The 144,179-nt window shown below is 37.1% G+C and overlaps 1 protein-coding gene and 1 pseudogene across 4 annotated transcripts; both read right to left on the reverse strand.

The window, feature by feature from the left end:
• Window positions 1-34,244: 34,244 nt before the first annotated feature.
• On the reverse strand, window positions 34,245-117,744 carry LOC145057734 (uncharacterized). 4 transcript variants are annotated; one of them, XM_079005614.1, is made up of 16 exons: window positions 116,737-117,744; window positions 116,552-116,578; window positions 116,413-116,439; window positions 116,281-116,307; window positions 116,143-116,169; window positions 116,024-116,050; window positions 115,892-115,918; window positions 115,771-115,797; window positions 114,984-115,103; window positions 94,327-94,389; window positions 93,798-93,904; window positions 91,957-92,320; window positions 91,316-91,537; window positions 73,195-73,301; window positions 34,684-35,094; window positions 34,245-34,571 (listed from the first exon to the last, which is right to left on the reverse strand). In XM_079005614.1, exons 1-16 carry the CDS (start codon window positions 117,646-117,648, stop codon window positions 34,367-34,369), a joined length of 2,700 nt encoding a protein of 899 aa, XP_078861740.1. In that variant the 5' UTR covers window positions 117,649-117,744; the 3' UTR covers window positions 34,245-34,366. The 4 variants fall into 4 exon arrangements, with proteins under 4 accessions (XP_078861740.1, XP_078861739.1, XP_078861742.1 ...); XM_079005613.1 differs by having other exon boundaries at window positions 116,552-116,611; XM_079005615.1 differs by lacking the exons at window positions 34,245-34,571; window positions 34,684-35,094 and adding an exon at window positions 61,745-62,602 and having other exon boundaries at window positions 116,552-116,611.
• Window positions 117,745-134,025: 16,281 nt separating this feature from the next.
• On the reverse strand, window positions 134,026-134,844 carry LOC145060534 (L-type lectin-domain containing receptor kinase VIII.1 pseudogene; annotated as a pseudogene).
• Window positions 134,845-144,179: the final 9,335 nt, after the last annotated feature.

The raw sequence follows: 144,179 nt of genomic DNA on the forward strand, positions 1-144,179 counted from the left end.
TTGTCTAGAAGCTCTTGCAGCTGCATAGACAACTCCTGCATCTCTGGGGGGGGGGGGGGGCAACCAATACGGTGCCTTGCCTATCGGAGCCGCACCTGGGATCGGGTCAATCTTGAACTCGACCTGCCTCTCGGGAGGTATTCCAGGCAAATCCTTTGGAAATACATCCGGGTAGTCTCGCACAACCGGAACATCATCAACCGATAACTTGCCCTTCTCCCGGGCATCTACAACATAAGCAATATAACCGGCGCAACCCTGCTGGAAGTAGCGCCTCGCACCCGAGTCAAATAACACCAAAGCAGGTACAGAACTCACAAGAAAAGTACCTACACATACCATAATATAAGCATAGTATCTCAAACTCATAAATAAATAAATGAAAGAATACATACCAACCACGACGTCGGGCGCTGCGGGGACCTCCTCCGCTGTCAACTGGAAGGCTCTCCTGCGAGCCTTCGGTCCCTTGGCCTTTACTGGCCGTCCGTCAATAGCTCGTACGACAACAGGGACTGATCCCTGCGATGCTCCCTATGCCGATCCCTGCAGCTGCAGACAGTCGGCCTTCCGGTGTCCAATCTGGTTGTAGTGGAAGCAGATTGCAAATCCCTTGGGGCAATCCTTGACCATATGCCCCTCCTTGACACACTTGTAGCAAGACCCTGATCGACAAATCCCCTCATGACTCTTTTGGCACTTACCACAAGTGTGACCCTTTTGGTTCCCTGACCTCGAATCGGTGGGCTTTGCCCGCTTGGCTGCCGACTGAGACTGTGCTGGTCGCCGATCCCTCCCCTGAGACTCCGCCTCCTCCCTGGCCTGAGTCTCAAGCTCAATCTACCTCTTCCGAGCATTTGCTTGGAACTCGACAAATTTCCGGTACGACGAGTTCACCACGAACTCGCGTATGTCCCTCCTCAGAATGCCCAGATATCGACTCATACGTGCCTGCTCAGTAGACACATGCTCAAGGCAGAACATTGCCCTCTCATGAAACATCCTGGTGATCACAGTAACAAACTCGGTACCCTACTTGAGGGTCAAGAACTCTTGGGCCAACCGTTCCCTCTCCACAGGGGGAATGTACTCATCACGAAACATAGCGGTGAACCTCTCCCATGTCACCGCGGTAAGCTCCTCAGAAGTGAAGTGCACTGTCACAAACTTCCACCAGTCCTTCGCTCCCAAGCGAAGCTGGTTCAGCACGAACCGTACCCTCAGATGCTCTGGACATGAACACGTATAGAAACATCCCTCAATGTCAGAAATCCATCTCATCGCATCAATCGGGTCCTACGTCCCATCAAACTCCGGTGGCTTCGTGTTGCTGAACTCCCGGAACAGCAACGAATCACCACCCTGAGGTCTAGTAGCAGCAACAGTTGCAGCCTCAGTAACTGTTGCGTATCTCTCGTCAAACGTCTCAATCAGGGTGGTCTTGATAGACCTAAACATCTCCGGTATCTCGGTGCGGATAGCTACAGCCACCTCATCGTGGATCATCTGACGAAGCTCCTCATCACTCACTCCGCTGGTCTCTGGTCTGTGGCATGTCCCAACAATGATGTCTCTAAACTACAACATAATAATATCAGAGACTCGCTCGAGTGTACTCGCACTCGATAACTCGACCCTACTTGCTCCCTAGTACCCTAAGGATTCTTACTTGGACTGCGCACTGATCCAGTGTCTCCAGTAGTACGGGCCCTATACTACCGTCCACACCTCATCAGTATTCACCTCAAGTCCTCCTCCTAGCATCCCGAATCACAAGTACTCTAATCTCGCTATGCATAGGCTACTCTCCAGCAGACCTCTCGTAAGCTCCTCGCTGCTGCCTACTCACTCTCAAGCATCTTATAGTAGCAGTAATATCCTAGGCTAATGCATCACAAATCAGGCCACTCTAGTCCTAATATGAGTACCTAGCCTACTTTAGCTTGCATAATATATCATATCATATCTCATAACACATAATGTAAGGGTATTTTGGGAAATCACCGTTTGGGTGCCGGCTGATCGTACACATTACTCTGCTCTGCTCGTTTCAAAACCTTTTACTCTTTTTAGAAAAATTGTTTTATTTATGAAAAATTCCTCAAATCCTCAGTTTGAGTTCAGATACGCCTAAGGGTGCATCCGAATCCCTCAAACCAAGGCTTTGATACCAACTTGTAACGACGTAAATTTTCGAAACAATTTTTCATTTTAAAACAACATAATTTTATTCATAAGAAATTCTCAAATCAATGTTTCAAATGTTATCCAACTAAAACAAATCCCAAGATCCCAATACATAACGACTCCAGAAGTGTGTACTGATCATGTCAACGCCTTCCCGCGATCCTCACTGATACCTGAAACACATAACAAATAACACGGTAAGCATAAATGCTTAGTGAGTTCTCCAAAATACCATATACAACACATATTAGCCACTCAAGGCTATAACTCTATGGAACCTCTGGTCCTACTCTTAGGACCCTCTGGTCCTAACTTTGTGACCTTCTGGTCCGAACTCTATGGACCTTCCGGTCCTAACTCTGTAAACTCTAGAACACTCACTAAATAAATCACATAGAAATAATGCAGTGCATCACATCACATAAATAACATACAAGATACTCTATCACATTACTCTAATTACCACTCTAGGTAAAGTATAGTGAGAAGACTCACCTCCGGTAACTTGGTAAATCTCGAACTCAGAAATACTGGTCTAGCCTCCGCCTAACCACATAGAATAATTACTCTACTCAATACGACTCTCAAAGGCTAGGCTAATCTTCCTCTAGGTTCTCTCAGAAGGGTAAAATACCATTTTACCCCTCCCATGGCTCAAAGATCCAAACATTGGCTAAACCCTAAAAGTCAACAAAATTCAACCCTCTGGCTTACGCAGCGCGTACCAAATCTGTACGCTAAGCATACCTGGCAGCCACACATAATCAAGGAACGACCCCCTATACTGCGTGTACTGGGATTACGCCCCGCGTTAGTCCCAGTCTCATATTCCTTTTGATGTTGGGTCTTAAATGGTTAAGACACACGTTCAACTTCCAGATCTGACTATTCTAATGTCACTTAATCCATAAAGTCGGTGACTTTAAGACTTTGCATGGCTGTAGAAGTCACCAACACCCAAATCATTCCATTTCCAACCTTTAAGAGCCCATAACTCAAGCATTGTCAGCTCTTAATGACCAAGACTGGATTTTTATGACATAGCAACCCAAAGTAAACTAACATGGGATAGATCTCAGGTCCCAGGAGCTTATCATCACATAAAGTTATTAACTTGGGGGACAAAACCCTAAAAGATCCCCATACAAAACAAATACAGAAGAGAAGGAAAGCTTGAAGCTTTTTACCTCCAAATGAAGCTTCTCCCACTGCTAGTCTCAGATCCAAAAGCTTGAGCTCTAACTCCTTCTCTTCCAAAGCTTTCTCTTCACCTCAAATGTCCAAGAATACACCAACAAGCTCTCCAAGGCACACTCTTGCTACAAGAACGAGATTTAGGGTTTAGGAGGGTAAGTCTCTGGGTATGGTGGCCAGAAAACAGGCCATAATGGTATTTAAATAGGTGGCTTACAAAGGATTAGGGTTTCATGTCTTGGTTGGGTACGCGTTGCGTACACATTGGTACGCCCCGCATATCGGGCAACCTCCGCGATCAAACACGCGCACGAGTACGCTGAGCATACACCCTAGTACGCACCGCATACCTGCTTCCATTCTTTTCCTTGACATGGACCAAAATAGACAACCACCCAAAGATTAGGGTTCATAAGGCATACCTGATTTTTGGGATGTTACATGAACAATATGTGTGATGATATATTTTCTTTGGTTCATTGTGATATTTAGGGACAACATCAACAATCAACTCATACATGACACATATTTTTTGCTACCATTGTTGATGACAAAAGCAGATATACTTGGATTTATTTGTTGAAGTATAATTCTAATATTCAAGACATTATTCAAAAGTTTTGTTCATATATTCATACTCTGTTTAATAAGTCTATTAAGGATTTTACAACTAATAATGCAAAGAAATTTGAATTAAAAGTTTTTTTTTTGCCAATAAGGGTATATTTCATCAAAAGTGTGTTACCAAACCACAACAAAATTCTATAGTTGAAAGGAAGCATGAACATCTTCTTAAGATGGCAATATCCTTATTATTTCAATCTAAGGTTCCAATTCATTTTTTAGGAGATTGTTTTTTGACAGCTGCTTGTTTGATAAATAGAACTCATTCCAAAGGTCTATCTTATCAAACACCTTATTAGAAATTGTATGGTAATGTTCCTATATATAAACACTTAAGATCTTTTGGGTGCTTAACATATGCTTCTACTCTAGCAATATCAAGATCAAAATTTCATCCTAGAACAAGAGATTGTTTATTTCTAGGATATCCTCCCAATATGAAAGCATACAAGTTGGTTGATATTGAGACAAAACAAATTTTCACTTCTAGAGATGTTATCTTTCATGAAAACATCTTTCCATTTCAAAACAATGATGCCTTAATTGTTGATATCTCTTTCAAAAAAAACAATGATGCCTTAATTGATAATGATCATTTTGATCACATTGTGTTGCTAGTTTCATTATCTGATAATGAAATTTCCACAAATACCCCTACAACAAATTTCTCCCTGAATCAAGAAACTTCTTCTGTTCTTGATGATTCTGATTCCTCTTCACAGCCAATCCATTCCAGACCTACAATAAATCGTATCCTCCATCTTATTTGAGAGATTATCATTGTAAATTTTCCAAACCCACAAATTCCAAAACTCCATATTCATTAGACAATTATTTGTCATATGATTATCTTTCTCCTTCTCATAGAGTTTTTGCTATGAACATTTCAAGAACTTTTGAACCCAAAACCTATAAGGAAGACTCATAATACAAGGAGTGGTGTAATGAAATGAACTCCAAATTAGAAGACATGCAAGCAAACAATACCTAGACCATAATGTTGTTACCACATAATAAGAATATTGTTGGTTGCCGATGGGCATGCAAAATCAAATATGGAATCAATGGCATATAGAAAGCCACAAGGCTAGACTCGTGGCTAAAGGTTTTAACCAGAAAGAATGAGTTGTTTTTTTTGAAACATATTCTCCAGTGGCTAAAGTTCTAACTATGAAAATGCTTTTAGCCATTTAAGGTATTCAACAGTGTGACATGGTTTGACTTGATGTGAACAATGCATTGCTCAATGGAGAATTGCAAGAAGAAGTTTTTATGGATATACCACCTTGTTTTCAAATTCAAGGGGAACAAAGTAGTTCAACGATTGTATGTAAGTTGAACAACTCCATTTATGGACTTAAGCAAGCTTCAAGACAATGGTTCAACAAGTTTTCTGAATTCATGCTAGTTTTGGGTTATCTTCAATCCAATATGAATACTCTTTGTTCTACAAAGGTACTAGAGATGACTATGTGGCATTAATTGTTTATGTTGATGATATAATCATCACTGGTCCAAATAAACAAGGAATACAATTTTTGAAACTACAATTGAGTAATCAATTCAAATTGAAAGACTTGGGTCATTTGGGATATTTCTTGGGATTAGAAATTTCAAAATCGTATAAGGGTATTTTTGTCTCTCAACGAAATTACACATTACAACTTAATCAAGATGCAGTTTGTTTAGCTGATAAACCTAAAAACACTCCAATGGATCCTAAAATTCATCCTAAAAAGAATGTTGGTCCACCTTATTATGATCCTTCACAATATAGATAGCTCACTGGAATATTGTTATACTTAAATATCACATGTTCAGATATATCCTTTGCAATCCAATGTTTATCCTAATTCATGTCCAATCCATGTGTTCCTCACTTTGAAGCAACTTTTCATCTAATTAAGTATCTAAAACGGTCACCTAAACAAGGTTTATTGTTGGGTCTAAAATATGGTTTAAACTTTGCTTTTCTAGGAACTTGTGGTTTTCGGTCTTGAGCCAAAAACAGTCTTGGGTTTTAGTTGTAGCTTGGACCGAAATCACATGTGATTTCGGTCTAGCCTTTATGTTTTGGGCTTGGCCTTAGGTACATATATATATATATATATATATATATATATATATATATATATATATATATATATATATATATATATATATATATATACATATATATATATATATATATATATATATATATATATATATATAGGCTTATGTTATTCTATTCAAAGTAATTATTCTGTTATTGTATGCATAAATGTGGGCCAATCAAATTTACTTATTTTAAAAGAGTGATTAATATATATTATTGAATTAAATATAATTGAAAAGTATCATCTTAATTAATTACAAGGGTAATTTAGTCAATTAATATATATTTAATAAAGGAAAATTGCATTTTTTAAGGGGTCATAAATTCTATTAATTTTAAAAATCCGATTTTACGAATTATAATTCTTTTAATTCGGACATTCTGATAGAATATGATTATGAATATATTCAAAAATAAAAATATTCTGGAGCCATAAATAATAAAAATATTGTTGAACCTATTTCTTGATCATGACTTTAAAAACTTCTTGTAGAATAACAAATTCTTGAACAATCAATTGAAGAATAAAAACAATAAATACATTATTTCTTATAGAATACGGGTAACAATTGTTAAGAATTACATTTATTGTTAAAGAATAAAACTAAAAAAACTTTCAAAACGGGAAAGAAAACATCAAAATCTAACAACGACACTAATACATTCTAAAATAATAATGTTGCTTAGAATCACTTTCAATTTTGTGGTCCGTTCTTCAAGCATCAACTTCTGTGATTCCAACAAAATTGGAATTCGTGATTCCATTCCAACAAAAATGGAATTTGTGATTCCATTCCAATAGAATTGATGTGTTATGCGACTTGAGTTAGTTGTTCGACTTGGTCCACATCATATATTTAGGAGATTATTGGCATGAAAGCTCCATGAAAACCCTAAGGCACTCAATATGGCAAGGTAATAATTGCAACTGCCTCACTGGTAAACTTCTATGCATCTACTAGGATAACCTATGAGATTAAGCCAATTTGTGTCCCATTGATATCCAAGAACCATTAGTCCAATTTTCTTCACAAGAATATCTATACATGTAATAAGATATTAATATAAACTTACCCGAGATATATTCAAATGTTCATCATGTACAAACGAGATAACCCGACCATCATCTTATTCCAGACCATCTGGCTTCAGCACAAACACAACACCTGAACATAATGTGTTTTCTGGGAACCTATTCAACATAAGCTACTGAATCAAACAATTCTACATGAAAGGTTTTGTTAATACCAAATTTATCGAAGGTCAATTTCAAGAAAATTTAGGTTTAGGGACCATCATGAGGAAAATTTGATCGACACCATGAAGATGATAAAGATATGAAACAAACTTAGGAAAACCCTAGCTTGAACAAATAAGATGATAAAGATCGGAGTATGGGTGAACCAAAACCTTTGTATCGACTTCAAACTTTGGATTCTTCATTTTCCTGAAACTTTCCAAGTCTAACATTGTATTACACTGGCCATCATCAAGAATGTGGATAAGAGGGACCTACGATTGAATCAAATTAGGCATTCTTTTAAACCTCAATCTCCTCCAGAGGATTGAATTCGCAGTAGGTAGTGTGATAATCGGAGCGAATGAAATCAGGTTTGGAATTTAACTGGATTGATCTAAGGATATTCGCCATTGAATGGTCAAACAGAAAAGTCAAGGGGCATCAGAGGTGGGTGACATTGGTGGATGAAGGCGACGAGTGGTTGAAGACCGTTGGTGATGCAAGTAATTATGATTGTGTTGTGCCCTTCAACATCGGCAATAATGGTGCTGGGATCGAATAGGTGGTGGTTTTAAAAAGCCGATGGAAAAATATGTAGCTAAAGTCAACCATAATTATAGGATATTATTTGTGGAAACTAATTATCAAATTACCTATTTACCCTTATTTATTTATTTAATTATTTATTTTTAGTTTAAATTTTGATTAGCCCACATTTATGCATACAATAACATATTAATTACTTTAAACACCTTAACCCAGCTCTCTCTCTCTCTCTCTCTCTCTCTCTCTGTATATATATATATATATATATATATTGTGAGAAAGGCGTGTTTAAGGAGTCTAGAATAGGGAGGGGACGTTCTTGGTCAAAGAAGTGGCTGCCATTGTTGAAAGGAAGGTGTTCTAGAGAGAGTAAGTAAAAGAGAACTTTTTTATGTGTATGAATCTTATGTAACCGGATCATCACTCAATATCATTGATACATTGAAGATTCATCTAGTTCTTCTTCTTCTTCTTCTTCTTCTTCTTCTTCTTCTTCTCCATTCTATCTTGCATGATCCACCTGATTGGGATTCCGCACCATCAGGTGGATCGAATTGATACATCAGAGAGATTTAGGGACTTACAAGTGGTATCAGAGCTTGGATTGTATTAATTAATTTGGCAAGATTTTGAACGTTTTTGGATTTTTTTTTTCTTGAAGGTTTTGGCATTTTTGATTTCTTTTTGAAGAAATATTGGGTGTTTCTTCTTCGTGTTCTTTCTAAAATTGAGTTTTAGATCTAGTTTTGCTTCAAAAGTTGAAAAAAACATGTTTTTTGGTCGTTCCCAGCGAGACTCCAGCGGCTATTTTCGGTGAGGAGGTAGGGTTTCTGAGGAGTTTACGGCCGAAAGCAAAGGTTCTCGGTGGAGCGTGTCCGAGTTTGTGGTGGAGCGTTGCGAGGGTTCTCGGGTGAAAACTCGTTCTCGGTAGCAATCTAGTTCTCGCCTTGGACGTTTTCGGTGCGCACGTATTCGGGCTCGTTTGCAGTCTTCACGTTTTCGATCAGCAGTCCTTCTAGGTGCGAACCTTCACGATCTAGATCAAGAGGCCTCGCGATTTCGGCTTAAAACTCATTTTTTTCAAACTTTCAAGCCACGTTCTCGACCTAAAGTGTCATCTTTCGAATTTTGACTTCCAAGTTTAAAATTTTGACTTTTATTTTTGACCTTTGACTTTCAAAGTTGACTTTTGACTCTCAAGATTAATGTAACATCCCAAAATTCAAGCCCGAATATTTCATTTTTGAATTAATATGTTTAATAAACATTTTACCAAAACATCATCGATAAAACAACACCTTACAAAATCATAATGTTGTGTCTCAAACCATGACATCAAAAGTAATGAAAATCAGAGTACAATCCCAAAAACTCAATGCGGAAACCATGTGTGTGTGAGGTGCTGCTACACCGCCAGTTCTTTCCCCTTCGATGAAGAGGTACCTGAAACCAAAACCAAAAATGTAAGCACAAAGCTTAGTGAGTTCCCCCATCATACCACATACCATACAATATCGTCGGTATCTTTCAACCAGAAACCTTCATCGGTATCTTTCAACCGGTAACCATCATCGGTATCTTTCAACCGGTAACTGCCATCGTTATGTTTCAACCGGTAACTGGGGACTATTTCACCCCCTACCACTAGCATGCAACAACAGATATAAGCATATACTCAAGAATATCCCGGTACTGACCTACCTCTAGGTCCTAAGGACCACTGTCAGGGAAGCTAATCCCTACTACACACATAACATGTCATACAGTTAAATCTCATGACCAAAACACATAACCAGCCCAAGATAATTATCACAAAGACAATCATCTTCTAAATACCCATTTTTGGTGGGCTGGCATTGTGGCCTTAGACCCACCCCTACTAGTAGGTAACTCACCTCAATGTCGTGCAGTGTTTGAGTTATCCTCAACGCACAAGTCGAATCCCATCGACTCCTCGATTCCTATATGACAACCTTCAAGTCAACACACAACACGTGCAACCCTAAACAGGGTTAGTCCAACTCCCGTCAAAGTCAACTTCAAGTTGACCCGACTCGCCAAGTTGGGTCGTCAACTCGTCGAGTCCCTAACCCTTTACTCGTCCTTATCCACGTCTCGACTCGACGAGTTCCTCTCTTGTATAAACATCGCATGAAACTCATCTGAATCGCCGAGTTGTATGAACACTCGTCAATTCCACCTTCATCTGATGAACAAGTCCTATCATCGACTCGCCGAGTTGCATGAACAACTCATCGAGTTCATCTTCAATCTTAAGAAGATTGCCTTGGACTCGCCGAGTCTGTTCTAGTGTTCTAGTACTCGTCGAGTCCCATGAACTCCGGGTCTAAAATTATGTCCAATGCGTTGGGTCTCTCTTTTTGTCTGGTTAAAACACTTCTAACACTCAACTGACTTCTTTTGACCTTCGACAGATATGGGACTCAAAACCTTGGACTCGTCGAGTCCCAGGAACGGACTCGCCGAGTCGGTCACTTCCACACTCTAAATCCTCGATTTCTGATGTACAACCTCTGATCAAAAGATAGATCCAAGCTTCTACAATCGATCTAGCACGTAAAGTTACAAACTTTATGTGCTTGCATGGTACTTTGAGCTCAAAAAGACATAAAACAAGCTCTTATGATGCATGGGACCTTTCATGGGTACAAAAGCAGTCCCCAACTACCTTATGACTCCCTTAATGACGTGATTCAGAAGCTCTAACCCCAAACCATTTTGCAATCATGGTTGGCCATCAAAAATGGCTTATAAAAGCCCTAAATCTCCCCAAAAAGGGATCTAACAATTGAAAGAGCAAGGTTACAGCTTTTTACTTTCAATGAACTGTAGAAGGTGCACAAACTCAGGTTTCCTTGGTCTTTACTTTCTTCCTCAAGATTTTCTCCTTCCCTCTTAAGACCACAAGCACCAAAATCCACCAACAAGGCTTAGATTGCTTCAATAACGGCAAGGGTTTCAATGAGAGGCGTTCTAGGAGCATAACGGACGTTGTGGCCGACATAACATTGTTTAAATAGGGTGCAAACCCTCAGATTAGGGTTTTTGTCTAGACAGGGTCTACTCGTCGAGTCTGTGACCCGGCTCATCGAGTCCATCACTTAAATCCCGTGTCCCGTCCCACTTTTACTCGACGAGTTGGTCCTTCAACTCCCCGAGTCCAAGGCCAAAAATGCAAAATACTTAGAAAGAAATACGTACCAAGACCCAGGTGCTACAAATCTGCCCCACTTTTTTTAGAATTCGTCCTCGAAGTCTGCTGCTTGTTCGTGAAACACCTCTGGGTAATGCTCCATCATCTCGTCCACCGGCTCCTAAGTCCATTCCGAGACCTTCCGGTGCTACCATTGCACCTTCACGAGCTCCACCCTCTTGTTCCTCAAATCCTTCGACTTCCGGTCGAGGATTGCCACAGGCCGCTCGATGTGATTCAGGTTGTGATCAGCCTGAATGACCTCCAAGGGCACTACTGCTGAGTCATCCACCAGGCACTTTCGCATCTGAGAAACATGGAAAGTGTTGTGTATCTGACTGAGTTCGGCTGGCAGATGCATCCTATACGCCACCTTGCCCACTCGGGCTATAACCCTGAATGGTCCAATGTATATGGGGCCCAATTTGCCCCGTTTCCTGAATCGGATAACGCCCTTCCATGGCGACACCTTCAGGAGAACCATATCCCCGACCTGGAACTCCAGGTCTGATCGGCGCTTATCGGCATAGCTTTTCTGTCGACTTTGGGCAGTCTGAAGCCTACTCCTGACCTGCTGAATCCTTTCTGTCATCTTGAGCACTACATCGGTGCTCCCCATGACCCTCTGGCCAACCTCGCCCTAGCATATTGGGGTCCTGCACTTCCTCCCGTATAACATCTCAAAGGGAGGACAATCGATACTCGCGTGGTAGATGTTGTTGTAGGAGAACTCAGCCAACAGAAGGTAAGTATCCCAACTACCTCCAAAGTCTAACACACACGCCCACAACATATCCTCTAGAGTCTAGATGGTCCGCTCGCTCTGGCCATCCGTCTGTGGGTGTAAGGCGGTGCTGAAATGTAGACGAGTGCCTAACTCGTCGTGGAATTTGTTCCAAAACCTAGAAGTGAACCGAACATCCCTGTCTGAAATCACCGACACTGGCACCCCGTGCCGCGCCACCACCTCCCTGATATAGATGCCAGCCAGCTTTTCGGCCGAAATACTCTCCTGAATCGGAATAAAGTGGACACTCTTGGTCAACCGATCAAAGATGACCCAAATTGAATCCACTCCTTGCGCGGTGCTGGGAAGTTTTGTAATAAAATCCATCGTAATGTCTTCCCATTTCCACAACGGGATATCCAACGGCTGCATCTTGCCGTGAGGTCTCTGATGCTCGGCCTTGACCTTCCTACAGGTCAAGCACCGTTCCACGTACCATGCCACATTCCGCTTCATATAGGGTCACCAATAGTCCAGCCGAAGATCCCTATACATCTTCGGCACCCTAGAATGAATGGAGAATCGAGATTTGTGCGCCTCCTCCATCAGAACCTGGCGCACACCCCCGTGGTATGGCACCCACACCCTACGGTGTAGTGTAAGTAGTCCTCAGTTGTCATAGTCAAAGGAGGAAACCTGCCCCACTATCCGCCCACTCTTCCGATGTTCCTCCTTCATGGCCTCCAGCTGGGCCTCCCGAATCCGCTCCAAAAGTAGAGTCACCACTGTCATCCTCAGACAGATATCCCTGATCGACGCTGCATTGTGGCTGAGCGTGTCAGCCACCACGTTGGCCTTGCCCGGATGGTAAAGGATCTCGCAATGGTAATCCTTCACCACGTCCAACCATCGACGTTGCCTCATGTTTAGATTCGGCTGGTCCATGAGGTACCTCAAACTCTTGCGGTCCGTGAAGATGGTACACCGGACCCCATAGAGGTAATGCCGCCAAATCTTGAGGGCGAATACAACAGCCCCCAACTCCAAATTCATGCGTCGGGTAATTCGCCTCGTGAGGCTTCAACTGCCTCGAAGCATAAGCAATGACGTGCCCTCTCTGCATCAATACTGCCCCCAAACCCGAGATGGATGCATCGCGGTATACAACGAAATCCTCCATGCCCTCTGGCAGGGCTTGTGACAACCCGAAATTTCCATTCTGAACAAACCATTTCAATCCAATAGAAGTTAGAACAGTTACAGTGAAAACTCTGATTTCAAGTATAAATTGGCAGTTTTCAGGATTGTACACTTAAGGAAATATCAGGAGAGTGGGGGCACTAGGGTTTTGTGCAACACTGTTATTCCAACACTCTATTATATTAGAGATCATTACAGGAATAAAAATATTTTTCTGCCAAAAATATTTCAGGACTATAAATAAATTTCTGAACCAAATTATTCATTATTCACATTTCCAACTAGAGAAAAGCCATTTTCTCTCTGACGGATCTTCGGGTTTTTTATACCAAAACGTGAGTAACTCTTTCTAGTAGTGTTAGAATGCTTATTAGATGCTTATAACATGATTTAGATGGCTAAATCATTAGATCTAGGAGTTTACTCCCCAAGGTGTTCTTGGGCGGTAAACTCCCAAAACGAAGCCAAAACCGACCCTTGTGTTATGCTAAAGCCTTAGACTCGTATGTATGCATGTTAGGGACAAGAAAACAACCAAAAATCCACCTAAGTTTGGGAGTTTACGGCCCAAGATTATCATAGGCCGTAAACTCCAATTTCAAACACTAAATGGTACTTTTAAGACTCCTAAAGCCTTAGACAATTACCTAGTCTTGTTCCCATTAAATCTAGGGCATTAAACACATCAAAGAACACAAACAAAGGAGAGTTTACGGCCCAAGTGTATCTTAGGCTGTAAACTCCATTGAAATGGACAAAAGGGTGTTTTCATGACACCTAAAGCCCTAGACCTTTACAAGAAATTGTTACCCACTTAATGGAGGGACCAAACCACATCAAAATCACTCAACAAAGTGAGTTTACGGCCAAGACATGGTTCTTGGGCCGTAAACTCCTAAAAAGGGCACCAAGGTGTGCCTAATGCCTTCATATGCTAGGAATAAAAGTCTAGAACATATACCACAAGTGCAAGAGGCTTGAAAGCAACAAAAACAACACCCCAAGGGAGTTTACGGCCGTAAACTCCAAGGGGAATGGACTTGAGGCCGTAAACTCCTATTTGGAGTATTTCTAGACCTTAAACCCCTTCAAGAATGGAACCACCAAGTTAGAAAAATTCTAGAAAGCATTTGGGACTTCAAAACACACCAAACACACATGTTTGGGAGTTTACGGCCGTAAACTCAAGAGTTTACAACCGTAAACTCCATGTGTGATGGTTTATAGGGAGTAAACTCACTTATAGGGTCCTTTGGAAACCCTAAACACAAATACCCTGTCCCACAATAGCTTAGATGCAATCCTTAGGGCTTAAAACACTTATATAAAGTGTTTATTATGTATAGGATGTCTTAACTTTATCAATTAGTGATTTAAGACTAATTGAATGCATATATGTGTGATTATATGTTCATTAGGATCGTAGTGTGTGTACAAGTCCTCGCTTGACACCTAGCCATCCTATACCGTTCAGTTCATCCCAATCACCAACTGCAGGTGAGTTCATACCCCTAATCAATATTTTAAATGATTTTAAATGCTTTAATGGGGGGGGGGGAATACAAGTAGAAATAAACATGTTATTAAATCATTGATATGTATTTTATAACTGTGTTTGTCATTTAACAGATTTCACATGCTACAAAATGTGATGCATGAAATGGTTTTACATCTTAAAAGCATATTGTTACCAAATGTTTTACCTTTGAAATGTTTATTAAAATGAAATCAAGTCATTGTTAATTATTGTTCAAAACCCATAAGACGTCTTACAAAAACCATTTTTCATTCTTGAACTAAACTATGCAGATACACTTATATTCTTATATATGTATTGATGTTATAGCTTACATCTTTCATTTAGTTTCCCACACCCTTGAGTAGTAAGAGTGTACAAACCTACATGATCAACCAGTTATATTACAGTAAATTATCATAGGGATAATTTGAAGATATCAAACATTACTCCTATTACAAGGAATCACACAAGAGTCAGTTCATTCATGAGTCTATACTAGTACATTACCTGATACATGAGTACTTACAGATGTTTACCTGATACATGAATACGTTTACATATACTTACCTGTTACATGGACACACATACATGAATACCATACAGGAACACTTTTACATAGGTGCATTATCCTGTATTCACTTATCTGGATATTTGTACTTTGGACTACGAGGATGATTTATTAGTACTTACTGTGTAAATTGTCTTTCCTATCTCGGTTCAATGGGATAGCTAGGCGGGACTTACCATTCCGAACCCCACTGATTAGCACCAGTGGTCGATGACCATCTTCGGAGGTCTAAGGTTACTATTTATATTAGGTGGATCGATTGGGACTAACCCTTCCACCTACCTGCTGCTGCTACAGAGGACAATTGGACAATCTTCGGATGTTCATTAGGTTATACCTTTCGCTTATTGCGATGATTGTGTTACTCCTAGTACCCAGCGATGACACTTACATTAATACTTGTTTTGGACAATCTTCGGATGTTCATTAGGTTACATATTTCGCTTAATGCGATGTTGTGTTAGTCCTAGTACCCAGTGACAACACTTACAATAGTACATTTTCCTGTTTACTTTATTTTGTGATACTTTCACATAAACGATGCGTTAGACTAAGCACTTTTAGTACTAGTCAATACAAAGGAAAAACTATCATTTTACGAACAAAACATTCGGGTCTTGGTAGAAGACTACACTTCATACTTACAAAACACTCGGGTCTTGGTAGAAGAGTACACTTCATACGTACAGAACATTCAGGTCTTGGTAAAATACTACATTTCATACTTATAGAAAATAAGGGTTTTTCTAGGGATTTCATACTTACCTCAACATTTTCATTTAACGTTTTACATGGCCTTCATAACAGATTTTCGCAAAACAAAGGCAATGACACTTATATACTTATGAATTCACCAGCTTTAAAGCTGATACTCACTTTCAAAATAACTTGTATTCTCAGGTCATCAGTAGACAGGTACGGAGGCCAAGTTTTGAGAAGACGGAGCAGACAAGTCTCGTCTTTTATTTTGATTGTATATTTTTGGTGTCTTATTACAATGAAAGAACACATATGTATTAAACTTTACCTATAATGCAATGGATGATGTTGTTGCTTGTTTATTATATTACACTGTTATGATACTGTACATGACGTCCTCCACCCGTGAACGTTTCCGCCATTCGTGGTTTTGGGGTGTGACAGATTGGTATCAGAGCATTGTTTATAATGAATTAAGTATATCAACCCATAAAAGATATACTAACTATAAACACATTGGGATTAAAACACTCTGTCTAAGAGTTTATACCTTTAAATAATAAAATATTTAACAAAGTATACGTGCCGGCATTCATACTAAAATCAGTGTCACAACGACAAGAACAAAAGTATTACGATTGTTGAATATCACAAGTAAGCCTGGGGATATATGGTCAGTCTTGGGAATGGCATAGTCTGATCAACTATGCTGGCCCGAGGAGTGATTAGAATATGCCCAAGAATGGTTGTGATACGGCAACAAGTCTAAAAACTTACCAACATAACCATAAAGAAATACCATAGGGGTATTTGGTCTTACTACGACTATCTTAGTTAGTTCGTCTATTTTAGCTATTTCTTACACCCCTTTTCTCGCGTAGATAACATGGCTGGATTCCATCCCCACGACAACCTGTTCCTTCCGAACGAAGTGATTGCTGGATGGTTTGGAGAAGAACCAGATGATGATCATCCAATCCCTCTGAATGATCACCATGCTGACGACCTTACAGACGATGCCATCTCTGAACCCGAGGTTGAGAACCTACCCTAGGCAGCTCCCTTTCCAATTCCTAACCCTCGTCCGGCTTTTCATGGTCCGACGCCTGAGTGGGTGGAATGTTTGGAAACTTGGAGCCAAGGACAAGATCAACCCATGCCATTTAATGGTGACCGAAGCTTCTATGACCTGAGCAATGGGGGCTCAGCATACAGGATCTTGCCAATTCTGATCCGAAGAGTTGCCCGAAACGAAATTCAGGGCAGGACAGCTCTACAACGCATCGCAGAAGTCAATACGAATGGAGGAATGCATATGCTTCGCACCAGTCGCCTTGAGCATGCTCGTGAGAGGTCTGAAAGAGACCATGAAACCCTGCTGCAAGCACTGGCTGAATCACGAGCTAAAGTCATGGAACTTCGGGTATGCCAGAGAGTGTACGAAAGACACCTACTTGATGTAGAACGCCAACTGGCTGAACTGAGAGTTCACCAGAGGGATGACCTTCGCTAATAGTAGACACTTTACTTTATATTCCTTGTTAGAAAGGAATCGTCTTTCTGTCTATGCCCGATGTGGCATTTTCTATGAAACTATCTTGTACTTTAAGTACTTTAGTTAGGTCTTTTTTACTGCCAGGAACTATCTTCTCTGGTTATGATGTAAGACCTTTTTATAAGGTCATTTTCCCGAACTTGTACGTCATGAATATCAAAGGTTTTGACAGTCGGCTAACTTCTGTTTCGTTCTCTATTCGAATACTCTTATCGTACTTTCATTAGAGTCTATTTGAAACATGCCCTAGTCAAAGTCATTGGACTATAGCAATTTAACTCCGGAGACATCTCCAAGTCTCTTTCAATGGTTGGATCACATTATTCACCAACCACCGATACCTCAGCAAGAACGAAAAACATCTTGAGACCATTGCATGAACTTACTTCCGATCTTTGCTAGGACTGCATCATAGGGATGTAGGTCAAACCTTCGTGAACATACTTCCATTCCGTACTAGGACTGCATCATAGGGATGTAGGTCGAACCTTAGAGAACATACGTATATTCTTTACATGAGCAATCGAACTACGTTTAGATTCAACCATTTTCGCTCACAAATTCATTTTTCTTTCGGTGTAACAGAATCATGAATCCCAAGAAAAACGATCAGCCCATCAACCAAACACCAACTCTTCAGATTGATGCAGCTACCTTTCAAGCTGTAGTCTCGGCTACCGTGTCAGCTGTTATGACCCACCTGAACGCTAACAATGCAAGTGTTAGCAGGATCTCTATCAATCATTCCAATCCAAGTAACAACCCAGCCCCGCAACGACCAACAAACTACAACGGTACCCCGAGTGCCAAGGCCAAGAGTAACAGCCAGAAGTTTTGGGCCAAAAGGAAGAACAAATCGCTTCGAGGGGCGAATAAGAACACAGCTACGACATCTGCACCTCCTATGACCATTCCTTCGGGTGTCCCAATGGTCCCCAAACCAGCCAAACTCTATGCTGGAATTCTCCCAAAATGCATTAAATGCAATTTTCACCACTATGGAAATTGTAAGGAGATGCAGTGCTCACACAGCAACAGGAAGGGGCATACAGCCCGTTACTGCAAGACGCCGACAGCTTAGGCCACTCAAGTGCCAAACACCAGTGTGGACCAGGTTTGCTACGGTTGTGGCAAGGTAGGTCACTACAAAAGGAACTGCCCAAGGGCAGAAATTGCTGGCACAGACGAAAGTCTACTACCAACCACCGCCGCAGGAGAGTCTACTCCGGACCCACGTTAATGTAACTTAGGCGTTTCGTTGTAACAGACTTATGCACCATCCCAAAACTAGTGCAACCAAAGTCTTATCTTTTGCGAGATCCTGTCTGTTTAAGGATGCTCGTGCTGTGTATACTTGTATTTTGTAGTATACCTTGTTCGCAACAATAGTCTTGTAGTAAAGCCTAAGTTCAGTAACTCTGTTAATGGTTGCACTGTTGTGTTTTGTCTATAACGCCTTATGTTCAAATCTAATGTCTTTATTTTTCATATGTTTCCGACTTTATCATACAACTCGATTCAATTCGATCCTCGCAATGCCAGCTTCATAAGTACATCTCTTTCTCAGTGAACGTCTTTTAGCAAAGCCGTCATATCAGAACACCGAAGTACTCATACAAGGAGTACGTTATAGTTCTTTTCCTTTCCGAAGGAATCCCCACAGAATTACTTGTGCAGTGCGTCAAATTCAAATCCAGGATTTATACGGTTGATCTATCACTGAAGAATGTATACATGAGAGTGATATATAATCAATGTTCTACAGGTTTAGAATTGAAGATTCCACTTTAACTTCTTTTCCCTCGAAGGGATGTGAGATTAAGGAAGAATCAGTTATTCGACTACCTTTTCAATCTTAATCATATATGACTCGTATACACGAAATAGTGATTGTGAACCCTGTGTGAATTCTAATATGAACTTCAGGACGGAGAACTGCTTAAGTCTACGAGTAATCACATTGTCATGTGAACAAACTTAGAACCCAGTATGACTCCCGTAAACGGATCGCCCTATAGTTTAAACACCTACGGAGATACAAGAACAGTCCGGTCAACTTAACGAACTACACAGAAATAGAATTAGAGGACTAGGTTTCTCACCCTAGAGAACCCCGGTCATATCCTCCCAGAGATCGACGGATTGCAACGTATGTGCCTCGGATATCGAGGACTCCGTCAAGATTTTCATAGAAATCGTTATCTCTGCCTCGCATAGATGAAATGGTTGAGCAAACGCAAGGAAAGAATTACTTTAAGGAATGGACCTGAGATCCGAATATCACCAGTCCGAGTGTCAGGGAAAGATGTCCAGAAGACTATCTCCTGAACTCGATGCGGACACTTCGAGTCCGTAGTGATACCTTTCGGATAGGACCAATACACCCATAGTTTTCATGAGCTAAATGAATAGGGTTACGTCTTTCTTACTTGGATCAATTTGTCATTTCTCCATGTAATGACTTACTTATCTACCCTTGTAGTAAGAAGAAAACCCAGGGAAACACTTCCTACAGAGGAACTTTAGCGAAGTTCTCTAGACACGAGTTTTGAAATTGAAGAGTCAAATTTCTATGACACACTGTTAGTAATGTGAGAAATTTAGAGCACACTTTCAATTTGTCAAAACCGTTGAGCATTTATTGACACCAGAGACGCCGACAGTCTTTCGCCAAATTCTAGGTCTTACCGACCTACCGTCTTAGTTCATTTAGAACTCCTCGCAAGCTACAGAAACCCGTACGACTTTGACCCAGCAAGGGGTGGCCTTTGGCTGGGAAGTTAAGCAGGAAAAGGAACCTTTGAAATTCCAAGTGAGTGACCAAGTTCTTTAGGATAACTCACTCTGGGAATGGCTTGATACGCTTCGTAAAGCATGGAAAGCTAAATCCAATATAGTTAGGACCTCCGAGATTCTTATCAGAATCGGTCCTGTGCCTCGCATAAACTAGACCTACTCCACGAACTCAGTAACATACATCCTACTCTTCGCGTCTCGATCGTGAAACCATACCTTTCCATTAGGACTCTTGCAAGTCCACTCGTCGAGATCCTCGCCTTCGTATTAGAACCGTAGTGACCCTCGACCGAGAGGTCAAGCGGACGAAGTAGCGCCATCGCCTGATAGTGAAGGTTCGTTAGGATTCCAACCGAGAACCCGATTTCACTTAAGTGCGCTAGAACAAATCAATTAAGAAGTTTCCTCCTCACGACTCCATCATTCGTGCATACTCCCTTGACTAAATTCTAATTTCGGTACGAAATTCCCTTCAACAGGGGGATGATGTGACAACCCGAAATTTCCATTCTGAACAAACCATTTCAATCCAATAGAAGTTAGAACAGTTACAGTGAAAACTCAGATTTCGAGTATAAATTGGCACTTTTCAGGATTGTACACTTAAGGAAATATCAGGAGAGTGGGTGCACTAGGGTTTTGTGCAACACTGTTATTCCAACACTCTATTATATTATAGATCATTACAGGAATAAAAATATTTTTCTGCCAAAAATATTTCAAGACAATAAATAGATTTCTGAAGCAAATTATTCATTATTCACATTTCCAACTAGAGAAAAGCCATTTTCTCTCTGACGGATCTTCGGGTTTTTTATACCAAAACATGAGTAACTCTTTCTAGTAGTGTTAGAATGCTTATTAGATGCTTATAACATGATTTAGATGGCTAAATCATTAGATCTAGGAGTTTACTCCCCAAGGTGTTCTTGGGCGGTAAACTCCCGAAACGAAGCCAAAACCGACCCTTGTGTTATGCTAAAGCCTTAGACTCGTATGTATGCATGTTAGGGACAAGAAAAAAACCAAAATTCCACCCAAGTTTGGGAGTTTACGGCCCAAGATTATCATAGGCCGTAAACTCCAATTTCAAACACTAAATGGTACTTTTAAGGCTCCTAAAGCCTTAGACAATTACCTAGTCTTGTTCCCATTAAATCTAGGGCATTAAACACATCAAAGAACACAAACAAAGGAGAGTTTACGGCCCAAGTGTATCTTAGGCCGTAAACTCCATTGAAATGGACAAAAGGGTGTTTTCATGACACCTAAATCCCTAGACCTTTACAAGAAATTGTTACCCACTTAATGGAGGGACCAAACCACATCAAAATCACTTAACAAAGTGAGTTTACGGCCAAGACATGGTTCTTGGGCCGTAAACTCCTAAAAAGGGCACCAAGGTGTGCCTAATGCCTTCATATGCTAGGAATAAAAGTCTAGAACATATACCACAAGTGCAAGAGGCTTGAAAGCAACAAAAACAACACCCCAAGGGAGTTTACGGCCGTAAACTCCAAGGGGAATGGACTTGAGGCCGTAAACTCCTATTTGGAGTATTTTTAGACCTTAAACCCCTTCAAGAATGGAACCACCAAGTTAGAAAAATTCTAGAAAGCATTTGGGACTTCAAAACACACCAAACACACATGTTAGGGAGTTTACGGCCGTAAACTCAAGAGTTTGCAACCGTAAACTCCATGTGTGATGGTTTATAGGGAGTAAACTCACTTATAGGGTCCTTTGGAAACCCTAAACACAAATACCCTGTCCCACAATAGCTTAGATGCAATCCTTAGGGCTTAAAACACTTATATAAAGTGTTTATTATGTATAGGATGTCTTAACTTTATCAATTAGTGATTTAAGACTAATTGAATGCATATATGTGTGATTATATGTTCATTAGGATCGTAGTGTGTGTACAAGTCCTCGCTTGACACCTAGCCATCCTATACCGTTCAGTTCATCCCAATCACCAACTGCAGGTGAGTTCATACCCCTAATCAATATTTTAAATGATTTTAAATGCTTTAATGGGGGGGGGGAATACAAGTAGAAATAAACATGTTATTAAATCATAGATATGTATTTTATAACTGTGTTTGTCATTTAACAGATTTCACATGCTACAAAATGTGATGCATGAAATGGTTTTACATCTTAAAAGCACATTGTTACCAAATGTTTTACCTTTGAAATGTTTATTAAAATGAAATCAAGTCATTGTTAATTATTGTTCAAAACCCATAAGACGTCTTAAAAAAACCATTTTTCATTCTTGAACTAAACTATGCAGATACACTTATATTCTTATATATGTATTGATGTTATAGCTTACATCTTTCATTTAGTTTCCCACACCCTTGAGTAGTAAGAGTGTACAAACCTACATGATCAACCAGTTATATTACAATAAATTATCATAGGGATAATTTGAAGATATCAAACATTACTCCTATTACAAGGAATCACACAAGAGTCAGTTCATTCATGAGTCTATACTAGTACATTACCTGATACATGAATACTTACAGATGTTTACCTGATACATGAATATGTTTACATATACTTACCTGTTACATGGATACACATACATGAATACCATACAGGAACACTTTTACATAGGTGCATTATCTTGTATTCACTTACCTGGATACTTGTACTTTGGACTACGAGGATGATTTATTAGTACTTACTGTGTAAATTGTCTTTCCTATCTCGGTTCAATGGGATAGCTAGGCGGGACTTACCATTCCGAACCCCACTGATTAGCACCAGTGGTCGATGACCATCTTCGGAGGTCTAAGGTTACTATTTATATTAGGTAGATCGATTGGGACTAACCCTTCCACCCACCTGCTGCTGCTACAGAGGACAATTGGACAATCTTCGGATGTTCATTAGGTTATACCTTTCGCTTATTGCGATCATTGTGTTACTCCTAGTACCCAGCGATGACACTTACATTAAGACTTGTTTTGGACAATCTTCGGATGTTCATTAGGTTACATATTTCGCTTAATGCGATGTTGTGTTAGTCCTAGTACCCAGTGACAACACTTACAATAGTACATTTTCCTGTTTACTTTATTTTGTGATACTTTCACATAAACGATGCGTTAGACTAAGCACTTTTAGTACTAGTCAATACAAAGGAAAAACTATCATTTTACGAACAAAACATTCGGGTCTTGGTAGAAGACTACACTTCATACTTACAAAACACTCGGGTCTTGGTAGAAGACTACACTTCATACGTACAGAACATTCAGGTCTTGGTAGAATACTACATTTCATACTTACAGAAAATAAGGGTTTTTCTAGGGATTTCATACTTACCTCAACATTTTCATTTAACGTTTTACATGGCCTTCATAACAGATTTTCGCAAAACAAAGGCAATGACACTTATATACTTATGAATTCACCAGCTTTAAAGCTGATACTCGCTTTCAAAATAACTTGTATTCTCAGGTCATCAGTAGACAGGTACGGAGGCCAGGTTTTGAGAAGACGGAGCAGACAAGTCTCGTCTTTTATTTTGATTGTATATTTTTGGTGTCTTATTACAATGAAAGAACACACATGTATTAAACTCTACCTATAATGCAATGGATGATGTTGTTGCTTGTTTATTATATTACACTGTTGTGATACTGTACATGACGTCCTCCACCCCTGAACGTTTCCGCCGTTCGTGGTTTTGGGGTGTGACATGGCTAGGATCGGCGCTTCGCACAATCTCTGCCTCAATGTCTCAAATGCAGCCTGCTGCTCAGGCCCCCAACAGAAGACCACAGCCTTCCTTGTCAGCCTGGTCAGGGGCATGACTATCTTGGAGAAATCCTGAATGAATCTCCGATAGTAACTTGCCAGTCCTAGGAAGCTACGAATCTCGGATGGAGACCTCGAGACCTCCCACCTCATCAAGGCCTCTACCTTGGCCGGATCTACCGAAATCCCGTTCTGGTTGACAAGGTGCCCAAGAAACTGAACCTCGCGCAACCAGAACTCACACTTGGAGAACTTAGCATATAAGCTCTCCCTCCTCAAAGTACTCAAAACCTCCCATAAGTGCTCCTCATGCTCCTCTCGCGTCTTGGAATAGACCAAGATGTCATCGATGAAAACAATCACAGACTGATCCAACGTCGGCCTGAATACACAGTTCATGAGATCCATGAACACGACAGGAGCATTGGTGAGCCCGAAAGGCATCACCACAAACTCATAGTGACCATAACGTGTCCAAAAGGCAGTCTTCTGCACATCCTCCTCTCTGACCCTCATCTGGTGGTATCCTGAACGCAGATCAATCTTGGAGAACCAAGATGCTCCCTGTAGCTGGTCAAAGAGATCATCGATCCGTGGGAGTGGGTAACGGTTCTTCACCGTCACCTTATTCAGCTCCCGATAATCTATGCACATCCGATGCGACCCGTCCTTCTTCTTCACAAACAGAATCAGGGCTCCCCAGGGTGAACTGCTCGGTCTAATGAACCCCTTGTCTAACAGCTCCTGCAACTGGGTAGACAGCTCCTGCATCTCAGGAGGAGCCAAACGATACGGCGCCTTGACTCTCGGAGCCGCACCAAGGACTACGTCGATCTTGAACTCCACCTGTCTCTTCGGAGGTATCCCAGGCAACTCCTTGGGGAATACGTCCGTAAACTCTCGAACCACGGGCACATCACCCACCGTCGCCTTTCTCGCCCCCCGGTATCCATAACATAGGCGACATAACCTGCGCAACCCTGCTGGAGGTAACACCTAGCCCTCGCTACCGAACATAAGGCTGGTCCTCGCTGTGGCCTTTCGTCCTGAACCACCAGCTCTCCCCCACTAGGGGTCCTGATCCACACTGACTCTTACGCGTAGTCGATCACTGCCCCATTGGGGCTCAGCCAATCCATACAAATAATAACCTTGCTCACCCACAAAGGTATGGGAACCAAGTCCACCACGTAACGTTCCTCGAACAGCCGCAAAACACAATCCCGGTAGACCTCTGACGCTCGCACAGACCGGTCATCTGCAATCTCGACCTCTAGAGGGAAATCCAACATGCCCGAAGACTCAGGAAACTTCTTGCTAAGCGCAAGAGAGACAAATGATCGGGTGGCACCCGAATCAAACAACACCTGAATTGGGATACCGTTCACATGGAACGATCCTAAGCAAGGCACATAATATATCAGAATCACAGCGACATAACATAAAATCATAAGTAAGAAAGCATACCCGTAACCATATCGGGTGCAGCGCGTGCCTCCTCGGCTGTCAGCTGAAATGCTCAGCTCCGAACCACTGGAGCCTCTGAATTGACCTTCCGGCCATCCACAACCTGTGTTGTCGCTGGAGTCGGTACCGCTGCTGCTGTCAATCTAGGGCAATTGGCCTTTTTTTGGCTCCTCTGATTGCAATGAAAGCAACTCAGGTCTGATGTCTGAATCGCAGGAGTAGGGGCAGTAAAATCTCTGCCAAAGTGCCCAACCTTACCACACTTATAACAGCCTGATCCCGGCCCAATGCGACAAGCCCCCTCATGTGACCGACCGCATTTCCCACAACGGTCCCTTCCTGACTGGCCTTTTGGCCTACCATCGGATCCCTTAGGCTTCTTCCCCGAAGCCCCCGTCACCTGCCTCTCCTCTGCCTTCCTCTTCTGGATGTGTTCCAGATCAATCTCCCTCTCCCTAGCCCTAGAAATCATGGAAACCAGAGTAGGGTAACCTGAAAAACTAACATCCTCCCGGATGTTAGCTCGTAGCATGTCATGGTAGCAGGTCCTCTTTATGTCCTCGCCACCCGCATAGTGGGGCACCAAGAAAGCCCTCTCCCGGAACATGGCGGTGATCCACATGCTCGAATCATGCACCCGAGCCCGATCTTGACCCGGATCCTGAACCTCCCGCTCCATGTCACGTGACCACCATTCTGAAAATAAACATACTATTTTCGGGGTTACATACACTTTCCAAGTTTCCTGGTTCCATCTAGGCCCTCCTTGGCTCGCGTATAGATCCTCTGCTTTCAGTAGTACGGGCCCATACTACCTTCCACATCTATCCGTACTTTCCTCAAGGATTGCTTCGACTTTGCCAAGTCCCTTTTTCCGATACCCTTTCCACTGACCTCATCCTAGGCTTCCCTAGGGCACTCTCCGACCTACTATCCGCCATTAGCTGCACTAGGAGTCCCCACCACCTCCCCCTAACAAGCTTGCAGATACTGTTACATATCCATTCCTTAGTTAGTTGAAGTTGGCCAGAACCCCCATAGCACAAAGCAAGCAGCATTCGTGCATTGAGTAACCAAACCAGGCATAACCTACATAGGTCATCCTACTGCTGACTAATCAGTCCTAGCATACAGCTCATACAACAGGCATATAAGGCATCCTTCCTAGACCCTTAGCCCTAAGTAGCATGCGATTTTCAAAATCATATATCAGGCACACAAGGCATCCTCCTACATCCTTAGTCCTATTCTAGCATGCAGTTCTCTGAATCAAAAGCATATAACATAACATAGCAAGTATGGGTATCTTGGGGAAAACTTACTTGAGCCCGACCAGTCGAACGCATCACCCACTTCGTCTTTCTTAAAATTTCCCAATTTAGATTTTAGAAAACCATTTTCCTTGTAAAAATCTTTTAGTCCCTCGGTTTGAGTCCATACACCCCCGAGGGTGTGTTCGAATCCCTCAAACCAGGGCTCTGTACCAACTTGTAACATCCCAAAATTCAAGACCGAAAATTTCATTTTTGAATTAATATGTTTAATAAACATTTTACCAAAACATCATCGATAAAATAACACCTTACAAAATCATAATGTTGTGTCTCAAACCATCACATCAAAAGTAATGAAAATCATACTACAATCCTAGAAACATAATGTAGAAACCATGTGTGTGTGTGTGATGCACTGCTACACCGTTGGCTCTTTCCCCTTCGACGAAGAGGTACCTGAAACCAAAACCAAAACTGTAAGCACAAAGCTTAGTGAGTTCCCCCATTATACCACATACCATAAAATATCGTCGGTATCTTTCAACCGGTAACCATCATCGGTATCTTTCAACCGGTAATCATCATTGATATCTTTCAACCGGTAACTGCCATCGGTATCTTTCAACCGATAATTGCCATCAGTATCTTTCAATCGGTAACTGGAGACTATTTCACCCCTACCACTAGCATGCAACAACAGATATAAGCATACAGTCAAGCATATCCCGATACTGTCCTACCCCTAGGTCCTAAGGACCACTGTCAGGGAAGCTAATCCCTACTACACACATAACATGTCATACAGTTAAATCTCATGAACAAAACACATAACCAGACTCATCTTCTAAATACCCCTTTTTGGTGGGCCGACATTGTGGCCTTAGACCCACCCTTACTGGAAGGTAACTCACCTCAATGTCGTGCAGTGCTTGAATTATCCTCGGCGCACAAGTCGACTCCCTTCGACTCCTCGATTCCTACAAGACAGCCTTCAAGTAAACACACAGCACGTGCAACCCTAAACAGGGTTAGTCCAAGTCCAGTCAAAGTCAACTTCAAGTTGACTCGACTCGCGGAGTTGGGTCGTCAACTCGTCGAGTCCCTACCCTTTACTCGTACTTATCCACGTCTCAACTATTCGAGTTTGGCATTGACTCGATGAGTTCCTCTCTTGTATGAACATCACATGAAACTCATCCGACTCGCCGAGTTGTATGAACACTCTTCGAGTCCACCTTCATCTGATACACAAGTCCTGTCCTCGACTCGCCGAGTTGCATGAACAACTCGTCGAGTTCATCTTCAATCTTAAGAAGATTGCCTTGGACTCGCCGAGTCTGTTCTTGTACTCGTCGAGTCCCATGAACTCCAGGTCTAAAGTTACGTCCAATGCGTTGGGTCACTCTTTCTATTCGGTTACAACCCTTCTAACACCCAAATGAGTTCTTTTGACCTTCGACAGATATGGGACTCAAAACCTTGGACTTTTCGAGTCCCAGGAACGGACTCGCCGAGTCGGTCACGTCCACACTCTAAATCCTCGATTTCTGATGTACAACCTTTGATCAAAAGATAGATCCAAGCTTCTGCAATCGATCTAGCACATGAAGTTACAAACTTTACGTGCTTGCATGGGACTTTGAACTCAATAAGACATAAAACAAGCTCTTATGATGCATGGGACCTTTTATAGGTGCAAAAGTGGTCCGCAACTGCCTTGTGACTCCCTTAATGACGTGATTCAGAAGCTCTAACCCCCAACCACGTTTGAAATCATGGTTGGCCATCAAAAATGGCTTATAAAAGCCCTAAATCTCCCCAAAAGGGGATCTAACAAATGAAAGAGCAAGACTACAACTTTTTACCTTCAATGAACTGTAGAAGGTGCACAAACTCGGGTTCCCTTGGTCTTTACTTGCTTCCTCAAGCTTTTTCCTTCCTTATGATGACCACAAGCACCAAAATCCACCAACAAGGCTTAGATTGCTTCAATAACGACTAGATTTTCAATGAGAGGCATTCTGGGAGCATAAGGGACATTGTGGCTGACATAACATTGTTTAAATAGGGTGTAAACCCTCGGATTAGGGTTTTTGTCTAAACAGGGTCTACTCGTCGAGTCCATCACTTAAATCTCGCGTCCCATCCCGTTTCTACTCGGCGAGTTGGTCCTTCAACTCGCCGATTCCAAGGCAAAAAATTTAAAATACTTAGAAAGAAATGCGTAGCAAGACCCAGGTGCTACAACTAATCTTTGACTTTTAACTTTTACTTTCTCATTTAACTTTCAAGTTTTCACTTTTGACCTTCAAGTTTGACTTTCAAGCTCGATTTTTTAAGTTTGTCCTTTTAAGTTTCATTTTTTAAGTTTGCTTTTTCAGTATGACTTTCAAGTTCGAATTTTTAAGTTTGACTTTCAATTTTGACCTTTCAAGTTTGACTTTCGAGGTTTCAAGTCAAGGGGTATTTTTTGGTAAACAATGAGTTCCTCAATCACCAAGGTCATTGAAAATTCATGTTCTCAGTCTTGTGAAGCTACAATTAAACTTCTTCGTGATCAAATTGATATATTACGTAGAGACAATGAGGATCTTAGGTACGAAGGCTATACTATTAGGAAGGCCCCAAAACCCTTAAAAGAACAACTAGAGGCCAAAACCAAGGACTTTAGAAAACTTCAAGAAGAGTATAGTAATAAATGTGAAAATTATAACTATGCTAAAAAGGAAATTGTCAAATTAACTACCGATCTTGATGCTTTGAAAGCTAAATATAAAGATGCTGAATTCAAATTTAAGAAGTTTGATGTGTCAAGTGAGGTAGTTGCATCCATGATAGAAAAACAATTAAAATTTAAGGATAATCAAAATAAGGGTATATGGTATCATATTGTTCCACCTCCCTTCAATGACAACTATACCCCACCTCTTGAGACCAACAAGGAAGAGATTCATGCTTAGTATGGCCAAACCCCTGTGCCAGCTTCAGTTAAGACTGAACAGTTAGGCCCAATTGAGAGTGTTGAGGTGAAGGATACTAATGTTTCTACTTCCTGTGCAGGTAAAGTAATGGAAGATGAGAACAAGGAGCACATAATTAGTTCTAGTTCTGTTTATTCTACTGACTGTCAAAACAATGTCTCCTTGAACTCTGAATCTGTTGCTTCTAATAAACCTGTAGTTGGTAAATACAGGCCACTAAAACAAGCGAAACAGACGACTTGATGTATGTGTGCATGTGGGAACAATCAGAGACGAGGCAAGGGCACGCCACCAGGGATAGGCAGAAACAACTCCTACGTGAAGAAACAAACTTGTTTTCACTGTGGAACACCTAGACACATTGCCAAAAATTGTCCAAATCATGCATATGTTCCCTATTATGCACAAGGATGGAAGAATGCACCAAGAGGGAGATTTTCTAAAAGAAACCCTTCGAAGTCACAATCGCACAATGGTGACTGGAATGCGAAGAAGGCCAAGAATCCAACTCCCAAGGTCAAGAAAGGAGTATCTTCCAAGAAGTCCAATTCAAGAGATGCTCCAGTGAAACCTAAACCGGTTAGGTCAAAGTCATCTTGATGATCTGCTTCAAGTTCTAAAGCAAGCGATAAGGCACTCAATCGATCGAACAAGAAATGGGTTAAACCCGACTATATATGGATACCGAAGGTTCACACTCCCAAATCTGCAAATGATTCTAACATTTATTCATCTTCTATTTGTGATAAACATGATATGTCATGGGAGAGAGTACCTTGCGTAGACGATAATGGTCAACCCAATTTCATAATGGATTAGGTTCCTAAGACCAACTAATCTCGCACTATATGCTGGAGCAGCTATGGAGGCATATCATCAGACTTCGGTTTGTTGATAGTGGCTGTTCCAAGCACATGATAGGGGACATCTCTCAACTGTACAACATTCATAACTTTAAGTGAGGGTATGTGTCCATTACAGGAAAGGAAGAAAGAAGAGGATCACAAATGGGGTTTGTACTTAACGATGTGAAGAATTGTTGGATCTGTTCCGAGATTGAAATATGCGTGCTATTCTCAGATCATCTGGATGCAACTTCCATTGGTGAATTATGATTTGAGCTTTTCTTCTCGATACTCCTAAGTTTTTCTTACAATGATTCGTTTCAAAGACAATTTCTTAAACTTGCGCATTTATTTTATTTTCTTTCTTTCCCATGCTCAAATTAAGAAGGATAAATCAAAATACAAAAAAATTATAAAAACAAAAATCCAAAAAATATGCTCTTATGGTTTTTCTTTTGTAGGTGTTATTTGGGAAGTGATATGAAGCTTAGTGTTAAAGGGTAACCTGGAATTCGTGTAATGCACTAAAGCTGAATTATCTAGACTCTGTGTTCAATGTGCTGGTAGGCACAAAGGATTCAAATGGACTAGACATGGATTGACAATGAAAGGACTTGACAGTGTGGACGTAGATAGTCTTATTTGGATTGACAATACGACGCTCAGGTAGATTGAGCAGTGAGATAAACATGGGAACCTATAGGATACACTAAAAGTCACATATATCTAGAAATGTGGCTTAACATTTCCTCGATATATGAACTTATGTCCTTAATTCTGGTACCTGGTAGGGCGATTGGGGGGTTCTGATAAAGTAGGTTTGTAGGAAATTATTTCTTGCTTTCTATATGTCAGTCATATGACGCCTCCTTTGCGCGATTGGAACATACCCGACCTGGAATGCAACATATGCAACTCTATCTTTATGTATCTTCTTATCTATGCAATTTTTTTTCTATCTATTAGCCATATGCTTTCCCCTCTGCATGATCGAAAGATCCAACCTGGGACACAACATATGCACCCTACTATCTCTCTAATCCTCTATCTATGTTAGTCATATGTTGTTCCCTCTGCGTGATTAGAAGACATCCGACCTGTGATACAACATATGCACTTTTATATCTATCTTCTCTCTTAATGATTGAATACTCACCTAAATTAAGGAATTCTTTGGAAGTTCTTGATTACTGGGGTATGTCGGGAAGTGGGGAACACGTTCTAGTACATCTAAAATTGAACCATTTAATAGGTTGTCTGTGAATCTCGCTGCTGAATTTAAGTGGACAACAATATCCTTGGTCGTCGTCAGCCAAATGGTCCATTTAGGAATATAGATCACAATGACTTGTCACTTATAATCTATGTAATTTGTCAATATCCTTTGTGTTTAAGTGGATCACAATACCAGTGATTGACCAGATCCATTCATGCAGGTTTGTGCTGATAAACGATATTGAATTGCTTGACAGCTTTGATCCTAAAAGTCTTTGTTTTTGTTAAATTTGCTCATAGTTTTCCTCTATGCACAAATTTAGTGGAGAATTAAAAAATCCAAAAATATTTTTATTTCTGTTTTTTTTTTTCAGAAAAATCAAAAATCCAAAAATATTTTTGTTTTACTTTTAAGTGTATTTTACTTTTGGTTTTTTACATTTTAGTGATTTCTTCTATGTGTTGAGTTTTCTTTTAGTTTTGTTTTTATCTCAAAATTTTCTTTGTCTTGAAAAGCGAATTCAAAAATCAGGGAACTCAAAGGAATAAGAGACTCAAGGAGAATGTATCAGAACTTTCTGAGCCAAGGTTACATCCTTGAAAAACTGTGTTGAGAAGAGTTTTTCATAACTCTGTGATCCACAGGGACTTTTTAGTCATTTGCTACTTTTCAAGGCGCAACAGTGATCATTGAAGAATTCTCATTCGAAGGAACAATAAATGAAATTATTTTTTCAACATTCAATCTTTCAACCCCAAAAGCAAGGTGAAGTTGTACTTGAAGATTATGTGACAGATTGCATTGAAGCCTCCTTAATCAATTTTCTTCTATCTATGAACCTGCTGAAGTGATCCAGAAGAATCGGTCTCTCTGTTATTCTCTTTGAAGATTCTCAAGCTTAAAGTGCTATTTTTCAAGAATCTTTACTTGAAGCCTCCATAGCCAACGTGGGTTAAAAGTCAAATTTTGAAGAAAAGCCCATCTTTTCAAGATGAGATTATTCAGATAGAAGATTCATATGTTCATCTTGAAGTTGTGAAGAAATCGAAGATTAACGCTGAAGCCAAGCACAAAGTGAAGATTGACAAGAAAAGCAAGCTAAAAACTTAGGGGGAGTTTGTTAGGCAAAAAGAAAAGAAAGCAATAAACCAAGGGGGAGATTTTTGGGTCTAAAATATGGTTTATACTTTGTTTTTCTAGGCACTTGTGGTTTCGGTCTTGGGCCAAAAGCAATCTTGGCATTTAGTTGTAGCTTGGACCGAAATCACTGTGGATTCGGTCTGGCCTTTGTGTTTTGGGCTTGGCCTTAGGTCCATATATATGTATATATATATATATATATATATATATATATATATATATATATATATATATATATAGTGAGAAAGGCGTTCTTAAGGAGTCTACAATAGGGAGGGAACGTTCTTGGTAAAAGAAGTGGCTGCCATTGTTGAAAGGAAGGTGTTCTAGAGAGAGAAAGTAAGAGAGAACGTTTCTGTGTATGAATCTTATGTAACCGGATCATCACTCAATATCATTGATACATTGAAGATTCATCTAGTTCTTCTTCTTATTCTTCTCTATTCTATCTTGCATCATCCACTTGATTGGGATTCCACACCATCAAGTGGATCGGATTGATACGTCAAAGCGATTTAAGGACTTACATTTATTTTTCCCAAAAGAATATTCTTTAGAGCTAAAATGGCTTTTGTGATTCCGATTGGGCCATGTGTTAAGGCACAAGAAAATCCATCACCGGATTCTACATGTTCTTGGAAATTCCATCGGTTTGTGGAAAGCGAAGAAGCAACTGACTGTTTCAAGATCTTCAACTGAAGCTGAATGTAGATCCATGGGTGTCACTACTTTTGAACTTGTTTGGCATCAAAAATTACTTAAATATTTTGGCATGAATAATGTTGATTTTATGTTATTATTTTTTGATAATGAAGCTGCAATTCAAATAGCTACAAATCCTACATTTCATGAATGCACCAAACATATAGAAGTTGACTGGCATTTCGTGCATGAGAAAGTAGAAAATTAGAACTATAAAGTTGCTTCCAATTCGATCATCTATGCAATTAGCTTATATGTTTACACAGTCATTGCCATGTTCGAAGAACATTTATTCTTTAGCTCCAACTTGAGGGGGGGATATTAGAGGGTCAGAATTATAAATAGCCATAGTATAAGGGTTAAGATTATTTATGTGTTATGTTAGTTTGATGCTCTCTTTCCTCTTTTATATGTACTTTGTTCTTGATTCAATAGAACTTGAGAAGTTTCATTTCTTCATTCATTTGTTTGATAGTTACAAATAAACAAAGAAAAGAAATAGCAACAAGACTACTCATCTACCACCAAAGTACAACACAATTTTCAACAGTAAAGACAAACACAACAAATAGGAAACCAACACCCAACCAATTTGTGCGACGATTAGAAACAAAGATCTTAAATGATATGTCTTTAAATCAACGTATTATTAAATTATTCACTTATAAAGCACATAATTGTTGATCATGATTTCTTCACCTTATTAGTTGTAAAATGTAGAAGTGAACGTCTCATATCAAATACAACTTATAAATAATGGATCTAAGTCCTTTCTAACACGACATATATTATGGATTTTACAAGGGTCGAAGCTCAATACCTTGCACAATAATTTTAGGGAGTATGCAATAATTTTGTCTTAGTGCTTCCCCCCAAAACATTGATATATGGATGCGTGGTTCATAATCAAGACATAAGCTAGGAACCACTGGGGTACTAACATCCGCATCCTCATCATAGGGAAGGTTGGACTCGGGTACATAGGAAAAACAAGATTTGTACCTGGAATTGTAGAATTTTGTAATTTAGGAGAAAATGCCAAATTAAAACAAACTTTTTTTTGTTGCAGTGCACTTGTATAAAGCATGCCGTAAATTGTGATAATAATACATACCAAGGTTGAATATTCTCGATTAATGGCTCATTATGGGTGATGAATTCCCCCAACCTCACCTCCCACCAACCATCTTTTCTCTTTTTCGGAAATGGTATTGTTTTGATTTTGTTCATTGTGCTAGGAGGTCTCTCTACACCATCGGATCCAATTACTGGTGTTTGAGGTGTACTCAAATACACAAGTTTCATTTGATCATACCTGCGGCCATCATTTCTCAAATTCATTATACCACGTGCTAATTTCCACATATCTTGATTGATCTTCACTTTCAACGGATGTTCCAAGGGTTCTGATATCTTGTAAACGAGGTAGCACGCGTAAAAAGTCTTCATTGACAAAAGAGGATTTCTGATCCTGAATGATAGAACTATGTATGTTTTATCTGTTGTATGCAATACATTTCCGAATCTGGATTTGGCAATAATCATCAATTTTAGTGTAAAGAAATTTAAAGAATCCAGCTCTACGTGTCATGAGCTATATAATATACTATTAAAAAGGGATTCTAGTTCAGTAGTATCAGATGTTGCCCTCTCTCTTTAGATTGAAGGTTTAAGTCTCGTTTGGGACATAAATGAATTTAAAGGAGTAGTTTAGGAATAGATTAGATTTTGCGTTCGAAAAAAAATATAATCCACTATGTGTTGAATTTTATTAGTCGGCAAAGCTTTGTAGATAAATATTATAAAACATGTGCTTGGTTATAAACATACCCCGTTTGTCTTTATACATAACCAAATTTAAGTCTTCATCTAATAATTAAATAACTTAAAATCTAATTGTAACCAAAAATTATAAATACATGTTCACCAAATTCAGTCTAGCTATATCTTGTAAGATTACCTAATTGATAAATATGCATTTCTAGAAAGGAAGCACTCCAGAAAAATAATGCATCTCCTTGCATAGTTTGAAAAACAAAATGTTATTCCATTTTATGTATTATAGTCTTTGTTAATTTTAGGAATTAGAATTAATATCCACCACTTGGAAATATGTTTATTTCTTAATATTATTCATTCTTAACTTGAAAAGGAAAAACATGAAGTCTTGATCTAACTTGGTATATATGGTTGGTGCAAGTTTAAAGTGCAATGTATTATTTAGATACTGGTTGTTGAATATTTGAGTAAAAGTTGGAGAATGATGTTGCAACATACAAAACATGGAGAGAAAGGATCTTTTTCCTTCCTAACTTTCCTCCCGATTTGGAAGGTTTTAGAGAGATAGAACAAAATGTTTAATTTTCCTTTAAATTCTCTTTAACTCAGGAACACAAAACCCAAATTTATTTTCTCTCCTTAATTTATTTTCCTTTCCTTTCTTTTCTTTAATAAAACTTGGGAACTAGGCATTAGTTTCCATTCTAGATGTGACCGTTGTTTTCTCTTTTACAATGTGTATTTTTGTTTCCTATGTCTTTTGGTGTTCCATATGATCCCTATTTAAGACCAACTATTTTTTCATTTGTACTCATTTCACCGTAGGGAGGAATATAACATTAAACATCTTTCAAGTATTAAAATCTTCTTTGCATTCTTACACCCTTTTGACAATTTCAACTTAATGAGAGAAAAGAAAGGAAATTAATGGAATTCAGAAGAAAAGTAAGAAAAATTGGTGTTTTCGAGTTTCATAAAAGGAAGGAAGTGGAAGATCACTTTCCCTCCTAACTTTCCTGCTGATTTGGAATGATTCGGAGATAAAGAACAAACTATTTAATTTTCCTTTCACTTTTCTCCAACTCGGAAACACAAAAGACAATTTCTTTTCCTTTCCTTTCTCTTCTTTCCTCTCCTTACTTTCTTTTCTTTTCTTCTCTTTTCTTTGCTAAAACTCGGGAACTAGGCGTTAGTGTTCATAATGTCTACAAGAGTTCCACACCTCTTCTGATCCCTAATTTTAGGCGAACTTGACCCTTGATAGCAAGATTATCGATTGTTGCACGCGTCCAAAATTTGACCATATGACAAGTGGTATTTGAGACAAGCTCAGGACTTTATTGTTGAAGGAAGACAATGTGTGATGACAGAATGAGACTACGTGCAAGAAGTTAATGTACAAGGACGAGAATAACCCCATCTCAACGATAATATCAAAAGATCAAAGTCAAATATAGGGTAATTATTTTGGGGGTATGTGAGGTATTCGAGATTGAACTCCTAGCCCTTATCCACAAAAACTAAACATGTGTACAATCCACTACAGAACCCAAAAATATTGTAAAATTACCGTGGTATGGAAACGGGTCCCGCGGAGTCATGATCTGATGGGTTTTTTGACATCCTTATCGACATAAACATGAAGCATAATATCGAATCGAGAAAAACTCACCATAGTTCCTTAGATAATGGGGAAGAAGAGATTTTATACATATACATACATATATATATATATATATATACATATATATATATATATATATATATATATATATATATATATATATATATATATATATATATATATATAAAGGTTGTAAATGTCACTAGGCGGTTGTTGGGAGATCGACTGGAGTTAAGGGACTAATCAGTAAAGGTTGGGATTAATCAGAACCTAGGCGGAGACACTTAATTGCAGAAGAATTTATTTTAAATAAATAAATATTACCTATATCCTAATAAAATAAGTAAATAACCATAAAAATTCGATATATATATATATATATATATATATATATATATATATATATATATATATATATATATATATACAATCGTCTAACAATTTAAATCATCGTACATCATAATGTTTAGACTAAAGGAGGATTTTTATTTCACATTTTTATTCATCGATCATCATAATTTAGTCACCAATTTTCATTAATTTGATTAATCATAAAATTTTTCTTGAAAATTTTGACTCTTCGACTTTTTAACCAGGTTAGACCGCCTAGGACTGACTCTAAGTAACTTGACCTACAAGCATAAATTGTAGATAGTAAGAGGCCGCCTAGCACCTAGGCTACTTGTAACATCATTATTTCTAGGACATCACTTATCCTGATCTTATTTTGTTATTTTGTTGAAGTATGGAAATTTGAAGAATCGGGATTCAATCAAGGAAGTACAACACACTACTTAAGGGAGCGGTGCGCTTAGGCCCATGAGTTGAACGAATTTTTAGGATTTTGGAGGCTATTTAAGTACCATTAACCCTTAAGGTTAGCACATTCTCAGCATCCATCATTCCTTAACGAGATCCCATGAGACCCTAGCCTCCTGTAACTTGATTTGAGCCTCCCTTCACCTTTGAAGTTTATTTTTTTCCATGTTTTGTGCCTAAAGCTTTAAGATCAAGGTTGATTTTGTGTGCTTGAAAGATAGGATCAAGTTTAGATCCAAAACGTTTGGGCATCTCCCTTCAGTTTTGTTAGATCTTTCTTAATGTCCATTTTATGCACTTATGGTCCCATTTTGGAGATGAGTATGGAGTTTTCATGACTCCGGTTCCTTTTAATTACTTCGGATTGTTGCCCGAACTATCTGGACTCATAAAGTTTGGACCTTTAGCCTTTCCTTCAATCCATTGAAGTTTTTGAGCTCTTTTAGTTCTTTTGGAGTACAAAATTCTAGATCTTGGTTGATGTGTTATGTTTTAATGGATAAAGTTAGAAACTTTCTCCTTTTAGACCACGTTAGAGTTCAAATCTGGAAGATGGGGTTGCGACTTAATGGTTTAAGTCAAAACCCCTTACGAAATTATCCAAAGTGCATCACTTTTTTCGTGGTTATGATAAACTTTTAAGTTTTTCTCAGTGCGCCTGTTTTAAATCTTTAAACCCGACTATTTTGTTCATTTTTGGGCATAAGGCGCCTAGAAGGAGCATGGCATGTTTTTTTGACCAAAAGTGGACTTTGTTGACTTTATAGTAGGTTTAACTTTAGTTCAAATTTTAGGGTTGGTTCATAGGCTAAGGTTGACTTTTGATCACTTGTTTAGGTGGTTGTTATTCCAATTGGCAGTTTTCTAATAGGTGTGATGATTGTGTGACTGGCTAAAGAAGTGAGTCTTTTCACTATACTATAGGACACTAAGTGTTAGCATATGTTTTTTTTGTCTTTGTAACTTTCATGAAAGACTATGGGAGGACTATATAATTTGAACGAAAGTTGGCTATGAGAGGGGATGGCATAGCAGGAAAGACTGTATTGGGACTGTAGCAACGAAAGTGATTGTAAGACTGTAGGGGACCATTGCATTCATATGGTTTGAAATGGATATGGTAGCTGAAATAGGTTGTTATAGATGTTGGATTAGATGCCTAAGCCCATAACTATTATTGGTATGTACTTGACCCGAGAGTAGCATGGTCCATTTGGGTTGCATATCATCAGGGCAATTTGTTAGGATGGACTTTTGAGAGAAGATGTTATAGATGATTTATTAATATATTATAACTTATAATATATTAATATGAAATCATATGAGTTAATTAGTATTGATCAAGAATTAATTTGGAGATTAATTTGGTGATCAACAGAGACTAATTAAATCTATGGGGACTAATTATGTTAATTAGTTATATTTATATGTGTTGGGCTTATGATCCATGTCGGACCAAGTTTATGAATGGATACACAAAGAGTTGGGCCTCATGAATCATGGATCATTAAACCCATAGGTATGGATTTGGGTTATGGGTTATATTCATGACTCTTGGATTCCTCACACATATAAATAAATGGTTCTAGCCCAAAAATCATGAGCTACTCTAGTCTTAGAGTTCATGGAGTTTTTGGTGCATGGAGATTCTCTCTCAAGTTCATTCTTTGTCCATGATGTGTTGTGATTCCACTTGAGGCTTCCACACTATTGGGGCTAAGCTCTTTAGGCTAGATACATCAAGATATCAAGCTCCTCCATAATGTATGCTATCCTAACTAGATTCTTTTGTATTATATGATATTTGTATGCTAGTAGAGGGTAATACCTTGGAAACTCCATATTTGCAGGTATAAGAGAGAAAACATAGATCCAAGGTATTTAGGGTTGCATGTACACCTTGAGAGTGTTAAAATGCTCAAAACCCAACAGTGGCATCAGAGCCTAGGCTTGTGTTCAATTATACTTGCAAAATCTACTTAAAAACGAAGTTTTTTGTTGTCTGGACAACGGACTCGGCGAGTCCATCTAGTGAGTCGACAAGTCCGTGCCTTAAAAGTGTTCAAAACAATCCAACTTGTCGAGTTGGTTCATGCACTCGACGATTTGGACGCCCAAACAACATATCTTCGAGTTTTAAGGCTGGAATTGGTCTAGAATCATTACCTTAAACTGTTTTGGACTTATAAAACCTGTTTTTGATGTGGTAATGATCATTCTAATCCAATTCAAAAGGATAATTTTCAAAAGTTTCATGTTTTGTTTTAGTTTAATGATTAGGCTAATTACATGAAAATTGCTTGATTTGAATTGTCTTGTTCATATGAGTTTAATCAAGATTATGAATATTGCTAGACAAGTTTGTGATAGTTGTTTTTAATACAAATTAATCTAAAATTTATTCATAATATATGTTTTGTGACTTGTCCTCAAGTTATATGAAAAGTCTCATTAAAAGTTATTAAAACCATAGGTTAAGAAACATGAAGAGTCTTTTTGGCATAAATAGTTTTATAAACTCCATAACTTGTCCTCAAGTTATGGATGTTCAAGAGTCTCTTCATTAAAGTTTTTTAAAACTTTAATTAAACTCATAAGTTATGAAAATCTTAGAGTTTTGAAAAGTTTCAAAACTTGTCCTCAAGTTTTGGAATTTGCAAAGTTACCTCCACATGTATACTTTATTGCCAAATCAAACCCAAAATTTTAATAGTTTAAAATTCAACCCTTATTCTATTATAATATTAAAAGTTAATGATTATATATATATATATATATATATATATATATATATATATATATATGTATAAGAGTAAAGTCAATCTTACCATTAGTAGTCCTCATTCACGAAGCCAGTCTATAAGGGGGGTATAAGGTTACTGCCTATAAAATGGCAGTTTAATGGGTGTCCACTCTCACCCACCGCTTCGTTGACTGGTGGAGGGTCGTTAGCCGAACGGGTAGGAAATGACTATAATTCTCCCTTCATTAAAAGTATAATGATAAATACTAAGTAACTAAATACTTATAAATTCCTAATATTAGTTACTTAGGAAAATGTGAAATGGTGCTAACCCATGAAATTACACTTTGCACCTTTGTTAAGTATTAGTGGAGCGTGTGTGGTTAACCGACACACTAACATGGGACTGACAATGTGTGGCAAAGGGTAACTTAAGTTTTATCATAGATCAGTGGAGCGTGTGTGGTTAACTGGCACATCGATTAGGTGATAAAATTAAGGGTACCAAGTCAATTTGCATGGTTATTCAGACCTTGTTTGTGATCCTCGGTATCCCAGTCACAAACTTGAGAGGGCATAATCGAGATTCAAACATGCCATTGAAAGTTCAATGTATCTCAAAAGATCTAGGAGTTTCAAATCCAATTAAAACATAATTCAATTTCATTTTTCATGGAGGAAATTGGTAAATTGTCATTTACCCACCTTCAAATATTTTGTAGCTTGGATTACTGTGACAACCCTATATTTTTCCAAAAGCATTGTAACGCTCGAAAGCTAAGTACAACGAAATTAACCTCGAAAATAAAGTGTTCAAGTATCTAAGTTGGGATGCATCGAATATTAGATATCATGCCAAGGTTTCCAAAAACATAAAGAACGCTCAAAACCGGGTTATATTGAAGAAATTATAACCACTCGTATATTTACGACGCGACGTTAAAACATTATTTGACGTAAAAAGTAGAATCTCAATAAAATGCATTTTAAGCCTTAAGTATCTAAACAAAAGTCGTAGATCTCGTTGAAAGGTGAACGTGCATAAAAAGATCGCCCAAATTGGACCTCGTATGAAGAAGTTACGAATTTTCAAAGTTTCGTAACGGTAGTAGAGGGCTAAAAACTCGGATTGAAGATCGAGTGTTATTTAGCTAACGCAACCTAAACGAAAGTTGAAGATCTCCTCAGTAGTAATAACACAATAAAAAGACAAACGAAAACCGACGTCGAATAAAGAACCTATGAATTTTTAACGAACTTTAGGTGGCCCGGCCTATTAAAAATATATCATTAAAAATAAAGTCAAAACTAGCTGACGAAGTCTAAATGAAAGTTGTAGAGCATAATCTCACCTACGCGTGGATATAAAGAACGCAAAAAACGGAGCTCGTACGCGAAAGTTACGGAATTTAGAAGTCGGAAGCAGGGATTACGCCCCGCGTACTCTGGGAGTACGCCCCGCGTACTAGACCCAGCGTCGAGTCCCATCGGCCCGCCCAAGCTACGTTTAGCTAGACCCGAGTCGTAAGCCATGACGCCATTCTACGCCCCGCGTAACCAAGAACGCCCCGCGTACCGAGTACGCCCAGCGTACTCCGGAAGTACGCGCCGCGTACGAGGGTTTCCAGCCCTATAAATAGAAGGCATGAGCTCGAGTCTTTGCACACCTTTCTCAATTCTTCAGTCACTCTCACACCCTTCCAAGCACCAGAGACCATTCCCTCACCTCGGTTTCCGCACTCGAGCCCCGACGAAAGATTTACGCTGCAGAGATCCCCGAAGAGCCCGACGACGCAACCATCCGCGGACGAAGTTCTGCTCAACCCTAGCCTCTCTCTTCGAAACGAGTGAGTTCATACCCCTACTTTTCAATTCTTTTCACGTTTTAGGGGGGAAATACAAGTACATTACAAATCAAAGTATTATTTTTATAATATCGTTCTTATAGAGTGTTGATACAAAAATAACTTTATGTTTTAAAGGGATATTATATCACCAAGTTGTTATTACCAAATGGGAACATACTTTTGACAAACTATAATGAGCATAGTATTCAAGTGTTTCATACATTTTACATATACATCTCGACAAATGAAATACTTTCAAAGGAAGTACAGTCTTTTATCATCGTAAATCTGTTTATATCTAGTAATGTGAGACAGCTTCACGTACGTTCGAGTATGCATTATTAAGTCCTGTATTATATACCATAATCCCTTGTAGGGGGAGTGTGATACTTGTGTATAGATCTATACGGGATTGACAATCCCACACCTAAGTTGTTAGCTACAGCTAGACCGGCAGGCCTGGGGTGACAAATGTCATAACAGTTTCAACGCCTGAAGAACGTTGTTACAGGCCAACAATCTCATTAGCATGGTTATAAAACTCACATAAAAATATAAAAACAAGTTAGATTTACGAGATTCATATATGCATTTCAGTTTTCCATTTTATCGTTAATACAAATTTTATCACTATTATTCAAGTATGGAAAACACAAACGCACTCCAACACGGGAACTTTTTCAAATCATTTATAGAAAATATTGGATTTTCTGAAAACCTCGTTCATCGGTTTACTATCAAAAAGGACATACTTTTTCAATACAAAACGCTTATGAACTCACCAACTTAATTGTTGACACTTTTTCGAAACCACTTGTATTTCTCAGGGAATCAGTAATACAGGTAACCACCAGCTTTTGGAGAAAGGAACACTAAGGATGTTTTATTATGGAACATTTATCATCTCATTGTAATATTCTTTTGCCATTATGTATAACGCAACAACATACGTTTTCATTATATATGTGATGGTTGTGTTACTTTCTTTACAATATTCAATGGTTGTGATACTACGTGAAGTCATCCACCCCCGAATGTTTCCGCCATTCTGGTTTGGGGGTGTGACAATTACCGCATCCCTCTTCCAAGTTATAAAATAGTTTGTTGGGTCCTAGCCTTAACATTTCATATTGGGTGTTATATTAAGGACTTTAAATCAACTAAACTTGAATTTCTCCCATTATAGATGTCTAGTTAAGACAACTATGGTCTTCCCAAATCTTTAGGAACAAGCTATCCTATTGAAGATGATATCCCACTTGGCAATCAAGGTGAAACATTAATCCCTTTATTGTGCATTATTAGGACTGAAAATCATGCTTCACTTCCTCTAGATCCTCCAATAAATCTCCCTATCCCACAAGTTTCAAGACTTGATAAGTTCTAAGTCAATCAATCCCTATTGAAAAGCAAAGTCTATCTGTTCTTACATCTTAGAGGTTAAGTCACATATTGACAAGCCGGGAGAGTCGGGTGTCGAAGTCTTGAGGTAGCTGGCTGTTGACTTGGTTCTTCAGTCACCCCCTGATGACAGATCATGACCTGACCCTTACTGATCTTACCTATTTGCTTGATGATGTTGAATCAGCAATGATTTTGGAGCATTGGTAAATCAAATTAGATTAGAAGATCCACTTCCCAAACTTTCATGGACATTAACAATGATAACACTAGAAGTCCAGAAAAACTTTCTCTTCCAAATGGAAATGGATCGGCCATGGTCAAGTCGTTTGACCCAATGATAAAGAGAAAGGCTAAGTCTGTGATAGTCTTGTGTACCGTTTCCAAATAGTCCATATGTTTCTTTCGCCAAAGGAAGGGGCATTAGTTGCGAAGCTGCCGAATTTACCTAAAAGTCCATAAGGATAGTAAAGTCAAATGTTTGACTCTACTTTAGGTAAAGCCCATTATCTAACTCTATTAAGATTCTGTTTAGGGATTCTTAATACATAATGCAATGTAATTGCATTTTGATGTTTTGGAAGAATCAAAGGAAGCTTAAAGAAAGAGTGTGCTGATTCCGATCGCATGGTTCGATGACCAGAATTTTGAGCCGCTGCATAAGAGTTATGAAATATTGCTAGGAATAGATAACAAGTTTTCATATGTATTTGCATTGTAAGGATAAGTTTTTCCGCAAGTTTTAAAATAAAAGAAAATTTTTGTTTCTATTTATTTTTTTTAAGTATCCTTACAATGGCATTTGTGAAAAAAATTGTTGTTTATATGTTTCCATTGATAAGCAATATTGGTAAATGGATTTGATTCTTTCATTTGTGGTAATGTCATAACTTACCAAATAAGGAATGATTCTCATCACCCAAGGTTTCAGTTGGATAGAAACTTGGAATCATGCAACTTGTGTTGTATGATGAATGAGAATTTTCATCTTTGGTAAATTAAGACTAATTCCTTGTTCACATGTACATGTGAGTCTACATTAATTTGTGCGCTGGTCGGGTTCACTACAAAGGCTAATAAGGTTATTCATTATGATTTACTAAAGTTTAGTAAATATGGTTATGCTTACAAGTTTAAGTGTAATTCTATAACATTGGAAAGGTTTCAATGATTGGCAGAATGAATAAGAAGAATCAAATTAGGCAGAAAGATACAAGTTTCTCCGATCTGAAGAGATGGGAGAGTACATGAGTATCTTGTTTTATGATTATCTTAATGATTATGGAACCATATCACAATTGATCATCTAAAGACACCTTATTGCATTTGTTTGGCTAAGGAGAGGAATCATGAATTGTTGAAATGGTTAAATCAAAGATAAATCATACTTCGTTCCAAAATCAAGTCTTAGAGTCATAGTCTAAGATTGTAACTTGAGTGACATAATTTTAAGAAAGGTTTCTAACACTTATCAAATGTAAGAGTAAAATGTTTCTTCCTCTTGTACATTTGAAATTGGTAAGTTGTGATGTTTGGATAAAACAGAAACCAACTAAGACCAATTGTGAGAAGTGCTTATCTTGATAAGAATCCACACTAACTCTTGAATATTTTTTTTTTGTCAAGGAATGGTTCTTGACAAGAGAATCTCATATGTCAAGAGAATAGTAAGAGTCTTAAAGATCCTGAAAGAATTTCAAGATCTAATCAAGAGTAAAACATTTGGTTTATCACTAGCACCCGACTTGAGGTTTAGAACCTATCGTGTTGACATATTTCTGTTTCTGTGCCCATTCTAGTTTAAGTTGACTATGCTTGTGAGTTCTGTAAGTTCTCAATTGTTTGCATAACAACCTGGAAGCAATGGTAGGCCATTGTGCTGCCGGGTGGCAAGAAAATGAGATTGGGCAAGTTCAGTCCATATGAGTTTGGATTTGTCACTAACCTTGTCTTGAGATTATGGTTATGACAAATTCACATGGATAGGAACACATACACCAGAAAATGTAAGTGTCATAAGGTTTCTCTCCGATTCATGACAACGATGGTGAGGAAACACATTCACTAAGTAGGTTTTAAGTAGATAGCAAATGTGATATTTGCATTCTCAAAGTCGTTAGTGGAGCGTGTGTGGGTAACCGACACACTAACATAGACTTGTGAGAAACAACAAAGGTCTAAACAATTGAGACTATGATTACGGCATCCATTTTCATAGTTCTAAAATTGTTTAGACACACATGTAAGCTATATAAGGAATAGTGTATGATTATGATAAAGTCTTATCAAATTATCTCGTATCAGAAATCTGAACTTTGGTATGAAAGTCAATAAAGTATTGATTTCAAGATGTCTAGCTGATTTCTGGATACATGTCAGAGCTAGTGGGAGCATAAGTGTTATGCTAATAATCATCATGTTAGTGGGAGCACGATTATTATGTTATGTGTTGCAAGTTAGCAATGTTAATTATAGAAAACAAAAGTTTCATTTGGGTTTGAAAAGTTGTTTTGCTATAACTAAAGGAGAGGATTTTATACTTCATTCCAATTCTACAAGCTTAGATTGAGATTTTAGTCAACTTTAGTCGAAGATATATATGAATGTTATGTTGGAATGGTTCAACATAAGGAAATTCTATATAGGTTGTGTTCTCAAAATTCAATTATGATTACGACATCCCTCTTCATAGTTCGAATTGTGAGAACATGACAAATAAACTAGACATGACTAAATTGATTAAACAATTGTCAAGGACAATTTGAGGTTTACCAAAGATTGGTTGATCGTGGACAACTGGAAGTATAATGTAAACTTTGGAAAGGACCATATTGACATATTCCGAAAGGAGGCAACTCTTGTTCAGAAGTGATAGTCAAAATGGTAACATGGAATTGTTTCCATAGGTAGAAGTTATTCTCTAAATCTGTGCAAGATTAAAGAACTTAATGCAAAGAAGGATGTTCAAAGGAATGTACTTTGAATTTGAGACTTCATTTCCATGGAATTGATTTCCATTGGAATACTCTGTAATGTTTGTTGCCAAGTCTTTGTGACTTTTGTGCATAGTCATTACTAGGGGATCATTGCATATAAGTTTAGAATCTAACAAATTACAGTAAATGGCAAGAGTTTGGTATTCTTACAATTACAATAGGGATTGGGATTGTGATATAAGCATCATTGGAGTCGTGTTCAATTGATCTATTTCACTAAAGAAAGGACCATAGGTAAACATAGTATGCATGCTTGGTGCATGGCATGACTATTGTTTCAATTCAAGTATTAATTTGATAAATCAAAACAATTAATAATGAGTAATCAATATGGTGCTTAGATAAAAGGGTTTTTATTTACACTCAAGAGTTTGGGGCCATATAGGATTAAGTATTATTCTTGTGTTTCACTTTGCATGTTTTGACTTCCAGAATAACTAGGTCGTTCTTCCTGAATGACAAAGTTATTCAAACAATCCACAGTCGGTCATATGTTGGAAGTAGATATGAATTAAGACTGTCATGAATTTGGCTTGTAAGATTTGTCTAAGGCTCATTAGACATAGCAATGGTTGCTACAACATTCATGAGTGCTTATAAGTTTTGAGTATTGGATTAAACCCACGCTCATTTGAATCACTTCATGGATTTTATCACGAGTGAATCATGAGATGATAATATCTTGTATTCTTCAAACCTAGAGATATGAGTTGTTGACTACGAGTTGCTTATACATTGATTGTACGAAAACGCATCAGTAACTTGATGTTATAAAACGTGCCTTTATGTATGATTCAACAAGTAGTTAGTACAAGCATATGAGTCGAAGTTTATCCATTCCTTTTACCTCATAAGGATAAAAGCGATATCTGTGGCCCCCTCGGTGATTTAGTGATGACACCCCAAAGTGCTTGGCCAAGGCTGGACTGATTTTATTTGTTCAATTAGTCAGTTATCATAAATCGAAAATCGGTAAACAACAAATGGTCTGAGAGAATGATTATAATCCATGTCTCAGTCCGTATGATATCTAGAATGGACGAATATATGATCACTTATCTAATGGACACGTTATTTGATTTGTTCAGAGTTCGACGGCGGATTTAAGAGCAATGTTTGCTAGTTAGTTTATGAATTCGTACTTGCAATAATAGTTTTAGACTTATCCAAGTGGGAGACTGTTGGATTAGATGTCTAAGCTCATAACTATTATTGGTATGTACTTGACCCGAGAGTAGCATGGTCCATTTGGGTTGCATATCATCAGGGCAATTTGTTAGGATGGACTTTTGAGAGAAGACGTTATATATGATTTATTAATATATTATAAGTTATAATATATTAATATGAAATCATATGAGTTAATTAGTATTGATCAACAATTAATTTGGAGATTAATTTGGTGATCAAAAGAGACTAATTAAATCTATAGGGTCTAATTATGTTAATTAGTTATATTTATATGTGTTGGCCTTATGATCCATGTTGGATCGACTTTATGTAAGGATACATAAAGAGGTGGGCCACATGAACCATGGATCATTAAACCCATGGGTATGGATTTGGGTTATGGGTTATACCCATGACTCTTGGATTCCTCATACATATAAATAGATGCTTCTAGCCCAAAAATCGTGAACTACTCTAGTCTTAGAGTTCATGGAGTTTTTGGTGCATGGAGATTCTCTCTCAAGTTCATTCTTTGTCCATGATGTGTTGTGATTCCACTTGACGCCTCCACACTATTGGGGCTAAGCTCTTAAGGCTAGATACATCAAGACATCAAGCTCCTCCATAAGGTATGTTATGCTAAGTAGATTCTTGTGTAGTATATGATACTTGTATGCTAGTATAGGGTAATACCTTGGAAACTCCATATTTGCATGTATAAGAGAGAAAACATAGATCCAAGGCATTTAGGGTTGCATGTACACCTTAGGAGTGTTAGAATGCTCAAAACCCAACAATTGATATGTATGTTATTATGTGTTATATATGGTATCTTAGGAAACTTTCTAAGCTTTGTGCTTTCGATTTAAGTTTAAATGTTTTTGGTACTTCTGGTAGCAAAGGAAATAGCTCAGGCTGATAGTATTGCATCCACTCGAGATTCCACACTATCTATTTAATATTTAATTCTAATGATAGAAGATATTGTATTTTATACTTGGATTATCTTTTGATTGAATGGAATGAATGGTTTTTATCTTATTTACAAATGAAAAATTACTTTGTATTTTGGGGACGTTATCAGTTGGTATCAGAGCCTTGGTTTGAGGGATTGAGGCTAGCACTGGGTGTGTCTGAAAATCAAACTAAGGAATAAGAAAATCTTTTTACAAAATCTATTTATAAAAAAGTTTTTATTAAGAAAGAGGTGTGATATATGCAATCAGCCAAAGTTCAAGTAAGTAACTCCCAGAGTAGTCATACATGGATGATATAATAATTTATGATATGAAATGATAAGCATTATAGAAGTAGAGTATAATCTGTTTAGGATTTCATTCTAGAATACCTTTATAGGATAGATGCCATTTATGCTTGAAATATGTTTTTTTGTTTTCGCTAGGGTTTATGGTATTGATGATAAACTATCCAATGAATTCTTTAAAGTGGGAGGTGTTTGGGGTTAGATAGACTTAGAATATTTGATTAGGACTTATTGTTTGTTCATTTACTATAAAGGACTTATGGTAAATACATTTATTTGAATGCTATTTTATCCTGTATATGTACAAATTGTATTCATAGGGTGGTTTGTCAACACTAGAGCAAACCTTTTTCATTACATGAGTGGTGGAGGAAGTCCTAGGAATACCTAGGAAGTGTCTTGGTGTAATCATACATTGTTTTGAGAGAGAGTTAGTTTGTGGTAGTAGGTAGTGACATAGGAGTTTTGGGATAATTCTTGAGAAAGGTAGAGATAAATGTGGAAAGTAGTATGGGCCCGTACAACTGAAAACATAGGATCTATACTCAAATCAAAAAAAGTAATAGAATTTCGAAGGAACTTGTAGTGTGGTTAGCATTGGGTGCACATTTTAATCTTTCTACTTTTTAGAATGGTGATGACTCGTCATGGTGGTGGTTCTGGTTCCGATTTAGGCTCTAGATCTAGGTTGGATGATGTTGGTTAATGGTACTAGGTCATTGTAGAGGTTTTGAGTGTTATCCTTAAGGAGTTGCATGTTATGTGTGGAGGCGTTACGGGCCAAGCTAGTAGTTGGTCAGCTCGGAGGACTCAATCTCAATTTATGTGACATTCTTACTTGCAGGGCTCATGAGTTTTCCAGGATGAAGGATCCCATTTTTAATATGCATTAGATTGCATACCTTGAGAGTGATTTTCTGACTAGCTTTTGCCCAGAGGGGTCGAAGGCTAGGTTTGCTGCATGTCTTTGACGAGACTAGGCTTATGACTGACAAAGTGAGGTGATTCATGCTCTTTCAACAGAGGTGGTTGATGCTATGACTTGGGTTAACTTTTTCACCATGTTCAAGGAAGAGTATATAACCATGATTAAGATAAAATAGATGCCCTGGGAGTTTCATGATCTCGAGCAGACTATAAAGATTGTGGTGGAGTTCAATGCTAAGTTCAAGGAGAGAGCATTATTTGTTCTGCAATATGTGGGAGACGAGCAGATGCAGATAAACCACGTATCATGACATGTTGAGGATGAACATCAGGTCATTCATCAGTGCGGCAACATCCAAGAAGCTTGAGGATATGATTAACTTGACACAAACTCAGGAGATTGAGTTGGAGTTTCACACTAAGTTAAGCAGCCATAGATTTGGGTTGTAGGGAGTTTAGGGAAGAAGTTCAAGACTTATGATTTACGATATGTGTAACATTAATTACTAGGTATTTTTCAATTTATAGCTTAAAAACCCAAATGTTTTCATTTTCAGTCTCTACACATGGTGTACATTAGAGCTACATCATACGTAGCACATTAATATCAAACACAAACTTTGGCTTGTACAGTAGGCATACGTGGAGGTACGCCGATCATACTCGTGTGGACTTGAAACCCTAATTTTTAGGGTTTGGACCATATTTAAAGGACTATATATCCTTAAACCCTTCCTTACCTCCAGTCTCCATCCCGCTTAGCCCCCATCTTGAAACCCTAATTCTTATGTGTGAGTATTGAAGCTCTTGAGTGATATTTTATTGTTCTTGGTGGTGAAGGAAGATCTTTGGATAAGTGGTGTTGCACTCAAGCTTTTGGATCCAAATTCTTCACATCTTTGTGCATCTCCAGGAGGTATAAAGTTCAAATCTTGATGCTTGCCTTTCTAGATCTTGTTAGGTTGTAAGTTATGACCTTTTTGTCCCAAAAACCTTGGTTTTATGATTATGGTCTACTACATACCATTTTATATGTCCTTTTAGGAATTTCTGAGTGTTTAGTGACAAAATGCAAGCTTGGTCCTTTGTATTCATCCATACAAGAGTTATGGAGCTTTATATGGAATTATAAGTTATGGTTTTGGTTTTGAGCTACCTTTTGCCATGCAAAGACATAAAGGTTACAACTTTATGACTTTAGACGATCATTAGGTTTAGATATGAAGTTTGGACATTAAGTGTTAAAGCATTAAGACCTTAACAGAGAGTTTTGTCTTCTGAAGGGTACGTTGGGAATAACCCTGAGTAAGGTTGGCATACGGGGTTGCTGCTTTGTAGACCTTCCAAGTCAAAGTAGTACGTTGGCATAATAGGTAGTACAGAGGGCATACTCCCAGAAAACTCACTTGGGCCATTATTGGGCCTTGGGTTGTTAGGGGTATTTGGTCTTGTATTTTGGGTCATGCATTGCAAGGGCAAAATGGTCTTTTTCCCTTGGTAAGGTGAAAGATGATTTGGACCTTTGCTATTAGCTCAAATCCCTGATTATTAATTAGGGTTGTCTTTGGGTTGTGATTAGTGTGAGGATTCGTGATAGCAGCAACTCAAGTGTGCGATTTGGTATTCTTTAGTTTGAGGTGAGTCTTCTCACTGTGCTTGTGGATCGAAGGCACCAATGTTGGCCCAGTAAATTGTGTTTGTGTGATGCTATCTACTTTGTGATTCTTACTTTTTTTCATATTGGGTTGAAATAGACCCAAGGGATGGGCGTATTATTGTATGATTGGGTTGAAATAAACCCCATGCTTGGACCCATGAGTATATAATGGGTTGAAAGAAACACCAGGGCTAGGCCCATGGTTGTGTATGGGTTGAAATATACCCCAATGCTTGGTCTAATTGTATGTTTAGTATATGGTACTTTGGGGAACTCACAAAGCTTTGTGCTTATAGTTAAGTTTAAGGTTTCAGGTACTTCCCGTACGAAAGGGAAGGGCCCGACGTGACGACACAACATCTTCCCCTCATGATTTACTCACCATTTGGATAATTGTACTATGATATTTTTGATATTTTATGTTGTGATTGACTTGGAGATGTTTGATGAATGAAAGTAATGGTTTGAGAAACAAAAAAACTATTACTAATTTTAGTTTGTTACAAGTTTGGTATCAGATCCTTTGTTTGAGAGATTCGCACACACTTTCGGATGTATCAGAACTCAAACTGAGGAAATGATAATCTTTTCAAGAGAAATTTTTTAATTTCTAAAAGATTTTTACTAAGTGAAAAGGGGGTGCGATGCGAGCAATCAGGCGAGCTCAAGTAAGTGGTTCATAAAATACCCATACCCATGTATTTTGGATTTCTAAATTGAATGCTAGTGTAGGGCTACAGATACCTTCATGAATCATATGATAGAGTTTCCTAATTAGTATGATTCCTAGCCTAGGAAGATTGGATGCTATGTATTACATGGAATTGATATCGACTAAGTTATGTTTCAAAAGTTGTATACAATTAGGTATATATAGCCTTATAATGATCATTTTAGCCTATTTCATGTTCCTTGTTTGATTGTAGATTTAGGTTAGAATCATTATTCAACAATCTATGTGATCCCATATTGTGTACAACTTGCATGCATAAGGCAACCACCGGTGATTTGGTATTGCAGGGCGGTTGAATTTGGAATTCCTAGGAGAACATAGGAATGCCATAGTAGGATTTGTATGTTGTTTAGCATAGGGTGGTGTGTATAGATCTAGTGTGGCGACTTAGGGGTTTCGGGATGGTTCTTGAGGAAATTATAGATAGGTGTAGAAGATAGTATAGGACCCGTACTATTGAAAACACAAGATCTGTACCTGAGACAACAACGGTATTCGAACTTCTAAGGGTCTTGTAGAAAGGAAGTGTACTCAGAATTGTGCCGAACGTTTGTATGTTTATATTTCAGTTGAGTATGGTGTTTACTCGAGGAGGAGCTTCTAGATCTGGTTCAGGCACTGTTGTCGAACCAATTGATGAGCAGTTGTGTGAATTTATGACTTCTGATGTCACTTGCCGTATCATGGAGGCCACCCCTGTGATTTTCAGTACCACCAAGGAGGGGATTATGGAGCTTCTAGATAAGCGACTCGATGCCTTTAAGGAAAAGATCGCTTCGGGGAAGCTAGGAGCTCGAACTCCTTCATTTAGGGAGTTCAAGGCCTGAGGAGCTCCAGAGTTCTTTGGGAATAAGGTCCCCATTTCCAGCTGCCGGTGGATCACTGAAACGGAGAATGCTTAGCAAGTGAGCTTCTGCCCTAAGGGGGGTAAAGGTGGGATTTGCCTCCTGCCTTCTGATAGACCGAACCTGAGACTAGTGGGAAGAGTTTGGTCGTATATTTGGAACTGAGGTGATGGTGGCTATGTATTGGGATGAGTTTGTTTCGAGATTTCATGAGGAGTTTGCACCTGAAACTGATGTGCAACAACTAGTGAGTGAGTTTCAAGAACTTCATCAGATTACTTAGACCCTGATAGAGATCACCACCAAGTTTCATGAGAGGGCCATGTTGGTTCTGCAGTATGTTAAGGACGGGGAGATGAAGAAGACGAGGTATCATGACATGCTGAAGGATGAGATGAGAGAGTTTGTGAGCTATTCGGGATACAAGACCCTGAACGATATGATTTTGAGGGTCTGGGAATGAGAGATCGAGTTGGAGCTTCAAAAGAAGTGCAAGATGAAGAAGGTGCAGATAGTAGTGGGTCAAGCTAAGAAGTCACACTGTGAGGCATGTCGGCTGTGGATTTAGGTTGTTTGAGATGTGGTCAAACAAGTCATATGAGTAGGGACTACCCCCTGGGTGCACTGACATGCTTTCATTGCAATCAGACCAACCATAAAAGGCCGATTGTTTGAGATTGTCAGGAGGGGCAGTGGTGGTGCATGCACCAACCACCTTGAGGATTACCAATGGTTGCTAGGGCAATGCAGAGACACTTTTGGTGAAGAGTAGGGCATTTTAGTTGACTACCGATGAGGCTCATGCAGCACCAGATGTGGTTACCGGTACATAATTTTATAATATCTTTATTGCTTTCTTTATTTATGCTTATGTTATATCTGATATGGTATTTGGACTTTCTTAGTCAGTGGTATGACTGATCATCTTGTGCTTAATTCAGGTGCTACCCGATCCTTTGTATCTGTTGCACTTAGCAAGAAGTTTAGTTAGGCTCTCGGGATTCTGGATTATCTGTAAGAGGTTGATATTCATGATGACCATTTTGTGAGTGCTTCGAGGGTTCATCGTGGGTGTGTCATGAACCTGTTTCAACGAAAGATATTATATTGACTTGGTACCGATTCCTCTGCGAGGATCGAAGGTTATCATTGGGATGGATTGGTTGGTTTCCAATGAAGACATGATTGACTGTGAGTATCAGCTAGTGCGAGTTCGAACCCCAAGTAGGGGGGGCTATTTATTCCTTGAGAGGGAGCTCACATAGGCCGACTCTCTGTTTAGCTGCGAGGGTTAGGAGATATATTCAACATGGTTGTTCTGGGTTTTTGGCTTATGTGGTAGATACTCGAGTTGGGGGCACAGTCAAATTTATTGAGGTGCCCATTGTTCGATATATCCCTAATGTGTTTCACGAGGATTTTCCAGAAGTTCCTCCTGAGAGGAAGATCGAGTTCCAGATTGATTTATATTCTAGTGTAGCCCCGATAGCCAAGGCATCATATCGTTTGGAACCACGAGATGTATGAGTTGTCTACACAGCTTCAGGAGCTGCTAGACAAGGGTTTTATTTAACCGATTAGTTCACCATGGGGAGCACCAGTCTTGTTTGTGAAGAAGAAGGACAACTCATACATGATGTGCATTGACAATCGGGCGTTGAATAAGCTAACAATGAAGAACCGTTACCCACTTCCAAGGATCGACAACTTATTTGCCCAGTTTCTAGGTGCATCTTCGTTTTCTAAGATTGATTTTTGATTAAGTTACCATCAGATGAGTGTCAGGGACGATGATATGCAGAAGACAGCCTTCAGGACTCATTATTGTTATTACGAGTTTGTGGTGATGCTATTCGGGCTCACCAAGACACCAACAATGTTCATGGATCTTATGAACTGGGTGTGGAGAACAATGTTGGATCGCTCAGTGATCGTGTTTATTTGATGATATTTTGGTCTACCCTAAGACCAAGGAGTAGCACGATGATCATTTCCAACAGGTATTGGAGACTCTGAGGAGAGATAGGTTGTACGCTAAATTCTCCAAATATGATTTTTGGTTGCGCAAGGTGTTGTTCTTAGGGAACATCGTTGACCAGAAGAGCATATTGGTCGATCATGCCAAGATCGAGGCTGTTATGTGATGGGAGGTTCCGAGAACCCCTCTGAGATTGTTGTGCCTTTGACCCGTGTGACGAAGAAGAATGTTACTTTTTAGTAGGGGCCCGATCAACAGTTGGCTTTTGAGACGCTGAGATAGAGATTATGCAAGGTCCATATTCTCATGCTTTCTGAGGGAATGAATGATTTTGTGGTTTATTGTGATACGTCTATCTCGGGTTTGGGAGTTGTCCGCATGTAGAGAGGACATGTGATTGCATACGCTTCGAGGAAAATGAAGCCTCATGAGGTGAATTACGCTATGAATGATTTTCGAGTTAGGGGTTGTAGTTTTTTCTCTAATGATTTGGAGGCAATATTTGTATGGGGTTAGGTGTACTATTTACATTGACCACAAGAGCTTAAGGTACATGATGGATCAACCACATTAGAATATGAGGCAACAAAGATGTTTGGATGTGGTAAAGGATTATGGTTGTGAGATCATGTACCACCCTGGAAAGTCCAGTGTTATGGCAGATGCCTTGAGCCGTAAGGTAGTGAGCGCTCCTATTAGGGATATATGCTTAAGGATGGTTATTATCTCGTCTTTGTTTGATATGATGAAGAAAGCTTGGGAGAAAGGATTGAAAAAGGAAAATTGGAAGGCATAATGGATCAGGGGATAGATTCTGTTATTCATCAGAGACGGTCAGGGCTTGTTGACTCGGTGCGACAGATTTTCGATTCCGACTACTGGTGGGTGAGACAAACAGTGTTAGAAGAGGCTTATAAGTCAAAGTTTTCGATCTACCTAGGGGCCATAAATATGTATAGGGATGTAAAGTTGAGCTATTGGTGGCCCTGTATAAAAACGAAGATACGTTGTTTGTAGAGAGATGCCTGACTTGCTGGAGAGTCAAGGTCGAGCATTAGTGACCCCACGGCAAGATGAAGTCGTTGACCATTCCCATATGGAAATAGGAAGAGATCGCCATGGATTGTATCACAATGTGGCCATGGCCTTATAACCTTCCTTACCTCCAACATCCATCCCTCTTAGCCCCCATCTCGAAACCCTAATTCTTGTGTGTGATTTTTGAAGCTCTTGACTGATATTTTGGTGTTCTTTGTAGTGAAGGAAGATGTATGGAGAAGTGGTGTTGCACTCAAGCTTTTGGATCCATATTCTTTACTTCTTTGTGCATCTCCAGGAGGTATAAAGTTCAAATCTTGATTCTTTCCTTTCTAGATCTTGTTAGGTTGCAAGTTATGACCTTATTGTCCTAAAAAAACTTGGTCTTATAAGTATGGTGTACTCTAGACAATTTTGAGCTGTCCTTTCAGGCATTTCTGAGTGTTTGGGGACATAAAAATGCAAGCTTGGTCTTTCGTATTCGTTCATGCAAGAGTTATGGACTTTTATATGGAATTATAAGTTAGGGTTTTGGTTTTGAGCTCCCTTTTGCCATGCAAAGGAATACATGTTACAACTTTATGACTTTAGACGTTCATTAGGTTTAGATCTGAAGTTTGGACATTAAGGCTTAAAGCATTATGACCTTAATAGAGAGTTTAGACTTCTGAAGGGTACAATGGGCATAACCCTGAGTACGCTGGGCATATTGGGTTACTGCCCCGTAAACCTTCCAACTTAAAGTAGTAAGTTGGGCGTAATAGGTAGTACACAGGGGGTAGTCCCAGAAAACTCACTTGGGCTATTTGTGGGCCTTGGGTTGTTAGGGGTTTTGGGCCTTGTACTTTAGGTCATGCATGGAAAAGGAAAATGGCCTTTTTTCCTTGTTAAGGTGAAAGATGATCTGGACCTTTGACACTGGGTTAAATCTTTGATTATTAATTAAGGGTGTCTATAGGTGGTGATTAGTGTTACGGGCTATGATAGCAGCAGCTCGAGTGTGTGATTCATTTATCTTAAATTACAAGTGAGTATTCTCACTGTTCTTATAGGTTGAAGGCATCAATATCGACCCAAAAAATTGTGTATGTATGATGCTAGCTGCTTTGTGATTCTTACGTTTTTGCATGTTGGGTTGAAATAGACCCTAGTGGTGGGCCTTAGGGCTGGGCCCATTATTATGTGATTGGGTAGTAATAAACCCCAAGGCTGGACCCATGAGTATATAATAGGTTGAAGGAAACCCTACGGTTGGGCTCCAGGGCTAGGCCCATGATTGTGTATTGGGTTGGAACATACGCAAGGGCTAGGCACAATTGTATGTTTTGTATGTGGTACTTTTGGGAATTCACTAAGCTTTGTGCTTATAGTTATGTTTGTGGTTTCTGGTGCTTCTAGTACGAAAGGAAAGGGCCCGACGAGATGGCACATCTTACACTCATGATTTTTGCACCATTTGGATAATTGTACTATGATGTTTTTGATATTGTATTTTGTGATTGACTTGGAGATATTTGATGAATTAAACTGATGGTTTTAGAAATAAAAAACATTATTAGTGATTTTGGGTCGTTACAATCTAGGGTCAATAGGGTCGTAGCCTCTATGGTAAGTGCGGAAAGATGCATGACAGGGTTTGTCGTGCGATGGGGTCAGATTTCTTCAAGCGTGGCCAGACAGTACATATAAGTAAGGATTTCACTCATGATGCACTAATATGTTTCCATTGTAATCAGATCGGCCATAAGAAGGACGATTACCCAAGATTAGCTGGTAGAGCTATGAGGGCACTCGCTCTAGCTACTCTAAGAATCACTAACGGTCGCTAGGGAAATGCGGAGGCTCTTATGATGAGAAGACGAGCATTCTCTTTGGCGACTAAGGAGGTTAGAGCAGCACAATATTAGGTTACCGATATGTACCTTTTTATTCATTTTATGATGTTTTCTTTTGCTTAAGCTCAATTTTTTTATGTTAAGACTAAGGTTGTTCATAGTCAATCATAAGCCTACTTTTGTACTTTTTGATTCGGTGGCCACTCATTCGTTCGTATCTCTTTCATTAAACAATACATTCGATGTTACTTAGGGAGCGTTGGGTCATTTTTGGATGTGGAGATTGTCGATGACCGCATTGTGAGCGCATCGAGGGTTTACCGGGATTGTGTATTGGAGATGTTATGGACGCAATTTCATATTGATCTTTTTCCTATTCCTCTAAGAGGAACGAGATTAATAGTGGGTATGGATTAGCTGAGCCAATTGACTATGAGCGTCAGTTGTTACGAGTTCAAACCCCAAGTGGGGGGACCTAGTTATTCATGGTGAGGGTACTCAAGGTGGTCTCGTCATTTACTTAGCAACAAGGGCTAGGATGTATTTTCTGCGTGGGTGCTCTGGATTCCTAACTTATGTGGTTGATACTCTGGCTGAATAAAAAAAGACAATGATGGATGTGCCTATCATTTAGGAATTTCCATACTTGTTTCCTAAGGAGTTGTTGGGGATACCTCTTAAGATGTAGGTTGAGTGAAGGATTGACTTAGTTTTGGGTGCGGCTCTGATAGCCAAGGCACCCTATCATCTTGCACCTCCTAAGATGCAATAATTTTCAACACAACTTCAGACGCTTCTGGAGAAGGAGTTTATTACCCATCTTGTTTGTCAAGAAGAATTACGGATTGCACCGGATATGTATCGATTATAGGAAGCTGAACAAGCGTACGGTGAAGAACCGCTACCCACTTCCAAGGATTGACGATTTATTTGATCTGCTTCAGGATGCGTCTTGGTTTTCCAAGATTAATTTAAGTTTGGGTTACCACTAGATTAGGAGATATGAGAATATTCAGAAGAAGGCTTCCAGGACTCTTCATGGGCATTACAAGTTTATGGTGATGCCATTTGGACTCACCAAATGTGCCGACATCGTTCATAAATCTCATGGACCGGGTGTGAAGACCGATGTTGGATTATCCTGTGATCATGTTTATTGATGATATCTTAGTCTATTCTAATACCAAGGAGTAGAATGAGGAGCATTTGTAAGAGGTTGTTGAGACTCTGAGGAGGGAGAGGTTGTATGCCAAATTCTCCCACTGTAAGTTCCGGTTGTGTGAGGTGCGGTTCTTGGGTTGTCTAGTCAATCAAAGTGGTATCTTGGTTGATCCGGCTAAGATAGAGGCAATGATGAAATGGGAAGTTTCAAAGTCTCCATATGAGATCTATTGTTTCCCAGGGTTAGCAGGCTACTATAGGAGTTTTATTCAGGATTTCTCCAAGATTGCAGTTCCATTGACTCGATTGACGAAGAAAAATGTTTATTTACCGTGGAGGCTTGAGCCCCAGACAACATTTGAGGTGTTGAGGAAGAGGTTATGTGAGGCACCGATTTTAACCCTTCCATGGGGTATTGAGGATTTTATTGTTTACTGTAATTCTTTGATTTTGGGTTTCAGTGCGGTGCTTATGCAGAGGGGTCATGTGATTGCATACGCTTCGAGGCAGTTGAAGCCTCACGAGGCAAATTATCCTAGCCACGATTTAGAGTTAGGTGTAGTGGTTTTTTCCCTCAAGATTTGATGTCACTACTTATATGTGGTTTAGTGTACCATCTACACAAACCATAAGAATTTGAGACATTGGATGGATCAGCCAAACATAAATATGAGGTAGCACAGGTGGCTTGATGTGGTGACGGATTATAATTGTTGAATTTTGTATCACCTTAGGAAAGCCAGTGTGGTGGACGGTGCTTTGAGTTACAAGGTGACTTGTGCACCTATCAGAGACCTATGTTTGAGGATGAACATCACTTTACGACCATTGGATTTGATTTTTTCAAGCGATGTAACGATGATGACGATGACGATATCTTCGTCAGCATGATGCACAAGTACTGTACGAATGTGCTTCTACAACCAGATCGATCTCCACTAGTAACATGACGTGCGGTGTTACAAAGATATCATGAAGAAGGGTACAAACATCTAGTTCATAATTATTTTGCAGATGATTATGTCTATCAGCCACGCAATGTTAGAATAAGGTTTCGTTTGTGAAAACATGTTTTTGTTCGGATAGTCAACGCCTTTGAAAGCATGTATTGTTTCTTTAATGTTTTGTAATTTATAAATATAGCTTTTACATAATTTAAATACATTTTTTTACATATTAAATATACATTTAGATATGAATTTTTCCAAATGAGATATGATGTTGGAGGTAAGCGAGGATTCACAAGGTTGCATAAATGTGTTGCCGCAATTAAGCTTATGGTTGCGGGGGAGTTGCTTGATTTGATTGACGTTTATATAAGAATGTTTGAGAGAACTGTAAGATAAAGTTTGTATAGATTGGCGAGAGGTGTTGTTGAAACCTTCGGAGTCCTTTATTTGCGCAAACTTTCGTTGAACGATATGCAACAAATATATGTAGACAATGAAGAAAGACATGGTTTTTTGGGTAGGTTTAGAAGCATTGATTGCACAAACCGGAAGTAAAGAAATAATCTGATGGCATGGAAAGGAAAATATGCAAGTGGTCATCATGGAACACCTTCATTGGTATTAGAGGTTGTTGCTTCCCAATATTTATGGATTTGTCATGCTTTTTTTTTCGGGGTAGCGGGTTCCAACAACGATGTCAACGTTCTTGATCAGTCACTTATAGTTGACGATATTTTTTTAGGAAAGGCACAGAATGCTCATTTCACAGTGAATGTAAATGAATATAAGTTTAGGTATTAGCTTATCTATGGAATATATCCAACATATTCCACATTCGTGAAGACGTTTCGACATCCAATGGAACCAAGAGACAAATTTTTCAAGAGAAAACAAGAAGGAGCACGTAAGGATGTGGAATGTGCTTTTCGAGTTCTGAAGTCGAAATGACACATACTTGAACATGCAACATGATCATATCAGTTAGACGTTCTACAAGATATTATGTATGCATTTATCATAATATATAATATGGTGGTTGAAGATAAAAGACGAAGTATTGAGGAGTAGGCCCGGCCTAGACACGTACAATTGCAATCAGGTACAACGAAATATTTACATAGAATCGTTGATATTCAAGATGCACAAAAATGCAGACAACTTCGAAAAGAATTGGCTGATTATATATACGATGAAAATGAAGATGAATAATTTAGGGGCAAAAATATTTCATTTTGGCCTGCAGTAATGTAATCGGGAATTCTTTTTTTTTTTTTTTGTTTTTAAATGTTATTTGTTTTTCGTTGTAATGTTTTTTTTAGATTTATAAATGTTAAGTTTAATTTAAAATTATGTTTTATTTTAATAACATATTTTACTAAATTAATTTTCTTTCTACAAATATTAAAAATTAAATCTAAAAAAATAAATAAATGATGACATGAAAAAATGAGATTATTATCATTTTTTTACTTGGTGTTATAAAACGATGAGATGATAAAGGATAACACTCCTTAACTAGTTGCCTCCACCCATGATTCTTATTACCCTTTTAGCGGTTAATTTCTGCCAAAATCCCTATAACTCTTCCAATTGAACATTATAAGTCAACGCCCTTCATCTTGATCTACCTTTCAAGACTCCTGCAGCCTAGTTCTTACAGACTCAACCATTTACTTTGATTTGCCATAAGTAACCCCATCCTCTTGACTTTGCAATTCTTATGTTGAAGAAAGCTTGTATCTCACATATATATCCCGTAACAAACGGATTAGCACCCCAACAGGGAGAAGACCACAATGAGAGGCATGCAATTCCACTTACGTTTCGTCTTTCCCCATACTTGCTTAATATCTACTGTCCGAAGGGAAGTAATCATCGTTGACCATCAGCCTAAAACCACCATTTACTATCGCCAATTAATATCGTATTATGTTGATTTGAGATTTATAAAATTATTAGAGAAAACAAAATATCCATGTGGTTTGGTTAGCCACCAAACCGGCCAACGGCATTCTGTTTCCTCCTCAGGTGAGCCCCTACATATGGTCTTCATTATCTTCGATGAACATTATGTCTTCCAATCCAATCTACGTATCTTGCTATATGTCTCCACCTTTCTGTTTATTTGTTATCTCTGCATGATTATCCCGGTATGGACGTTGTCCATGGATGATGAATGCAAGATGGCAGTACAACATGCTCAAATAGAAGAACCATCACAGTGGCCGCAACAAAGTCGTCTAAGAAGTCTCATCCTCCTCATCACCTGCGTCCACTCCATGACATTAATCAATGTTATTGAAGTGGCATACTCATGTTTTTTTTTTCTAATAGGCGTCAAACATTTCCATTAAGTTTTTCACATTGGCAATCACCTTTACACAACCAATCATCGATGTGGGCTTTAGAGTTCGAGGCTAATATAAACTACAATGCTTTATGATTTATAATTAAGAAAGCGGATAAATGAATAATATCTTAATATTATATAGAATTTCATGAAAACATATCAATAACGATCTAAGGAAGTCAAAGAAGTAGAGGTTTTCGATTGTGCTTCCTTATGGTGAGATTGAAGAGGATATATACTTGTTGACTGGATCAAAGCCGTCTCAGAGGCCAAAGAAATTAACGACCGAAGACTATTCAGAGATAACTTGATGTGAGTTCCCCTTATTATGTTGATTTTACCATATCCCAGTTCTTCGTATGATTAATTAATGAGCAACTGAATTACAATTTTAAATTATTTTTGTCATTGATATAATATGTTCAATTTACGATTTATGGGACTTGATACTAAACTATTTCATCACAAATTGCAAATTCCCCAAATCCATTAATTGAAGATTATAGAACTATGGATTGTGCTTCGAAAGGAGACAATGATGGTTGAAATGGTGGTGTTGGTGACCGGAAGGTGGGGGCAGCAATGGTGGTAAATTATAATGATTATGGTGGTGGTGGAGACTCGTGATGAGGTGGGAGGGGGTGTTTTAGGTGGTCGGGGATTGGTTGGATGAGGTGGTACTGATGTTCATATGGGCTGTGTTGATGTTCATGGTGGAGAATAGATCTGACCAAAAACCCAACCATATTTACAATTAATCGAAAAAATCGCATAAACCAAAATCGAGACGGAATATGAAGGTGCAATTTTTAAATTTCAAAAAACTACAAAATTTCAGTACGGTATGGTTTTAGTTTTCTAATAACCGCGAATAATCGAACCATACACAATTTAATATATTAATAACTATTTATAATATTTATTATTTAGTAAATTATATTTTAGTTAAATTTGATTCAATTGTTTGAAATAAAACATATAAAAAGTGGGAGTAAATTACATGAATTGTTCCTTCATCTAGGTGCTAAAATACACGTTTTGTCCCTATTTTCAAAAATTAATTCGGATCGTTCATCGTTTGGTTAAAAGTTGCACGTTTCATCCCTCGTTAGTTTAAATTTACACGCTTAATTTCTTTCCAAGACATAAATGACTATAATGCCATTTTCTATTTATTTTTAACATTTTAGACTAATTTTTATTATTGAAAAATCTTTTAATTAAAATTATGGGTCCATCCAACTTTAATTCTTTAAACCTAAAATATATATATTTTTCTCTTTAGTTGAACGCTTAACTATCGGCACCATCACCGGAAAATGGAGCACCACCGAAAATGTGTACATCTACCCCTTATCTTCGTCTCCTGATACGATTTTCTCCATAAATCGAAAATAAAAAAATAAAAAATAGCAAAAACTTGTCACCCAAATGATTCTAGAAATTGAAAATTGTTCCAGAAATCTCAAAATCGTTCCAGAAATAAAAAAAAATGGTGGTGAATCCTTTTGAAAACCTAAAATATACACATTGGTTTCTCTCCCTTTGATCTCACCTACTTTTTTCCTGAAACCCTTGAGCCGTCATCGTCATTTGTTTCCTTGTTCTCCGTCCAGATCAGAGAACACAAAATACAAACACAATTTTGTGTGTCTCTTGATCCGACATACACACACACACACACACACACACATATATATATATATATATATATATATATATATATATATATATATAGAGAGAGAGAGAGAGAGAGAGAGCAAACAATATGTCTACATCATTATCTGTATGCTACGGTTTTGAGAAATCGGGATGTGATGTTTGGTTTCAGATCGAGAACGAGCATAACCACCACCATAATCGCTTCTTCCTTCGTGTGTTGCCACCACAGTTGGAGTTCGACCGATGGTTTCAAAGTAGGTTGTACATAGTGGGAAAAAGGTTGTATATGCAGAGGATAGTCGTCGATGGAGACGATTTGTGTTCGATCTAAACCTGCTTCTTTGATCTGAATATCCCTCTTCTTCTCTGGTGGACTTGTGACATGGTCCGGTGAGGAGATGCATGAATCTTTACCATAATCTAATGCAATTACTATTAATTTTGTTTGGAAAACCAAACCATAAATCTTTACCAAATACGACCCCATGAATTGAGGAGGTGATAGTTGAAATCAATTAAAAATATTTACTTATTATGCTTTGAAAGCTTGGTATACAAGTCAACTATGCATAATTTAACATAAATAGACCACTAATTTTTGCTAAAATCGGATTTATAGGAACTAAATTTGAATTATTGAACTCCTTTAATTATCTCTCTTTGTACATCCAGATTCCCCCTACGTTCTTATATAAATCATCGCCTCCATCGCTTTATCGTTGCTTTCACCACCATCGATTGCAATATCTCCACCACCTTCTATTATAAAATCAGTTTTGTTGGCCACATTTTCCTCTTAAAATTTCACCTTCGTAACCATATGCAACTTCTCCCTTTCGATGCCAACACCAGGTACAAGTTATTGATTTTAGGTTTAGACATATTTCTTGATTTTTTATCTATCTATCTCTCCATTATTTTGTTTTTCTTTTGAGCACTTTATCTTTGTGAAGGTTTTTAGCACCACTGAACAGGGTTTGCATCCCCTCAGTCACCATTGCTTCTAAAATCCTAAATATCCAGGTTCTATGATCATTTTCGCAAATAAAATGCTTTAGGTTCTGAAATTATTTTTTCCCTTATTTTTTCGTGTTTCATGAAGAAGGAAGAAGAGGGGGATCTGGTGTTACAATTTTGAATGAACGAAAGTAGCGTTTTACTCCTCGTTCCCGAGTTTAACAAAAGAAAAGAAGAGAAGAGAAAGAAAGTGATGAGATAAAAGAAGAGAAAGGAAAGGAAAATAATTTTTTTTGTGTTCCCGAGTTGGAGAGAAGTAGAAGGAAAATGAATCATTTTGTTATTTCTTTCCAAATCCTCCCAAATCGGAAGGAAAGTTAGGATGGAAAGTGATCCTCTCATTTCCCTCCACTTCCCTCCTTTAATGAAACTCGGGAACACCAATTTCTTTTATTTTCTTTTCATTTCCACCCATTTCCTTTCCTTTCTCTCGCTTAGTTGAACTCGGGAACATGTTATTAGTTTTTTGGAGCCCCTTTATAACTTAGGACATGTAACAAAAGAATGGATTTTCTACAGGAAAATCAAGTCACTGTCAATTATACATACACCTTTTTCTTTTTCAAAAGTGCAAATCCCATTTCCTATATGTTCTTATTTTTATTTTTCAGGCATGCCTTGCAACATTGTCATATATTTCACAGTTGTTTATCTTTATTTATGTTGGTATTGATGCTTTGATTATTAGAAAGTGGATCTTTGTTCAAAGACAATTTTCAAGTACTGACCATGTTGAAAAACCGATTTTTTATTACATGTTTATTCTTTTATCTGATTCATTGATTACTGTGATCTTAATTCAGGTTTTGTTCATCATCATTTGGATTTCATCATCTTATCTAATGAGTGCTTTTTTGTAGATTGGGAAAAAAATAACTTTGGATAAAAAGCATACACCATAAAGGAAAGCAGATTGGATCTTGGAAGTTTATTAGGGTTTTTCTTAATTTTATAATTGATTTGATAAAATGAATTTTGTTTGACTTTTTCTTAATATGAGATTGTTCTGAAAGTTTTTAATTTATAAAGGGTACTTTGGTCATAATAAGGAAATATAGGAAGTAGGTCTACAAGAATTAAGGATTATGGTGAATTGTTTGAGTTTCTATAGTGATGTTAAAAATCAATTATCTCAAAGTTCAAATGAGGTTAAAAAGGTTTTGGAATTAAATTGATAACTGATAAGGGTATTTTGGTCAAAATCAATGAAATTTGGATAAATGAAATAAAATGTCATCAGTTTTTTTTTTTTTAAATTTAATTAGTTATCTACACTATTTTATCATATCGCAACATAGTTATCGATTTGATGTTTGTTGTTACATTTGTTTTATTTAATGCTTTAATCTGGTGTTTTTTTGGTTTCCTTAGATTTTTTCCCATATTTTTTTATGTTTCACGTTTTGGTGATGGATCATTTTAAAGTCCAGAAAATGAAGAAGTGAACGTGTTTTGTTGTTGATTTCTAGAAAAGAAGTGAAGGTGTTGTTTGTGTTTCAAGTGCAGATGGTAAAGATTTTTATTTGTGTTGTATTTTAGAATGCCAAATGCATTTTGGTTTTTGAATGTTTTTTTATAAATGAAAAAGGATGAATGTTGCACAAGTTAGATATTGATTAATTGTAATATTCATGTTTTTGGGTTAATGTTTATCTGTATAAGGATATTATTGAGATGTAAATGCATTTCGGATATTACATTGATTGTATCTCTAAATGGTTTGAATACATGTAAATGTTTGTATAGGTTGGTTTTCTTTTTTGTTCGGTTTTTTGTATATGTAAACTCCAATTAAAAATGTTCAAGCCTAAAAGTGAAAACTAAAAATGTTCAAGACATTCGTTTAAACAAAAAAACCCAACAACTAACTAATAATTAATTTTTTAAGTATTCTATAATTGAAAATGCCTCCTCAGTATTGTTGGATCTTTTTAAGACTTCAACATATAATTCATTATAGATAATTTGTCAAGGTATCATATAAAATTGTTGCTATTATACTTTCTACCATAAAAAGAGATTGTCAATGTAGGTAATTTGTCAAGGTTGCATGATTTGGTGTTGGAAAAAGATATTTGTTGGTTAAAAAAAGGGTTGAATTAATATTTTCATTATAATATCGATTATGTTTTTCCATCACATGTATAATATTAAAATATAGGTGTTATGATAATATGATTATTAAATATTTTTTATAATTACTTATATAACGATTAGATAGGTTGTTATGTTTTCTTTTCATATTTATTTAAATATTAAAAAACAATTAGAGAAGTTTTATTTTATTTATTTTGATTTTTTTATATCAATACACACAAACCTTTTAATCTACTATTAAACTATGTGTCATAGTTAAAAATAATGAAAATAAATAAAATAAGACTTTTTTAATCATCGAAATAAAACTTATAAATTAATGTATGTTATATGATATAATATATTTATTGATGCATTGCATATCTTTTGAATAAGACATTTCGCGAAAGAAAAAAAATATATTTAACCATCCGTCCAACGAAACCAATCACCAAAGAAAACTACTATCCAGAATCGGTATTCTCACATGACCAACTTTATGTGGCGTTATCCAGAGGAGTATCACGTGTCAATACCAATGTATTAGTAAAGCCGGAAAAAACGTTTGATAATGATGAAATCCATAAATCAAACATTATGTACAAAGAAGTTTTATGTGATTAACAAGGTAAAATAAAAAACTTATGATTTTACAATTTGTTCAAATATGTATCTTATATAATCATTTGATGTTTAATTCAGGGCTAGCAGATGAAGCAACATAATTGCATATAGGTGTAGTTTATATATTGGACATGTTATAAATATATAAAACTACATGATTGCAGATTATTGCAATTTATATATTGTAAAATCAAGTATGAACTACTAGATAAAATTACAAATGTATACTCAACTTCTGTCGTATTGTATGACTATGCACCTAGCTAGAGACTAACCGTTGAAATGAACTATCTGACACAAAATAGTCTTCCAAAAAGCCGCAATGAATAGCTCACGTCTAAAGAAAACTAATCATCACATTAAAACAATCTTCTGGAAGAAACTTTTTGTCGTCTGGCGCTTGACATGGGTAAACGACTAGTATATATATATATATATATATATATATATATATATATATATATATATAGAGAGAGAGAGAGAGAGAAAACAAGATGTCTCAACATATATATATATATATATATATATATATATATATATATATATATATATATATATATATGTATGTATGTATATATATATATATAGAGTGAGAGAGAGAGAGAGAAAACAAGATGTCTCAATCGTTATCCGTATGCTAGGGTTTTGAGAAATCGGGATGAGATGTTTGGTTTCGATTCGAGAACGAGCATAACCACCACCGTAATCTCTTCTTCCTTTGTGTGTTGCCACCACAGTTGGAGTTCGACCGATGGTTTCGGAGTAGGTTGTACATAGTGGGAAAGAGGTTGTATACGCAGAGGATAGCCATCAATGGATCGAGACGATTTGTTTTCAATCTAAACCTGCTTCTCTAATCTGAATATCCTTCTTCTCTGGTGGACCTGTGACTTGGTCCGGTGAGGAGACCCATGAAGATGAACTGAAGTAGAAATGGGGGAAGGAGGTTGTAAACGTCTTTCTGATCTAGGACCACTTGATAATTATAGAGTGACTTTGAATGCATTGGTAGAACTTGACCAAAGGGTGTAGAATATGACGACCACATTTGAGGTGTAAATATTAACATTTATCTTTATTCATTTTAAAATTAAATGTGTCATATTCATTATTATACATATCATATTAATCACCTTATTAAACTACACCTTTGCATAGGTTACTGGTATTTGGGTTGAAGGAAATGACAACATCAATGCATATAAAAGAAGTATTTTTTTCTATGGGAGGTCTAACTATAGTACTGAAATTCAACCTCACTTTGGTTGTTATGATCCTTTGTCGTATCCTTTATTCTTTCCCAATGGTGAGTCTCGATGACATCCTAAAATACCAAGATATGGGGTTGTCATGGATGAAATTCATAGTGACAATGAAGACAATGATGAAGGTTCAGAAGGTACGCCTTTAACATTCATTTACATATTTAAAACATGTAACAGATATTGCCTTAAATATACGGATATTAAATTTATATTCTTCACATAAATTATGGTATCACAGAAACTACTTTGAAAAAAGGCAGAAATATTGTAAGTATGCGGGAGTACTATTGTTACAAGTTCTAGATACGGTTGAATGATAATGTGATTTTGATGGGAAGGAGATTGTTCCAGCAGTTTGCAGTAGATACCTATATAAAGATTGAGACTACACGTTTGGTTTTTGTTGAAAAGAACCAAACCAAAATTAGAGTTGATTTATACCAGGGCGTTGTTGATTGCTTAAATGCCGGTGAGGCTCAACCAAATAGGGTTGGACAAAGAGTTGTGTTACCTGCAAGTTTCATTGGAGATCCATGTGACATGCGACGAAGATTTCTGGATGCCATGGCTTTAGTTCAAGATGATGGGAGGTCTGATATATTTCTTACAATAACGTGCAACCCGAAATGGAAAGAAATCGATGATGAGTTATTGCCTGGACAGTCAGCTCAAGATCGACCGGACCTTGTTGCAAGAGTTTTTCATGCTAAGTTAGAGGATCTCAAGGTACAGTTATTACAGAGACATATAATCGGTGTGGTGGGGTCATATGTGTATGTGATAGAGTTTCAAAAGCGTGGATTGCCACATGCACATTTCCTCTTAATAATGACACCTGGATATAAGATGAATAATCCAGATGATTATGACAAACTTGTGTGTGTTGAAATTCCTGACACAATAAGTTTTCCTGAAATGCATGATTTTGTCAAAATCACAAGATGCACGGTCCTTGTGGTAGCTTACGAGAAAAAAGTCCATGTATGTAGGGTCTTCCAAAAATATGTCGTTTCAGATATCCTAGGCAATTGAATGAAAAGACATCACAAGGAGAGGACTCATATCCATTATATAGAAAGAGAAATAATGGAATTGAGGCGACTGTAAGAAATACAACATTGGATAACAAATGGGTGGATCTATACAACCCAAAGTTGTTATTGATGTTTAACTGTCATATCAACGTTGAGGTTTGATCGAGTATAAAGTCTGTGAAGTACCTCTTCAAATATGTTTATAAGGGCCATGACAAACAAGTTATCCATATTGATAAAGACCAAGAAAATATTGTTATTAATGAGATACGAAAGTTTCAAGATGCACATTATGTATCCCCTCCTGAGGCATTATGACGAGTTTTTAGCTTTCCTCTTTCAAAAACCACCCTTGTGTGATGGCCTTGCAAATACATCTCCCGAATCAATAGTTGGTTAGGTTCAAAGATGGTGACAGAATGGAAGACATTGTTGATAGGGAGAAAGGAAAAAATTCAATGTTGACAACATTTTTCAAGAAGAATAAAGAAGATTCCAATGCGAGAAAATATTTGTATAAGGATTTTCCCAAACATTTTACATGGAATCGGAGCAACCATTGTTGGAGGACCAGGGAGCATAAATCAATGATTGGTCGACTTGTTTATGCTAATCTAGCTGAAGGAGAGAGATACTACCTATGCCTACTTATATGTTATATTACTGGGCCTACCTGCTTTGAAGATTTATACACAGCCAATGGTGTATTACACCCTACATTTTGAAAAGCAGCTCTTGAAAGAAATTTAATAGAGACCGATGATAATTTATCACAATGTCTTGTAGAGGCTTCCTTATTTTAATTTTCTAGCGCACTTAGAAGGTTATTTGCGACGATGCTGATTTTTTGTGAACCAGGAAATGTTCGCAAGTTATGGAATGACCACTATGATTCTCTTTCTGAAGATTATAGGAAACAATATGGATGTGTCGAACGAGTGCAAAATATGGTCCTCATCGACATTAGATTCTTCCTAGAATCTATGAGTAAAAAGCTTAGTGATTATGACCTTCCAAATGTCAATTCACACATCAATTTACAATCAAGAGGCTATTTTGAGGTGCAAGAAGAATACTCTATAAATGTGGAAAATGAAGACTTACTTGTGTGGGACTCTCTCAATCCAGACCAGAAGTTTGCATATGATGAGATAATGAGGCATGTGGATGAAAATATTCTGGGTGTGTTCTTCATAGATGGTCCCGGTGGAACTAGAAAGACATTTTCGTACAAAGCTTTGTTGGCCAATATTCGTGTCCATGGTCTTATTGCACTTGCAATTGCCACGTCAAGTGTTGCGGCTAACAACATGCCAGGAGGGAGAACAGCTCATTCACGATTTGGAATTCCCCTCAATCTTGATAATAACTCGATGTGCAAGATCACTAAACAAAGCAGGAAGGCTCAACTACTTTGTGAGGCAAAGGTAATCATATGGGATGAAGCAGCATTGGCTAAGAGGTAGGCGGGGTAGAAGTAGTTGATCGGACAATGCAAGACATCACAGACGAGAAGCTCCCTTACGATGGAAAGAAAATGGTTATGGGAGGTGACTTTAGACAAGTGTTTATGGTCGTGAGACGTGGCACTCGAGCACAAATTGTGTACTCTAGCTTATGAATGTCACCTCTATGGGCATCAGTTAAAAGGCTTCGATTAGATATTAACATCAGAGAAGTAAATGACCAATGGTTTTCTGATTTTTTATTACGAGTCGGTGATGGAAATGAGGAAACATTAGACGATTCCTTTATTCGTATACATGATAACATGTCCATTCCATACACTAATAAACCTAATTCAGTGGAAGCTCTGATTGATGCAATATTTCCTTCTTTGCAATCCAACGGTGCCGACTCAAATTTTATCATTTCGAGGGAAATATTGTCAACTAAAAATGAAAGTGTTGATGAGATTAATAATAAGTTGATCGAACGATTTTCTGGCGAACAAAAAGTTTACTACAATTTTGATGAAGCGAAAGATGACAAAAATAACTTATATCTGATGGAATATTTGCACTCGCTATTTGATGAAGCGGAAGATGACAAAAATAACTTATATCTGATGGAATATTTGCACTCGCTATCTGATGGAATATTTGCACTCGCTATTAGATGGAAGCAACATGATTGCGGAGCTAGCAGATGAAGCAACATGATTGCAGATTGGTGTAGTTTATATATTGGACATGTTATAAATGCACAAAATTACATGATTGCAGATTGTTGTTATTTATATATTGTAAAATCAAGTATGAACTATTAGATGAAATTCCAAATGTAGACTCAACTTCTGTCGTATTGTATGACTATGCTCCTAGCAAGAAACTATGCGTTGAAATGAACTATTCGACACAAAATAGTCTACCAAATGGCCGCAATGAATAACTAACGTCTAAAGGAAACTAATCATCACATTAAAACTATCTTCCGAAAGAAACTCTTTGCCGTTCGGTGTTTAGCGCGGGTAAACGACTAGTATATATATATATATATATATATATATATATATATATGGTGTGTAAATGTATATGATATATTTGCTTGGAAAAAACATTAATTTGAGAACATATTTTATTTTCCAATTCCATTTCTTATAATTATTTCACTTAACTAAATTCATTTTATATTTAAATATAAAAATGAAGTACATATAAATTGGGTTATATATTGAATATAATACATGTGAATGATCATATTGAGTTATTTTTAAAAGGGATACTACTAATTAGTTTTTAATAAAATAAATGCAATTAAGTAAAGAAGAGCTAGTGGTTTAGTTTGCATGCATGTTACAAGAGAAAGAGATAAAGAGAAGCAAGAGGACCTGGATTCGATTAGAGGGTGTAAAGGATATGGGTTGAAACCTCGTTGTATTGACTCTGGTGAAAGCATAAAACATTTCTTCCCATCTGATTTGGTTATCCAAAACCACTGCAGGCAAATAAATTTATATGCTTCATTCATTTGCCTTTAAAACATTATATTTGATAACTCATTCTTTTGCATTATTGCATATCTAAAGTATATGAATATATTTAATGAATGATTACAAAGAATATTTTTTTCACGTGTTTTGGGAATTTATTCAAATATTTATGTCAAACAAGAAAACTATGCATGAAATGATTTTTTTTTCCAGAATAGACGCTTACCATAAATAAAAGAGAAATTAAGTATCCTCTTAGCATTTTTAGATGATGAATTTTTGTTAAACAAGTGTCATAATCTTAAATATATGAAGATGGTAATAAAAAAAATAAGAAGATATTTGATTTGGCTTTGATTTCTCTAAATAAAATTATATCCCATAGACGGTAACTGTCTCCTCCCTTGGCATCCTCTTTACTAAAGCCGTGAGATGCTTTATTTGTACATTTATACACGTTGAAACTACCATAATCATAGTTCTCTCAAATTCATATTGGTAAACTACAGTACTCCAGTTCAATCTTCAAATTTATTGATGCTTATCATATCATACATATTTGTAAAGCTATCATTTTTTTCTAGAATCTCATGCATTCGAAATCCCATTTTTAACTTCCTCAAACTACATTCATTTGAAACCCATTTTTTTAATTAATGCAACTCAAAAGTTTTCTTAATTATGATTTAACATTCAAAAGTTTTATAACTTATATTATGTTTAATTAGCATTTAGTGAAAAGTTTATTATAAAAAGGTCAATTTTTTGGGAAGATATGCATACAAATCATATACAAATTTCAGAAAGAAAACAAACCTAAGGTTTTTGTGTTGGGTTGAGGTCTTATGACCAATTTTGGAGATATGCTATTATATTAGAACTTTTAATTTGTAAGTTTGTTATACTAATTTGTTTTTATATTTTCTTCGTTTTTTTATTATTGTAATACAGTCGTTGTATATTGTGGTGTAATCGTTAATATATTGATCATATCTTATATCGGGTGATGTCGAAAATATTTTAGATATGTTTTTTTATTTTGTAATTGTACCGTTTCAAAAAGATAATTAATTAAAACTCATATATATGTTATACTTTCCATCTCTCTCTCTCTCTCTCTCTCTCTCTCTCTATATATATATATATATATATATATATATATATATATATATATATATAATACAGGTCAAAACACTTCAACCAAAATTCATTTAAAATCTAATATTTCAAATGCTTTTTAATAATGATTGTAAAAATTTCAACATGTGTTACTTAATTGATTGATTAATAAAAATATTAATGTTTTGAAACTCCTAAATCTTAAACTTATATTATTTAATTTATTAGTTAACTAAAATATTTTTCCTACATAAAGATAACATTTTTATGATTGGTTACTCATATTTGTTTATGTAATTAGAAAAATAAGGTGTACATAGAATGACTATTTCAATTTCACATAAGAATCGATACCACTAGAGAGGTATGTTGTCTTTAACTGGTGGTAGGAGATCCACATAGTATTTTTAATTATTTATATTAATGCTTAGTAATATTTATTTTATATTCCTATTCACCTTAATTTTTTAGGTACAAATTAAGGAAGAGGATTCTCGGCGCACCAACATAAAGTCAAACGTACACCTTGCAAAATATGTAATTAAAATTAAATATCATATTTACTAATCGACTTATTTTATAATTCTTGATGACATTTATGTATAATGATATATTTTGTATGACATCTTTCAATGTTTAATATTTGAAAGTTCATATATGAAACGTTGGATGTTTTGGTGTAATATAAAGTGTGTAATACAAAATTTATTAGTTCAATATTATTTATTAATAGCTCATTCAAAACAACTTATTTCTTATTTTATCCAAAAAATATTATCAGACATAAGAAAATTAGATTATATTAATGTTATACAAAAACTTATTATATATATATATATATATATATATATATATATATTAGATATTATAAAAGTAAACTAATGTTTATAAGGTATCGACTATATTAGATAGTATCAAAATATAAATTGATGGATTTTCATATTATTTGATAATTCGGTTAATGCACAAAACATGAATAAAAACGTAAATTTCAACATATTTCTATTTTTTCCATAATTATTTTAACCACTTAAATGCATTCTTGCGCAACGTGTGAGGTTACGCCTAGTATTTCATAAATCCATGAACTGAACAAGTCCAAGATTTGCCTCTTGTTTGAAAAGACTATTATTAAGGAATAAGGTACTGAAATTGTTTTTGTGGTTTGCTAAAATTTCATGTTTGGTCCTTATCTTTTTTTTTTGCACACGTACAATCTCATTAGTTTGTTTTTGTTTGGGTTTTGATCCCTGATAAACATGAAAAGACAATTTTAACCTCGCTATATTTTTCCCATATTTTTAATAACTAATATAATTGTAAGCAAAACTCATTGGGTCCCACCACCCTTTCCTAACTCCGGTCTCCACCCCCTCCCCTTCAGGGAACATGGTAATCAGAAATCTGTGGAGCACCCCCACCTCTCTAAACTTCACGGACTACTCTGTCCCTTCTTTACTGAAATCCTGATCACAACCATCTCCTTTATCAGCTCCGGTGAGCACAAAAAATCTAGAGAAATAAAATCTAATCAAAATGCTACAAACATTCCAAAATTCCAGACATATCAAATGCATAAAAATCCTCTATCTTACCTGGAACTAAATCCACCAAACCTTACTGTCACCGCCACCTTTAAAATCAAACCGTCGGCACTCCCATTAAAGCAATGTCACAACCGTCGACCACCGCTCACATAGAAGAGAGGACATGAAAGAGAGATAATAGAGAGCAATGACGGTAAGTAGAGATAACAGAGAAGAGAGTGTAGGTATACCAGTTGATATTACCTTGGTGCCCAAGGCATGGACTGAACAAAGAAGAAGAAAAGAACAAGAGCAACGAATTACTTTGTGAACTTTATTGTTGGAAAAAGTTAACTTGAACATCCCAAACATTAACCTTATTTATACTAATAAAACTAGAATCTTACTATAATACAAAAAGTAGGTGTTAAATGTGACTTGAGCATTTGGATCATGTTCATGGAGCATTCGGAGCACTTGGAACTAAATGGAGCACTTGAGGTTCATGGAGGATGTGACAAAGGAATGGATCATCTGACAAAGGAATGGATTGATTGTCAAAGGAATGGATCAAGTGCCAAAGGAACAAATCATGTAGAAGGGGGTTTGGAGCACTTGGAGTGATATGGAGCAACGAGGGAATCTTGTTGCACCATATGATAAAGGGATGGGCCAAGAGTGATGCTCTTGCGCCATGACACTCTCTCTTGCACCATCATGTTCACTCTTGCACCATGAGGCTTGTTCTTGCTCCTTGCATGGCCTTGTTGGGCCATACATGTTCCTGTTGCGCCATGGTGATGTTGTTGCTCACATTTTAATGTTCTTCCGCCACACTTGAAGCCTCTTACGCCATCTATATTCATTGTTGCGCCATCTGGAGATGTTGTTGTGCCATGATGGCGCAAGTCGGACCGTCTTCGTCCTTGATGAGACAAGTATCCTATGAAGTCCTCTATGATGCTCTGAAGTTGGTATTGATCAAAGATTACATCATATTGTGCCACCATGATGGTTGTTGGGCCATTAGTGTTCATGATACACCACTTGTACATCATGATGCTCCACTATGGCACAAGGTGCTCCATCATGTGTGTTGCTAATGCTCATGAGTTGTATGACATGGATGAATGTTCCTAAAGATGATGCATGGCGGATTGTGATTGGTTGACACCTTTCATGGGCCTATGGGCTAATAGGCTTGGCCCATTAATGTTTTAGGTCTGATCCCTCAAGTATAAGTAGGGATGCATGCTAGGTCATTTTGTTTGTTGAATTCTAGAGTGATAGGCGAATCTCTGTGTAATTGTACTTGTAACCTCTGTTTGAGAGCTCTAAAATAAAATGATTCTCCCCTCCTATCCATAGATGTTGGTCACCTTCACTGAACCACGTAAATATTGTGTCTTGTATGCTTATAGTTTTTCTAGTTATCCGTTTTACTTCCTAACATGTGGTATCAGAGTTGCGATTTGTATTCCTGTGATTGGAGATGTCTACTTACAAGTTTTATTTGGAGATGTTAAATGGTTCAAATGAATTCACTTTGAGGAAGGTGAATATGAGGGCTCTTCTGGTTCAACAAGGATGTATGGCGGCATCGGAAGGAGAGGCAAAACTGCCAAAGGACATTGCGGCTGATAAGAAGGTGGACATTGTGATGAAGTCACATAATGCCATTCTGTTGGGCTTAACAGATGAAGTACTGAGGGAGGCCGTAAATCAAACAACTACTTCTGGGCTCTAGGATAAACTTTATGACAAGTACGAGAACAAATCATCGGCGAACAAGTTGTATTAGAAGCAAAGGTTGTACACTCTCAGAATGTCCGAAAGTACCCAAGTGAAAGATCATATGGATAATTTCAATCTCATCATCTTGGATCTACAAGGTGTTGACGTGAAGATTGAAGATGAAGATCAAGAGCTCATTCCCTTATGTTCTCTTCCTATCTTATATGAGAATTTCGTTGATACCATGCTCTTGTTGGATTAATTTTTAAGTCCATAACTATAATTGGTAAGACTTGACCCGACCCGGCATGGTCCATTTGGGTTGCATGGCATCATGCATTTGGATAGACTATAATGAGAGAAATAACACTTAAGGTTTGTTAATATATTATAAGTTCTAATATTTTAATAAGATTATTTAATTAGTATTGATCAAGAATTAGCCTAGGATTAATTAAGTGATCAAAAGAAGACTAATTAAATATATGGGTTGATTGTGTAAATCATCCATACTTGTATAGTGGGTTAGTGCTCCATGGATTGTCAAGTTGGGCTAAAACCCATAAGATGCTCCATGGTATATTTGAACCCATGGATCCAAGGAAATGGAAAGCCATGACAATTAGGGTTCACCATAATTGTCACTAACTATATAAGCATCTTATTGTTGACAAAATCGGCACTAGAATATATGTGAAAGGGCTAGTCGGTTTTCATGAAGTGTGGATTTCTCTCTAATCTATTCCAAGGGTATTTGGTGTTGTATGAACCATTTAAGGTGTCACACTTAGGGCACTAGGCACTCAAGCTTCATGAAGACATTCTACATCAAAGATGTATGTAATTCTAACTTGATATATTCATATGAATCAATTTTATTATGCTAGTTAGGATGAATACCTTGGAAAGTTCATATTTGCATGTATAATAAAGAAAACATAGATCCAAGGTATTTAGGGTTGCATGTACACTTAGGAGTGTTAGAATGCTCAAAACCCAACAACTCTATGGTAGGATAACGATCACTATGAATGATGTGAAGGACATTTTGATGTCCAAGGAACTGAAAAGAAAAGTTCCAGCTGGATAGAAGGTGTCCAGTTCCGTTTTGTTTGCCAGGATAGGGAGGACAGAAGAGATGAAAGGGGAAACATAGGGAGATCACATTCAAAATTGAAGTAGAAAGGTTCATTGAAGATGAAATGTTAGAACTGTAAGGAGAAGTGGCACTTCAAGCAAAATTCTCCACAACTGAAGAATGGGAAGTCCAAGAGTGAATCAAGCAGCAATAACACTGTTGTTATGGTTCAAGAAAGTTATGATGAAGGGGACGATGGTGATGTACTGACTGTATGTACATCAAGTTTTGTTGATGCTTGGGTCTTAGATTCTAGAGGATCCTATCACATGACGTATAATCATGACTGGTTCGACTCCTTCAAAGAGTGGGATGACATAGTCAAGATGGGTGATGATTGGGTGAGCAGTATCAAACGTAGTGACATGGTGCAGATCAAGATGCACGATGGTATTGTGAGGAAGTTAGATTGTTGGTATGTTCTAGAACTTTGGAAGAATTTAATTTCTATTGGCATATCGGCTGAGAATGTGATGAGGTACGTTGGTGAAGGTGACTGGGGTCAAAGTCACCAAAGGTTCTCTTGTTATAATGAAAGGGAAGATGAATTGTGGATTGATCTATATCCTAGAAGGCAGTCCGGTTATGGGAACAGTGGCTATCTCCTAATCCTTGAATGAAGGTTATGACACGACAGAGTTGTGGCATCGTAGGTTGGGGCGCATGAGTGAGAAGGGCATGCCAGTTCTAAGTAAACAAGGACTACTTGGTGGAGAGGCTACTGGAAAGATAATTTTTTTGTGAAGCCTACGTCAAGGGAAAGAATCGCAAAGTGAAGTTTGGTACCGGTTAACACGCAAAAGGAAATCCTAAAGTATGTTCACTCATATATGTGGGGTCCTGCACCAGTGAAGTCTCAAGTAGGATGCTCATACTGTCTGGCGTTCATTGATGATTATTTAAGGAAGGTTTGGTTGTACTTTATAAAGACGAAATATGAGGTGTTTGGAAATTTCAAGGAGTGGAAGACCATGGTTGAGAAAAGGACTAGAAAACAGGTCAAGACTTTGAGGACAAACAATAGGTTGGAGTTCTGCAATGCTCCTTTGATAATTTATTCAAGGTAGAAGGTATAGTGAGGCATCACACTGTACGTCACACACGATAGCAAAATGGAGTGGCAGAACGAATGAACCAAACACTCATGCGTCGTGTTAGGTGCATGCAAATATTTGCTAACTTATCCAATCAATTATGGGGGGAGGGGAAAGTTAACACTGGTTGCTATCTGGTGAATAGATCACCATCAACTGCAATAGACTTGAATACTCCTTAAGAGGTATGGTATGGGAAAAACTCTGACTATTTTGGTTTAGGTATATTTAGATGCCTCGCATACGCTCATGTGAATGATGGTAAATTTTTGAAAAGGGCAATGAAGTGCATATTTCTAGGATATGCGACAAGAGTAAAGAGGTTACCGACTATGGTGTATAGAAGATGGAAGAACTCCTAAATTTATCATGAGCAGAGATGTGACCTGTGACGAATCTGCCATGGGTAACCAGAGAGTAGGTGATACAATTCAAGCAGGGAACAAAGATCAGGGTGCTAGCCATAAGGTGGAGTTTGCAACTTAAACTACAGAGAGAGTTGTTATAAGAGACAAAGAACAAGGCGGCGATGAACAACTTGGACAAGATGAAACCCATGAGCAATCCATGGGATCTTCATACAGTGGTGCTGATGTCGGGAAGGATGATGGTTCTGAATATATAGCAAAGAGAAGATCGAAGAGGGTTACTCGACAAACTGATAGATATGTGGGATGTGTGAATTTAGGTGAACTTGACTCAATTGCTTTTGCTTTATCAACTGGAGAAGACATTGACACTTAAGAGCCTCAATTGTATAAAGAGGCTATAATGAGTAAAGAAGAAAATGACTGGTTGATGGCCATGAATGAAGAAATGAAATCTTTAGAGAAGAATGAAACATGGGATCTTGTTCCATTACCAAATGGAGCAAAGCCAGTAGGATGCAAGTGGATCTTTAACAAGAAGGAAGGGATACCAGGAGTTGAACCATATAGGTTCAAGGGAAGAGTGGTGGAAAAAAGGTTCTCTTAGAAAGAAGGAATTAATTATCACGAGGTGTTCTCACCAGTCGTGAAGCACAAGACAATTCGAGTTCTTTTGGATATGGTGAGTGCGTTTGATCTGGAGCTTGAACAACTTCATGAGAAAACTGCATTTCTTCATGGGAACATAGAAGAGAACATTTATATGTCCTACCCAGAAGGGTTCCTTGATTCTAAGAAGGATCGTGTATGTTTGTTGAAGAAATCCTTGTATGTTTTGAAGCAGTCTCCAAGATAATGGTACAAGAGATTTGATTCATTTATGATCTCAAATGTCTACACTCGGAACCACTTTGACAATTGTGTTTACTCAAAGGAATCGTCACTAGATTCCTACATATATATATATATATATATATATATATATATATATATATATATATATATATATATATATATGTTGCTATATGTTGATGATATGCTCATCCCAGCTAAAGACATGGTTGGAATAAATGAATTGAAGGCGACCCTTAAGAATGAGTTTGAGATGAAGGATATGGGAGCAGTAAAGAAGATACGGGGGATGGAGATTCAAAGGGACAGAAGATCAGGACCGTTATGTATTTCTCAACAAAGGTACATTGAGAAAGTTCTGCATTCTTTCAATTGTGATCAGTCCAAGCCAATTGGAACTCCTTTGGCGGCTCACTTTAAACATGGTCCAAACACTATACCCATTACTAATGAGGAAAAGAAGTACATGAGCAGGGTTCCATACTCAAGTGTTGTTGGAAGTCTTATGTATGCTATGGTCTGTACCAGATCTGATTTGGCTCATGCAGTTAGTGTGGTTAGTAGGCTTATAAGTAATCCAGGGAAGACTCATCGGGAGGCTGTAAAGTGGATATTGCGATACTTGAAGGGAACGACGGATGTTTGCTTAGTGTATGGAGCAATTAAGAAGAGTGACTTGGAGGGATATGCTGACTCTGATTATGGTGGTGACATGTTGAATCATATGTCACATACGTGTTACATATTCACTTTATTCAGAGCCATCACATGGAAGTCAACATTAAAGGATATTGTTGCTTTGTCGATAACTGAATCTGAGTACATGTGCATGACGGAAGGAATAAAGGAGGAGATATGGTTGCAAGGGATTATTTAGATTCTTGGTTTGAGGATGGAGAAGTTTGTATTATATTGTGACAGTCAAAGTGCTTTGAGTCTTGCAAAGAATCTTGTCTACCACGAGAAGACAAAGCCACATTGATGTCAGGCTGAATTTCATTCGGGATATTCTGGAAGGCGACAAGTTTTCAATACTAAAGATTGATACGAAGTTCAACGCAACATATATGTTGAAAAAGTCATTGCCCACGGAGAAGTTCAAGCTTTTCATGGACTTGGTTGATGTTCGCAAGAGGTAGGTCCCTTCGGGGATGAATGACAGGAAGGGAGAGGATGTTCTTGTTCTAGGTGGCGTTTAGAGGATGCTCAAGTCAAGGTGGAGATTGTTAAATGTGACTCGAGCATTTAGATCATGTTAATGGAGAATTTGGAGCACTTGGAACTAAATGGAGAATTTGGGGTTCATGAAGCATGTGACAAAGGAACGGATCATCTGAGAAAGGAATGGATCGACTAACAAAGGAATGGATCAAGTGCCAAAGGAACAGATCATACAGAAGGGGTTTGTAGAAACTGGAAAAAGTTTGGAGCAGTTTGGAGTGATATGGAGAAACATGGGAACCTTGTTGTGCCATATGATAAAGGGATGGGCCAAGAGTGATGCTCTTGCACCATGACACTCTCTCTTGCGCCATCATGTTCACTCTTGCAACATGAGGCTTGTTGTTGCGCCATGCATGAACTTGTTCTGCCATGCGTGTGCCTATTGCACCATGGTGATGTTGTTGCTCCAATCTTGATGTTCTTGCACTACACTTGAAGCCTCTTGCACCATCCTTATTCCTTGTTGCACCATCTGGAGATGTTGCGCCATGGAGTTGCTGTTGTGCCATCTGGAGATGTTGCGCCATGGAGTTCCTATTGCACCATGATGGCTCAAGTTGGACCATTTTGGTCTTTGACGAGCCAAGTATCGTATAAAGTCTTCTATGATGTTAAGATCGTTAAAGGATGCTATGAAGTTGATATTGCTCAAGGATTACACCAAGTTGTGCCACCATGATGGTTGTTGGCCCATTAGTGTTCATGATGCACCACTTGTACATCATGATGCTCCACTATGGCACAAGGTGCTCCATCATGTGTTTTGCTAATGCTCATGAGTTGTATGACATGGATGAATGTTCTAGAAGATGCTGCATGGCGGATTATACACGTTAAAAATATATCAACAATATGGGCTATATGTTAAGGGGAAGATATTTGGGATATTCTAGAAAACAAAAAACATTGTTGATCTGGCACACCAATATCAGTTGGTTAGGTCCATTCTCAATAAATGTCAACAACAAGACCAATCAATATGTGATTTATATCTTAGATACAAAAGTATTAGTGTAATATCACGTCTCCCAGGTATACAATTGAACTAATTTATGTTCATTTTGACAGGGAAACTCAACGAGTTGGAGGCCCCAACTCGTCGAGGAGAAATTTAGATAGCCGCACGGGTTTAGAGTCAACTCGACGAGTTGGAGGACCCAACTTGACGAGTAGGAGCTGATTGAGAAAACCTTAATTTTCAAGGTTTGCACCCTATTTAAAGGACCTTAAGTCCTTTACCCCACTTCCCTCATCACCTAATCGAGCTATTATCATCCGTGAGAGAGAGAGAGAGAGGCTAAGAGTGTGTTTTGAGTGCATTCTTTGAAGGAGCTTGAGGAGCAAAAGTCTTGGAATGAGAATGAGTCCTTGGATCCGACATTCTTTCAGTGTTAGCGGTCATTTGGAGGTGAAAAGCCACTAACTTGATCACTTGTTTGTTAATTAGATATCTCCATTAGAGAGTTATGGCCATTTTTAGCATTTCCCTTGGGTCCTTATTGGCTTTGAGCTTACCTTGAAGCCAAGACTTCAGATCTAGACATTATTAGGCCCTTTAGGCCTAAAGACTCGAGCTTTATTCTATTTTGGCCAACTTCCATACCTTAAACCCTTTTGTTGAGCTTTGGTTTGGAAAACTTAGACCTAAATGTCATGCATGGACGTAAAACTTGCATATTTACGTGGTATTTCAGCCATAGGAGGCTATATCTAGAGTTTGGGGCATGAGTCTTGCTTAAAGACATCTGAAAAAGAGAATGGCTTGAAGGAACTCGACGAGTTGGTGAGCCAACTTGATGTGTTAGTTAGGGTTTCCTCGATAGTCTGGACATGTTACAAACTCGGTGAGTTGGTGAGAGAACTCGATGAGTTGAGTTGGATTTTCCTGACTTTTCTGAGGACAAAAGGAACTTGGCGAGTCACATAGACACACTTGAAGAGTTGGTTCAACATGGACTGTTGACTTGAGGGTTGACTTCCGTTGACTTTTAGGGTTTGATCTTATGGACTTAGGAGACCATGGATGGGTAAAGTGGTCTTTCACCCTTTTTGAGAGTTAGTAAAGGAATAGTTTAACATCCTTGGAGTTTTTATTATAAATTTTTAATTAAAAATGATTATGATTTATGTAGGTGGAGTCTAGGCCTACTGTTGAGTACGAGACATACTGGCTTACTTAAAAAGTGAGTCTTCTCACTATATTTACATGCGTGGTAATACTGTATGAATGGAAGGTCTTATTAGAGTTATTGACCGGAGGGTCTTATGTGCTTATGTTGAGTTATATGATATCATGTATTTAGTCTTTGCGATTTATGTTGTATATTATTTTGTGCCTCGTTGAGTTAGGACTGGAGGGTACAACCCGAATTGTGAGACCAGAGGGTCCTCACTGAGATAGCGAACTGGAGAGTCCAACCCGTTTTGTGAGACCGGAGGCTAATTATTTGTGTGTGATATAGCCATGATAGGCTAATTATTTGTGTGTGGTATTTTTGGGAACTCACTAATCTTTGTGCTTGCAGTGTTGTGTGAAATGTGCTTCAGGTACCTCTCAGGATCGTGGGAAGGCGCCGACATGATTATATACACCAACTTGAGATTATGTTTTGAGGATTCTGAGATATTGTCAAACATTTTGTTGTCTTGTGTTTTGAACAACTTATAAATTTGGGTTTAAGAAATATGAAACTATGTTTTGTGTGGTTTTAAAAATGAAAAATTTATTTGGGAATTTAGAGCGTTTCAATTAGGATTGGTTGACACTTAAGGCTGTCTAGCAATGAATGTAATGAAGGTGTGGTTAATATTGAAAATCACAAAAAGATCTTCAACTTATGATTCTTACCACAGGACTTCAATATCATTTTAACCATGTAAATGCTCTTCTCTTGCATCATTCTTTTTGTCGCTTTATAGAGGGTGCAATCATGAAAGCGATTAATGAATAATTGGGACACCATTTACACCTTCTAATTAATAGAGATTATAAATACGTATCCTCTAACATTCCCTATAGTTTGATCGGGAGGAGAGTTCCAAAGATTCAAAATAGTATTTAAATCACTGAATAGCTGAGTCGGAAGACCTTTGGTGAAGATGTCTGCATACTGAGCAGAAGAGGGCACGTGAAAAACTCTAACTTATCCTCGAGCTACCAGATCTGAAACAAAGTGAATATCGATCTCAATGTGTTTCGTGCGCTGGTGTTGAACTAGGTTCGAAGTCATGTTAACCGAACTAATATTGTCACACTAGCTAATAGTGGCTTTGGTGGGCAGACATCAAAGTTCACAAAGTAAGTTGAGAACCTAGCACGTCTCAACAACGACGTTTGCTACACTGTGATACTATGCCTCTGCAATGGACCAAGAAATGACCCCCTGTCATTCAGACTACCATGTGATAAGATTATCCCAAGGAAAACATAGTAACTAGATGTAGAATGAAGAGATATTGGGCATCTGCTTCAGTCAGCATCCGAATAGGCATGAAGCTCAGAAGATGCTAAGACATGTAACTGTAAGCCATGGTCCAAAGTCCCTTTCATGTAGCAAAGAATGCATTTAAGGGAGTGTAGATGTGGCTTCCGTGGGTCGTGCATGAAAAAGAAAATATGTTGAACTGCAAAAGCAATGTCTGATTGACTAAAAGTGAGGTATTGAAGAGCTCTAGCGAGACTGCGGTAGAAGGATGGGTCGACAATAGGAGGACCGGTGTCATCCATCTTATGTGTAATATCATCATGCATACAAGCTGGATTGCACGGAAGCATATTAGGCCGAATGATGATCTCAGAGGAATATTTTCTCTGAGAGAGAAATAGACCCTATGACGATCGAGTAGCATAAGCAATATCAGTACCATGATGATATATGGACAAAGATGAATTTGTGAGACTGTGCAGAAACCACATGTGTAAAGCGTATTACGCGAACCGTTGATACCATGCCCACGGGGCCTATTTTAGGCCATATAAGGATCGCTGAAGATGACATATATAGTCCGGATGCTAGGGATTTCGGAAACCAGGTGGCTGATACATGTAGACAGTCTCTTGGAGATGACAGCAAAAAAATGTATTCTTCACATCAAGCTGATGAATAGGCCAGTGTCGAGAGATAGCCAAGCTGAGAACAATGCGTATAGTTTCCGGTTTGACAACCAGACTAAAAGTATCATCACAGTCAATGCCTTATTGTTGGCTACGACAATTTTCCACTAAAAACGCTTTAGAGAGAGATAAAGAACCATCAACATTAAACTTTTGTTTAAACAACCACATATAACTAACCATATTTGCCTATGGTGGACGTGGAACAAGAACCCAAGTCTCGTTTGTAATAAGACCATTATATTCCTCGTTCATGGCTTTATGCCAATGTGGATTTTTCAAAGCCTGTATCTGTGACCTTAGGACAGAGGCAATGGAGGTGGAATGAAGATTAAGGCGATCAATGGGTTTCACAATGCCACTTCTAGATCTAGTGTGCATGTGGCGAGTGGGAGAGGGAGGGGGTTATTAGGAAGAGAAAGAGGGGAAGTCGAAGGAATAGAGGTGGGTCCGGCCCCAGGCAGGGGTGTAAGGGTAGGGGGTTAGTGTGAGTGGTAGTGGTAGTGGGGATTGGAGTGGGGTGAAGTATTTGATGATGGTTTGGAGAGATGTCGAGGAATATATAATCGTCAAATGTGACATGACGCGAGATGATGATCTTTCGAGTGGAGAGATCGAAATATCAAAAACCACAATGAAGAGTGGGGTATCGAAGAAAAATGAACGATGTGGAGTGAGGTTGGAGTTCATAAGTAGCATGAAGGTGATGGAAGCAAAGACAACTGAACACACACAAGTGATCATATGTAGGGCGATGCCTAAAAAAGCGATAGTGAGGAGTGCCATTGGAAATGGAGGCAGTAGCAATTATATTGAGTAAATGGGCTGCCATGTGGAGAGCCTCTGGCCAAAAGGATGGAGGGAGGTGAGAATGGAAAAGAAGAGTACGCATCATATTATTGGTAGTTCGAATCATGCATTTAGATCTTCCATTTTGCTGAGAGGTGTGAGGGCATGTGATGCGAAAGATGATGACATGAAATATAAGGTAGTCATGGAAGGGTTTATTGTTATACTCCCCTCCATTGTCACATTGAAGTTGTTTGATAGTGCCACCAAATTGATTTTTTATTATGTTGGAGAGGTGTAAGAATTTTTGATATACTTTAGATTTATGCTTAATAGGATAAACCCAAAGATAATGAGTAAAGTGATCAAGAAATAAGACAGAATAATTTAAACCACCATTACTAGTAATTGGAGAAGTCCAAACATCAGAATGAATAATCTCAAAAGGTGCAAAAACAATAGATTCAGACAAAGAAAAAGGAAGTCTAGTGTGTTTGCCAAGATGACAAGCTTGACAAGAAACATTATTTTTTGGTAAAGGACAAGAAATAGAACTATTAGAAAATAAATGCTTCAAGAATTGATCTCCTGGATGACCGGTCCGTTGATGCCAAGTAGATGACGAGGTGGAGATGAAGGCATGACTTGTAGAGCTTGTGATAGGATACAGAGATCCTTTGCTATCACAACGGATGAGAGAACGACGAGTCTAATAATCAAGAATAGTGAAACCATAAGGATCAAAGTTAATAGGACAATTGTTTGTAGTGGTAAATTTGCGAACATATATCATGTTTTTTACAATATTAGGTGTGATGAGAACATTTGGTAAATGAAGGGTCCGGTAAGTATTTGGAATAGGAAAAGTAGTATGCCCCGATGTCACGACAAGTATTGCAGAACCGTTACCAACATAAATAGATTGATGATAATGATGATTATTAGAGACGGATTTGAGAATACCTATGTTGCTGTGAACATGATCAGTTGCTTCAGTGTCCATGACCCAACCACCATTCAACGACATAGTATTAAATAAGTTAGGGAGCGAGGTAGGCTAATCACTACCAAGCCAGGTCCATGGGGGTTGATCTGGCCCAGGAGATTATATATGGGATTGAGGAATGGCAGCCGAGTAGTGCACAATTGACGGGGCCCTATGCATGGGCCGCTTGAATTGGATCTGCCCTAACTTCCAACGTGTTGTTGGGTTGTCTAAAGGAATGAATTTTGGGGAGCCCAAAACTGTTGACCTGGCATGTTACATACATGAGAGGGAGGCGGTGGAATTTATACCCATCCAAAAGGGGTGTTTCGATTACTTTGACCGGCAGAAGAGGAAGGCGGTTGACCACTGGCAAAAGGAGTCGACTGTTGTTGGCGGTGCTGAGAGGTATTCCAACTGCCAACCCGATGGCTGTTATTCCCCCGATACGACCTGCCCCCACCTCCAAGATTTGAGGTCACTGATAGGGCGCTGAATAGCGGTTCTCATGGGATGGGAGAGTGGTGTGGTGAGTGTGGAGGCGTGTTTCTTCAACCAGGAGCATTGATCTCATCTACAAAAATGAAGGAAAAGGTTCGGAAAATCAAATGATGCCAACAATATTCTCGATTTTACTCGGGAGGCCGTTTAAAGCATGGAGAACGATATGACAGTCCTTGACTTTTTCACCGAGACCTTTAAGGAGATCTGCAATCTTCTTGATTTTCTCACAATACTCCTGGATGGTAGAGTCTCCCAAGGTGATGTTCTACAGTTCACTCTTAAGTTGCATTGCTTTGGACTCAATGTCATCATAAAAAAGGGCCTTGATGTTTAACCAGAACTGGCGGGCTGCTGCATTGATGGAGTAGGCTGGGGTGATTAGTTTTTGAGAGATGAATCCAAATAACCAGAGTTTTACCAAGTGATCAATTTCTTTCCATTATGTTGTTGTTGGGCGAGTATTAGGGGGTGGTTTCAAAAGTGTTGTCAATATTATCAGCAACCTCGTAAGCAAGACAGTGGGCATGGAATAAATCACTTTAAGGTTCATAATTATGAGAGATCAATAATAACAAAACGTAGTGTTTGATATTTGTGATGCCATAAGCCTTATGAGTAGGTTTGGAATGAGAACTAGTTTCACATGTCATGATGTCGAGGAAGAAATGAGAAAACAGAAGGTAGAGGGAGGAGAAGATGAAATGTCAACAGATGAGAAGGTCGACAATGGGTGAGGCAAACATAGGATCAGATAGGGTTGTTAAGTATCTGATACCATGATAGAGATTATTTTCCCATGAATCCAATTCTCATTCCAATATAAGTATAAATAATGCAAAATACATTAATACATATCCTCTGACACTAATGAGGTTATGTATCTATCTTGCTATATTATTTACCTTGTTAACTAGGAAAACAACATGTTTTACCTTTTTATCAAATTTAAATTAAATGGGTTCTGTCTTTCGATCTAATCCATTTTAATGTGTGATCGCATCACTTATTATGAATATGGCCGAGGAAATGTAATTTTGTACATTCATTGATGATCATGCTTGTTTTACATGGATATACTTTATGAAACACAAATTTAAGTTGCCTTAAATTTACATCACCTTTAATATCCACTAACACTAATGAGGTTGTGTATCTATCTTGCTATATTATTTACCTTGTTAACTAGGAAAACAACATGCTTTACCTTTTTATTCACTTATTATATGGCCGGGGAAATGTAATTTTTTACATTCATTGATGATCATGCTTGTTTTACATGGATATACTTTATGAAACACAAATTTAAGTTGCCTTAAATTTACATCACCTTTAATCGTATAGCTCAAACTCTATTCACCAAACCAAATAAAACCCCCAATGTCATGAAATTTAGAGAAACATATTTTCTCTACTTTATTTGATAACAAGGAACAATCTCACATATCATGTCTCAGCAAAATGGCCTTGCCTAAAAAACACATACACATACTTGATTCTATTTTAATGATTCTCATATTTTCTTAATTCTTGAACGTTTTTTGGGTGAGGTTTCTCTTTATGTGATCTACACCATTAATCATAACCCCATACCCTCTCTCTAAAACTTATCATGTGATTTCATGCAACATGTACTTCCTATTTATAACATTACCAATGACTGAGTGTGATTTTTTATACTTCACAAAAACAAAAACATCAAACCTACTAAATTCATTGTTTTTCATAGGAAATGGTCTTGACCATCAGGGGTATGGGATCTTGTATGAAATATGCAATGTATTTCTATTCATGTTGTGTTTGAGAAAATTATAATGTTTTCCACTCTTCCTATTTTTCAAAAACTTATTCATTTGACACCTCCTTTTGGTATAGAAACATTCATTGCTTCTGTTATAAGACATCATAATCTATCATTGATTTTCCTAAACACAATGATATATCTAAAGTATGCGTGTGAACCTATTAGTAATTGTCTTCTATATTCCGCATCCAACTCATACTCTACGGTATCTACACCACTATGGTTTTTGTGGAAGTTCCTAAGACATCTGCTCACCTCAAGAACATGTTGATCTATCGTATGTTATCATTCTACTAATATTTGGCATTATAGTTTCTCTCAAATGAGAACTTCTTCATATGTATGTCAAGAATAGTTTTCTCAATGTATATTCCCTAAAGAATTCTGTATATAGTATCATCATATCATGTATGTGAACTTTGGAACTTGGAAGGTCAATTCATGGTTTCTCCATGTAGAACACATTATATTGTCGAACTACATTTTTTCGCCAATCATTCCTATAGATATGCTATAGGAATAGAACATTTCATTTGGATTTGTTATAGTTATTTGGAGTGATATTAATGTATTGTATTTTTCAATCCTTGTGATGTCTCATTCTGAATTTGTCGTAGTAATGTCTCATTTTCAATGGGGCTTTGCTAATGGCTTACTACCTATGTTTAATATTTTTTTACTGCATGAGTTTTAATTTTATAATATTTTATGAAGTTTGATAAGTTAAGAAAGTACAAAAAATGAAGATTGAAAGATGATTAAGACACTCACCACCACAATATCTTCTTCGACTGTGATATTAACACCCTTAGACAGAATCAAGTATGCCTCCTCTTTCGTTTCAATGATGTTGCAATTTCGAGGCTTTTTCTCCAACATTTTATCTTTATAATATAAGAATTTTTTATAGTCATCTGGCAGTTGATTCTCGCACTCTATCTCATATGTTAGGAGATTGTCCTCCTCTTGGATTTTGATTTTTTCAGCATCACACTGTTAATATATGAATGTTTGGATTAAAACAAAGACTAGAGAAAAATAATGATAACATCTAAATAAATAAATAACTTAATCCCAATAATCAATTTTTATTATTCTAAAAAACGAAGTATTTTCTATGCTAGCGGTCTTCATAAATATTACTACTAAACAAGTTGATCAATTACATCAAATTAGCAAATTATTGTTACATTCTTTTCTTCTTTTTCTTTTGTCTTTTCTTTGACACCACAAATGTACGTACCTATCGGTTTTTTATTACTTATGTCATTGGATTCTATTGAAAAGTATTACTTTTGAGATATAATTAAGTTATAGTCAAGTATAATCTAATACTGGTAAGCTAAATGTATCAAATGTATCATATAAAGCTCGTATTGTTTAGTTAACATAATATGTATAATCCAACATACCTTGTGTATTGGCAAAAATAAGACTCCTTCAACAAGAACCTCATAAAGCACATCATGCTTATCAAATTCAAAATTCTCCAACAAAAATTTGAATTCAAAATCTCTTTTAACACTAATGGTTTGAAAGAGTTCGATCATCATCCACCCATCTTTATAATCTCCAGCATACGAAACATAAGATTGACTTTGGTTGTTGATCTTGTACTTTAGATTCCTGATTATTATTGGACGAAAAGCAGAACATTTGCATTTGCAAAGGAGGTAAATTGCATATGTGACATCGGATGACAGAAATTGTGCCCTAATCTTCACTTGAATATTCGCAAGGTTTGATTTAATCAAAATCATTGCTACCTTCCCAAATCTACATGTGTAACATAAATCTTAATATTATTTGCTTCAGAAATATATATATATATATATATATATATATATATATATATATATATATATATATATATATAGGTTTAGGTTTCATGGAAACAAAAAACCTTAAAAAAAACCATAAAAATCATTAAAATGCATTAAAAAAATACTTACAGATCACAAAACTTTTTTTTGATTTTTTTTATCAAAAAATTGCAACTTTTGGTCAAAATCGCTGAAAAACATTTTTGAATTTTTTTTTACAAAAAGAAATTGAGTTTTTATTTTTTTTTCAGCGAAATTGTAAAAAATGCTGCGATTTTTTGATAAAAAAAATTCAAAATTTTTCTTTGTGATGTCTTGGTATTTTTTTATGCATTTTTATGACTTTTAGGGTTATTTTAAAGTTTTTTTGTTTTCCAAATAACTCTTCCCTATATAGGGTTAGGCTCATGTGAGACAGCCTAATTTTGTGAGACCGTGAGACACATTTTTTATTTTTTTTATTTCTTTTTATTTTTTTTAGTTAATTCAAGTTCCGAAAATAATATTTAAAAAAAAATTTTTTCAATTTTTCCATTTACTTTGCATTTTATAATTATTTTTTAGAATATGTACAGTGTAATATCCTATTAGAATATTCCACGTATTTTTCAAAAAAAAATGGATTTTTTTTTATTTTCTTTTAATTAATTCAAGTTCCGAAAATAATATTTAAAAAAAAGAATTTTTAGATTTTTCCATTTATTTTGCGTTTTAAAATTATTTTTTAGAATATGTCAGTGTAATATTCTATTAGAATATTTCACTTATTTTTCAAAAAAAAAGGAATTTGTTTTTTTATTTTTTTTATATTTTTTTTAATTTTTTAAATTTTTTTTAGTTAATTCAAGTTCCGAAAATAATAATTAAAAAAAGAATTTTTGGATTTTTCCATTTATTTTGATTTTAAAATTATTTTTAGATTTGGTCTCACGGTTTCACAAAATTGGAATGGTCTCAGATGAACCTGAACCTATATATATATATATATATATATATATATATATATATATATATATATATATATATATATATATATATATACACACACTAAATTCCTGTTTTAAAGATAATTTTGTTTTTAGTTTTAGGTATTTAAAATAAAGTAAATATTTATTTTTATTATATATACATATATATGTGTATTTTTCTTTTAAGTTGGAAATATATGAACTCGCCTTTTTGTTGTATCAACTGCTATGGAAATTTTGTACTTGAACCATTCTTTCGTTGTACTTTATACGTTAGTATTATTAGATAAAATTTTTAGGAAAAATTTGATTAATTCACTGAATACATAATGTTCACTTTGACTTGGAACAAAATGGATATTTCACTTCACTAAATCATGAGCTTTTTCAGAATTACCAAATTTAGTAAATGTCACTAGGTATAAATTTATAGAAAAGTAAAAAAAGGAGGAGATAGATAACCGAGATTCGGGTAAAGAGATCTCGTCACAATCATTTGGACGTGGATACTTCATTGTCATTGTGAAAACCAATTGTTGATTCTTTCCATTTTCATCCAAAGGAGACCACTGTATAGATGAAAGCAACAATTAATATCAATATTAGAGTTAATCACAGTGTTAACTTTCTAATGAAATTGTATAAAAGAACTAAATCATGCAAGTTGATTTAATCAATAAATCAAGAATGATCAGACGATATATTATAGTTAAATAAAGATTTGGATATATGAAAAAATCTTTGTATTATTGGTGACAAGTTTAATGGAAGTTTAATATAATAGGATCTGTTACACATCATCATTTAAAAAAAATAATCATCGAGTTTTCATGAAGAAGAAAGTTGTGGTGGTGATCATCGACCAGAAAAATATGGCACATAGCCGGAATCAATAAATGTTAACATTTGAAGATACAAATATTCAAAACCAAAAGTCTACGACCATTATTTGAGTTAATTGAAGACAACTCTTGAGAAACAAATAGTTTACCTGAATAACGGATCCTAAGCTGATCATTTCTTGATTCTTTCCATTTTCATCTACAGAAAACCACTATGGAAATGAAAGCAATTGTTACCATTGATGTTGGAATTAATCACTATGTTATCTTTCTAAAAACATATCAAATAAAAACTAAACCACACAAGTTGATTTCATCAATAATTCAAAAAGGGTTAGTCAAAATTAGTAGAGATATGCCCGGTATCACCACATGATATTGAAATAATAGTTAAATGGGCATGTATAGGTTATACAATTAGATCAAGAATGTATAGAAATAATATTTAATAAGGCGAATTAGTTTATTATGTTTTAAAGTGTCAATAAACTATTATAAATTGATTAATTGATTTATTATTTATTAAAGTGTGAATAAATAAATAGAAATTAATTACCAGGACTAATTAATTATGATAAAAGAATTATATTAACTATTTGGAAATAATTAATGGATAATTCTTATAGACATTTATAACGATTATATTAAACATATAATTTAAAATCCTTATATTTAAATAAGGAAACCTTTAAATTCAACTTAAGGATCCTACATGTTTATAGAGGGGTAAGGCCAAGAAGACCTAACACCACCTGAAAACCCTAAGGAGCCGTCCACCTCTCTTTTTACCCTCGTAGTTGTTGCAGGTTTCTTAAGAAACCTACCTCTAGTCAAAATTAATAAAGGGTTTGAGCAAAGGTGTTATCTCTTGCTTGGTTGATGAGGGGTGCGAAATTGTTAGAGGGGTTCTTTTTTGGACCATAACATCCACTTTTTCCTATTATAAGGTAACCCTAAAACATTTATTTTAGGTCAGGTAATTTGCTTTTAATGTTTGAACGATGATTCAAGTAACAACCCATTCATGTATGAGTTAATTTCTAAATTATAACATTTCACTTTGGCTGGCCACGACGTGGTGCAGCTTCACAACAGCGTCACAATACTTTTTATGAGCGTGTGACTTTAATGACCCGATACGACATGGCCATGGGTGCCTCGACGTGCAACTATTTTTGGAGAAAACCCTAATCCTTGGGCCTTGGGCTATATTTAAAGGACATTATGGCTAGGGTTTTATGACCATTCAGCCTCCATCACCCTCCTAAGCTCAGAAACTCTAATCCTAGCCTCCTTTGCGTATTGTGAGCTCATTTTGGTACTTTTGTGATCTTTGAAGGAGAAGGCATCCTTTAGGGTGTAGTGATTCACCTTGTAAGCATCATCTTCATCTTTTAGCATATCTCCTAGACCTTGGTAAGTGTCCAAGACTCAATATTTACATTGTTAAGTTACTAGATCTCTAGACTTGTCCCTTATTCTTCTTGTTTTGAGGAGTTTGGGTGGTGAGATCACATAAAGTTTTCAAATTTATAAATCTCTAGGTCATTTTGGGTGTTTGGTTCTTTGGATCTGAAGTAAAAATGAGTTTTGGTGTCATGCGTGAAATCTTAGTCATAAAACCCTCATTTTGACCTATTATGAGTTCAAGACATGCATTGGACATGCATGTCTGTAAAGCATGAACTTTTATGATGATGTTGGGGCTATAAACTCTTCTGGAGCTGATTGACAAGGAATTTTCAAGATTTAGTGCTTAATGATTAAGCCCATGCTATGTTTTTCCTTGTTTGGACCTAGCGTTTAAGATCTGGATTTCTTGGAGGGTCTTAAGGTATAAAGTTGGAAACTTTATCCATCTAGACCATAGGAAGGAGTAGGTCTGAGCTTTGGAGCTCTTAGAATTGAAGGAAACGGTATAGTCCATTAAGTTGTTAGGAACCCAGTGCCCACGACCTGGCCTTAGGTCACCACAGCATGGCGACTGGGAAAATCCCCGTATGTGTTGTCGTTTATGGGCCACGACGTGGTCATGGATGGCTACGACGTGGCAGTCGACTAAAGTCAACTTTAACTGTTGGCTTTGACCATTGACTTTTGACTTGAGTTGACTTTTGGTTAAACTCCTAGTTTTGGAAGTATAATTAAGGGTTTACCTTGTGTCACTATATAGGTTGTGTTTAGCATCCATATTTTTGGTGGTGATAGCAGTAGCAGTTGATTATCATTTGAGGGGTGAGTCTCTTTATTGTATTCGTGGGTCAAAGGCAACAATGTCCGCCCACTGGATTGTGTATGATACTAATTGTCTTGGTGAAACTTAAATGGAGGACCCCGGGGTAGCCTGTGGCATATGTATGAATGACCATTGGGGAAGCCCATTACAATTGCATGAATGTAACATCCCGACTCCCAATTATAATATTTAATTAAATTATATTCATTTTGTTAGGGAAACTCGACGAGCTGGAGATCCCAACTCGCTAAGTAGAGATTGAGATGGTCGCGTGATTTTTAGAGTCTACTCAACGAGTTGGGGGGACGCTACTCGACGAGTAGGAGCCGAGTGTGAAAACCCTAATTTTCAGGGTTTCCAACTTCAAGAAATCAACTTTTGAAAGGAAATAAATTAGTTTGTTTGACATATGTGAATATTTTTTACATATAAAAGATTTACAATTATATTTTCACTAAACTATAGAGAAAATAATCCATAAAGAACTATACATTGTGATGTAGGACTCCTTCTAATGAATGTATATATTTAGTACACTATACCCAATCAACTTTATTAACAATTATAGTTGTTGAAATTCTATTTTATATGATAAAAGATAATTGTGAAACATTTGTTGAAGTTTTCAAATAAAAAGTTGAGATACAGATTAGTAGAACCATCTAAAGCCTTAGAGATAAAAAAGGATGAACTAAACCATAGTAGATATGGTTTACTTTTGTAATTGGAGGAAATTATCTTCCTCTACCCTTTTGGAATTATGCCTTAATCTCTATCATTTGTATTTCGAATACACACACAAACTTAAAAGCAGATAAAACACTTTTTAAGATTTAGTAGGAAAAGGCTTCCTTTGTATTTAAACCCCCATAAACTTCATTTTAGGATTCCTTAACAGCCTCCTTCGTCCACAAACATAGAAAACCCTTGCCGTAGACTCTCCTTGTGATTTTTTTAACCTTTTGGTGGTATTTTGGTGGCTTGAAGAAGAAGATATCACTATTGGAACATAGATTAAGCTTAGAGGCTTCAGTTGCATCTTCTAGCAACATCTTTAGACCATTGTGAGTAACCAAGATTCAAGCTTTATGATTTCCTTATTGCTAGATCTAAGGTTTTGTGCATGATAATCCATGGTTAGATGAGTTAGAATGTTGGGAATCCATAAAGTTAGCAACTTTATGGGTCCATTGTAGCACCTGGTTTCTGATTTTGAGAGGAAAGGAGAGTAGATCAAGAAGAGAAGAAGGAGGCCAAGCATCTTGGTGTTACTTCAGTGATTTCCTTGAGGTATAACTAAGTTTCCCTCTGTTTTCATGCTTATAGTCCCTTTGAAGCTCCATTAAAGTCCTCCTTGAGCCATTTCCAAGCTTGAGTATGAAATAGGGTTTGTAATAAGTTGATTAACCTTTAGATCTAGGCATGATTGAGCTCTAGGAGCTCAGATCTACTGCCTTTATGGAGCCATATTGCATGAAAGCCGTAGATCTACTCTTTTAGTGCATTTTGAGCCCTAAAATCTTCATTGGTGATTATTTACAGGTAAAGTTGGAAACTTTACGTGTTAATCAAGCCTTAGAAACCCAGATCTATGAATGACATGAGCTGGATTCAAGCAAAATCGAGTATATAGTAATTGCATGTGACAAACTCGGCGATTCGTTCATCGGACTCGGCGAGTCGAGTCGCGAGTCCCGAGTTTCCCCCCACCCTTTTCGTGTTTGCGGGGTGGAGTAGTGAGTCATGGGGTGTGACTCAGTGGGTCGGAAGCTAGACTCACTTGTGAAGGAACTCGACGAGTCAATGCCTTGACTCGGCGAGTTCAAGGCAATCTTTTTGCCTCAAGAACAGACTCGGCGATTTGTTCATACAACTCGGCGAGTCTTAGCATAGAGTGTTCTTCGGATGAAGATGAACTCGACGAGTCGTTCATACAACTCGGCGAGTAGGATGAAGGACTATTGGACTTTGGTTAGAAGGAAAACTCGTCGAGTCAATGCCTAACTCGACGAGTAGAGACGAGATTATGGTCAGACAAAGGGATAGGGACTCGGCGAGTTGGCAAGCCAACTCGGCGAGTCGTGTCAACTGGAAGTTGACGTTGACTTTGACTCTTGGTTTGGTTTGGGGTAAATGGTCATTTTACCCTGAGGTCGGTTAGCAGTATTTGACTGAGTGTTTTGTGGGAATTATAGTCGAAGGATTTCCGGGGCAGCAGCAGCAGCAGAAGACAGTCAGTTCCCACGCATATCAGCAGCTACTTTGAGGTGAGTTACTTTCCAGTAGCGGTGGGTCTACGGCTACAATGTCGGCCCATCAGTAGGAGTTGTATGATAGATGACTTTCTATGTGATATTCATCTAGGGTTGCTACTACCTGTGATATGTTATTGTGCTAGTATGATATGATGTTATGTGTTAGTAACAGTTAGGGGAGATAGTCCCCCAGATTAACGGTCGATAGGCCCAAAGGGGGCGGTCATGCCCAGCCATGCTAGATAGATTATGTGATATATGTGTTATGTTGTAGTAGTAGGGGTTGAAATAGTCCCTAGTACCCGGTCGAGAGGGCCGAAGGGGAGACCAACACCCAGATATGCTAGTCAGTATCCGGTCGAGAGGACCGAAGGGGAGGCATGCTCCCAGATATACTGGTCAGTATCCGGTCGAGAGGACTGAAGCGGAGGCCAGCTCCCAGATATATTAGATAGTATCCGGTCGAGAGGACCGAAGGGGTAGGTCGGGCACCCAGATACGCCTGACAATATATGTATGTTATGTGATTGTATGGTATGTGGTATGTTGGGGGAACTCACTAAGCTTTGTGCTTACAGTTTTCAGTTTTGGTTTCAGGTACCTCTTCTTCGAAGGGGAAGGAGCTGGAGCGGTAGCAGCCCATCATACACATGCCTTGTAATCCGCATTATGAGATCTTCCTGGGGATATTTACTCTGACACTATTATGTTTTATAAAAATGTTTTCCAGACATGCAATATCTTTTATGAAATGATTTGATCGTTGAACGTTTTATTCCTAATTTTTTGCTAAGTACATGTTTTAAAAACGAAATTTTTGGCTCGTATTTTTGGGGCGTTACAAGTTGGTATTAGAGCCTTGGTTTGAGGGATTCGGACACACCTTCGGGGGTGTCTGAACTCAAATCGAGGGATTAAAAGATTTTAAAGAAGAAAATATTTTCTAAAAAGCTAAGTAAAGAGTTTTAAGAAGGAACGAAGTGTGTTATGTGCGCGACCGGCCGAGCTCAAGTAAGTATTCCCCAAAGTACCCATAAAAGTTTTTATGTTTATCAGTTTCAGTAGAACAGCATGCTAGAATAGGACTAAGGATCTAGGAGTGATGCCTTATGTGCCTGCTTTATGTGCTTCAGTGTATGAAAATTGCATGCTAGAATTGAGTAGACGGCAGTAGGATAGCTCGTTTAGGTTATGCCTGATAGTATGAGTTTAGCATTGTATGCTAGTCAGTTTCTCTTTATGAGGAAGGATTTGCTTCAGATTGTTTCCTGTTGTCTGAATGTTGCTTTCTTTGTGCTTTGTGGTACTCTGAGTTATGGGAGTTAGACATTAGGTGAATACGTCACGTCACATGTGATCAGGGTTGAATAATCTTAGAGTGTTGGATTTGGCTCTATTGCGCAGCTCTTGTCTGAGTCTAACCGTTGTAGAGCCGAGTCTGTTACTCGAATGATTATCTGAGCCTCACCACATGTGATGGTATTCAGGTAATGGATAACTGGCATTACAAGGAGGCCTTCAGCAGCTGAGGACCGGGTAGGGTGGAGTTAGAGATTTTCCTAGGGCAAGCCTAGGATGAGTATAGCAGTGATCAGCGGTAGTGAAAGGGACCTGGTGGAGTCAAGGCAGTCCTTGGAGAAGGTACGGATAGATGTGGAAGGTAGTATGGGCCCGTACTACTGAAAGCAGAGGATCCGTACCTGAATCGAGGAAGGCCAAGATAAGACCAAGGAACTTGTAGTAGGTGTAATCCCTACAAAGGTATCAGTATCGCTAACGATTATTATTTATGTATTTCAGAACGGTGGTACTACGCTCGAGGCCAGCAGTTGGCAGTACAGGAGAGGGATCGGGTTCGGGATCAGGTTCCGAGCCAGTGGATGAGGGGCTACGCGAGTTCATCGCGTCAGAGATCACCAGAGGCATCCTTGAGTCGACCCCCATTATCTTCGGGTCGATCAAGGAAGGGATATTGGAGTTGATGGAGGATCGCCTCAGGGCATTCAGGAGCGACATGGCATCTGGCTAGTCGGGATCTCGCACACTGTCCTTCAAGGACTTATGGGGCAGTGGTGCGCCAGATTTTCACGGGGCAAAGGACCCCATAGCTTCCAGGAGATGGATTGCAGACATTGAGTCTGCACAGTTGACTAGCTTCTGCCCTGAGGGGTCGAAGGTGAGATATGCAGCAGGACGTTTGAGAGATCGAGCTAGGGATTGGTGGGAGTCTGTTGGTGACTCGTTGGAATCCTCGGTTGTCGAGGCTATGACCTGGTCGGACTTCGTGACCAGGTTCAGGGCAGAGTTTGCGCCGGCTGTCGAGCTTCAGCAGCTTGCCAGGGAGTTCCTAGATATGAGACAGACGACGAAGACTGTGGCGGAGATCACCGCCAAGTTCCGGGAGAGGGCGTTGCTGGTGCCCCAGTACGTGGGTGATGAGGATATGAGGAGGACCCACTATCATGACATGCTACGAGCTGATATTCGGGAGCATGTCAGTTTTTCAGCTTGCCCTACCCTGGACTCTATGATTGTCAGGGCAAGGGAGAGGGAGATAGATCTGGAGCACATCCGGAAGAGGAAGGCGGAGGAGGGGTATCTTATGGGGGCTTCGGGGAAGAAGCCCAAGGGACCAGATGCGGGGCCGAAAGCCCAACAGGGGCGGGGCCACTGCAGGAAATGCAGCAAGACGCACGAGGGAGCATGCAAGTTGGGATCGTCAGGCTACTACAAGTGCGGCAAGTTAGGGCACTTCAGTAGGGATTGTACCGCCCCTACACGTGTGATTCACACATCGGAGTTGCTATGTTTCCACTGCAACCAGAGGGGCCACAAGAAGGCCAATTGCCCCCAGTTGACAGCATTAACACCGGTTAAGGCGCCAGCTCCAGCTACCCTGCGGATTACAGATGGCCGGTAGGGCAAGGCAGAGGCTCCAGTGGTGAGGAGCCGGGCGTTTCAGCTGACTACCGAGGAGGCACGCGCCGCACCCAATGTGGTGACGGGTATGATTCTTTCCCTCTATCTTATTTTTTATGATGTTATGATATTGATATGTGCCTTGTGTATATGCGTTAGGATCGGTCCATGTGAACTGGAAGTTGACTTTGACTTTGACTCTTGGTATGGTTTGGGATAAATGGTCATTTTACCCTGAGGTCGGTTAGCAGTATTTGACTAAGTGTTTTGTGGGAATTATAGCCGAAGGATTTCTGGGGCAGCAGCAGCAACAGCTAATTTGAGGTGAGTTACCTTCCAGTAGCGGTAGGTCTACGGCCACAATGTCGGCCCACCAGTAGGAGTTGTATGATAGATGATTGTCTCTGTGATATTCATCTAGGGTTGCTACTACCTGTGATATGTTATTGTGCTAGTATGATATAATGATATGTGCTAGTAACAATAGGGGGAGATAGTCCCCCAGATTAACGGTCGATAGGGCCGAAGGGGTGGTCATGCCCAGCCATGCTAGATAGATTATGTGATATATGTGTTATGTGGTAGTAGTAGGGGGTGAAATAGTCCCCAGTACCCAGTCGAGAGGACCGAAGGGGAGACCAGCACCCATATATGCTAGTCAGTATCCGGTCGAGAGGACCGATGGGGAGGCATGCTCCCAGATATGCTGGTTAGTATCTGGTCGAGAGGACTGAAGGGGAGGCCAGCTCCCAGATATATTAGACAGTGTCCGGTCGAGAGGACCCAAAGGGTAGGTCGGCACCCAGATATGCCTGACAATATATGTATGTTATGTGATTGTATGGTATGTGGTATGTTGGGGGAACTCACGAAGCTTTGTGCTTACATTTTTCAGTTTTGGTTTCTGGTACCTCTTCTTCGAAGGGGAAGGAGCTGGCGCGGTAGCGGCCCATCACACACATGCCTTGTATTCCGCATTATGAGATCTTCCTGGGGATATGTACTCTGACACTATTATGTTTTATAAAAATGTTTTCCAGACATACGATATCTTTTATGAAATGATATGATCGTTGAACGTTTTATTCCTAATGTTTTGCTAAGTACATGTTTTAAAAAATAAATTTTTTGCTCGTATTTTTGGGGCGTTACATCCATAGAGTCCATTGGTGTTTATATGTGGTGGATCTGATGTTTGGGTGATGTTTGCACTTAAGATTGAGGATTTGAACTGATTTTCTTCATGTATTCCCTACTTTGAACTCAAGTCTTGTATTGTACATGCAAGACCCTATAGCATCAATTTTTATGGTCTTTAGGGTGTTAGGAAGCCTTCTAGAAAAGATAGATTAGTGGCTTAATCAATTAAAGGGTTTTATTCATCAAAATGTAATTCATAAAGATCTCATGATGTGAGGATATGCCTGCCACATTGTGAGGATCAAGGAGTCTCAATTGTTTTGTCCTTAGTAGCTCACGACGTGAGCATTAGATGGTCACATCGTGAGGGGCAGTTGCCAGTTGACATTCGTTGACCATTGACAGTTAACTTTTTGACCATTTTGAGTTTCGGTCCAACTTCAAGTATTTGGGTTGTTGATTAAAATTCTTCCAGATTTTGGTGTTAAATGGATTATGGTAGAAAGCAATGCAAAAAGGGAAGCATGTCGCAATATTTTGGGCTCTTCATTTTAGGTGAGTTTTCCTCACTGCATCCGTGGGTCGAAGGCACCAATGTGGGCCCACTAGTTTTGGTTATCATTTACTATAGGGATGCCCTAGGGACTTTATGTAGTTATGCAAGATAGAACGAGGACTCTTGATCTATGCTTTATTTCTCGTTCCTTGTTTGGTTGTGGCTCTAGAGTAGGATCATCTGTCCGGGCGTCAATCTCACCACTAGGTACATATGGTTACGCATTATTTGCGGAGTTGGTTATGTATCATTGTGTATAGGATGTTGCTATACTGTAGTGATCTTTTAGATTGGTAAATCTTCCTTATTATCTGTTTGCTAATTATATGTTTATCTGTTGCATATTTCGACATAGTATGGTTAGGTTGAGGTGGTACCACTTTGTGTTGTAGGCCGAGAAAACCGGGAGCGATTCAAATATAAGTTGTGGGCTCGGGAGCAACCCAGACTTATGATGTTGGTTAAGGAGCAATCCAAATATAAGTTGAGGTCTGGAAGGGCAATCGAGACTTATGTTGTGGGATTGGGAGCAATCAAGATATAAGCTAAGGGTCAGGAAGGCAATCCAAACTTATGTTGTGGGCTCAGTAGCAATCCAAATATAAGTTGAGGAGCGGGAGGGAAATCCAGACTTATGTTGTGGGTTCATGAGCAATCCAGACATATGTTGAGGGCCGAGAGGGAAATCTTGACTTATGCCTTGTGCATAGGGGTAATCCAGTCTGCTGAATGAGGACCCGATATGCATGCTTATATATTTTTTGTATGGGTTATTTCGAGGGAACTCTCGAAGCTTCATGCTTACCTAATTGTAATTATTTTCAGGTATCATCGGTAATCGTGGGAAGGTGAAGGCGTGACTGTACACATTCATCTACATTAATGAAGATTTCGGGTTGTTATATTACTCTTGTTTTCAACAAATGTAATTTGGAACAAATAGTTTTGTTAACACAAATTTTATAATGTGGAGTTTTAACTTAATAAAAATGAAAATATTTGGTTGTGAAAATGGGGCATTACAGAAACATTTCGCATATATGGTAGAGACCATCTATAACATGAGAAATCTGGAATATCCAACTTATGAGTTCTTCTTGATGGGTTCTGGCAAATCCAAGAACTACCAAAATGTTATACCAGACTTTAAACTTGATAATAGACTTAGATTCATGAAAATTGAGATGTAATCCATGTATAAAAATAATAAAGTATGGGCTTGGTTAATTGTCATCCCTATAGTAAGACTAAAAGGAGTAAATGATTCCTTTGTAAATAAAACAAACATGGAGATCTATGCACATTTAGCAAGACTTGTTATAAAAGGTTTTTCTCATACTCATGTCGTTGACTATGATCAATATTTTCTCAAGCAGCTATGATTAGATCAACTAGGATATTATTTAGCATAGCTACATATTATCATTATGATATATGGCAAAAAGATATCAAGAAAAACCGCTTTTCATAATACACACCTACTTGAATATGTCTATATAGATTAGCCTAGAGGTTTTCCTAATCCAAGATATCCTAAAAAAATGTGTAAGCATTAATATCCATTTGTGGATATAAAACCAACATCCCAAGGTTAAAATCATCATTTTATTATGAAAATACAAGGTATGTTTTTGCATCAAAATGAAGATAACATCTGTGTTTATTAAGAATAGTGGGAACATAGTGATATTCCTAATCTTGTATGAATGAGACATACTTAAGCATAAGAAATCACATTCCGACTATGCAAGACTCTTTTGCCTTGACTCGAAAAATGTTTCTAAGATGAAGGACTTAGGAATGAAAAGATACATTCTTAAAATGTAAAATATATGGAGATCAATAAAGATGAATGTTAAAGTTTTAAATCTTTATGCATATGCTAACAATATCTTGAACGAGATTAATATACAAGATTCCTTTGAAGGACTCTTGGCATTGCCACATGCCACCAATTTTGAGCTAGCGTGAAAATGACCTAGCACATAGGTTTCAGCTAGATAAAATGATTTACGTCCTATTTGGTTTAATAAATGAATCCATCATTTATGTCGTATTATGCACAAGACTACGTATATGATTATGTTAAAAACATATAATAAGATACCAATTAAATACATAGGAAAGTCATTAGATGAATATAAGAACATTCTTAGAGTATTTAAGAAATACTTAGAATGTATGTGAATTAGTCAGTTTCGAAGATCTTTATAAAAGCTACATAAGATGCTAACTTTAAAACATATAGATTAAATTATGAATTATAATTGAGTTATGACTTCATTATGAATGAAGAATGAGGTTTGTTGGAACTGGCTCGAAAAAAACATAATTGCATAAGCTACTACAAAATCATAATACACTGATACTTTAGAAGATGCCATCAAATATGATTAAATGAATGAGTTTATTGAAAACTAAGTTGACTCCTTCCATTCAAGAATAACCTAGAAATCTTCTATGACTTAAAGATTATACTTAATCAAGCTAAGAAATCTTAGTTACATAAGAACAATATTCATATTCTCCAAGATATCTAACTATACTTAGAATAAAGTTAAATATGGAGATGATCATAATCATAGAATTCACCCAAATTAAATTTCGTCAGACCCATTAATAAAGTCCTTGCTTTAAGTTAAGCATGAAAGGTGAGGATTGAGTGACAGGAAAATCTTGTTCTATAAATGGGATTTGATTTGAATTTAGTATTTGGATAATGGAACATTGTGATAACAACTGTTATATTGTTTTTATATATGGGGATATGATCTTCACATTAATACTAGTTGTATTCTGTATTAAAGTGTTTAATACATGAATAATATAATTATTCTAAAAGTTCATAGTCAGTCATAATTATAGGTGCAATTATGAAGCAACACTAATATGAAGTGAATTTGTTGACTCTAATAAGATGAAAGTGGGCAAAGGGTTGTAACCAAAATTCATAGTTACTTATCAGAGAACAAGTATGGACATGACGTATATCAAGATCTCTTCATGGATCACTATCGGGAGTGATAAATGATTAAAGGTACTATATTTGTATCCTTAATACTTGAGATATATATTGGGACTTAAGTGTATGGAGCATTATACTTTGACATGGTTAAATTTTGTTCTTTGACTAGACACTTATAAAGGCCATTGGTAGGTGTCGTTTGAATCATACAAGAGTGGTATGTAGCCAAGATGGGATTTGTTCCTTTTATGTGTTAAGAGCTAGACATATAATTCACATTACCTAAAGTTGAACACTAAATGAGATTGATTGTGATCCAAATCTCATGTGCAATAGGATCTTTCCAACAAATGCATATCTTATAAACTTAACTTATATATAAATTGTAGCTTTGAGATTTTAGGAATTCGATTTTGATGAATGACATTCTTCGTTGTATGTTATTGGGAGCAGTAAAATATTGCTAGACGTTCACCACTTTCTATATCAATATATGATCAGTCTTATGAAAGTGGGAGATTGAAAAGATCTTTATGCCAACATTCATTATAGAGTGATATTTGCTAATGACATATGATCCTATAGGGTCACACCTTACACTAAGTTACTACTTTTGATTATTTATTAGAAACAAATTACTAATAAATATAATCAACACTTGTATACAATTGGAAAATTTATTATATATGGAAACAATATTTTATAGAGAGAAAACAACTAGTAAATCATAATTATGAATTTATAAGTTGTGTACATCTTTTTTGGACCTATAGTAGTCCATTTATATAAAGTGGTTTGTATATATATATATATATATATATATATATATATATATATATATATATATATGCTAGTCATGACCTTGAGTGTAAAGGATACAAAAGCTTCCGTCATCTCTATGATGTCAAGTGGTAGAAGTTGGCTTGTTTGATTTATATTGCTCCCATGCTTTCCTTATATGTCCTTACTTTGATATCGTCCTTCTTAAGGTGTGACCAAAAACTTGCTAGTTTTTCAAGTGATTCTTCCCATCTTTTTCTCTCTAAAAGCCGAGAGATGGAGGCTCTCATTCCATCTCTTGGTCTTGCAATTTTTGTGCCCACTTTGAGTGTTTATAAGTTACTTGTCCTTAAGATTAATTTGGTATTAGTTATTACTGGCTTCAGAAGTGCTTATTACAAGTGAAGACGTGCATCTTGAAGTAGCTTACCCTTGCTTGGTGGATACATAGTAAAGAGCTTCTACTTTGGAGATTTTTCCTAACTTTCTCAACTTCCAACATCCTGAGAGGAAACAAAGTCTTCAAAGGTTGTAGTTCTTTTTCCTTCAATGATTGTTTTAATCTCTTCATGCTTTGCAAAATGATCATGAGTGGGTTAGAATGGTTTTAAGTTTATTCATTTTAAAATCCTTCCGTTGCTAAACTCACAGTTTTTTTATAGACAATATTTGAATATAACCCAACAAAGTGCATTATCCAAACATGTCGGTTGAGCTTCAGGAGGGCGAAATGTTAATGAAGATACACGAAAGTCTCGAGTCGTATGTCACATATGTTTTAATAGGTAGTTTATTATCTAAACTTGTGATACGCGATATACCCATTATAAGAAAAAATATGTGTAGAGGGATAAACATGCTATAATTTATATTATTAAATGTTAATGAATCTGACACGTATACCACATTGACTAGAATTGGTAAATAGTTTCACGTAACTAATTAACCTCTCTTCATGATTACGAGATACCTCTTCACAACTAGAAGTGAGACATGGATCTTATCCTTTGACACAATAATTTTGGGTAATTACTTTTATAATGTATATTTTAAAATTACTAATAAATGTTTCGAATTTTATAGATGATATCAAACAAAAGTCTTTTTATTCAAATTTTGCAGTGTGAAGTCCCCTTGATAAAGACAAGCTTGTTGAGATTAATTATTTTTGATGGTTCTGTAAGCTGAGAGTTCTACTCTAATTACAAAATAATCTTTGTGTGGTTGAGGAACCAATACAAAATAATTACTTAGCTAAATGCAGTAGACTACACATTTATTTAAAAGACTCAAAGTAGGTAGCTTACTTTATGCTAGACATATTGCTTCCTGAACATTGAAAGTGATTTAGAAACACGAGTGTCTATAACGTCATCAAACAATTCAATGGAATGTTCCATGAATTGGATTGGGAAGAACATTTAAGAGTATGTAAAACTCTTAATGGATGTAAATTGCAAGATGGAGAATGAGTTGCTCCCCCATTTCTTTAAAATGAGGGACTACATGGACCATTTATGGGTTTTGGGCAACCTCATTAGTTGGGAGTCAACATTACCCTAGAATCACTAACTCTTTATTTTGATGAGTTTATTGAGATGTTACAGAGCACCCGTGTATCATATCCAAAATTCCATGTTAGAATGAAGACTATAGAATTCCATATGTAAAGTCTAAGTTATAAAGAGGTATCAAAAGAAGAAAAAAGAAAAATCGCCAGTTGGAAAAGAGTTATTCTAAGGCACGTCATTCTAGGGATCAAGAGGACATGTACTACATCCACTATTGGGTAGTAGTACATACCCAGAACATATGGCCACCATATTTGTGACATTTGAAAAAACTCCATGCGAAGGTGTATTTAAAGTCATGTATAACTAAGATATGTTTATGTTAAACCTTGAAATATTTAGGGTTTTTAGGAAACGATAAAAAAGGATAAGATTCTCAAATTCAATAGGGATAATGTGAATCTTACTCAATTTAGTGATCATATATGGAGTTGTGAAGTTGTTTCATGACTATCTCTCTATGGGACACCATCTTTGGTGGTATAGATGAAAGAATTTAAAAATCACTACTTGATAGGATTTATGATGAATCACATTCTATTTTCATATAATTTATGGAATTATACCAGGAAGTTTGGAACAAAGTCTTAACCTTGTACCGAAAAAATGGTTTTAGTAACATACTTCAAAATATGAATTAACGATATTTTTCAAAATTTGAAAGTTTAGGATTTGTAAGGGTTATATCTAATGTGAGGATTAAGCTTAGATGAGAGTAGTGCCATTTATTCTATGAGATTTATACACTACTTAGAATAAGGTTTTTGTTACTCAAGAGGTATTATTCCTACATTATATATATATATATATATATATATATATATATATATATATATTTACACACCCACACACACATGATCCTAATTCATCATGAAAGATTTCAAGAGTCAATAAATAACCTAATATTGGCATTAGTTCTCAAAAAAAAGGTATTGAAGCCTGTTGAACATTCACAAAGTTTTTTGTGAAGAGTCTGACACAATATTAACTCTTATCCATCCGATTAATAGAGTGAATAGTACACCATGAATATATGGTTTATACTTATAAGATGGTGATAAATTACAACATATCAGTTTGAGTCTAGTAATCTATCAAAAATCCATGACGGATTCGGAGCATTCTTAATGAAAGGAGCCTATAAAGATGCACTTTATGCATGATAATCAAGTATACACTTGATTGATAAACTTATAACTACATGATAGTAATAAAGGTTTCTAAGATCAACATGGAATGAAGTTACATAAATTAAGTCCAATTATGACAATTATTTACATGCCTGTTGTAACGATTAGATGGAAACTACCTGCATTAATGAAATATTTACGTAGGACGTGTTCATGGCACCGCCTAAGAGTTTTTGTACAACCTAAATGATGTGTAAGCTTTAGAGGGCTATTGATGGACTCAAATAAGCATCTTGAAGCTGGAATCAATGTTGTGATTACAAAATCAAAGATGTTTCATTTTATCAAGAATGAAGATAAAGATTAAGTATATTTAAGGTTGTATGGTGTTCATGTGTAATGATAGCCCTACATAACAAATTATAAGGCCTTGACTAGGAATTTTTTTTATGAAAACATGAAAGATCTATAGATATAGATCTCTCAAAGGGATAAAATAATTAAGGCATAATGTACACTGATAGTACTTGAAGTGAGTGAAAGAATTCCAAAAGGAGTTTATTTTGTGTAGAGTAGTTTATGACTAAGTTGACTTAAGTGTCCTAGTTCCAATAATATGTTAATTAACATAACAACTATATATATATATATATATATATATATATATATATATATATATATATATATATATATATATATATATATATATATATGATAATCACGTGTATTATGTACGGATTATGATGTTTTGTATAATGTATGCATGATAATTTGATATTAGGATCATTCTGGAAAAATACCAAAAGGAAAGCAGCTAAGAGTAATCATAAGTTTTTGATAATGCCCTTGATTATTGAAAAAAAAAGGAAGAAATCAATGCAATGAGTACATGATGGAAAATTTGAAACTAAAATAAATGATTCTTGTTCGTATTAAAGACTCATGTTCTTATGAAATAGAATAATGGAGATTTGGAATAGTAACATGTCAGAGACTGTATTTAATCCCATAACCAAATATGAGTGTATTGTAGCTAGTGGAGTTGCAAAGAATACTATGTTTATGAAGGAGTTTATCAATGTTGTGGTATAATTACATACTAACCTGTAGAGATTATACTTAGAGTTATGAGACATATTACAGTAACTTCGAAAGGAAATGCGAGTAACTACAAGCTATCAGTCAAGTAAAAGAAAGACTCTCAAACTAAGTGTTTTAGCATTAGCTATGCTGTTGACGTTTTAAATTTTCTTGATTTGATACATTGAACTCATAAATTTTGAAATTTAGAATGAAGTGATGATTAATTGGTTTGAGATCTTAATATATTCTAGTGACACATCAAGATCATTTGATTCATTTTTGTGTTCTAATTTGCATGTTTTACGATTCCTTGTATTGATGTATTCAGAATCTACACAACCGATCATACATTAAGAAAGGAAGAAATGAATTAAGACAAACGTTAGGTGTTAATATATTATCAATATTGACATATATGACATAGTGATGCGATTATCATCCACATGTACTTTATAGTGATCAAGTATTGGAGTAACCTACACATATATTATGACTTCATGGAAATTAGTCACAAGTAATACTAAGATGGTAATATAATATGTCCTCGAAAAAGAGATACATAAGACTTTACCTTAGTCTCTTATGCCTTGACATTCTCCAACATTACCTGTAATGGCATCCATATAGTGTATTCTCATGTATGACATGGAAAACGTTTCTGGAATTTTGTAGTTGAAGTTGTTTTTTTCCTTCTAATCATTGGTGGAATTGATAGTCTGGGTGCCTCAACGATTGCATGCTGACAGGAACATGACGATGGAAGGGAACATGATGATGACTATTTGAGGTCCTCAGATGCAAGCAACATCATTATCGTCGGATAGGGTTTCCAGAAATAAAAATGACGATAGAATGTTGGTTGTATTTAGGGTTTTGAACAATGTTAGAGTTTCTATGGAGTAGAAATCACGCCTAAGCTCAAATCTTCATTGTTGTCTTGGCCAGGTTGTAGAGTTTCACGAAAGAGACTAACACGGTCTTCAGAAAACAATGGTGTGTTAGTGAAAAAGATGATGGCTGCCTTATAGTTTCGTGGTTGGAGAAGTAAAGGGTGGAGGACGATTTTCTTAAGGATGATTTTAAGTCTTTATGTGTGTGTGTGAGTGAGTGAGTGAGCGTGAGAGAGAGAGAGAGACAAAGAGAAAGAAACAAAGATTTGGTGGTTTAAGTCTTTATGCTTTCTTTGAGAGAGAGATAGATAGAGAATTCTAAGGGGACAATTTATTTTATTTTTTTTCATATTTTTAAATAAAAGAAAAACCTCCAAGGATATATTAGTCATATAATAAAATCTTAACTTTTATTTTCAATAATGTTATGTATAAAGTCCAATCGTGCATAGGTTTTGAAACATAGGGACCATCTTTGAGAGAAAATTTTCATAAGGACCAAAACTGCTATGTTTTACAAAGTTCATGGACCATTTATTTAGTTTTAACAAATATTAATGGTTATTATATCCTGGACCCAGTAATACATCTATTTGAGTATTACTAATATATTTTTAGAGTAAATTACAAAAATGGTCCATGTGGTATGATGTAATGGGCAAACAAAGTCTAACTTTAAGAAAACGGGTAAACTTGGTCCCTGTGTTTTGTCGATATTACATTGACCATCCTTACACCATTAAATCTAAATAAAGAGCTATTAAGTGTATGTAAAATTACCTTTTTACCCATTTCTTTTTTAATTAATATTTATGTATGCTAAATGAACTGTTTACCAATGTACTCTTTCTAGCATTCTCTTCCTTTAATTTTACGAATTCATTTCCTCATTCCAAAATTAAATGTCACAAACCCAAATCTTCAACGACAATAGAGATTGTTCATTCTTAAACAATGTTCAGGACAGATGTATGAGGATTGTTGCGTTTCTACATCACTACTGGAGTTGTTTCTGTTCTCTGAAAAAACATGATTAGGTCTACCTCACCCTACACCATCATTTTGCTTATTCAGATCAGAGGTGGTTAAAGAAACTTCAAATGAAAAGTAACAATAAGCTTCAAGTCTTTGGGTTCTAATAACTCTTTTCCTCCATTATTCTTGGCTTCGCCCAAGGGAACATCGAATGTTGTATCAAAACTCATCAATAGATGAATTGACCTTGTCGGATTCCACCAACACCGTCACTTAAGAATCTCATGACCTATGTAGATTATGTGCTTATACAACTAATTGGAGATCTTACATTCACCTTATGTGCATCGTCTTCTCTCACCTTTGTCTTCCTAATTTTGAAATCACTGGAGATCTGGCATTATTTACCTATAACATCCCATCAATAGAACATCACACCATGGTTACTTGTATCCTCCACAAAACCTCCTTGAAAAAGGACCAATTCCCATTGTTATGTTTTGTGTCAATTTGTAGTCACTGGAAAATAATCCAGATCTCAACTGAGGTCTATCTCTAAATAGTTATTTCCTTATTTAAACCGATGTGGAAGGATATAAGGTGATTTATTGCTAAACTCTCGGCGCACATTAGAACAACTAATAAATGACATCCCCCCTATGTATGAATCTGCATCGCTCAAGAGGATAAGCTAAAACACATTGCCATAATTAATCATGATTCGGGATCATTTTGTTGACCTGATTGTTCCTTGAAGACTGAAACCAGGGGATATTACTACTATATTAAATTTGATTTACATTAACACCACCATCCAAACCATACCTTCTCCCCCTACCTCCTACTACCTTCTTCGAAGAAACACCACCACTGGCCTTAAACCGAAGTTTCCATTCCATCTCTGCCAACTTATGATCCCAATATTCCCAACTAACGAGATATGCCCGGTTTGTCGCAAGGCATGTTTGGATTCTTTTGGAGAGCATGCATTTCATTGTAAAGAAATCTCTAGGTTCAAATATAGGAACGATATGGTTATGGATGTTTTGTTTGACATATTTAAGTGTGTCGGGGTCTCCGCCAAGAAAGAGGCACTTGTGAATTTCTTAACTGACCCGACAAAAGGAAGGTCAACCCTTAGACTGGTTGACGTTGCTTTTTTGTTTGGATGGGTTGGAGGTAATCATGCATGTATGGCCCTTACAGGGGTATCCCCTATTATGGGCTTGAGGGTTGGGTGTTTCACGGAAGGACATAGTACTTTAGATGTTATAGACAAAGTCACCAAACATGAGAACTTGTACATGGAAAATTAACACGTGTTCATACCATTTGTATTTGATACATTTGGTTTCATCGTGTCGTATGCGGTGAAGCTTCTTAATGGACCATGCATAACAATATTATATTCGTTAGATCTATGGATGTAGTCTTCAAAAGAACTGACTTTACCATAAAAAAAATTAAAAAAAAAAATAAAAAAAACTTAATGACATAGCTTGTTGCCCGTTTTGCATCTCACTCACTGGACGATGATAACTAAGATATATTATTATTTAATTCTCTTAAAAACCTAAATTTCTTTTTCATGTATCAAGATCGAGGCTTCTTAAGATCAACAGAGAAGATGTTGGTGATGGTGGTGAATGGGAAAGACAATCATCAAAGGCAGGGGAGCAGAGCATCGGTGATTTTGTTCCCATCTCCATCACATTTGAATAAATATTAGGGTAACTTACCTAAATGGCCCTTGCAGTTTAGTGAAATAATCCTAAAATCCAAAAAAATGAAAAAGAAAAAAGAAAAAGGAAAGGGTAAATATGTCATTTATAAAGATTTACGGTATTTTTTGGACGCCGTGCATCGGAAGGACTATTTATGTAATATCAACAAAACACAAGGACTGAGTTTCTTCATTTTCTTGAAGGTTGTCTATATATGCCTATTATCCCAAACCTCATGGACCATTTTTGTAATCTAATCATGTTTTTTAGCAACAACCAGACTATGATTATGTAAGTCTCTCAATTTGAACCTATAACCTTTAAAAGAAATTTTTATCTGTTGCTTTTCAAGTTCTTACTTAAACCAAGTTTTTTTCTACGTACTATTATATATTTATATGTTTATTATAGTGTAATGCTAGCATCTTTTTAAGACTTGATTTATGAAATAAGTCAAATAACTATTATGTCTTGTACGAGTGTGTAAATGTTTATTTTATTTTTGTTTTTGATCATAATCAGTATGAGAAGCAAATCGCAGGTCACAATAATACGGTTAATATGCAACACAAAGTAAATTACCACTTTTCCGTCGTCGACAAGGAATCCTGTAGATAGATGTTTGTATAAATCCTCTGTGCTAGAATATGCTATAGGAGCATTTGTCATCGTTTGTATGGCTTTAATGACTGCATAGTTCGTCTGCAGTTAACAATATCATGAAAATAAATGTTAACTTGTTTAGTATAATTAATGAGATGTTTCGTAGGCCAAAATGATAAACAAACTAATTATAATACAAAAAGTATAAATTTTAAAAACAAATGCACTGTCATATATTATCATCCGTAGAAAATGGAAAATTTCTGTGCATGTGGATCTATTTATAATAACGAGTTTCCCTAAAACAGGTTTTGGGCGAAGGCCTGCTGCCTACAAGCCCATGCATGCCTCACCACTGCCCAAGAGGTGTACACCAGAGTTGCTCTATGAGATACACCAGCTGCTATGTCGAGATACTGTAGTTGCTCCTCGATGAGCAACCAAGGAAGATTACAAGGCACGTCGGGCATTCCCCATGGCAGCCTATTCCACGTACATCTGTGGTTTTAGTCCGCAGATGCTTGGTATGATCAACATTTGCGGATTATGTTTACAACCTTAATTAATTGATTTTTCTATAGCCACCACGCTCATCGTTAATTATTTATTACAATGACACTAATATATATAGCTGATTACTTATTTATGTTATCTGGATGAGATCATATTGGATACCTCTAAGAAGAAATTATCTGGATGAGTTCAATAGTGAATTTAACATATATTAAAAACAAACTATTTTAATTATCAATAAAGTTGAAAGTACCTGCAAGTCCAATATTTCCCCAAGTTTCTGTACCTCAAACAAATCATCACAAAAACTGTAAGAGTTCATTATTGTAGTTAATTAACGTAGGTGCTTAATATTTTAAGACACAAAAGCTTACATGCAATTCCAATGTTTCCACAATTTCCTGTACAACAAAACATTATTACAAAAAAATGTATGAGTTTATTGTAGTTAATTAGCATATGTTGACACAATGTAACATGTTAACTATCAACAAATTTAAACTTACTGCCGATTCCAAAGCTTCCTCAAGTTCCTACACCACCAACAAAATTTCAGAAAAGTTTAGGAATGTTGATTAGCATATACACGATGGAACCTATTAACTTTCAACAAATTTAATCTTACTTGCAAGACCAATGCTTCCACAAATTCCTGTATCACCGAATAAGTGTTCATACATAAAAGTGTATGAATTCACCTTAGTTAATTTAGCCTATACAGACACAGAGGAACATGCTAATTTTACAATAAACTGGAGCTTACCTGGGCTTGCATTGTCACCACAAGTTTCTGTACCACCATGCAAATTTTCAGGAAAGTATATCAGTTTATTCTATTTAATTTAGCATATATAGACAAAAGTAACCTCAACATTTTTAATAAAGTTGTACATACTTGCAATTCCATAGCTTCTTCGAGTTTCTGTATCACCAAATTAAGAATTAGCAGAGAAGCGTATTAATTTACTAATGTAGTTATTTTAACATATATATAGATCCAAAAACATCTTAATTTTCAACCAATTTGAACTTACTTGCGTTTCACATGCTTCCTCATAGTCCTGCGCCACCAAATAATGTTTTATGATTTTGTTCTAGTAAATTTAGCAGATATAGACATTAATGTCCATGTAGAAAGGTGTATGGGATCATTCTATTTCGTTTGTATATAACTAAAGGCACAAAGGAATTTCTAAATTTTCAACAAATTTCAACTTACTAGCAATTCCAATGCTTTCTCAAGTTTCAGTAACACCACATCCATTGAGGGTCGTTCTTTCTGATCATCATTCAAGCATTGATACGCAATCTTGGAAAAGTCCTTCACGGATTTTGAGTCTTTCAAATCAAGATCCATGATTGCATTTAAATTTCCTTCTTCGTAGCAGCATTGGGCCAGTGGCACTAGCTGTCTTTGTTCACCAATAACATTCATGAAGCACAACCTCCCGCATAATGCTTCGAATAATACTACGCCAAACGAATAAACATCTGACTTTTTTGTTAATATTCCAGTCTTAATGTACACCGGATCACAGTAACCACCTGTGCCAGCCGCATTGGTAATGAGATAAGTCTCATTTTCATTAGCACGACCTATTTTGGAAAGTCCAAGATCCGCAATCATAGCTTTCCAATTTTGGTCTAGAAGAATATTTGCACTTTTTATATCCCGGTGGATAACTCTATGATTTGCTGCAACATGGTTGTGAAGATAATCCAGACCACGGGCTACATCGACGCATATATTCATACGTTGCTTCCATGTGAGTGGACATTTGGTTTTGACCGGATAAAGGTAATTGTCGAAGCTTCCATGCTCTGCATACTGGTAAATTAGGATTTTTTCATGGCTTTCATCACAGTAACCAAGAAGGGAAACCAGGTTTGGATGTTTATAACGAGAGAGCAATTGTCGCTCTGTCAGAAATTCTTTAAGCCCTTGACCAGATTCGGTCATATTTAGTCTCTTTACAGCAACAGAAGTAAGAATACCAGAATGTGAGAGTTCTCCTTTATAAACAGGGCCATATCCGCCCCGCCCAATAATGGTTGTGAAGTTTTTGGTGGCCAACTTGATCTCTCGAAAGGGTATTACTCTAAGGCGATCTAAATCTTGAATGAGTGACATTATTTGCCTCTCGAAGAGCAAAGTAGTACAAGTAAAAAGATATTAGCAATGATGCTGAGAAAGAAGGCAATAGGATGGTTGATGCTTAAAAGGGGATGCTGATGAATGTAAACGAAGATGAGCCTATATAAGCTAGTGGCTATTTATCCCAAAAACAAAAAAGAAAGGTCACATTGTTCATTATTGTTATTTCAATTTTATATTGATATTATATAGATCCATTAGAAGTAGACTTTTTGGTTTAATATACAAAATGAACCTGCCGTTGCTTATCTTCCTTATCGTGCATCGTGGTTGGAGGTCATACATATGTTCTCAGGTGCTTGCATTTTGATAACTTTTTGCAAACTCTTCGAAATTGCAATTTGTTTTCATATGGCTTCTCACTAATAATAATAATAATAATAATAATAATAATAATAATAATAAAAGCTCAACAAGAGTAATAATCACTAGTCACTACCACCTGGTCGTTTGGGGCGGCATAATTTTTGAAGTTAAAATTTATATTTGCAATTCATTGGCAAAGTATATGCAAATGATTTTTCGGATATCACATAATTTCATTTAATTTTTCGATAGTAAATGAGATTATAGATCTAGATTTCTGCAGAAAAAATAAATAAATAAGATTTTTTTAACGACAAATCTAATCTATTTATAAACTACTCATCAGTTCCACCTATGTCCACGGCGGGACTAGGACCCTCGACCTTAAGGAGGAAGGACAACACCTGATATCGTCAGAGCCGACTCTACCCCTTGAAAAGTTAACCAATGGCTTAGGGCCCCCAATTCTAACGGACCCCAAATTTTAAATCTTATTCACTTATTCTTTAATCGATTGTTACGCACGCTTAACGTTAGAATCAACAATTTCACGTGCTAAGCAATCTTCTCTATTATTCCTTCTTCATTTTGTGATTCAGACATTCATTGATTCTTGTTCAGGCTCTGCCTCAACTGAAAGTCTGAAACGACATGTCCTCTTAGACTAGTTTCCACTTTTTGACTTTTGAGTAATTGAGTTTTCCAGGTTTGAGTTTTCCGATTCCATAATCTGATTATCTTCTAGTTTTGACTTTTGAGTAACTGAATTTTCTTGTTTTCCATTATCTCATCTTCTGTGATTGCGATAGTCCGATAGATTAAAAGGTTAAGACATCGTACTTTAGTGCACCTTATATTTGAAGAGCAAATTGTTACAAAATATTTCAGGCCCAAATGTCGCATACGTATAACAGAATGCACTTTATCTGAATCTAATAAATGTTATTTATTGATTCTAGTGGGACCGGACTAATTTTTTCACATACATAATGCACTTTATCCAAATTTCACATACATAATGCATATTCCCTACCTTCGTTCATGCCATGTCATGTGTATGCTATGGTAAGGCCAAAACACCCCAAATTTTTTTTAACACTATAAATTTTCAAATAAAATTTTCATTTTTAAGATCACATAAACTCATTATCACATTTCTCAAACACCACAAAAGGTATAAGTTGTCAAAACACAAGTCAACAATGTTTGATAAAATCCAAGAATCCTCAAAATCATGATCTCTAACTGGTGTATACAATCAAGTTGGCGTCTTCCCACGATCATGAAAAGTACCTGAAACATATATCACAAAACACGGTAAGCACGAAGCTTAGTGAGTTCCCCAAAATACCACATACACAATAATAAGTCTCTCATGGGTATAGCTCGGCATGGACCCTCCGTTTATGCAACTTGGTGAGGACCCTCCGGTCTCATAGCTCGGGTTGGACCCTCCGGTCCTATCTCAGTAAAGCACAAAATAATATAGAATATATCACAAAGATAAAATGCATAATATCACATAACTCAATATAAGCACATACGACCCTCTGGTCGATAACTCAAATAAGACCCTTCGGTCACTCAGTATTACCACTCAGGTATGTATAGTGAGAAGACTCACCTTAACTACTATGTTAGAAACCTTACACTGACGTTGCTGCTGCGCACTTACTCCTTAATTGGGTCAAAACAACCCAACACTATAATCAAATCCTATACAAGGCTACACCCAACACTATGCCTCATACATGGCCCAACTAATCAGGCTCACTACTGACCCAACTCATTGGGCCCACCAAGCCCAAAACCTAAAAGGTTCACTAAAGGCCCAATCTTCCAAATTAGGCCCAAACCCTTGCTTGGGCTTTACCCAAAACCCATGACTTAAATCTAGTCCAAAACACCCTTTCTCAGATGGCCCAACCAGACACCAGCAATCCGCCCAAGAAGACATCCCAAACCGAATCCCAAATATGCAAACCCACTCAGACAGAGTACGTAGGGTGTACTTAGTGGTATGCCGCACATACTCGCTTAATGGCTAGTACGCCCAACGTACGTCCCTCTTAAACCCACTTTTCCATTCAGCACTTAATGCTTTAAGCCATAAGTCCAAACTACAGATCCGAGTCCCAAATCACGTCTAAACCCATAAAGTCACTGGCTATGTGACTTTACATACCCCGCATAAGCCCAAACTCCAACAATGGCACTCTACTTCCATGAAAATGGTCTTAACTCTTGCATGAACCCATTAAGACTTCCAAGATAGCAACTTTATGACTCTAGGTCCAAAATAACACTAAGAAGGGCAACTCTAAGCTCCAAAAACAACATGGACTCAAGGGACTTCATCAATGGAACCAAAAGAGTCCATAAACTCAACCAAAAAGAGATCTAAGAAATTAACCACCAAGTTTGAGACTTTATACCTTGAATGAGAGCCAAAGGCTGATGAGGTTCAGGATCTAAAACCTCTAGCTTCTTCAATGAATCTTAAAAGTGAGTATTTTCTTTAAAATCACCAAAACACTCTTCTAATGGTCTTCTAAGCTCCAAGAACACACAAGAAGGATTAGGGTTTTGTGAAAGTTGTCCAAGGGTGAGAGGGAGGCTGATCTTGGCATTATGTTCTTTGTATAGTGTCCATCCCTAAAATTAGGGTTTTTCATTTTGACCCTCGTACGCCCCGCATAAGAGGCTACGCACCACGACTCAATCCTCGAATCTACGTTGTGTGTTCTTCCCAGTGTAACGCCCCTATTCTCGAATACCAATTTATGGTTATGAATTCTCATGAATTCAAGATCTACTAGATGAGTTGGTTGCCTGACTCGTCGAGTAGCAGCGGGTTTGGTCCACGTGTTTAAGTGACCAACTTGCCGAGTCAGAAGAGTGACTCGACGAGTTGGAGTTGGACAGTGAAACCCTAATTTTCGGGGTTTGGCACCCTATTTAAGGGATCATTAGCTTCCCTTAGTTCCTTTGTAGCCTTTTGAGAGTCCAGGAACCCTAATTCATGAGTGTGCTCCATATTAGTGTAAATTTCAAGCTTGGAAAAAAGACCTTGATGCAAGAAGCTTGAAGATCAACAAGTTGGAGGCAAGAATGTTTGTGGGTCTGAAGTCTATCTCAGCTAGCTTCATTTGAGGTATCAATTCATGATCTTGGCCTCATTCCTTTCTAGATCTCTTTGGATGAAGTTAGGGCTTCTTGGCTTGGTTATGAAGCTATTCTTGGGTATGAGCTCAGATCTGAAGTTGTAACTTCAGATCTGAATGCTCTTTGATTTATAAGTCCATAAAGCTATCAGCTTTGGCAAGCATGAACCCCTCCTTAAGTGCAAAAACCCTATTTCGAGCTTGGTTTTGGCATTTTGAGTCATTAGAGCCTTGCATGCATGTAAAGTTTGCAACTTTACGTGATAAGCATGCCTTGGGAGCTTGGATCTGTAGTATGGAGCCTTGGCATGGCGTAAAAAGTATCTATATGGATGAAGGACTGAAGTGACTCGGCGAGTCGCATAGTAGACTCGATGAGTCATATGAAGATGGTCACGAACTCGACGGGTTGGACGAACAACTCAGCGAGTCTGATGAAGATTGCTTTGGACTCAACGAGTAGCATGGTGACTCGGCGAGTTGACAAGTTATGCAAGGAACTCGGTGAGTAGTTGAGGGTACTCGACGAGTTGAGATTAACATGGACTGTTGACCTTGACAGTTGACTTTGACCTCGAACCAAGCGTTGACTAGTTTGACTTTTGAGAGTAATTGGTAAGCGGATATTTATGAATTGGATCATTGATGGTTATAGGTGTTGGAGTTTGGGGTAGTGTTTCGGGAGCGTGATTTCGTGGTTCTGTCGGACATTGCAAGCTGAGTTATCCTCACTATACTCAAGGGTCTAAGGCACCAAGGCCGACCCTTTGATTTGTTATTTGAGATAGTTACTATTGTGATATGTTAGCTTGGCATCTTGGTATATAGGATGGTTATATGCTAGTATGATCTGTTAGATCGGTATCCTGGTAGATCGGATGTGGTTATGCTTAGTGACCTATAGTTGGTCTGACTCTCTGCATGCTAGTTGTTATGCCAGTTAGGTAGATTTGCAGGACTACCAGTAGTATGATGTGATTATCTGTATGTGTATTAGTTGTGTTATATGTCGACATGTTATGTGGGATGGGTTGAGGTTGTACTGCTCCGTGCGGTAGCCAACAAACCCTAGAGTATTCCAGATATAAGTTGAGGGCCGAGCAAGGCATGCCAGATTCATATTGAGGACTCGGTAACAGTCTAGATACGAGTTGAGGGTTGGGTAGGGTATGCCAGGCTCGTAATGTGGGCTTGATGGCGATCCAGATGTGAGCTGTGGGCCCAGAAGGCAATCCAGACTCACACTGTGGGCCCAGGGGGTAATCCAGTCTGTAAAGCTATGGACCCATCGCGTGCTGTTCAGTTTGTTTTGTTATGATATTGCTGATATTGTTGTGGACTGTATGTGTATCGGCATTTTGGGTGTAACTCACTAAGCTTTCGGACTTACAGTTTCAGTTTATTGTTTCAGGTTCAGCAGATGGTCGCGGGTGGGCGAAGGCGTGACCGTATACTTCCTCAATTGACGATCATGATTTCTGGGAAGTCTTATGTATAAACTATTTTGAAAACAAATCGTAATAATTGAATGGTTTCAAATGATTTTAAAAGTTTTAAATTTGCTCAAATTTTATGGGTGTTACACCCAGCTACACCTCGTGTAGACCTTTTTCTCTTCGGTACACCATGCGTATCACTTGGTATGCCCTAAGCAGTTATTGCGGTGAAAAATATAATAGCGGTCACTGGCCGCTATTTAAAATCGCGGTTCTCACGGCGATATAGTGGTGGTATAGCGTTTTTTATATTATGTAGAATTTTTATATAGTAGAGTATTAATTAGTAAATCATACTTCATAGTTCAACTCAATCCAGTTAATTAGTTAACCATTAAATCATACTTTACATATCATATTTAGTTAATCATACTTCAAATATGATAATTAGTTGATCATACTACACAGACCGGTTATCAATGTCATAGTTAATCATACTATAACACAATCCACAAGAAAACATAAGCAATACTTAGCATTTTATCATACTTCAACACAACCATAGTTAGCAATTAAAATGATTTAGTAATTTGAAACTTAATCATAATGTAGTACTTCAAGTCTTTAACAATATTAGCAAGATAACACATACATGGTTTCAATGGAAGTGATGACAGTCACAAAATCATAATTTTATTCAATGGAATGACACAAAAGTTTTGGTTTGGGCTAAGAAAAAACAATTTTGTTGAATGGAATGACATAAAAAAAACATTTTTTTATGTAAAATAGCTCAAAAATGGAATTTATTCAAATAACGGTTATAGCGCCGCTATAGCGGTGACCATAATCGCGGTGAATAGCGGTAAATTGCAGTGCTAATAGTGCCACCACTATTTTGAAATAGCATTTATTTACCTCCGCTAACCACTATAGCGCCATAATTTCTTTACTCCACTATCCGCCCCGATATACTCCTCTTGGTTACTTGGACTGTTGATAAAATATGCCTTACTATAGTCACTAAGGAATATCCTTGTCCTCATCCATCTTGGTCCCCTCTGATGACTCCCTCATGGTATCAGAAATACCTCACACCAGACATACCACAAATACTCTGGTGAAAGTATCGCAACTATATGCTACCCCACGGGGTTTACCTCCAAACTCTAAAACCGGAAGCTCGTTATCTCTTTTGCTCTGCACGGGAAGCGGAAATAGTCTAATTCTCGTCACAGAAAGTGTCATCTCAATCATTGGCCGATCACTCAATCCATACAACAATCTTCCACAAGGCATCATTTCCACTTTTCCTTGAGTCCTGCGACTCCAACTGGCACCTCACTAGTCAAACCCCTCGGAATCTAAACTTAATTCTCCTTGCAAGGTATACTTCATTGAAGCTCATCCGACCTGACCCTCTAGCCCCATAATCTACCATGTCCACTCTCAGTCTGAACAATCATACCGGTACCGAAGCACACTCTGCTCCGCATCATGGTACACGAACCATGTTATCTCCCATCAATCTGCTACATAGAACCTCTGGAATTCTCCCTGTTTTGAGTATGGGTCCTCTACTTTGAGTAGTACGGGCCCATACTACCTACCATATCTACCCATACTTTTCACACAGATCGTCCCAGATTTCCCAAGTAGCTGCTCGACCTCCTCGATCACTCATCCCCTTACACGTGTTCGCTCTCTAGTGAATACTCAACTCTAAACAGCGTACTCATCGCACTATAATAACTCCCTAGGCTCTCCTAGGTTCTCACAATTCCTTGCCATCAACTGCTGAAGAACTCCTCGTGATACCAACCGTCTACCTCCAGAATATCGTCATATTCACTTAGTAGCTGACTCCCATCATCAAGAAATCTACCAAGCACAAAGCAAGCAGCATTCGGACATCAAATATCCTCTATCAGCATATAAAGCCACTCTGACTTACAACTCCAATTGCTCTATCGAAAACTCAAAAGGCATCACCAAACTCAGGCAACCCTACCTCTCGTGGGTATCTAACTACTCTCTCAGTATAATCCTCAAATGCACATCTAGGTACCTCTCCTAGATTACTCATCTACTCAAAGCTCTCTCTAAAAGATTCTTGCTAAGCACTCCAACTCAGCACATACATAGAGAAAATAGCAGATAATATCCATCAACAGAATCCCCTAGGCTAAGACATCATGAATCAGGTAACTCCAGCCCTAATTTCTGAAATACCTAGCCTATCCTCTAGCATGCGGCTATAATATCTCATAATGTAAACAAGTGATGGTATTTTGGGAAATCACCGCTCGGGCTCTAGCTGATTGTACACACTGCTCTGTCTCGTTTTCTCTTTAAACTCTTACTCGTTTTAAAAAAAAAATCACTTCCTTTTAGAAAAATTTCTCCAATCCTCAATTTGAGTCCAGACATACCCGAGAGTACATCCGAATCCCTCAAAACCAAGGCTCTGATACCAACTTGTAACACTATAAATTTTCAAATAAAATTTTCATTTTTAAGATCACATAAACTCATTATCACATTTCTCAAAAACTACAAAAGGTATAAGTTATCAAAACACAAGTCAACAGTGTTTGATAAAATCTCAGAATCCTCAAAATCATGATCTCTAACTGGTGTGTACAATCAAGACGGGTCCTTCCCGTGATCCTGAAAGTACCTGAAACATATATCACAAAACACGGTTAGCACGAAGCTTAGTGAGTTCCCCAAAATACCACATACACAATAATAAGCCTCTCATGGGTATAGCTTGGCATGGACCCTCCAGTCATGTGTCTCGGTAAGGACCCGCCGGTCTCATAGCTCGGGTTGGATCCTCCGGTCCTGTCTTAGTAATGCACAAAATAATATAGCATATATCATAAAGACAAAATGCATAATATCACATAACTCAATATAAGCACATAGGACCCTCTGGTCGATAACTCAAATAAGACCCTCCATTCACTAAGTATTACCACTCAAGTATATATAGTGAGAAGACTTACCTTAACTGCTACACGAGAAACCTTACACTGACGTTGCTGCTGCGCACTGACTCCTAGACTGGGCCAAAACAACCTAACACTATAATCAAAGGCTATACAAGGCTACACCCAACACTATGCCTTATAGATGGCCCAACTAATCAGGCCCACTACTGACCCATCTCATTAGGCCCACCAAGCCCAAAACCTCAAAGGTCCACTAATGGCCCAATCTTCCAAATTGGGCCCAAACCCTTGCTTGGCCTTACCCTAAAGCACATGACTTAACTCTAGTCCAAAATACCCTTTCTCAGATGGCCTAACCAGACACCAACAATCCAACCAAGAAGACATCCCAAACCGAGACCCAAATATGCAAACCCACTCAGACAGAGTACGTAGGGCGTACTCAGTGGTACGCTGCGCATACTCGCTTAATGGCTTGTACGTTGCGCGTACGGGCTTGTACGCCCGACGTACGTCCCTCTTAAACCCACTTTTCCATTCAACACTTAATGCTTTAATTCATAAGTCCATACTATAGATCTGAGTCCCAAATCACGTCTAAACCCATATAGTCACTAGCTTAGTGACTTTGCATGCCCCACATAAGCCCATACTCCAAAAACGGCACTCTACTTCCATGAAAATGGTCTTAACTCTTGCATGAACCCATTAAGACTTCCAAGATAGCAACTTTATGACTCTAGGTCGCAAATAACACTGAGAAGGGCAACTCTAAGCTCCAAAAAACGACATGGACTCAATGGACTACATCAATGGGGCCAAAAGAGTCCATAAACTCAACCTAAATAAGATCTAAGAAAATAACCAACAAGTTTGAGGCTTTATACCTCAAATGAGAGCCAAAGGCTGATGAGGTTCAGTATCTAAAAGCTCTAGCTTCTTCAATGAATCTTCAAGAGTGAGTACCTTCTCCAAAATCACCAAAACACTCTTCTAATGATCTTATAAGCTCCAAGAATACACAAGAAGGATTAGGGTTTCGTGAAAGTTTTCCAAAGGCGAGAGGGAGGTTGATCTTTGAGGCATTATGTTCTTTATATAGTGTCCATCCCTAAAATTAGGGTTTTTCATTATGACCCTCATACGCCCCACGTACCTCCTTGTACACGCCGCATACGAGGCTGCGCACCCCGACTCAATCCTCGCATCTACGTTGTGCGTTCTTTCCAGCTACACCTCGTGTAGGCCTTTTCTCCTCGGTACACCCTGTGTATCACTTGGTACACCATACGCCCCACGTACTAAGGTTTTCTCCCAAACCCAAAATCTTCTAAATGCCATAACTCACTCGATACAACTCCGATCTCGACCATCCACATACCCATAGAAAGGCATCGAAACGCTCCATTCCCCATAAGCCCGATTGACCAATTATCGAAATACTCTTTTTGCTCCAAGTCACAACTGAATACCCAAAACGTCCAATATAGCCTCCACCTCCAAATGAGCCCAATAGTTGACTTCATCCAGGATTCTAACCCTGCTAATACCTAAACCTTTTTCACCCTTTTGAAATGAAAACTTCTTGAAAACAGGATGTTACATTTTTTATTCTCTTAGAGCCTTCAAACTGGTTGAGCCGTCCCTAGATATCATTGGGCTAGGATTATCAATGTGGGGTATTTAATTATATTAAACTCTCATAATAATTTATATACAAACCTTAATTTCCTTCATTTTTATGTCTCTAATAATAATATGCATATACAAATTATACAATATTGAAGGAAATGATTTTATAAGATCATGATACAAATTTCAATATTTCTAGTATTATAAAAAATATGTATGCTTACAATTTTTTATATTAAATCTTTCTTTTTAAAACCTGTATAATATACAGGTCTCACATCTATTAATAATAATAAGACAAAACTTCAAAAATGGACCCTGTGGTTTTCAAAAATATCAAGTTTAGTCCCTAAGTTCAAAAAACCTCACAGATGGTCCATGTGGTTTCAAAACCTTTAACATTTGGTCCTTCCGGCTAACTCTGTTCGCTTTTGGCCGTGAAGTCAGGGGCATTTTTGGCATTTCACTACACAGGGACCATTTATGAGGTTTTGCAATTACTTTTTTTTAAATAAATAAATAAATAGTATTTAATATGCAAGGGTCCCACCCCATCTCTCTCTCTCTCTCTCTCTCTCTCTCTCTCAGAGACCATTTAAACATCACCACCTCACCTCCTTTTCTCTCCCTCCCGTCAATCTATTGCACAAATCAAAGAAAGAAACAAGGACAACCAAGGACTGTCTGTAACGCTCGTAGATCCGGGCTAGCCAAATTAGAGGCAATAGGGGTCGAAAACGACTTTTCGACAAAAGATTATTTAGAATAAATAATCTTAATCAAGTTGTAGAATATGTCACAAGGTTTCCGTACATATAAAGAACGCCGAAATCCGAGTTATAACGAAGAAGTTATGACCCGTCGAAGTTTTACGGCAAAACCGACACGGCACCGGAAGCGTAAATAGTGAATTTACGATAGAGCGAGATTTAGCCTTAGCAATCTAAACGAAATTTGTAGAATATGTTAAACTAAGAGCGTCGATAAAAAGAACGCCCAAATCTGAATTCGTATGAGGAAGTTATGATTTTTCTAAGATTCGGCTTAGCAGTGCACGACCCGAAACTCGAATTTTAGTTCGACCGGTTTTTGGCTTACGCGGCCTAAATGAGAGTTGAAGATCTCATTAATAGGAACTCAACGGTAAAAAGAAGGACGAAAACGGAGTTCGTATGAAGGAGTTACGAATTCTTCGCGGTCATTTAACAGTCTAAACGCCTCCTACTATTAAATTTGAGATCGGTCGAGAATTAGCCGATGGAGTCTAAATGAAAGTTGTAGATCTTCATTTTACCTACGCGTGGATATAAAGAACGTCGAAAATGGAGCTCGTATGCGAGAGTTATGATTTTTCTAAGTTCGAAGGCTGATACGCGATAGGGGTGACGTGGCACCACCAGAATTGGACACGTGGCACCACCAGAAGGCCACCACATGGACCAACTCGGCGAGTAGGTCCCCCCTACTCGGCGAGTAGACCAGTCAGCACCACTATAAATAGAGGTGTCGGGTTCCCTCATTCTACACACCTTCCTAAATTATTCTTTCTCTCTCTAGACTCTCTCTCTAGCCCCCTAACCCCCCCCCCCCCTAAAAGCCTAGGTAAACCCCTAGTACCCGAAGGATGCCACGAGGCTCCTTGAGTCCCGAGAAAAGAACCTTTCGGCTCAGGAACGCTGCTCCAGCGAAGCCCGGTTTTCGAGAAAACCCGATGTAAGTGAGCTACGCCTAAACTATCTTTAGTATAGCTTATGTTTTAATATAGTAACATTATTAGGAACTTATAATGAGTATTTGGGCTATTATTATGAGTTATATTGAGTGTTATTTAACGCTTATATAATAATAATAATAGTCAGACTATTAGTTTGTCGCGGTTATCGTTAGACTAAACCCTAGTGGTATTGATACTAGGTTTTATCGAAGGAACTTGTTTTGAAAGTATCGAAACGTTGTTCGAGTGCTGAGTCACCACCTACTCAGGTGAGTACATGGTCCCTTTCATCTTACACATAGATATGAAGTATTTTAATATAAATTACGTGTTGTGTGTGCATATTGTCTGAATACTTGCTGTCTATGCTGGGTGAAAGATTTTTATAGATGTTTTAAATGATTTAAACTGTATATGTATTTTATATCTACAAAATGTGTTGGGTAAAACATGGGTAGATGAAATAGTTGTTTTGTGATAACACGATGGAAGACATCAATGTTGTCGGTGATCCAGTCATCTAGTGGAGTATAGATGATGACTATGGACGATACTTGACAGTCCGGTGGAACGCTAGCAGGCTCATAACCTGTAGGTTTTTTGAATTAGGTGCTCATTAGGTATCTTTGAACTAAGTGCGTTCACTAGGTATCTTTGAACTGAGTGTGTTCACTACGTATCTTTGAACTGAGTGTGTTCACTAGGTATTTTGAACTAAGTGTGTTCACTAGTTACTTTTGAACTAAGTGTTTACCAGATATTTTGGACTACGTGTTCACCAGTTGTAATCTATAAGCTTTGGTAACGATGGACTTCGTGCCGATTCCTTAGGATAATCCTTAGGAATGAATGAACGAGAAATAGCTGATTCTTAGGGTAGATCCTTAAGAGTAAAGAAGATAATGGGGATGGGTAATTGGGTTTAATTGTTTGATTGTTTAAACATAATAATTATATTATTGTGGGTTGAAAACCCTATGTACTCACCAGGTTTCCCAACCTGACCCACTCAGTTTATTTATATCACATGTGTTGATATGAAGTCACATTACACTGAGAGATTTAAAGAGATGTAGATCACTAGTGTAAACAAATGTAAGTTCTATTTATGCTTATGTTTATGTATTAACGATGACCAACGTTTTAAAATGAAATAAATACGTTTCTTCGAAAATGTTTTAATAACGTATTTACCATGTTTTTCTGGGAACAAATTCCGCAACATTTTATAAAATGATGTTACTCTGATTTTTAAACAAAGCATAAACAAACCGGTCTTTTCTGGCCGTGATTTTGGGGATGTCACAGTTGGTATCAGAGCATTAGTTTAAGCGAACTAGGAATATGGATTTATTTCTAGACTTAAACTTAGAATGCTAAGCGATGATTGTGAGGTGTGAGCACTAGCTTATTTTAGGAATGATGCCTAAGTTGCTTTTATGTGCTAAATGTGTGTGCCTGATATGCTGTTATTTGTTCGGATCTATGGTCTATTGCCGACCGGATCTGGAAATTTTATGTGCTCAGGTTTCTAAACGTTTAATTACGATATTAGAACTAGCATGTAACTTTTTGGATTAATAAGGAGGTTTACACGTCTAAATCTTCTTTATCTATATTCTCGTCTTGATGCACTAAACGCATGTTTCCGTGAACGTAACGTCCTGGTGAAGGCTGGTAGCAAATTATGTAAATAGTGGAAATGAAAAGGCTTATGATAGTGAATGATGCCTATCAGAAGATATCATAAGAGAGGTATCTTGCCTTTAGAATACGTCTGATAAAATCAATACGTCTAGAGAAGTACGGTACATCTGAATGTACACATTTGATTGGCGGGAGGATAGAATGATTAGTGTAATTCCTAAAGTTTTCCTATCATCTGGAATTTCCATCACCAACCGAGTTGAAGCAGAATTGATGATTGAAGATACGCATGGAAAAAAGTCCTAGTAGAGTTTAGGGAAATTTTTTTTTATGATTATTTAGACACACTCGTATGTGTTAAATTGTTTTGTGATTTTAGGACTTGGGGACTGCGAGACAACACTTGGGACGAGTATGAGTAGGTGTGAATGGTAGTAGAGGCCTATACTACCGGAAGCACAGGACTCACACTTGGATCAGGGAAAGTCACAAGGTTACCAAGAAGCTAGTAATTAATTTCGTTTTATTCTAGTGTGTCGTTACCATCGTTTCGGTAATGACTAAGAAGATTGTTAATGTTCCGACCCTAGTGGTCATATCGAATTGAGTCCGGCTACGCTAAGTATGCTATGTGGTTTAGAAAATCAAGATCGATGTAGCGTCCGACTTAAACCAAACGATTGAAATCAAAGCGATCAATAGAAATATCGCGCTCGTTGTTAAAGAAGTTGGTAGCTAGAAATGCCAAATGTTAAAGTGTGATTATATCACATTAGAACATGAAGGAAGGCATAGTCTGTTTTAGAATTGAACTCTAAGAGACCTAAGACTAAGTGTTGCAACATACGATGATAGGTCATTAGAACATGACACATCGATCCATAGTAGTAATAAAAGAAATCATCTCAAGTTCGTATCCAGTAAGGATTGAGATTATGACTTGAAGGTCATAATTGGGAGTCTAGCCTGAGGTAGAGAGCAGGTACACGATCGAGTACTGCTTACAGTCAATGAGTCTGAGAGATAGACTTGAAGGAATACAGAAGTTATAATGATTACCTAGGATGAAGAGATGACGTATGGAGTCATTATACGACCATGTTTCGTTGATGCTTCCGGGACGTAATCATCCTAAGGGGGAGATAATTGTAATGCCCGTAGATCCGGGCTAGTCAAATTAGAGGCAATAGGGGTTGAAAACGACTTTTAGACAAAAGATTATTTAGAATAAATAATCTTAATCAAGTTGTAGAATATGTCACAAGGTTTATGTACATATAAAGAACGCCGAAATCCGAGTTATAACGAAGAAGTTATGACCCGTCGAAGTTTTACGGCAAAACCGGCACAACACCGGGAAGCGTAAATAGTGAATTTACGATAGAGCGAGATTTAGACTTAGCAATCTAAACTAAAAGTTGTAGAATATGTTAAACTAAGAGCGTCGATAAAAAGAACGCCCAAATCTGACTTCGTATGAGGAAGTTATGATTTTTCTAAGATTGAGCTTAGCAGTGCACGGCCCGAAACTCGAATTTTAGTTCGAGCGGTTTTTGGCTTACGTGACCTAAATGAGAGTTGAAGATCTCATTAATAGGAACTCAACGGTAAAAAGACGAACGAAAACGGAGTTCGTATGAAGGAGTTACGAATTCTTCGCGGTCATTTAACAGTCTAAACGCCTCCTACTGTTAAATTTGAGATCGGTCGAGAATTAGCCGACGGAGTCTAAATGAAAGTTGTAGATCTTGATTTTACCTACACGTGGATATAAAGAACGTCGAAAACGGAGCTCGTATGCGAGAGTTATGATTTTTCTAAGTTCGAAGACTGATACGCGATAGGGGGTGACGTGGCACCACCAGAATTGGACACGTGGCACCACCAGAAGGCCACCACATGGACCAACTCGGCGAGTAGGTCCCCCCTACTCGGCGAGTAGACCGGTCAGCACCCCTATAAATAGAGGCGTCAGGTTCCCTCATTTTACACACCTTCCTAAACTATTCTTTCTCTCTCTATACTCTCTCTCTAGCCCCCTAACCCCCCCTAAAAGCCTAGGTAAACCCCCTAGCACCCGAAGGAAGCCCCGAGGCTCCCGTAGTCCCGAGAAAAGAGCCTTTCGGCTCGGGAACGCTGCTCCAGCGAAGCCCGGTTTTCGAGAAAACCCGCTGTAAGTGAGCTACGCCTAACCTATCTTTAGTATAACTTATGTTTTAATATAGTAACATATTAGGAACTTATAATGAGTATTTGAGCTATTATTATGAGTTATATTGAGTGTTATTTAACGCTTATATAATAATAATAATAATAGTCAGACTATTAGTTTGTCGCGGTTATCGTTAGACTAAACCCTAGTGGTATTGATACTAGGTTTTATCGAAGGAAATTGTTTTGAAAGTATCGAAACGTTGTTCGAGTGCTGAGTCACCACCTACTCAGGTGAGTACATGGTCCCTTTCATCTTACACATAGATATGAAGTATTTTAATATAAATTACGTGATGTGTGTGCATATTGTCTGAATACTTGCTGTCTATGCTGGGTGAAAGATTTTTATAGATGTTTTAAATGATTTAAACTGTATATGTATTTTATATCTACAAAATGTGTTGGGTAAAACATGGGTAGATGAAATAGTTGTTTTGTGATAACACGATGGAAGACATCAATGTTGTCGGTGATCCAGTCATCTAGTGGAGTATAGATGATGACTATGGACGATACTTGACAGTCCGGTGGAACGCTAGCAGGCTCATAACCTGTAGGTTTTTTGAATTTGGTGCTCATTAGGTATCTTTGAACTGAGTGTGTTCACTAGGTATCTTTGAACTGAGTGTGTTCACTACGTATCTTTGAACTGAGTGTGTTCACTAGGTATTTTGAACTAAGTGTGTTCACTAGTTACTTTTGAACTAAGTGTTTACCAGATATTTTGGACTACGTGTTCACCAGTTGTAATCTATAAGCTTTGGTAACGATGGACTTCGTGCCGATTCCTTAGGATAATCCTTAGGAATTAATAAACGAGAAATAGCTGATTCTTAGGGTAGATCCTTAAGAGTAAAGAAGATAATGGGGATGGGTAATTGGGTTTAATTGCTTGATTGTTTAAACATAATAATTATATTATTGTGGGTTGAAAACCCTATGTACTCACCAGGTTTCCCAACCTGACCCACTCAGTTTATTTATATCACAGGTGTTGATATGAAGTCACATTACACTGAGAGATTTAAAGAGATGTAGATCACTAGTGTAAACAAATGTAAGTTCTGTTTATGCTTATGTTTCTGTATTAATGATGACACCCCAAACGTTTTAAAATGAAATAAATACGTTTCTTCGAAAATGTTTTAATAACGTATTTACCATGTTTTTCTGGGAACAAATTCCGCAACATTTTATAAAATGATGTTACTCTGATTTTTAAACAAAGCATAAACAAACCGGTCTTTTCTGGCCGTGATTTTGGGGATGTCACACTGTTACCCTCAACCACCCACCGGTAGATTTGGACTGGGTTTTGTAATTGTATCTTGATCATCGAAAGAAGAGGTGAAACTCCACCATTCAATCGAGTGGACTTTTGTGCTTCCCTGAGTTGACCCGAAAAATCCGACAAACATAAACTCATTTACATATCGATTGAGATTGGTGGTGATTGATAAGAGAGGTGATTTGGGTTTTGTGTTGGAATACGAAATAGAGATGTTGAGTTGCTGAGTTGAACTTGAATAATCTATCCACGAATTGACTTGAGTGCCACTTCGTAAATTGACTTCAATGGAGTCCAAATCGGCAACTTGGGAAGAAACCATGGAGTCAAGATCCAAAACCACATGATTCCCATTAACATCTTTAAACTCGGCGTCCATTAGAGTATCAAACTCAACAGCAACAACGCCGGTAGGAATACCCAAATACGCACCAGCGTCGCCGACATCTTCATCGTTCGACGATACGACAAAATCCAAACCACCTCCAATCGAACCCGAATTCAAATTAACAATCAAGAATGAAAAATACGTTGAGAAACTCGCCGGATTAGGGCTCCCAGGTCGCTGGAATCTAATGGGCTTGTTGTACAAAACCGTGCCGGCGCCAGAGTTAGGGACGAGGAGATCTCGGGTGAGTCTGACACTGTTGTTGAACAAGTGAGCGTCGCCGAGGAACTTCAAGCTTGTGAGAGTAAGTGTTTGGAAGTCAAATGTGGTGGTTCCGGTGTCCGCATTGCCGGAAAAACAAAAGAAAAGCAGAGAGTAAAACATAATGAAAAGGGTGTCTGTGCTAAAAATTGAAGAAGAAGACATTGTTTGTGAGCTAGATCTGAGGAACTTCCATGGAGAATTCTTGAGACTACAGATGAACTCGATCAATCAATCACGAGATTACAGCACAGTTGTGGAGAGAGAGAGAGAGAGAGAGAGAAGATGGTGTGTGTGTGTGTGAGAGAGAGAGGGGGGGTGGGACCCTTTAATATTAAATAATTGTATATTTTTTCTTTTTCTTTTTTAAAATAAGGTAAAACTTCATAAATGGTCCCTGTGGAAGTGAAATGACTGAATTGCCCTTCACTTAGCTGCCAAAAGCTAACGGAGTTAGCCGGAAGGACCAAATGTTAAAAGTTTTGAAACCACAGGGATCATCTGTGAGGTTTTTGAATTTAGGGACTAAACTTGATATTTTTGAAAACCACAGGGACCATTTTTGAAGTTTTGTCTAATAATAATAGTAATATCAAAAGCTCAAAAATGTAATCGCTACCACCTAGTTGTTTTGAGGCAACATAATTTTTTAAGTTAAAAATTATAATTGTAATTCATCTCGCCGAGAATCCGTGAATGATTTTTCGAATATTACAAAATCTCATTTAATTTTTTTCACATTTAATAATTTTTCTGGATGGTAAATGTGATTATGTATCTTGATTTCAATTTAAAGAAAAAAGTAAATGAGATTATAGATATTTTTATTAGTAAAATAAAATGGGAGTTGCTAAAACAAACCAATGGGACGAATGATTGTAGGTTTACTAGTTGTGAGACCCGTGTATTACACAGGTTTATAAAAAATTTAATATAAAATTATAAGCATTACATATTTTTTAAAGTAATAATTTTAAATAAATACAAAGAATATAATAAATAAAGTAAATAATAAAGGTTGTAGAGCATTTATTATGAAATTTAATAGATTGATGTATTTTACATATATAAATCTTATTAAAATGTGGATTTTAAATTTAAGAAAAAATGAAAAATTTAAGAAAATGACAAGTGGAAAAGAAATAATTCAAAAACTCTTAGAAAATGACATGTGTCAAATTTAATGAGAACATGATATTTGGCAAAATTGATTTTCATTTATTAGGTTAGATTTGAGATTTCCTTATAAAAGCTAAATACATCGTAGTTGACCTCGGCTCATACGATCTTCATTTCTATTGGATCTCTTTACATTCCATTAGATTATTATACAAGACATAATGTGAGATATTTGAAGCAGAATATGTCAATGCGTACCTGTAACTAAATAGAATAAGTGATGATCATAAAATGACTTTCATGAATTAAAAAGTACGTAGCTTATCTGTATACAAATTTTTTTTTTATGATATATAACAATTTTTGTTTTAGAGAGGCTAAACAATATGCAAAAGATCATGTAATTGTTATGTATGAAAAAAATTAATGTGTAGGAATTAAACTCCTAAATTAAAATTTTGAAAATTTCATATATATACTTTAGAAAAACAACATAATATTATATTGTCTTTAACAATAAACATTTCAAAAAGATTTTCTAGAGGTCTTAATTAGCACAACATGAAGTATTATGAATTAAAAAAATAGAAATTAACAATCTTAAGATAGATTGATCTCATATTCTTACTTTCCATCTAATTACCCAAAAACAATCCAAATTTAAATGATGGAGATCGACTTAACTCGATTATATCGTAAAATTGTACAAAAATATGATCATGATAATTATTTTAAAAAATTGGCGTCTAACCAATCGGCTTAAGTGCATGTTCCCTTGCTCTTTTTGGCTGTTTTCACATCGTTTTGTTTTCCGGGGACCACTGTGCCTTCAAATAATTTATAGAATAAAATTAAAGTTTTTCCTCTTGTAATTTAAATGGTTGATTTTAGTCTTTGGATATGGGATACTTAAACACGTCAAAAATGATAAGATCAAATAAATGTAAATACTATAATAAGAGCAGGCGTAAATGGATGTGACGTATTAACAAACCTGTAATTTAAAAGTATCTCCGAATGTCAATACTATTCGGAAGTTATCGATAAGAAAGGATGGTACAAGTACATATTGACTTTCTAATTTCCAAAAGTGTCATCAGCTTATTTAAAATGTATTTTGGTGGTACTATTTTAAGAAATAATAATATACTTTCTTCAAAATTAATATGATTGAATTTTTCTTCTTGTCTATTATTATAATATTATCTAATTAAAAAAAATATCTACTCTAATAAATGAAAATGACTTTGCCACATGTCCTCTTCTAATTCATTTGGACACATGGCATTTTCTAGAAATTTTAAAATTTTCTATTTTCCACTTGTCATTTTATTGTATTTTTGATTTTATTAAATTAAAATCCACATTTAATATATAAGGTAATATATATGTAAGGTATTTATTAGAAAATGGTTTATATATGTAATGTATCTAATGCATTAAAGTCTCATTAATTTTAATAATTCAAAAAATTTCTTATTTTTCTTATAAATTTAAAGTTTTCAAATTGTTAAAATTTTATATTTAATTTTTTTTAAATAAACCCATGTAATACATGGGTCTCACACCTAGTGTGTTAATATAAAAAAGACATTTTCAATAAACCCGCTATCAAATTAAAAAAATGTATTTAATATTTTAATAGTGAGATTTGGTGAGATCTAAATTCAGGTGCTACTAGGTGTTTGTTCATATGTAACTTTCAGAGTCTTCGTGAGGGTTTGCGCGTTTAAGTATCCCTCATTGCTTACGTGTCCAAGAGTAATTTAGGTGGTATTCAACGTTATTATGCCACATCATCACCACCCCTGCCTATTATATCCCCATTGGATGCCTCCCCATTCTTCATATCGATTCCCCCGCCCCCACACACCCCACTAAAATCATAGGGATAATAAAGAAAGCAAAGACATGGAAGGGCTAATTCCGTTTGTGTATAGGGCCATCATGCAACCAAAGAACGATGACGCCCCTTCTTCATATGTACGGCTTCCTACTGGTGATTCTGGTCGGTTCCAGTCCTCCCATATCAATGTTTTTCGGTCAGACCAGGGGCGGAGCTCAGCCTCACCCTTGCCTTCCTCCACCACCCATCGTCCGAATATTGGATCATCAATGTTGGAGTTCAGCCATCAAGCAGTCATGTGATGTTATATGAATCAAGATTGCTATACATGTATAAAGTGTGATCTAGTTATAGGACTATGCTCCTGGATTGGAAGAGTTAGAGAAGGAAGTCTTTTCCTTGGTTATATTTTACAAGATGTTATGGTGCTCACAGTTTTTCTTGTGTTTTTTCATTTACTTGTATCAAGTCTGTGGTCAACCTAAGGTGGACACAGGCGAATCCGAGTCTTGATATTAGCTTGCCATCAACTTGTGGAAACAATTGTATATCTTCAACATATATATTTGATAATAAAGATTATCTTCTGCATATTGCTTGAGTGGTGCTGAGTTTGTAAGCATTTTCGGTTCTGTTGGCAATACGAAATATCTCTTATGATCGAGTTATTCTCTTGAATTCTATTACTCCTTTGTATTTTGTTTAGGCTCGTAAAAAAAATGCAGGGGCAGCACGGCAGGATCAAATAGTTAGACTAGGCTCCTTGGATTGGAAAAGGAAGTGCAGTAATGAAACATGAATTGAAAGTACACAAATGGAACTTGGAACGAATGGCAGCATAGAAATTAGAATGACAGTAACGAATTAACACCCTCAAAATTATTTGAGAAATTTACAAATATAGCCATTATCGTGAATTACTTTGCAATAAATTGTCTAAAATGAGTCATTAGCCAAAAATAGCCGCTTAAACCGCAATTAAGATTAGCCCACAATCTGTGGTATGCTCTCGCCTCAATTGTTGTATGGTGATTTCCGATTAGTGGGTCTCTGAAGAACAATACCGTAGTTATATCACTACAAGAATATCGGTCTTTAGCGGCGACGCTATTACCGGCGACTTAGGCCTTTAGCGGCGACAATCGCCGCTAAAGGCCTAAGTCGCCGGTAATAGCGTCGCCGCTAAAGACTTATCACCCGAATCCGCGTTTTCCTCCTCGGATAGATCTCAGCCGTTCGATCAAGTATCTAATCCAACGGTTGGGGTCCCTTATCCGCACAAACCTAATACCGGCGACATTTGTGTCGCCGCTAAAAGTCTAAAAAGTCGCCGCTAATAGTTACCTAAAAAACGACACAGTATCTTTCCCTCCAGATTGTGGCCGCTATTGACTCGTGTCGTCGGTAAGCCCTAATTGTCGCCGCTAAAGACTCTCGCAGACAAAAAAAAAGGGCACGCAATCTACTCATTTCTTCCCATTTTCAATCTGTTTACTGCTGCTACGCTGCTGCTCTTCCAAATTCCCCCGATTTTGTGTTCGATTCGTTGATTCCAACAACATATCTCCCCACATTATGTGAGATTAGGGATCAAGGGTGGTTAGGGCTTCCTGTGACCGATTTCTAGCTCTATCTATTGAAGAAATGTAAGTTGAAGTTCTTGTATCTCTTTGTCTTTGTATGTTAACTTCGATTTCTAGCTACATTTGATGATTAAAATGCAAGAAATTGTTCAATTTCAGTGTTTTTGGTGGTATTGTCTTTGCGTTTACGGGTGAAGGTATTTTCGGGTGAAGACCAATTTTTCCGGCGACATATCCATTGATTTCCGCCACTATAGGTTCTATTATTTCAATTTTTTGTGAATTTTGTATTTGTATGTGAAATTATGTGAAAGTTGCCATATATGAAAATTGTGTGTATATTTGATATTTGTATGAATATATGTGAATTTGGTGAATATATGTCAATGTATGTGTGTTTGATGTATATGTGGTATATGAGTATTTGGTAGAAGTATATATATGATGTTATTATCTATATATATGTGAAATTATATGTGTTTGTTATAAGTAGGATGTTATTGTGTATGTATGTGAATGTATGTATGTTTGTTGTAAATGTGGTATATGAATGTGAAATTTGTGTATTTGGTATAAATAAGATATTATTATCTATATATGTGAAAGTATGTGTATATGGTTTAAGTAGGATGTTATTATGTATGTATGTGAATGTATTTGTATTTGGTGTATATGTGGTATATGTATGTGAAAGTATGTAAATTTCATGCTCTTATGTATTATGTAAAAGTATATGGTTTTGGTATAAGTATGATGCTATTATTGAAAAAAAATGTTATAAAATTGTTTTAAAATTGGAAAAAAAACACAAAAATGTTATAAAATTGTTTAAAAACTTATACACAAATACTAGAAAGTTTCTAGTTTCTTCCCAAGCTAACCCCAAATTAACCAATAAGTTCTATAGTTAACTTATAATCTTCAAATTATCTTATAATGTTATATTTCTATAGTTTTTAAATTTTTTATTTGCAACATATTTATACAATGTTATATATATATATATATATATATATATATATATATATATATATATTAATCTTGACGGTAAAACAGAACAACACTACAACATAATATAATTGTTTAAAGTACAATGGTATAATTGAAAAAAAAACAAAAAATGTAATAAATAAAAAAATACATATAAAAAGGTACAATAGTAAGAAATGTTTTTTTTATGGATATATCAAATTATTAATTTTTTCTTTATTTAATATTTTATTCATTAAAAACTAATTACTAAACATATTAAAAGAAACAAACAATTTTTTTTCAATAATCATGGGTATATTTGTACATCTAGTATAAATAAAACAAACATGTAGTTAAGCAACGTGCACGTAGGAAAGTATATCATGGCAGCTCTTATGGGTGATGGACACGGGGGTGATGGAGCTGAGGACCCATCTTTCCCAGGTGGTAAAGGTGCTGGTCATCACGAGCAGGACGGTAAGTCTTATTATGAATTTTTATTTACTATTTTTATTCAATTATTATAAATTAAATACGGTTTCTAATGATTTTATTACATTTGTAGTTGAGCAACGTACATATAGGAAAGTTCGAGGCAAAGACAAAAATATAAACCTTGAAAAAGTGATCTTACAGAATCAAGGCAAACCGATTAACAATGAATATGATAGGGATATCACATTTGATCCCATAGGAGAGCTGAAAGACATGTTTTCACGAGAACTTGGGAAAACAATGTGACAAATGGTCCCTTTTGATAAATGGACTTGGAAAAAAGTTTCTCCTGCAATAAAGGACACCGTATTACAGCATTTAGCGGTAATTATTTATTTAAAAATATTTTATATGGTTAACTATAACTGGTTTTTACTTGGTTAACTTTTTTTTTGTAGACAATGTTTGATTTGGATCAGATGTACCAGGATGTACAAGCTAATATGTTGACAGAGAGTTTTCAAACAGCTTTGTTAAAAGGTTATCGATAACATAAAGTTGACACAAAAGAATATTTTAAGTTAGTAGGAGGGTATGAAGATATCCCGGGAGCATTAGCCAACCCTCCAGAGGGTATGGAAGTTGATAACTGGAAGAAAGCAGTTGAGTATTTTCAAACGGACGAACACAAAATTGCTTCAGAAAGGAACAAAAAAGTACGTGAAATACAAACAAATGTGAATCGTGGGGGGTCGAGCTCATATAGCAGTACTTGCTATAAGAAGGTTAAGTACGATACATGTAATTATTTATTTAAAATATAATCTAATTTTTGAAGTTAAACAGAACCTTAAGAGAATGGAAATGTTTCGCAAAGCCCATACCGATAAGAATGGTGTGTTTGTTACTGCTGAGGTGGAACAACAATATGTAAGATTTAATTATAATTTTATCATATAATTAAATGTTTATTTATACTTAATTGTTACTCACTTTTGGGAGTTACATAATCGGTTAGTTGAAGAGCTGTTAGAACAAACTCAAGGTGAAAGTGAGTTAACACCCGCTCAAGAAAGAGTTGTGTTTGAGAAAGTATTAGGAGAGCGACGTGGCCATATTAGAGCCATTGGTCGTAAACCTTCTGCTCTCCCGCCGATTTCACAGCCTTGACAACCATCACAACGATCACAGGTAAAACAATCTACTTTGGTTTTTAGCGGCGACAATTCTCATTACCGGCGACATGTTGATCAATAGCGACGAAGCAGTAGCGACGACTTATTTTCGGCGACGCGTCGCCGCTATTACTATTACCGGCGACAACTTGACCATTTAGCGGCAACAAAATTCGCCGCTATTGATCTTTTTCCTTGTAGTGTTAGCCTTAGGCCAACAGCGGTTTCACGCATTCGCTAAAGTTTTACGAAATATATATTTTTTTATTTTTTTATTTTTTTATTTTTTGACTAAGGTGCTGTACAAATTGACTACGATTGTGACATTTTGACTACCATTTCATACATATCCTTACTAGTACAAGTATAACGAGACTATTTTAAAAAAATGAAATGGTATTGTTATTTGTTTCTCGAGTATCAAAGTAAGAGTTGTAATGAATATTTTGTTTTGATTATCATTGATGGGATATGATAGTTAGATGGTTCCCAACTACCATATATATGGTCACCGGGTTATATTTCAAAGAGTTATATTTCAAAGAGTTCAATTAGAATGAACATTTTATGAGAACACCAAATTTAATGAATTTATGCATTTGGTGAAAAGTAACATAAGTTTGGAAGATAAATCAATTGTTATTCTTTCTTACCGACATCATGAAAAACAGTGTTATTATGCCATATTTAATGGTGGCGATATTAAACAATCGATCAAGGTAATCAATATGGTTGGAGGTAAAATTTTGTATGTGTTTGTTGTGGTTGATGAATGTGTTGGTGCTAACTAGGTCAACTATTGAAGAAAAAACATATGGTGTAAACATATCTAGCGGAAAAAGGGAGCAACAACCAAATATGCACTTTTATCACTTCTAGTGTATCTCAATATCATAGTGTTGTCGAAAATGAAAACATAGTATAGCGACCAATTATGTATGTGGAACTGCATAATTATAAGTACATTGGTGATGATTGTTGGATTATGTGGGATCTTACAAAGCCATAATGGTGCACAACGGAAACACTCAACAAGTACCCTTATAAGCCAAATGACAGATCAATGCTCAACAAGATCTAAAGTAGCAAAATATAAAAAGAAGAAATAAGAAAACATACCTTTGTTGCCCTTTAAAACCTTTTTAGATCTTGACGTAAATAGGATTGTTAAGAGTGCAATACAAAACTCCTCTTTTGTAGTGATGCCCAAGAAGCATATGTAGCAACCTTCACAAGCTCCAAAACCGCAAAACACTAAACCCTTAACAAGTAGAGTTCTAATCATAAATTGCAGCGCAAGCAAAGAATTGTTGTGTCGCAATGGAATGGTTTTCAGGATATTGAGAGAGTTGGAGAGGAAAAAGAAACTTCTACAGTTTTAATCATCTAAAAATCATTCATATAAAATTCATCCATAGCACTCATGTATTTGTAGGGGGGTTTAGAAACCCTTATGGGATAACTATTTGGTCACTAGGTGATTAACCATAAGTTTGGTAATTATCCTTAATATTTGACTTACAACTATTTACACTTAAACCTCTCAAGTCTACAAGTTTCTTATTTATTAGGGTAAATTACACCATTCGTCTCTCGTGCACATGCCAGAAAGCGTGTTTAGTCCCTATTTTCAAAAATTAACTCAGACTGTCCCTCGCTCATATAAAACTTGCATGTTTCGTCCCTTTGGGCATAAAAAGACCATTTTGCCCTTATTTATTTCTTTTTTAATTTTCTTTTTATTTGTTTATTATTTTTAGATTAAAAAAAAAGAAAAAAAACAATAAATGTACATACATGAGCCCACCCCTCCCCACTTCCCCCTCCTACGTATTCCTCTACCTTTGTCCCCCCATTCTCAGCCACTCCCAACGACGACGAAGCCCAACCACCCCCACCTTCACCTTCACCCCAAAGCGATAAACCAAAATCGGACCAATCGATCTTCATCCTCCTCCAATCGCCTCTATAAAACCTTAGAACTCAAGAAGGAACTGTACATGGAATCATCAACAGCACCACCATCTCCGATGGAATCATCAACAACACAAAAATCACCACCACCATCTCATATCTCCACTCAACCATAAGTCGCCTCTCGTTTTTACTGTTCTCGATTTGCAGTAAATTAAAAGATCGAAAAGAGAGAAGTAATCTGCGATTTATCCTTTCCCCAATTTCCTTTCTTCTTCTTCTTTGAATTAAATCGGTCATCTCTCTCATTGTGTCTCACAAACCGCTAGCACCTCCTGCAATCACCACTAGTCATCACTCTAACCTCAAAAAATGAACCCTAAACCTACAAATGAAATCAAACTACACCCTAAAACTTATAAACCAAACTACACCCTACAAATGAAACCAAACCCA

Source organism: Lactuca serriola, chromosome 6, assembly GCF_051521515.1.
Source record: "Lactuca serriola cultivar US96UC23 chromosome 6, Lser_US96UC23_V15, whole genome shotgun sequence".
NCBI lineage: Eukaryota > Viridiplantae > Streptophyta > Magnoliopsida > Asterales > Asteraceae > Lactuca > Lactuca serriola.

Bases quoted from the DNA above. Each gene is read 5' to 3' on its own strand.
- LOC145057734 (XM_079005613.1), bottom strand. From the start codon at position 117,648: ATGTCACTCATTCAAGATTTAGATCGCCTTAGAGTAATACCCTTTCGA. The intron at 91,538-91,956 runs GTATGTTGGATT...ATATATTAACAG, and splicing joins TATTTTTGCCAATACACAAG to TGTGATGCTGAAAAAATCAA. The intron at 35,095-73,194 runs GTCCTCTTGCTT...TGCCAAATCCAG, and splicing joins CACCCTCTAATCGAATCCAG to ATTCGGAAATGTATTGCATA.